The 135124-nt window shown below is 60.2% G+C and overlaps 10 protein-coding genes and 1 non-coding gene across 14 annotated transcripts in view; 3 read left to right on the forward strand and 8 right to left on the reverse strand.

Moving 5' to 3' along the window:
- Positions 1–5769: 5769 nt before the first annotated feature.
- ARID3A (AT-rich interaction domain 3A) lies at positions 5770–35169 on the reverse strand. Its single transcript, XM_065875207.1, has 8 exons — positions 34781–35169; positions 33480–33792; positions 14750–14822; positions 11203–11386; positions 10593–10840; positions 8191–8472; positions 7123–7221; positions 5770–6644 (listed from the first exon to the last, which is right to left on the reverse strand). The coding sequence occupies exons 1-8, from the start codon at positions 35167–35169 to the stop codon at positions 6469–6471; spliced, it is 1764 nt and encodes a 587-aa protein (XP_065731279.1). The 3' UTR covers positions 5770–6468.
- Positions 35170–45276: 10107 nt separating this feature from the next.
- Positions 45277–48420, reverse strand: KISS1R (KISS1 receptor). The gene is made up of 5 exons (XM_065875213.1): positions 48147–48420; positions 47236–47360; positions 46585–46720; positions 46043–46275; positions 45277–45843 (listed from the first exon to the last, which is right to left on the reverse strand). The coding sequence occupies exons 1-5, from the start codon at positions 48388–48390 to the stop codon at positions 45394–45396; spliced, it is 1188 nt and encodes a 395-aa protein (XP_065731285.1). The 5' UTR covers positions 48391–48420; the 3' UTR covers positions 45277–45393.
- Positions 48421–51476: 3056 nt separating this feature from the next.
- R3HDM4 (R3H domain containing 4) lies at positions 51477–60663 on the forward strand. Its single transcript, XM_065875217.1, has 8 exons — positions 51477–51602; positions 56281–56435; positions 56829–56953; positions 57369–57486; positions 57711–57796; positions 58264–58349; positions 58428–58483; positions 59626–60663. The coding sequence occupies exons 1-8, from the start codon at positions 51520–51522 to the stop codon at positions 59727–59729; spliced, it is 813 nt and encodes a 270-aa protein (XP_065731289.1). The 5' UTR covers positions 51477–51519; the 3' UTR covers positions 59730–60663.
- A 1773-nt stretch (positions 60664–62436) lies between these two features.
- Positions 62437–62543, reverse strand: LOC136121813 (U6 spliceosomal RNA). Its single transcript, XR_010655815.1, has one exon. It is a non-coding gene; the product is annotated as a U6 spliceosomal RNA (small nuclear RNA).
- A 1804-nt stretch (positions 62544–64347) lies between these two features.
- Positions 64348–78239, forward strand: MED16 (mediator complex subunit 16). Its single transcript, XM_065875206.1, has 14 exons — positions 64348–64483; positions 65101–65208; positions 65405–65574; positions 68074–68505; positions 69177–69282; positions 71515–71670; positions 72450–72661; positions 73393–73599; positions 74572–74782; positions 75204–75337; positions 75516–75708; positions 76206–76422; positions 77522–77605; positions 78113–78239. Exons 1-14 carry the CDS (start codon positions 64351–64353, stop codon positions 78237–78239), a joined length of 2490 nt encoding a protein of 829 aa, XP_065731278.1. The 5' UTR covers positions 64348–64350.
- Positions 78240–83168: 4929 nt separating this feature from the next.
- CFD (complement factor D) lies at positions 83169–85597 on the reverse strand. The gene is made up of 5 exons (XM_065875220.1): positions 85434–85597; positions 84616–84772; positions 84374–84518; positions 84014–84271; positions 83169–83389 (listed from the first exon to the last, which is right to left on the reverse strand). Exons 1-5 carry the CDS (start codon positions 85489–85491, stop codon positions 83228–83230), a joined length of 780 nt encoding a protein of 259 aa, XP_065731292.1. The 5' UTR covers positions 85492–85597; the 3' UTR covers positions 83169–83227.
- A 2270-nt stretch (positions 85598–87867) lies between these two features.
- LOC136121329 (neutrophil elastase-like) lies at positions 87868–90508 on the reverse strand. The gene is made up of 5 exons (XM_065875219.1): positions 90423–90508; positions 89922–90078; positions 89582–89723; positions 88350–88580; positions 87868–88181 (listed from the first exon to the last, which is right to left on the reverse strand). The coding sequence occupies exons 1-5, from the start codon at positions 90487–90489 to the stop codon at positions 87996–87998; spliced, it is 783 nt and encodes a 260-aa protein (XP_065731291.1). The 5' UTR covers positions 90490–90508; the 3' UTR covers positions 87868–87995.
- A 3299-nt stretch (positions 90509–93807) lies between these two features.
- On the reverse strand, positions 93808–98277 carry LOC136120470 (myeloblastin-like). The gene is given in 9 exon segments (XM_065873879.1): positions 93808–93978; positions 94178–94327; positions 94718–94829; positions 94831–94946; positions 95649–95763; positions 96140–96299; positions 97099–97154; positions 97965–98047; positions 98152–98277. Coding segments are annotated over 9 exon segments (1089 nt in total).
- Positions 98278–104091: 5814 nt separating this feature from the next.
- On the reverse strand, positions 104092–106475 carry AZU1 (azurocidin 1). The gene is made up of 5 exons (XM_065873880.1): positions 106418–106475; positions 105982–106138; positions 105412–105553; positions 104674–104910; positions 104092–104256 (listed from the first exon to the last, which is right to left on the reverse strand). Exons 1-5 carry the CDS (start codon positions 106473–106475, stop codon positions 104092–104094), a joined length of 759 nt encoding a protein of 252 aa, XP_065729952.1.
- Positions 106476–110771: 4296 nt separating this feature from the next.
- PLPPR3 (phospholipid phosphatase related 3) lies at positions 110772–123511 on the forward strand. The gene is made up of 7 exons (XM_065875203.1): positions 110772–110846; positions 120775–120960; positions 121038–121179; positions 121265–121460; positions 121553–121610; positions 121694–121867; positions 122153–123511. Exons 1-7 carry the CDS (start codon positions 110772–110774, stop codon positions 123509–123511), a joined length of 2190 nt encoding a protein of 729 aa, XP_065731275.1.
- Positions 123512–125110: 1599 nt separating this feature from the next.
- Positions 125111–135124, reverse strand: part of PTBP1 (polypyrimidine tract binding protein 1) — a 10377-nt gene continuing 363 nt past the window's right edge. The window contains exons 2-15 of one of the 4 annotated variants that reach the window (XM_065875210.1): positions 133057–133087; positions 130232–130307; positions 129821–129993; positions 129593–129739; positions 129338–129508; positions 129137–129247; positions 128891–129065; positions 128612–128689; positions 127783–127931; positions 126606–126639; positions 126124–126216; positions 125811–126027; positions 125436–125513; positions 125205–125337 (exon numbers count right to left, since the gene is read on the reverse strand). In XM_065875210.1, coding sequence (XP_065731282.1) covers positions 125205–125337; positions 125436–125513; positions 125811–126027; positions 126124–126216; positions 126606–126639; positions 127783–127931; positions 128612–128689; positions 128891–129065; positions 129137–129247; positions 129338–129508; positions 129593–129739; positions 129821–129993; positions 130232–130307; positions 133057–133087 — 1666 coding nt within the window. Of the gene's footprint in view, positions 125338–125435; positions 125514–125810; positions 126028–126123; positions 126217–126605; positions 126640–127782; positions 127932–128611; positions 128690–128890; positions 129066–129136; positions 129248–129337; positions 129509–129592; positions 129740–129820; positions 130000–130228; positions 130308–133056; positions 133088–135124 lie in introns of those variants that run through there. The other 3 variants (XM_065875208.1, XM_065875209.1, XM_065875211.1) reach the window with 3 other exon arrangements.

A 135124-nucleotide genomic window follows, 5' to 3' on the forward strand; every position in this document is an offset into this window, starting at 1 on the left:
CGAATGAGACATTGCACGTAAAACAGACTACGCACCTAACATAACAGGTAGCTGGTGTTCAAAACGTAGTTAGACGCATATTCACGGATCCATCGTCCGCCTCCCCCGGACCTCTCGTCTTCGGGGGCCACAAAATCCACATTTTTATTTCGGCAACTTGGTGCGGGTCGAACAAGTCGCGAGCTGTCTGGGGAGCACCCAACCATCTCGTGTCAGCGCTGCCGGCCGCAGGCCACGTCTACAAACAGTGCATTTTAAAATGTGGAATTAGTTGTTAACCTTTGAAAACGGGGAATTTCGCCCAGGAGTCGCGGTCTCATGGCTGTCTTGGGCGGCGTACCCACAAGCAACATTGGGGAGACTGGGTGCGGGGTGCGTCCCCCAATCCCGCTCTGCCATCCGGGAGGGGATGGTGGAGAGGAGAGCGGAGGAGGGGCCTTCCTGGAGGAGGAACGGCGCCCGGAGCCTGGGGCTCCGCAGCCCCAGGCCCGACCGCCAGGTGGCAGGCTCGAGCCACCGACCGGGATGCCGGTCGGAGTTGCTCCCAGCCCAGGGGCCACAGCAAGAAGCAGCAACCGGGAGGAGGGGCGTCAGGGGGGACCTGCCTGATCTGGAGGAGGGGTTTCCCAGAGCAGGTGTCCTTAGAGCGGGAACTAACAACCTGAAGAGAAAGAGGGGCAGAGGTGCGTGCAAAGGCCCTGAGGCAGATCATGGAGGGGGAAGCTGGATATGGGGACCTGGATTTTATTTTATCCCCGGCAGGGTTGGGGGGGAAGGTCATGTGAAACTGAAGAACTTTTGTAAACTGGGGAGAGCTGGGTGTCCAAACCTCCAGAAGCTGCCAAAAGGGGACACTGAGGCAAGGACCATCTAGTCCAAAGACGGATTGGAGCTAGAACCAACTGTTCCTGATTTCCACCCCCAGAACCAGCTGATGTTCCCTCCCTGCTTCCTCAAACTTTTTTTCTTACTGCGAATAAGAAAAATGAAACACCTTGAATGCTAGTTGACATTTTTCAGATACTGTTTTCCCAAAACCACATCTTTCTTTGAATCCTGAATCCTGGGCATTCTGTGGAGCCCCATTTGAGAATGGGCACACTCTGCGACCCCCGGGAGTGGACCAAGGCAGCCTTCTTCTAGCCACCAACTCAGGGCTTGAACCTGAGCAGTGGAGCAGATCACTGCACAGCTCTGGGCCTCAGTTTCCCCATGTGCAAATCAGGGATGCTGATTCGAGCCCTGGGTGTGTGTCCTCATCTGCGGAGGTCTGGCCTGGAAGTTTCCAAGCACCCAGGTTCCAGGACGCAGGGTGGGCCCAGCAGGTGCCGGTTGCAGGGGGACCAGTTGTGCAAACAGAAGTCGCTGCTGTGGTCACTCAGGCAGGGGCAGCCCCTGGCTCTGCTGGAGGGCAGGGCAGCTGGAGTGCTGGCCCGGCCCCCTCCCAGGCCTCTCCCTCCACTCCTCCTGTTTCCCCTCCGCCCCTCCTGGGGGGACCCAGCTCGGCCAGGCTTCTGTGTGAGGTCAGAGGTCACCCCACCCCCAGCCTGGTTCCGGAATGAAGACAGACCAGTTGTGTCAGAAGGGCAGGACAAAAGCCACACTTTGGGGGCCTCTCGGACCACCCAGTCACCAGACCTCCTTGGTGCCAGCCTGGTTCCTGGTCCTAGACCCACTAAATCCTAGGCCTGGAGGGCATGAGGCTGGCGTGCCAGGAGCAGGATGGGGAAACTGAGGGACAGAGGTCTGCACAACCCCTCCGGGTCTAAGCCCCGCATTCTTCATCCCCTACACGTGTACTGAGAGCCTCCTGTTTGCAGGCCCAGGGTACACTGCCCCATCTCACCCCCTGCACACCTGGGGCGGCGGGGACCCAGGAACAAACCCAGCAGCCCTGGCCTTTGTGGGGCCGCCCCGTTAAGTGCACTAATGGCGGAGGGGAAGGCGGATGACTCAAGCGAAAACCCTCTTCTTTTTCCGGCGTCCTTTCATCCAAACCTGCCTTTGGCTGCTGGTGGGCTCCCGCAGCTCTGCTGATCAGACATGGTTTTGAGTTTCACCTGGGAGGCTCCCTGGGCCTCCTCAAAAGCACAGAGCGGGAGGCCCAGCAGGCGGGAGGCTCCTCGGGGATCTGGGAGGCTGGGGAGGAGGTGGCGGGGCCCGACCCCCTCCCGGCTTCCCCCCTGCCCCAGGGCTGTGTGACCTCAGGGCCTCTTGCCCCATCTCTGGGCCTCTTCAGAGGAGGAATGAAGATGCTGGACAGGCCGATCCAGTTTGCTGAATGGGCCTTTTTAAAACAAAAAAACAAACAAAACAAAAAAACACTTTTCCTTTACCTCCCTGGGGGGGGCAGGGGGCTCTGAGGGGCAGGTGGGTTGATCCCTGTCCTCTGACCTCTCCAGGTCCCCCAGGCCCGCAGAGGCTGGAACCACGTGGATGGGCCACAGGGAGGCGTCTCCAACAGGAGTGAGTTGTTTTTCCTCACTCAACGCAGACCTGGGGGCTGACCCCGGCGGGAGGGACCAGCCCAGGCCAGCCGTGGCCAGAGCAGGTGGCAGGGGAGCCATGTGGCAGGAGGCCCGCCCTGCCCACCATCCGGCCACGCTGACCTTGAGCCCGTCACGTCCTCTGGGCAGGGGGTGGGGTCAAGACATGGCTGAGGAATAGATGGCCAGAAAATCTTGCTGTGCTGGTTTGCCCGCGTGTGGTGTTTCCCTTCCACGTGTGCTGAGCCCAGGGGTCGCAAACTGCCCCGAGGGCTGAGCCCGCCCCTTGGTCTGCTTTCTTTGCGGCCACAAGTCAAGTGTAAAAATGTGGACTGAACCACAGCAGGAAGGCTGGGGGTTGGGGGGGCAGAGTGGACCCCTTGTCACGGCCAAGACTGCTTGGGCTGCTCCCAGTGGGCGTGGGGCAGCTCTGTGCATCTCACCCACAGAAGGTCAGGGTGACACCACCCAGCACTGCTGACATGGGGGAGGGTCGTCCTCTGTGGGGCCCCCCGCCCCCCCCCCACTCGATGCCAGGAGCGCACACATCCCTGGACGTGGCCCAGTGTCCCCCGGGGGGCACAGTCCCTGCTGGACGCTGTCTGGGTCAGGTCCCGTGCCTTCTGCTGCCAGGACCCAGGGTGGGGGTGGGGCGACGCCCAAAAAACCACCACAGGAGCCGTTCTCTGTTAAAAGTCAGAAGTGTTTTGTCTTGTTTTAATATTTCATCAGCTTTACAGGGTTACAACTGTCTTAAATATTTCTGAAGTTTAAATACAATCTGCATAATAATGTTATAAAATGTAAACTTTCAGTGTTCTTTTAAATTTCAAAATCACACCTTTTTTTTTCTTTTTTTCTTTTTTTGGTCTTTTTTTTTTTTTTCCCTCCCTTTTAATACCTGAATGTCCTGCAAAAACTGAAATAAATCGTCACAGGCTGCCCCGCCGCGGCCAGGGTGCGACAGGCTGGGCCCGGCCAGAGGTAGAGAGTAGTTTTACATCTTTTTATTAGAAGTTTTTTTTTTTTCCCTTTAACCTGAGTTCAGGCGCGGTCCCCACGCCCTCTGACAAACCCCAGAGAAACTGAAATTTCACATGTCAGGAATGAAAGGCTGAAGTCATGTTTGCCAAGAAAAAATGCAGAAGCAAAATTAAGGGGGGGAAAAAAAAAAGGATGGTAGTGGGCAAAAATGCTAACAGTGAGAAAAGTGACTGTACAAACACACAACTATTACAAACCAACCCGCCACCCCGTGCCCCGTCCCGCCCCCCGCCCGCCCCCCAGCCGGACAGCTACAGCCCTGCAGCCGGTTTGGAGGTCACAAGGAAGGTTCTAGAAGCAGCGCATCCACAAGTATCTCCAGAGCAGGGGAGCCCCTGGAGCCCCTCTCCACCCTGAGTTTGGGGGTCCCCACCCTCAGCATGCTGCTAAGCCCCACCTGTTCTGGAATGAACAGCACTCAGCCCCCATCCCCGTCCCGGTTTGCATAAGGGGTGCTGAGCAGCACCCCAGAAACCCCAACTGACAGGTAGTGGCGGGGTTGGGAGCGGGGGGGGGCTGATGGGGGCGCCCCAGTCAGAGGCAGGGCCCCCTGGGGGCTCAGCGCCCACTGGCCCCGGGCCCCCCTCGCGTTTCCACGGCCGGTGGACTCCCCCCATCCTGGGCCCACGCCCCCCCCACCCCATCCCCTACAATCATCAGCGTCGCCCAGCACCGCAGGCACACCCTGAGTTAGACCCGGGGGAAGGCGCCTCTCCTGCAGGACACCCGCTCCCCGAGACACACGTGGATCTCAACAGGACGCACGGGGGTGGGACCCTGAGCTGGGGACTGGGGGCTAGGGGGGTGGGCGGCCTGGCGGGGGTTTTGGCATCAGAAGTCAGACCTGAGGTAGAAAGAAACTCGCAGCAGAGACCCCCCTCCCCCCCACCCACGCGGCCGGCAGAATGGGGGGCGGAGGTGGGGGCAGAGGGCAGCCGCCCACGCTGCTGCGGTCAGGTGGGGGAAGAGGAGAGGGAGAAGGGGGGGGTGATGGCGAGAGGGGGGCAGATTGTGTCTGGGGACAAAAGGATCCCCCTCCCACAATGATTGTGCCGCTGCAGTGAGAGACGAGAGGGGAGAACCTTCCAGAAGGAAAAGCAGGAAGAAAGCCCCGCGTCCAGCGCTACCCCCTCCTGGAAGGGTGGGGGGCGTCAGCGACCCTGAGATATACCAAAGAAACGGGCTCCCTCCCAAAGACACACCTCAGCCCTGCAAGGCAAACCCAAACCCAAACCCAGAGAGACTGGGGGCGGGGGAGCTCAGGACCACCCTCACGGTCTCCAAGGCAACAAGATGACGCCGGTGTCTGGAGGCTGGAGGCTGGAGGCGGGAGGCGGCCGGCGGCGCCCTCCCGCTCCGGGCTCGTTAGGCCGGGCTCCCTGGGCCCATTTAGAGGTTCCAGGCTCACCCTGGGAACAGCTGAGTTCCCCCCACCCCACCCCAGAGGAACGTGAAAGAGCGCTACCTTGTGGGAGCTACGGCCCCACCCAACAGCACCTGGTCCCCAGGGACCCCAAACCGCGCCTGGGCTTAGGACGGATGTGCTGCTCGCCTGGGGGAGACCTTCACCAGCCCTGAACTAATGCCCCCCAGCTGCGCCCCCCCCCTCGATGCCCACCTTCTGACACGGGGCACAGGGTCGCAGAGGGAGGGGCACGGCCCCTTCTCAGCCCCTATTTAGTTCCTTTAGTTACTGCAGGGACCCCAGGAAGTACGAAGGGACAAAGTGGAGGAGATGAAAATGCTGGGGGAAGGGGTGGTGTTCAGGGTGCCGTGGCCCCACAGAAACCCTGCCCTGAGCTAAGGCCGGCTCACCCGTGTCCCCCGCATGGACAAGTCTCCAAAAGCAGCCCTTTCAGGCAAGGGAGTCCCCAGGCCGTATTCATCCCTGAGACAGGAGCCTGGGGCTGACAGGCGAACTCCCTCCCAGCAATTTCTCCTTTCGAGTTAAGACTTTGGGGTTCCTGACTGAGGAGCCCCGCATGAAGTAAGAACAAGTACGGTGATGTCTACCATTCAGCATTCCTGCTCCCCTTTCCCGCGGACCCCCGGCATGCGGCCCCTACCACAGCACCTGAGTTCATCGGCTCTGCTGACTCTAGCCCAGGGATCCAGTGTCCTGGGCCCGCCAGCTGCCCACTGCGCCACAGGAAATGCACAACCGAACCCAAATCAGTCATGGGAAAAATAAAAAGGGTATTACTTTTTTTTTTTTTCTTTTTTTTTTTTTGCTTTTTCGAGTCCAGTTTCCCTGAATGAACACAAATATATAGATATATATATCCTTTTCCTAGGTTTGATTCCTCCCCCAAGAATAAAATAGAATATTTACAAAACAAACCCCCCGAAACCTCTTAAAAACCCTACAGACTTTGAAGTTCACTATTTCTTTAAAAAAAAAAAAAAAAAGTTCCCGAAAGCAACAAGAAAAAAAATTCAACTGCTCTTGGCTCAGGGGTTTCATTCAACTCAAGGAGCTGGGTGTGGTGAGTGTGTGATGAAGAGGGAAAAAAAAAAAAAAGGGAGAAAAACAGATAAAAATGAAAAAACACAGTGCAGGGATGTATGAGGTAAACAGGATTGGCCTGTCCAAACCAGACACCAGTCCTCGTGGGTCCGCCAGGGCTACAGGAGAGCCCTAGGAGACATTTGCCTCTCGTTTCTAATTTCCTTTGCTGCTCTCACAATTCATCTCTCTGAATGTCCGAAACCTGAGTAATTCAAGTGTTCCTTGGTTTTCCCCTGTTTTATTAAAATTTCTTTATATATATATATATATATATGTATATATATATTTTCTTTTCTTTTTGGCGTCAGCTGTCGCTCCTTTGTGGATACCTCCCCTCCCCACCCGTATCTCCCGCCATCCCGGCCCCTGCTTGGCCCACCTGGACCCCCTGACCCGTCTGGTGGGCTCCCAGGGTGAGGAGTGTAGCGGTTAAGGCAATGAGTTATTTGAGGTAGAAGATGCGGGGGGTGCAGACAACCCTGCTGGCCCCGCCTGGCTGCCTGCGCTGCTGCTGGTCCCGCTGTTTGCTCCCCGGCTGCTGCCACCTCCGCCTTTGCTGGGAGCTGAGGGTGGCGTGGGGGCCGGCGGCTGGGCGAACAGCACTCCTGGTGCAAGGACAGGAGACAAGTCGTGGAGAATTTAAAAGATCATGTGACAGGTGCAAGGGATTCCTGAGCGCTGACCCCCTGTAAAGAGCGTGCCCGCCCCCCTACCCCCGGCTTGCAGGACACCACCATCTCCTCAGCCTCCCCCCATGGGGGTCTTTACAGCAACCGAGCTGTTCTGTGTCAACATCGCCACCTGGTGGTCTATAGGAGCCATGGGTCTGATCACGTTTTTTTTAGAAGGAACCTGGAAACATCATTTGCTATAAGATATATAACACGGGATATGTATTTCTGAGCACTTACTCTGTGTTGAGCTCCGTGCTAAGTAAAGGACACAGACTATCTCGCTTGAGTCTCATGAGGGAAGAGGTCTGGGCTCAAGAAGGCCACACCCCCGGGGGGTGGGGGTGGGGGCAACCAGGACTCGGGAGGGAGAGATGTGGTCAAGGTGGGCATGGGGGCTGGGTGGTCCTACCTGTGTACATGATTCCATTAATCTCTACTGACATGCTAATACTGTTGCTGCCATTGGTGTTGGTCAGGTTTGCAGCTGAGTCCTGGCGGCTCTCGGAGCCTGCGGGAAGAAGAAAAACCACCCTTTGTAATCATAAACCCACCTATGCAATGATCTGGGTAACGTGGGTCACCCACCAGAGGTGAAGCTTCACGAAGCGCTGGACAGGACCTCTCAGCAGCGCACACAGTAGGTACTCAATAAATACTTATTAAGTAAGAATGTATTTGTCTCAAATTTGCTTTTTTCTTGATTACAAATATTTTTTCTTTTTCTTTAATAATTTTTACTGGACTATAGTTGATTTACAGTGTGTTAGTTTCGGGTGTACAGCATGATTACAAGTCTTAAGTGGCGTCCCCACACCCAAATCATGTCATTCTTTTTTTTTTTTTGGCTGTGCCACACGGCGTGTGGGATCTTAGTTCCCCAACCAGGGATTGGACCCGGGCCCTCGGCAGTGAGAGAGCGCAAAGTCCTAACCATTGGACCGCCAGGGAATTCCCCATGTCATTCTTTTTAATGACCACAAAGTATTCCAGACTTGATTCAAGAAGTCCCCCTACTGATGGACACACTAGTGACGTCATGCAAATAACTGCAGTGAACGTCCTTGAAAACCTGTGTTTCCCTGTTTCCCTACATTAGTTCTGCTCTAGATGCCAAGCAGAGTCACCCCGTCATGGGGCAAGCACATTTTCTATTTTTAAAAGAGATCCCCAAGTTGTCACCTATTTACGTTCCCACCAGCAGGACCAATGGGGCCCATTTCCGCACATCCTGACCAACGTTTGATATTATCAGACTCTGACGGGTGAGAAACGGTATCTCCTCGTTAACTTGCAGATCCCCAGCCAGATGGAGCTGAACAGTTTTTCCTTTGAGTTTACGAGTCAGAGCTGCCCATTTCTTCTACTGGTTTGTCTGCCTTTCTATCTTACTGATCCGTAAGCACTCTTTACACATGGTGGCTACGGGGCCCTTGTGCACATGCAGGAAGCACAGAGGGTCTGAGCGCCAGGGTGGTACCTTGGCTGTTGATCCGGATGCTCATAGGCAGCTGGGCCGTCATGGCCAGAAAGTTCTGCTGTAGCGCTCGCTGCATGAGCCGCTGCTGTTCCTCTGCCACCAGGGCCATCTTCTTCTCAGGAGGCTCCCCAGACTCCAGCTTCTCCCGGAGCTGCTCCAGGGCGGCTGCCTGTGCCGCCACGGCTGCCTGGGCCGCTACTGCCTGGGCTGCCACCACGGGGTGACCTGCCAGGGAGACTGGCAGGCGGCCGGGGACCGTGATGGGGATGGCCGAGTCCTCCTCTGGACAGGAGAGAAGAGGGGTTGGTGGCCAGAATGGAACAGAGGTGGCCCAGTCCCCACCTCCCACCCAAGGTAGGAATGTGCCCCCTTGAATACCTCCACCGATGGGGTGCTCACTTCCTTTCCAGGGAAGGTTTTTGAATAGACACAAGTGCTATAAGATCCTTTCTAGTATCAGGCTGACATCAGATACCAGCATAATGGTAATATAGGTCATGGTGACAATACTAGTTACGGTGACAGTATCACAGCAGTATTTAGCATTAGTGTTATAGAGAGACCACAATAGCACACATTACGTATAATACTAGTTATGACAAGAGCTCACCACATGCCTTGTCTAAAGCACTTAACGTGAACCGTCTCAACAATCCCATAACCACCAAGTCACCCTTTTCTCTACTTTACCGCTGAGGAAACCAAGGCTCAGAGAGGATGGATAATTTTCCTGAGGCCACAGACCTGGAGAGAGGCTGAGCTGAAATGAAACCCATGCAGCCCAGCTCCAGAACCAGCTCCTAACCATTCCCCTGTCCTGTGGTTGAAACAAACGTCCCCGTGGTTCCCACCCACTGGTCCCACTGTCTCCTCTTCTGACTCTCCCTCCCGTGTCTATCCCTGGTGGCCTGGGGCTGCCTCTCCAGGAGGGTCCCCGCTCCAAACTTTGCAGTTGCCAGGCCCTCTGCTCTGGAGTCTCTGCAGCCCTTTCTGCTTGCCTCCCTCTCAGCTGAAAAGAGCCCCCGGGACCCATCAGAACCAGCTTTTCCTGGCCCCCTCGGTAGCTCCATTAGGTCCGAACCTCTCTCTTATCCGCCCCCGTCCTCCCTAGCTCCAGCACAGGACCTCACATGCAGCAGATGCCTAATGACATTCACGGGTATCGCTGCAACTCCCCAAGGCTGGGGGGTAAACTGAGGCTCACAGAGGCCGGAGGGAGCTGTCACTGGTGAGACCCCATTCACCTTAGATCTGACCAGCCCCAAATTTTCAGGGTGCTGTGAGGATCACCTCGGATCCCCGGGCCAAGCTTGGAAAGTAGGGAGTCACAGCTCATGTGGCAAATGAGAAATGGAACCTCGGACAGGTGCACCGACCTGCTTGAGGCTGGGCTGCCACGTGTGTTAGCGAGGATTCAGAGACTTGCTGGAAGAGGGGACTGTGATCGGCTGGTGATGCCTGCCATGGATGGGGATTAGGGGTGGGGGGCTGCCGGCTACCTGCAACCTCAGGCCTGTTGCACGCTGGGCATTTTACACACTGCAGGCTCCCCAACACCCCCACAGAGAAGGCATAATCTCCCCCACTTTACGTGTAAGGAAAGCTGGGCTCAGAAAGGGGCAGTGAGCTGCCCAGGGGCACCTAGCAATAGCTTCAGGGGTGGTTAAAGAGACCATTTGATGACCCACACGACACCCTTGGTGTCTGGTGGGACAGTGTGTTCAGGAGGATTCTAAAGCTCAAAGGGAAAAGAATACAGTGATCAACTAGTAATGTCTGCCACGTGCAAGGGACTAGAGAGAACGACAGCGATGAAAAGCATCAGCCTTGGACTTCCCTGGTGGCGCAGTGGTTAAGAATCTGCCTTCCAATGCAGGGGGCTCAGGTTTGATCCCTGGTCAGCGAACTAAAATCTCACATGCTATGTGGCCAAAAAATAAATTAAAAATCAAAAAATTAAAAATCAAAAAATAAATTAATTAAATAAATAAAAACGCCAGCCACAGGCAAGTGGACTGGGCTACAGTAAAACAGTGATTAATTAGTAATGTCTGCCACGGGTATAGGATGGGAAAATTGGACTTGATTTGCCATGTCTGCCTTGGCATAGAACTGGAGGAAAAAATTATCGGTTCGTGATGTCTGCCGACGGCACAGGTTCAGGGGAAATGAATTGATTAGTGATGTCTGCCTGCTACAGGCCTGGGGCTGGAAAAATGGCAATTGATTAGTAATGTCTGCTACGAGCACAGCATTAGCAGGTTGGCTGACTTCTTACACACCAACTTTGTGGTCTATCATCCCAGTTACCCAGGGAGGGGAAAAGGCGGTCCCCTCCCTGGGACACACCGCCAGGCTGAAGCTGAGTCAAGATCAGGCCCCAGGCCCCATGCAGCCCTCACCTTTCTTGATCTTGGGGGCTGGGGTGATGGAGCTGCCGTTGGTGCTGGCGGCCAGGCCCAGGGAGGACACAGGGAGCTTGGGCGAGGAGAGCATGCTGTGGGCCCCGCCCGGTGAGTAGGCGAAGAGGGAGCCCCCAAAGCTCTGGCGCCGGCCCTCCCTCCGGTTGCTGTCGATGGCCGCCTGGAGCTCATTGGGGTTGCTGAGGCCACGCTTCTCACACTCGTAGGGGTACAGGTACTTCATGTACCTGCGGGCAGGGGCAAGGGGACAGGATGGCACCTGGGATGCCTCTGGGGTCTGCATAAAGCCAAGCCCCGCTGCAGCACCAGCTCCTCAATCCCCATCCCACATCTCTGCCCAGAAGCACCTGGCAGCCCTCTGAGCCGTGGTCCTTGCCTGTGCTGTTCCCTCTGTCTCAATGCCTGTCCTGTGACATGTCCCCACCCCCGTCCCCACATCGACTACCTGCTATTCCTTCAACACTCAATTTGCATAGCCTCAGAGCCAGGACATTCCACCCTCCACCCTGTGGTCTGGCCGCCCCCCGCCCCCCCCCACTCCTCCCTGCCTTGGGTCCTTTCTGCCCGGACGCCGCGGGCGGGCACTCACTGGGTGCGCAGCGTGAAGGCGGCGCTGGTGATGGACGTGGGCAGGTTGAGGCCCTTGGTGATCTCCCGCCACAGCTTCTTGTTGATGACCTCCACCAGGCCGCCCTTCTCCGTCACCAGCACGTACAGCATGAACAGGTCGAGCACCTGTTTGGCCATGATGGGGATGCGGTTCACGGGCGTCCCTGCGGGGAGGGGGGGTGCCGTCACCTGGGGTGGTGCCTGACGCGTCGGTGAGCGCGGGTCCCCTCGGCATAGCTGACCTGGGGCGGCTCACTCTCTTGGGGGCCGTCCCGGACGCTGTGAGGGGTGGAGCAGCCTCCCTGCCCCACCCACTGGATGCCAGTGTCCCAGTGTGGGGGGGGGGGGGCGCAGTGTCGCCCGGGTGAGACCCCTGCTTCTGAGAGCCCTGAGGAGGCAGCTCTGCCTCAGTCTCTCCATCAGTGACCTGGCCTCATGCTGCTCTCACCTGGGTGGGTGACGGGGGAGCTGCAGGGCCAACCTGGGGGCCCAGCAGGAGAAACACAGCCTTTGTTATTCCTCCTACAGACACGACAGCTGCCAAAACAACTCTGCTGTGTTGGGGGCTTTGCAGTGGGGGAGGGAGGGCTTGATTAATCCACTTTGCAGCTTAGACACTGGGGAGGTGGGCCAGACCTGGCTGGGAGGGAGGGAGGGAGGGGGGGTGGCCCAGCCTCGGGAGGGGGCTCCTCCCTACAGACAGCCCTGCTCCCATCTTACACCCACCCCGATGCTCCAAGCCCCTGCACAGCCATCTCCCTGTCACCCAGAAGCCCCAGCCGTGGGAGCCCTTAGGTCTCAGCTCAGCCTGCCTGGCACCATCATGGCAGAGGGTGGAGAAGCCCCCACTTAAACCTCTCTCCCTGGCAGGGAAAGTACGGGTTTACTGTCTGTGGCCCCCAGCTGCTGTCCTGCTCACATGGGCCCCCCCCACCCCCGCCCCGGCGCCCAGCCTGGCATACAGCAGGTGCTCAATAAACAGTGAAGGTTGACGGCCCCCACCCCAGCCCTGGGGGCATGCTTGCCGCCCCTGCAGAGGTGGCAAAGGGAAGCTCCAGAGTGGGTTCCTGCTCCCTGCCCCCACCCTGGACAATGCCCTGTACCCAGGACCCTGCTTCCTGGTCCCCCCTCTACAAGCTGGACATCCCGGAACCACCTCCTGCCAACCTTGGCCACTGCCGGGCCCTTCCTGGGTTGCAAAATCCCTAACGAATGAAGACCTCCTGGAGGGGGTTGAGGAAGATGGGCCTCAGACCCCCACGCTACCTACTTCATTTTCCAGCCCAGGAAGGAGAGAGAAAAGCAACGCCAAGTGTCAGCAGCACACCCAGCCCCACAGATGCGCCCACAGCGCCCACCTGGCCCACCCAGGACGCTGGTTTAGGCTCTGCATTGGGAAAGAGAAGGAATCACACCAAAGCTCCTCCTGGGCCCCTGCGCCCTGGTTCGGCAGCCGGGCGACGGATGTTTATAGAAGGAGCGGGGCTGGGAGAGCACAGAGAGGCACTGATGGAGGCAGGCGGGGGTGGGGGGGCGATAAGGAAGGGCGGAGAGGTCGTCAAGGAAACCGCAGGAAGGTGGGGTGCAGGCAGGACCCCTCCTCCATGTCCAGCCCCCAGAGAATTCAGAGAGATATCCAGTTGGAGGCTTTTACTTTGTGATGTGGGGGAAAGACTACTTTATTATGGGATGCAGGACATGGTATCCAGATTCTCAGCCCCAAAGCCCCCGACCCCAATTATAGAGGGGAGGGTTCAAGAGGAAGGTAGGGAAGAGAGGGCCTTGGAGCTGAGTTTTGAGGGTTGTATAGGAGTTTGTTGCTTCCTGTCCTCCAGGAGCACCTGGCTTGGTGAGGGAGACAGGGCTGGACACAGACCCTTGAAGCTCTGTGTGGCCAGGAGCTGGGGGCCCCAGAGGACCCCAGCCTCATCACTCTGCGGCAGCTCACCGTACTTCCTCCATGCCTCCTGGACACCGAGAGCCTAGTCTGGGGCAAAATGGGTGGGCTCCGGGCCTGGGAGCTTGGAGCCCCATGGTAGGGGGAGGGGGAGTGGGGGGCTCAGGTAGGTGTGGACGGGATGATAAAGGGTGGGTCGATCTCTCTGACTACATGGGGGGTGGGGGGCAGCGAGGGGGGGGCAGCAGGCCTGGCTGGGTCTGGATTCCTCCACTCCCGGCACAGGAGGGGTTAATGTGGAGGCCGCAGCCCCCTCCCCTTTCATCTCCTTCCCTTCCGGCCTGGGCCTGGTTGGGCCTGTTTACAGAAGCTGCTGGCAGGGAGGGGCGGGCAGGGGCCCTGGACAAAGAAGCCGCCTGGCTGGCCCCTGAAACAGTCATAGCACATGCAGCTCCCCTGCCCGCCCCACCCACCCCCAGCAGCCCCGCCCCAGCCCCGCCCCTTCCTGCCTCTGTGGCTCAGAGGCCCTCTCCCCTCTCCAGGCCTCAGTTTCCTTCCCTGAACAGTGGGGGTCGTGAATAACCCTGCTGGGGGTGTGTGGGGGGAGGAGGTATCAAGGAAATGAGCCCCACACGCAGTGGGTGCTCCTGGGACCCCTGGCTGGCTGGCAGCTCTGAGCTGAGGGAGGGCCCTGGGGACCCTCTGGGTGCCCTCCTCCCCCATCCTCCCTGGGCCTGGCTCACCCTGAATGCCCCCAACGCCCCCCCAGCGTCTGGGCCGTCCGTTTCCCCACCTGGACACCCACCCAGACCAGTCCCTGCTCCCCAGGCCTGGCCTCCGTCCCTGGTCGTCTCGCTGTTCTCAAGGCCGCGTCTGGCATCCGCCTCACCCCAGACCCCAGGGTGTAGGGGGATACAGGTGGCTTGGGCCTGGTACACTGTTGGCGCATAATAACTGTGGACCTGGCACTCAGCACATCTGGGGCACTGCCACACGGCGGGGAGTGTTGGTGGCCCACCTTACAGATGGGGGAACTGAGGCCCCAGGTGGGAGCAGGGAGGGGCCGGGACCCAAACCTCCCACCAGTGGTGGCAGGAAGGCCAGACTCTAGCCTGTGGGGAGCTTCTGTCCTGCCACCCAGCATCCGCCCGCCCGCCTGCCCGCCTGCCTGCCTGCCTGCCTGCCTGCCTGGGAATGCAACCCGGCTCCCCAGACAGAGGCCAGCCCCGCTGCGGGAGATCCGGGAAGCCAGGATCTCAGCGCCCGGGTCTCAGCAGCAAGGGAGGAAGCCTGGACTGTCAGTTCTGGGTTGGGGCCCTGAGAGCCGCCCCCCCCGCACCCAAGGACTTACCCCTCAGACTCTCACAGCTGTGTCTCCCCCATCAGACCCTCAAGGCTGGGCTGTGTCTCCTGTCAGATACCCATGGCAGGATGGTGCCTCTTCTCTCAGACCTCCCCCGCCACCATGGCAGCGCTGTGTCTCCCCGCTCAGGCACCTCTTGGATGCCTCCGGCCACGGAGAACTCACTCACAGCCTGGCTGACACACCTGCCCCGGGCGGTGGCCAGCAGGACCCCCCCACCCCACCCCGCGTGCTCATATCTGGGACTTCCCGGCGGGCAGGCCTCACCTCGCTTCTGCATGAAGCTGAACAAGTCATCCAGGAACTCCTTCCTCTTGGGGTCCCCGTCCAGTTCGTAGAGCTGCGACGGCAGGGAGGGGATGGGTTAGTTGGTGCCAGAGCTTGGGTGAGGGTGCCACGTCCACATGGCACGGAGGGACAAACGAGGGGTCCCGGCCCCAGACCCCCGGCCCCCCCCACAGTCCAAACATCTCCTGAGGCCTGCCCCCACCACTATCAAACAAGGACCCTGAGACACCTGTCCTGGGGCGGCCGTAACAGCTGACCACACACTTGGCTTAAACCACACAGATTTATCCTCTTCCGGCTCTGGAAGCCAGCCGTCTGAGATCAAGGTGCGGCAGGGCTGTGCTCCCTCCAGAGGCTGGGGCGGGGGGTGGCTGGGGGGGGATCCTTCCCACCTCTTGCAGCTCCTGGGGCTCCAGGTGTCCTGGGTCTGTTGCTGCATCACCCTGGCCTCTGCCTCTGTCCTCACGTGGCTTCTCCCTGTGTCTCTGTGTCCAAATCCCCCTCTTCTTATGGGGCATCACTCACTGGCTTTAGGGCTACCTCATCTCCACCCGTAACTAATCACATATGCAAAGACCTGATTCCCAAATCGTGTCCCGTTCACAGGAACCTGAAGCTCAGACTTGAACGTGTTAATTTTGGGGGGCACAATTTATCCCACCTAGACCATCGCCACCGTGAGGATGGCGGAGGTCCGGCACGGTCCACCGACTCACACACATGTGCTCCTGAGAGGTGGCCCACTTTGTAGCTGAGGTACAGAGGCAGGCCTGAGCCTGGAGTCAGGACTCTCGGGGACTCTCAGCCCAGGTTCTGTCCTGCGCACCCGCTGCCTGGGTTCACCAGTCACCGGGGTGGGGAGAGGGCCTCGGTCTGGGCTATCAGCGGGGCGGGGGGTCCCCAGCCTCAACCCTCAGCTCCCAGGTGCCGGCAGGCAGGGGAAGCCGGCAGAGATAATTAGAGAGCAAGGTTGGGGGTGGGATTTGCCAAGGGGGGCAGTGCAGATAGCAGGCTTCGAATTAAGCTTTGGGGAATGCAGTCACCTGGACACAGAGCAAGCGGGACTGTGTGGGGCCGTGAAACCACCAATTAGCCCCGGCTGAGACAACCGGTCATCAGGGCCCAAGAACACACTGGTGCCCAGCTCCTGCGGTATGGGACGTCCCCAGGCCTGGGGAGGCAGGGTCCTCGGGTTGGCTACCCCTCAGCCACCTCGCCCCTCTCTGGGCCTCACTTTCCCCATCTGTGTAATGGAGAGAGAGTGGGGCACGCAGGGTACAGGCTGGGGGGGGAGGCCAGGAGCCCAGACCTGGGTGGTCGAGGCCGGGCCTATGTCTCCACCCTGCCAGAGGCCGGCTGGCCAGCTGCATTCCTGCAGTGATTTATGGTGGCCAGGGAGGCCCCGTTTTTCCCCCTGCCTGAGGGGTGTGGGGCCTGCAGGTGGACCTTCCCGTGGGCATGCACCCGCCTGGGCCGCCTCCACTGCCCCTGCCCCATCCTCATTCCCCCTGCCCGCACGGCCCCCAGCACTGTGTGCGCCCCTCGGCCCCTTCATCCATGATTCACAACCTGGTCCAGTCTCCTGTCTGTCTGCCCGGCTGGAACGTCGGGGATTTTGTCTGTTCTGTTTTCAATGTCTAAAATGGGGCTGAGCACACAGCAGCTGCTTGATAGATGCTCGTTGAGTGAACCCTGATTTTCTCGGCCGCAACGTGGGCCAGGCTGGGCAGAGAAGATCAGAGAGACTTGTGGGGAATTGCCCTCAAATTCCCATCCACCCGGAACCTCAGGATGGGACCTGATCTGGAAATAGGGTCTCTGCAGATGACATTAGTTACGATGAGGTCCCACGGTAGGGTGACTGGTGTCCTTATGAGAGGAGGAGAGACGTAGAGACACATGGGGAGATAGAGGCAGAGATTGGGGTGACGCCTGGAGCCCCCAGAAGCTGGAAGAGGCAAGAAGGACCGTCCCCTGGAGCCTGAGTAACGCCCAGCCATCCCCTGACCCCAGACGTCAGTCCTCCAGAACTGAGAGTAAATCCCTGTTGTTTTAAGCTGCCCAGTTTGTGGTCATTTGTTATGGCCGCTCCAGGAAGCTCACAGGGGACCACCGAACCTCAAGCCCTTCCCGACGAGGGGGCGACATCTCGTCCCTTGAGATTCCAACCCTGGTGGAGGGGGGTCCACCCGGCATGAAGCCCTTCCTGGGCCCAGCTCCCACAAGAGATCACAGCGCCCCTCCTGCCTCAGTTTCCCCATCTTTCAGAGACAGTGGGTGATAAACACAACAGCTTCACCCTGAGCTCCTGGAACCATCAGGACCCCCGTATTCCAGGTGGGGAAACTGAGGCTCAGGGCAGAGAACAGCTGCCGGGCAGAGGCGGGCTGGCTTGGTGGGGGGCCGTTAACTCCCAGGCCAAACGGTGGGCGGGCTGCCGTGGCACGGCCAGACCCCCGAGGGGCCAGGGCATTGTGCGAGGCTATAAAGGGGGTGTGGGCAGGCTGCCGACAGAGAAGGAAGAATTAATGGCTGTTGCTGTGGGCAGCCAACAACAAAGACGGGCAGTAAAGGCCGCCCTAGCTTTATGGGGCTCTGGGCCCAAGTTCCGCACCCCTGCAGGGTGTGTCCTGCCCTGGCCAGCCGGCTAGGGCTGCCCACCAGGCCTCAGGGATGGGGGAGCTGGGGGCGGTGTCCAGGCCCCCGGTGGTGGTGTCCAGGCTCCCCTTGTGAGCCCCTGGGCCCGTTTGCCTGTCCTCACAAGGCTCTCAAGCCACACAGCTGGGCCACAACAGATCCTGAGCCACACCCAGGCCTCGGGCCCACCTGGGCCCTCTGGCTGAAACCCTGCCCCTTTCTGGGGACCAGGAGGCACTGTCATACCCCGAGCTGCAAACCCAGGCTGGAGGTTGGGCAAAACCTCAGGAAACACCCCCGCCTTGGGCTGAGGCCCCAGATAAACTGCCCCAGTCTCCCCTCCCCAGAGCCTGATTTCCCCGGGGCTACTGGGTGCTCTGATCACGGGGCCACCTCCACCTCCCGCCAGTTCTGAGGACACCCCGCCTCTCTGCGGCCATGCGTCCCAGAAGACCTGCCAGGGCCGCTCCCAGCTGACCTCTCACCAGCCTTCCAGCTGCTTCTCAAACCCGCCAGGGGCCGCGGTCCCCCCTCCAGGCCTTTGACCTGGCAGCTCCTCTCTTGGAATGCCGTCCTGGCTCTGTCCTAGCTCTGTCCCCGCGGGCTTCCCCGTTGTCGCCCAGGTCTCTGTTCCCACGTCGCCCTGGAGAGAAGCCCCGAGTGCCTGTGCTCTCACTTGGAGCACACGCACGGATTACAGGCGACTCTCCTGTGTACCCCGTTCCCCGGCACCACCAAGCCGCGTGCGTTTACACGCGGGTATGGTCTCCTGCCCACCTGCCCTGGTAGGGTGTTTGGGATTTTGTCTGCTTGGTCCCCAGGATCTAGAATTGGGCACCCAGCAGCTGCTTCATAAATGCTCGTTAAGTGGACCTTGATTTCTCAGAGCAGCGTGGGGGTGGGACCCCCTATCCTTTCCCAAACCCGAGATGTGTCCGTGCACAACCCATGCTTCGGGCCACCTGCGTCCTGGCATCGGGCAGACAAGGGTCTTGGGGGCATTTGGAGTCTGCCCTGCTGGGTTCACATCCTGTCCTCCTCAAGCCGCATCTGTGAAGGCGGTACAGAACCCCGAGGATGTGGGTGTGGACGTGCGGGCCTGGGCTGGGGGCTCCCACAGAGGCTCCCAAGCACACACCTCCCTTCCCGTTTTCCACCTGCTGGGCGGGGTCACCGGGACAGGCCCCGCCACCACCATGTGGCGGCCCCTCCACCGGTCTCTGCTGTGGCTGGGCCCCTACCCAGTGACGGAGGGCGTCCACCCGCTAGTTACCAAGGCTGGACTGCCCGCGTGTCCATCTTCCCCTCCCCAGCACCACCCACTTCACAGACGGGAATCTGAGGCACAGACCAAGCAGAGCCAAGCCCCCACCCCTGCTGAGCAGCCAGAGGGGCCTTCCCGGGCAGCCTGGGGGAGACTCTCCCCCGCCTTACAGTCTCCCATGGCTTCCCATTGCCCCCATCAAGGATCCCACTTCCCCTGCGGTCACTACTGGCCTGTCACCTCCTTGCCCTCACCTCCCTCTGCTCGGCCCCCTTGGGCCTTGTCATGCTTTCTGAGCAAAAGCCACAGGCCCTCACCTCAGGGCCTTTGCACCTGCTGCTCCCTCCTCTGGAATGCACTTTCCCGGATCTCCGCAAGGCTCCCTCCTTCCCCTCCCAGCCCCTCCTCACCCTCTGACCCGGGCCTCTGCCTCAGTTTCCTTTGCAGCAAAGGCGCCACCCAGCCTCATGCCACACATGGATTCCTCAGTGGACCCTCGACCACGTTGGGAGGATGATGAGCACAGAAGGCCACCTGCCTCGCTCTGGGCCCAGCCCAGGTGGGAGGGGGAGGCTGGTGGGGAGAGGAGGGGGTCCCCGGAGGGACCCCGCCACCCACCCCTCCGCAGAGGGTGGAGGGGACAGTCTGCAAGGAGGAAGCAGATAAAGCAGGACAGGCTCCGGGTCAGGTAGTGGGCGGGGGAGGGGCCGGGGAGGCAAAAGTGAGATAACCTCCCCTCCCCCAGGTGCGCGAGGGGCAAACAGGAAATTCTTGTTTGTGGCGAAAGGTGAGCATTTTCACTACCACCAGCTTCCAGGAGCTCCCAGCCAGGTCAGCGGGTTGTGCTGCGGACAAGGCCTCGACGGCCCCCCGGGGTGGGGCCCCCTCCCCTCCCCTCCCCTGAAGCCGCCCTTACGGGCACAGCGGACCCCTGGGGAGCCAGGGCACCACGCATGCCCTGGGCCCACCTGCCAGCCTGAAAGAGGAGGACAGGCCCGTGGCCTGCATCAAACCGCAAGGGGGGACCTGGTGCAGGGGGGAGGGGCGCCCCCAGGGCCGCCCACACGCGGGAGACCCCTCCCTGGCACCGTGTCCCCAGCTCCAGCCTGCACGGGCCCAGGGCGGCGACCAGCCCAAGGCCGAGGGGCCCCAGCTGTAAAGAAAGCACCCGCTCCAGGGCCCCCAGGAGGAACTTTGCCCCCTTAATGGTGTCCGCTCAGCCCCCCTCCCGACACCCAGGCGGCTCCAAAGTCCGCGGGGCCCTACATTGGATGCACGAGGCCACTGGGCGCCAGGGGGACTCCAGGAGTGAGGCCGTGTCCTTGGACGGCAGATACAGGGACAAAATCAGGAGAAACGGGGAGCGTTCGGGCGACCGGCAACCCCCAGCCCCAGAGAGGGACAACCTTGTCCCGGGCAGCCACCAGTGTGGCAGGGAGAGGCCCACAGCTGGGAACAGGTGGAAAAGGCCCCCTCGTGGTTTTTTTCTTTTTTTTGGCCCCACCGTGTGGCCTGCGGGATCCTAGTTCCCCGACCAGGGATTGAACCCGGGGCCCCTGCAGTGGAAGCCCCAAGTCCTAACCACTGGACCGCCAGGGAAGTCCAGAAAAAGACCCGTTTTTGCACTTGTGTCCAATACGGCTCATATGGGCAACCAGAGAAGGATGGCTCCCCCCACGGCCAGAACGGCAGGAACAGACACCGTCCACGTGTGGGGACCATGGGGACCCCGCTGGAACCCTGGCCCTCGGAGGGGGTCTGAGAACGGATGAGGATGAACGGCGGAGTGAGGCATCAGGCAGGGCTGGAGCCGCCCGGGAGCCTCAGGGCCTTAATCTCACCTACCTGGTCCTGGATCGTTCAAAAAAATATTTATGGAGGTGAAAGTCACGTAACACAGAATTCACCATTTTAAGGTGAACCATTCAGTGGCCTTTGGTGCACTGAACACTGTTCTGCAACCACGACCCCTATCTAGTTCCAGAACATTCCATCATCCCAAAGGAAGCCCCGTCCCCATCAGGAGTCACCCCCCTCCCCCTCCCCAGCCCCTGACAACCAGGAACCCACTCTCTGTCTCTGTGGAATCTGCCTGTTCTGGACGTTCCCCATCAATGGAATCACACCCTGTGTGTCCTTCTGTGTCTGGCTTCTCTCACTGAGCATCGTGTCCTCAGGGTCCGTCCACGCTGTAGCGAGTGTCAGGGCTTCACCCCTTTCCACGGCTGAGTGACGTTCCCGTGTGTGGAGGGACCACATTTGTTTATCCATTCACCACTGATGGGCATTTGGGTTATTTCCATTTTTGGGCTATTATTACCAATCTCACTATTTCTATATTCTTTGGGCTTTGGACAAGAATTGATTCATTGTAACTCCTGTAAGCAAAGTGGAACTGCACTGAAAGAGCAGAGAAGCCCGCACAGCTGGTTTTTATCCCTCAACGTCCCCCCACAGAACAGCCAAGAACAATAGGATGACACTTCCTCCTTGCAGCCCCCCAGGGTGGAGAGTCCGGGGAGCTTTTAATCTTTACGTCGAGATCAGGCTGTGTCTCCCCTGCTCCGAGGAGGCCCCTGGCTGCCTGCTGCTGTCAGAAGAAGCCAGACCTCCTGCCTGCCAGGCTGTGGTCCTGGCCCCCCAGATGCCTGCACCTGGTCCCTCCCCAGCACTGGTCCCTCGCTGCTCCCAGCCTGCTCCTGCCCGGGGGCCTCTGCATTGCTGGTCCCCCCACCTGGCTCCCCCTCCTGGCGGCCCCACCCCAGCTGATAAAGCCCCTTCTCACATTATCGGGCCCTGGGAGGCCCTGCGCCCCATGACTCAGCGCTGGCAGCCGTTACCCAGGTGGGCAGGGGCTGGGTCCCTGGGGGCCAACCAGCCTCCCCCATTCACAGAAACGCCCACGCGCAGGGCTGGGGGACGGGACGGGGCAGGGCACGGGTGGGGCAGGGGCGGCACCCACATCCCCCACGGCCCCTCCCCTCGTGCCCACTGAGGCGGCCAGGGGCTTCCGTGCGGGTCTCGGTCCGGCACTGGTGCCGCCCCGCTGTAGCTCCGCCGTAACCATCCTCTTCCGTAGCCCGGCCCAGAGGGTGCGCTCCTGCCCCTTCTCGCCCCCTCCCCAGAGACCCCGGGGCAGGGACAGACAAACGGATGGATGGATGGATGAAGTCTGGCGCGGGGAGGCCGGGTGGGGCGGAAGCACCCGGAGTCTGGAACCCTCCCTGTCAAGCCCTAGGGGCTGTGGCCAGGTCAATCCATCTTGCAGCCATGACTGAGCACCTTCTGCATGCTTTTTTTTTTTTTTCTTGGGCTGCACTACACTGTTTGCGGTGCACGGCTTGCGGGATCTTAGTTCAAGGGTTGAACCCGGGCCCACAGCAGTGAAAGCGCAGAGTCCTAATAACCACTGGACCGCCAGGAAACTCCCAACCTTCTGTATGATAAGGCCCGTGTTGGATGCCCAAGAGAGACCCAGACAACCCTTGGGAGCCCCAGGCCTGCGAGGGGGACAGCAGGAGTCACACACAGGCAGGGGGAGGTGGTGAGGGAGGGGGGCGTCTTTGAAGCCGGCCATCCCTGCGGCAGGATGGGGGAAGGGCAGGCTTACTTGCTGCTGCACACAGTAGGGGCTTAATCAGTGTTCACCGGGCGACCTCAGGCTCTTCCCACGAGTTGCTCTCCTGTCGCACCTGACCCCTGAGGCCGCCCACCCCCGCCAGACGCAGGGCCACGTGGCCCTTTCATTTCCCGTCAGCGCTCCAGGGCTGCAGGGGCCCCCACTGGGCCTGCAGGAAATTGGGGAAGTGATTCTGGGCCAGGCAGAAACATCTGCCAGCTTGGCCAACCCCCACCCCCCCCAACCAACCAGCATGTGCCCCCTCTCCGAAAAGACACGGCACAGATATTAATAAAGGTTCCAGAAACAAGTCAGAGAGCCTGACCACGAAGCTGACGATTAAAGGCGCTTCTTTCTGGATTTCCAGATGGTGAGGTTCCGGGGAAGCGCCCTTGTCTCTGGGTCAACCTTTCATGTAACTGGGGGTCTCCTGGAGCCTCAGTCTTCCCACCTGTGAAGTGGGCAGGGTGCACCTGGGTCATCCAGGTGGGGGACGAGGGAACCGTGGGAGCAGATTGTGCAGGGAGAAGAGTCTGGCTCCAGGAAAATGGGTAGGGGGTTGGGGGGCAGGGAGGAGGAGCCACCTTGGTGGCAGGACAAGGCTAGTCACCCGCCAGCTCCATGTCACAGCTGGGGATGCCAGCAGGCCCAGCACTGAGGACGCACTCAGGATGGGGAACCATGAGGAGAAACTTCTAGGAAGGCAGCTGCCCTGCAGCATGCAAACGACATGCAAATCCGGGCGGGCAGCCTCCCATCCACCTGGGAGCCCCCACCCACAGGCCTGGCTCTGAGCAGACTGCTTGCTATCTGCATGGGAGCCCATTTCACAGACGGGGAAACCGAGGAGCTGAGAGAAGGCTGCAGAGCTGGACTCGAACCCAGTACTGAGCCCCTTGGTGCCTCTGGACCACCTCAGAGCCTCGTGGGGCTGGGGGTGGGACCCTGCCCGAGACCGCCTGGCACTCAGGGGGCACCGGGCAAATGCTTTGGAGTCAGACAGCCAAAAATCCAGAATCTTCTCCCTCTTCACTCCCTCCCTCCCTCCCTCCCGCCAGCAATTACGAACCCGACGTTCCATGCTGCTCTCAGGGCATTTCGTTTGGGGGTTCCAGGCCCCCAAAACCCAGGGACGATTGTCTAGCTGCCACTTAGCCGCTGGCTCAGGGTTCTGAGCCCTGCAACCAGGGCCTGGCGCCCGGGGATTAAAACTCCTACCATGGGGTTTCTTCTGAAAGGAAGCAGCCCCGTTTCCCTGCAGAAGAGCCGCCGGCAGCCGGGAAAGCACCAGAAGGGACTCTCCTAGCGGTCCGGCTGTTCAGGAAGATCCACCTGCCCAGGGAGCGAGGGCCCCGTCACTCCCAGCCCGGGTTCGCGGAATGGAAGTGCAGTAGCATAAGAGAGCAGATTGCTGCCCCTCCCTGGCTGTGCTGACCGGGTCCCCACCGCCCCCGGGCCTCCCCCAGACAGCACAGGAAGGAAGGGGGGTGCTTCCCGCCTCCCGCCCAGAAGTCAAGAGGAAGGGGCCCTGGACGGCTCAGGGCTGGGGGTTCCCGCCCGGCACACCTGCAGGAGCCTCTGCCAGACTCCAGGCCGACGGGAAAACAGAACCTGCCCGCGGAGGCCAGCGGGCTCAGGTTGCCAACAAACCTACCCGCTGACCGCAAGAGGGGGACTCTGCTCCTGGAACATCCCACCTCCCAGGGAGCAGCTCCTGCAGTGAATGAGGAGGACAGATGAGACCCACGCTGGGCAGCCGGGGGCCGAGCTGGTGCCCACCACGCCCGCTCTCCTCCACCAGGACCCTCGGTGACCGGTAACCAACAATGATGACAACAGAACACCAGCTCAGACACTGCCCGTTTTCCAGACGGGGAAATGGTGCCCAGAAGGAGGGTGTCAAGAGCAGCTGCCACCTGCACCCCAGCTTGGCTGGGCTCCCCCCAGATGGCAGTGGCATCGAAGAAAAGAATAACCCTCAGGAACTCCCTGGTGGTCCAGTGGTTAGGAACCTGCACTTTCACTGCAAAGGATGCGGGTCCAATACCTGGTCAGGGAACTAAGATCCCGCAAGCTGCGCCCCAGAGGTGCCCTCAGGCCCCACTTCTCATCCAAGAACTGGGCACCCTGTTGGTGGATGCATGCGCCAGCTAGAGGACACAAGGAGGGGCCGGGCGGGCCGTCGGCCGGGCAGGGTGCCAGCTGAGGCAGGGGCAGCCAGGCCCACGCACGCCGTCCACTGGGCACTCACGGGAAAAGGGCAGATGGGAGTAATTACAGGGTGACGGGGGCAGGTGGGCAGATGAGGGTGGAGATCGGAAAGAAGAGAGGAAAAGGACAGAGGGTCCGTCTGTCCCCGGCCAGGTTCCAGGCCCGGTTCCCCCATGCCAGGCAGGGTGGCCTGGGGGAGTCACACGAGTTCCAGCCTCCAGCAAGGCCCCAGGCCCGGCCAGAGCCCCATGGAACAACATAACGGGGCTCATCCTAAAAGGGGGGGATAAAGAGAAGAAGGAAGGGCTTCCCTGCTGGCGCAGCGCTCGCGAGTCCGCCTGCCGATGCAGGGGGCGTGGGTTCGTGCCCCGGTCCGGGAAGATCCCACATGCCGCGGAGCGGCTGGGCCCGTGAGCCATGGCCTCTGAGCCTGCGCGTCCGGAGCCTGTGCTCCGCAACGGGAGAGGCCACAACAGTGAGAGGCCCGCGTACCGCCAAAAAAAAAAAAAAAAAAAAAGAAGGAGCGGGCGGCCCACCCCGACCAGAGTTGGCAGCCCCTGGGGCTGGGGGCGACCCCCTGGGTAGGGGCCTCACAAGCCCGGAAGATCCACACTGGAAGCCATGGGGCGGTGGGCTGGGGGACGTAACCTAACAGGGCAGAGGCTGGGGTGGCCACGGGGACCCCCAGAGACCCCTCACGGGGCAGAAAGAGAATGTGACACAGCCCCAGGGCCCACGGCCACTCCAGCCTGGACAGAGATGCCCCACCTACCCCCAGGGACAGTAGCAGGAGTCACACCCCCGCCTTGAGAGAACCCCGGCCCCGCCCAGACAGACCACATGCCCCCCCCACCTGGACCTCTACGTGGCATGGACCCGGGTCTGCCCCATGGCTGCACACGGACCCTCCCAGCCCCGTTTGGACGCACGCTCCCACCCCGACACGTGGACCCTCAGCCCTGCCCAGACCCAGCAGGTCCCACCACCTGGCGTGGTCTCCAGGCGCATATGGACACACCCGTCCAGCCAGACTCAGACACACAAACACAGACACACCCTCGTCCGCTGGCTGGCTCTCAGATAATGGCCCCAGACGGCCCGCCCTCAGCCGCTGCACCCACCCGGCCCCCACTGCCACGTGGCCACAAGGGTGGCCACTTCTGTCTGCTTTGTTCACAGGTGCATACCTGGTGCCCAGAATGGGGCTGGTACACAGCAGGCGCTCCGTACGTGCCTGTGGAAGGCCCAGACTCAGACACACACGCACACGGGTGCCCAGCCCGGCCTTTGCGCCGTAAAGCAGTCCCATGACCCCGTGGACCACACGGTCAGGGTCCCCTAAGGAGGCTCCACGGCCGGGCAGGCTCCCTGAGAATCTGCCCGGCATTGCTGAGCCCCAAGGATTGGGGACCCAAAGCCCTCACTGGAGTTTGTATTCATTTCCTGGGGCGGCAACAGGCCGGGGGGCTTGGCACAGGGATTTTTTCTTACACGGCTCTGGAGCCCAGACATCCAGAATCCAGGTGAGGCAGGGCTGCGCTCCCTCCAGAGGCTCGGGGGAGGGTCCTCCCTTCCTTGTCCAGCTTCTGGGGGCCTCTGGGCTTGTGGCTGCATCACCCCAGTCTCTGCCGCCAAGGTCACACGGCCATTTTCTGTCTCTGTGTGTCTCTCCTCTTTTTCTAAGGGCACTGGTCACCCTCCTCCACTATGGCCTCATCTTAACTGCATCACACCTGCAAAGACCCTATTTCCAAGCAAGGTCCCCGTTCTGAGATTTTGGGCAGACGTGCCCATTCGTGCCCCCCGATAGGTTTCTTCCTGGAATTAGGGTTTCATCTGTTTCTTGCTCATTGTCTGGAAGGCGGGGGTGGCGGCAGGCGGTACTGACTCTGTGTCCGCCACACCCCTCGGCCCCACGAGACCCCCGCCGGCCCTGACGAGGGGCAAGGCTGCGTCCCGAGCTGGGGCCTTCAATAGGCAGATTGGTTACCGTTTAACCCCGTGACCCCCAATTGTCCTCTGGCCGAGCGCAACTGGGCGAGCAGAGGAGGGCGGGCCGGCCCCGCCCCCACGTGTGCCCACCCACAGCCCACAACCCCAGCTGCCCCCGGACCCTCCCGGAGCAGTGGATGGCGTCTGCAAACGGGGTCGCTGGGCCTTCCAGAGGGCCCAGGATGCCCCTCCAAGTCACCACAGGGGGTGCTGGCTCAAGATCAGAAGGCTCGGCGGGTTGAAAGGTCTTTGTCTCAGGTGGGGAAACTGAGGCACAGAGCAGGTGAGCCCTGCTCAGCACCCCCCGACTGCACCTCTGGATCAGACAGGGCGCACCCCTGTCCAAGATCACACAGCACGTGAGGGGAGGAAGGGATGTAACATGGCGGTGGGACCCCCTGCAGCCCCTGAGGCCCTGGTCACACCTCACGGCTCCCTGGGGCTGCGTCAGCAAGGCAGCTCGGGAAGCCACGCGGACGGGTGCGGGCAGCTGACCTGTGCCCAGGCCGCTGATTCAAGCCACTGACTGGGGCAACGTGACTTTCTGGCTAACGGTTAATGGGCCCCACCGCACGCTCAAGATTCCCGAGACACGGGGCCAGCGGGGCCGGCGGGGGGAGGGGGGACGCAAGGCTCACACACAGGCACACGTGCACACACACACACGTGTGTGCTTGCAGACCCACAAGCATACAGCCATGTGCACACAAAACAGCCACGGGAAAGGGTCACCTGTCATCCACCGTACAGACGTGTGGAACAGGCAAAGCCCTGGGATCGACACACTCGGATACACAAGCTCAGCCACCCAGACCCCAGGACACACTCACAACACATCCACACGTGCCAGGGCCAAGTCGTACGGGGGTGCACGCAGACGTACACAAACACTCCAGAAACGGGGACACACTAGCAGGCGCCTGAGGTGACAGATACACAAGACACTGCAGGTGGGTCCACGTGGCCCCAGACCATGTACACAGACACACGGGAGAGCCACGCCAGCAAACGCATGGTCACGGACACCACCGGGGGGTCTCAAGATGCCCCCAGAGCCCCGGCTCTGCAAACACAGACCCTGACACACACGGGGTCCCTCGAGACGGGAACCCCCAGCCCACAGGGACCCCACGCAGCCACCACGTCCCCACGCACACGCGCTCGCCCACGTCAGCGGGCTGGACCCCACGTGCACCCCACGCCCGCCGGGCACCACGTCCTCCGGCACCATGCGTGTCATTAGAAAGCGTGGGGAGGGGCCGGGCGCTTGGCAGTGGCCACCGGGGTGGGGAGCAGCAGTGGGCGTGGGGGGCCAGGCCACAGCGGCAGTGACCCCTCGGCAGTGACTGGGCAGCTGGGCGGCGGCGCCGGAGCCAGATAAGGCTCTTCCGGCTGAGTCAGTGTGGTTCCCAGGGCTGGCACGGGTGGGGGCACGGTGCCAGGGCTGCAGGCGGCATCCTCCCCACGCCCGCCACGGCCCATCTGGCTCCACGCCAGCAGCCGCAGTGGCTTTGATGAGGTGGGCGCTGTCCCAGGCGGGCAGGGCTGGGCTCCCGGGGGGTTTCCTGGCACCGGTCCCAGCCCCAGCACGGGCCCCAGGGACCCCGGTGCCCCAGGAAGACGCCCGGTGCCAGAGCTGGCCTGCAGGACCCATGGGCCTGGGCCCAGCCCACACTGCCCCAGGCAAACTGGCTCAATGTCATTGGGCTCAGAAGCCAGTGCCTGACCTCCAGCCTGTGTGCCCAGAACACACTCCACCAAAAAATTCTCCTCCTCCACCCTGGTCCCACAGGACCGGCTGTAGCGCTGGCCTCTTCCACTCCTGCCTGGACTGTGGAGCCCAGAAGGGTTCTCCCAGCGTCCCTCTCCCTCCCCCAGCACTAAACCATGCTAAGGCCCCCCTCTGAGCCCCCCTTTGCTTTGCCCTAATGTCTGCCCACCCCTACCCCTCCCACTTTATGTTCCAGCCACGCCGTTCCAAGATGCAGGCCCTAACCCTTCTCTCTCCCTCTGGCCAACTCTTACATGTCCTGCAAAGCCCCAGCTCCAAAGCCCATTCCTCTGGGCAGCCTTCCCTCTGGCTCAGCCCTGACTCTTCAGGGCTGAAGTACGTGTGTCCCTCTCCGGGCCCCCAGCCTCTGGGGGCTCCCAGGTAGGATGAAGAAACCATCTGCCACCTCTTCCCGGAGTCCCGCAATTCCTGTTCCCTAACCCCACCCCATTCAGCCCCAAGCAACCCTCACGCGCCCAGAGATGTCCACTGCAGTGTTGTTTACAACAGGGAAACAGGAAAACAGACCAGCGTGTTGGTGTCAGCTCCACAAGGGAACCCGCAACGGCTAAAAAGAACTCGGCTACTTGAAACACTCTGATGAAACAGACAGATGCAGGGTGAAAATGATGAGAAAAAACGAGAAAAGCAGTACGTCCAGCTCAGCGTTTGGCAGATCCTGGCAGACCCCCGAGAGACCACACTTCGATACCTTACGCGTCACATTTCTGTGTAAATGGACAGAGAAAGGCCTGGGAAAACCGTAGCTGCTGCCAGCTAGGTCACAGAGGGGGCTGGCAGGCCTCAGGCCTCACTGGAATCCTTCCCTTTTTATCCCCCACTGGAATGGTGTCAAGTGTCACTTCTGGCATCAAAAAAGGACTTTAAAAATGTATATACGTGTACCTTCCATAATTTAAAAAAATCGAAGTGAGGTGAAAGGAGCAGAAGAAAAAAAAAAACCCCCAAATGTGACCCCGGCCTCCTGCTGAGAATGCATCTGAGGGCCAGGGCTTCACCCCAAGTTGCTTGAACCCATTTCCGGGGCCACACACGCTGGGGTGGAGGAGGACACCCACGGGAATTCAACAGGCCCCAGGAGGCCCAGGGAGGGGAGAGAGGACAGGCGGGGTCCACAGCAAGGCCTCAGCAGCCCCGAGAGGTCTTTCCTGCCTGGGGGCCTGTGTGTCCAGGCACCGGGTCCTGACACCCTGCCGTTGGGCCCTGGACCAACTGCCTCCATTTCAGATGAGGAGGGCCACCCGGGCTCCCCCGAAACCTGCAGCCAGGGGGGCGTGCCCCCTGCCCCTCACCATCTGTCCACTCCTCCAGTACACCCTGGGGCCGAATCCCAGCTCTGACACCTCCCCCGTGTGACCGTGGGCAAAGCTGCCTGACGGCTCTGTGCCTCAGCTTCCACAACTGTACGATGGGGCAAACGCAGCGCCCCCCGCCTCACCACGAAACGAAGGTACACGAGACACACGCGAGACGCTCCACCTGCCGCCTGCGCACAGTTGCGCGACAGATACCGTTTAGAACTGTCATCTCTATACCTCTGAGCTCCTTTACAAGTCGTGGGGAGCAGACACGACCTTGGAGAGGAGGGAAAATAACGATCCCGACCTTTAATGCAAATCGGAACCACAGTGAGATTGCACGCCACCCCACCAGGACGGCTGGAACCAAAGTCCTAACCACAAGCGTCGGAGAGGACGTGGAGAAACTGGAACCTTCGTGTGGCTGGCGGGGATGCAAAATGGAGCGGCCACCGTCAACAGCAGCTCCACAGAGTTACCACATGACGCAGCACCTCCACTCCTAGGTACGTGCCCGTGAGAACTGAAAGCACGCGTTCACGCACAAACTTGTACACGCACGTTCATAGCAGCCAAAGGGAGAAACGACCCAGCGTCCGTGGCTGGAAGAATGGGTAAATAAAGTCCAGGATATATGTGCGTAGAATGGAATATCACTCAGCCACAAAGAGGGGTGAAGCCCTGACACTCCCACTACGTGGACGGACCCCCAGAACACGATGCTCAGGGAGAGAAGCCAGACACAGAAGGACACACAGGGTGTGATTCCACGGATGGGAAACGTCCAGTACAGGTAGATCCACAGAGTCAGAGAGTGGGTTCCTGTTTGTCAGGGGCTAGAAAAGGGGGTGGGGGTAAGAGCTAAAGGGTACATTTTAAAAGGTTTATTTTTGAGGTGACGAAAATGTTCTAAAATTGCACAACCCCGTGAATGTACGAAAACCCACCAAATTGCGCTTTCGATAGCTGAATTATGTGCTAGGTGAATCTTAAGTCAATAAAACTGTTAATAAAACCCCCAGCGTTTGAATCATTGAAACTAAAGGTTCAAATCCTTAAGTGGCTGAAGATCTCCAGTTAAGACTCTGCTTGCTTAAAATCCCACGATGGCACAGCCCTGCTGGTAACAGGAAACCACCAGGATTTCACCAGGGTGCCATACCTGGTGGCAGCAGGCTGAGCTCCTATTCGCTCCCCATGACACATTACGATCCCAGCCAGTGCTGGCCTCCATCAGCTTGAGTCCCTGGGGCCCCACGGCAGCGAGGTTCCAGGCTTTCAAGGAAAGATTCCGTGGCCCTGAGCCCGCTGCTCCCGGCCCCTCCCCAGCCTGGCTGCCCCCCAGACCCTGTAGCCGGCGGCAGAATTTCACGGCTGTCGAGGGTTTTCGGGCGGAAGTCAGGCCTAGGCCCTGCCAAGACCGGGGAGGAAGAGGCAGTGATGGTGCCAAGCAGGCGGCCGGCCGGCCCGGCTGCCACGTGCCAGGAAGGGGGTGGGGCAGGCGCCAGAGTCAACACAGCCCCCGACATCTGCTGGGCTGGCTGAGCCCAGGCCACTGTTGACACTGGCCGCACAGATGCCTGGCCAGCTGGGCGGGAGGGCAGTGCTGGCAGCCGGACCTGGCACAAACAGGCAGGCGCAGGATCCTGGCGCTGCAGGGCAGCCCCCCGCCTGCCCACAACTTCCCTTAACCCCCACCGTCTTGGAATCCAATTCCATCCTCCGCAGGGCCCAGCCGGGCGGCGGTGTCTGGCCTCCACACACAAGCCAAGCTGCATCCAACCCGGGGCCTTTGCACGGGCTGTTTCCTCTGCCTGCCGCACCACCATCCCTCAGTGTGAGGGCCCAGCTCCTTCTCCGACCGGACTTGGAGCAAGTGTCACATCCCGAGAGACCTCCCCACGTCCTCAGCTGGATGCCAGGTCACGTTTCCTCACCCCTTCCTCCCCGTTTGTTTACGAACCTTCTCTGAGTCCAGCAGGGGAGCTGTGTATCCAGTAGGGGCTCCGTAAGCGTGAGACTGACTGTGTGACCTGGGTTCCCTGGGCCCCTTGGGCCTCAGTATCCCCAACCGTGCCCTGACCCTGGGAGTCCTCGAGACATCATCATTGTGTCCAAAGACCAGCGGGACAATGGCCCCTGGAAGCCCTTTGTTCCTGATGGGCCGAGGGGGCTTTGCGGCCAGGACACCTGATCCCTGGACTCCGCCTGGCCTGGCCACCCAAGCCCCGTCTCCCGCCAGTGTTGGGCCACGCAGCAGAAGCTGCTGGGCGGGGCTGGGGCTACCTGCCGACCCCCAACCCCACAGGGGCTGCGGCCTTGTCCCTTCCTCCGGCCTGGCCGTGACCCTGTGAGGCGGGGGGTGGGAGGTGTCTGGCTCTGGTCCCCAGCCTGGGGCTTCCTGATGGTTGGACTCAGGGCAGATGGCAAATACTCGGCGAGTCCATAAATATAACTCGCCCATGAGGTTCCCGTTTGTGTTATTTTGACACCAGCAGACGTCAACAGCTCGGTTCTGGGAAACCCGTCCCCCACCCCCAATGCCTCGCCCCTGTTTTCTTATCTGCAGAACTAGACAGACAGCAACCCAGCCACAAGCAGCTCCTCAAGAAGAGGAGGGAAACTGAGGCAGGGAGCAGGGTGAGGGGGGGGACCCCTTATCCCAGGCACTGGCTCCGGCTGGGGTCCACACGCAGAGGAAAAGCCTTCAGGCGGGAGGGGGCAGCCGGGGCCACGCGTGGGGAGCGGCCAGCCACGCCCTAAGGAGATGACGTCTGCTGGCTGTCATCCCACCCCTTGGCACTGCCGCCCGCGTGCCAGGACCCAGCCGGAAGCCAGGCAGCCCCACCCATCCCGAGATGCCTGGGCAGGGGATTAACCTTCCTGCCCATTCCTCAGGCTGGCCTCCTGCCTCGGCGCCGCTGCCCTGGCCGTGCCCACCCCGCGGGCACTGTCCCCGTCTGCCTTTATACCTGCCCCGTCACTCCCGTCACAGCCCCCAGCTTGTTCCTCTCACACTGTGTGTCCAGTTTCCAGTTCTGTACTTTATCTGAGCTTTCTGAGGGTTGACGGGATCCCAGCGCCCTTTTCCCACACGGCGGCTGGGCCTCACGATCCTTCCAGGAGGGTCCCACTGCCCATCCTGGAAGCCAGCACGGGGGGAGGGTGCCCCAAGGCCATACACGGCCTCCTCCCGGCTCCCATGTGCCTGGCGCGTCCGTAGCCTCAGATGAGGCTCAGGCGCTGGGCCTGGGAAGCTAGGTCCCCACCGTCCACTCTCGGAGGTCGGGGCAGGGCCCAGCTGGCCTCAGGCTGGAATGCAAGCCCAGCCGGCCGCCCCGGCCGCCATCTGGTTTCCATCTGCCCAGCCCAGCGAGGCCCAACTTCAAAGGATCCCCCGCCCGGCCACTTCCTCTGCCCTGGCCGCCCGCAGGGAAGGCACCAGGACGGCCCGCTTCCTCCCCACCCCTCTGGAGCCCCCAGGAGCTGCTCGGCCATCCACACCGACACGGCCACCCCCTGCTCGCCCCCCTCTCCACAGCCACAGGCTCAACAGACCAGACTCGACGCCACGGACGAGGCCTCTGGCCCTGCGCCCCTGAGCCCCCGCCCCTGCCCGCCTGCCAGCCACACCCATGAGCCCCACGGAGCCTCGTCCAGGCGCGTGGCCTTTCCCAGGGCCGGTCCCTCTGCTCAGAACCCCTCCTCGCTCTATCTCTCTGCTTGTCCTCTGGTGCAGATGGAGCCCCCTGAACTTCCCTCTCGTGTCCCCACATGCACGCGTTTACCGGCCAGCCCGTCCCACCCACGTACACGACCCCACACGTGGCTTCCACAAGAACACCTGACGCCCTGGCAGCGACTGCCCACAGCCCCTGTTAGGACGCGAGGCCCACCTGCTTGAACTGCTCCTCGTACGTCCAGTCCCCGTGGTCCGGCGGCTGCAGCTGTGGCACTGCGTGGGCAGCCCCTCCGGGGAGGGCCGGGCCAGCCCCCGGGCGCTCCTGGCCGCCCAGAGCCCGGGGCCCGCCATCGCCGCGGTACGCCTGCAGCGGCTGGGACTTGCGGGGGAACAGGGCTGCGGGGCCCGGGCCGGCGGAGCTGGGGGGCCCGAGCCCCACCTCGTCCTCGTAGTCCTCGTCCTCGTCCTCATCCTCGTCTCCCAGATCCTCCTCCAGCTCTTCCTCTTCCTCCTCCCACTTCGGCTTCCTGGGGCAGACACGGGGCGCGGGTCAGGGGAGAGGGCGAGGCCCGTGCCGCCTCCTGCCTCGTTTTCCCTGTCTGGACGTGGGTGAGCAGCCCCACGTGCTCTGGCTGTGGAGAGCGCCCGTGAGGAGGCCAGCTCAGGCCGTGGGCCTTACTCTCCTTGTCCCCAGTCAGCTCAGAGCAACTAGAGGTGCCCCTTGGGCATAAACCCCAGCCCCTGCCCACCTGCTAACCCCGTCTCCCCTCCCGTCCCCTCCGTCGCACAGGCTTCCTTGCTGGGCCTTGAAAATACCAACCCAGTTCCTGCCTCGGGGCCTTTGCTGAGGCTGTTTCCTCTGCCAGGCATGCTGTTCCCCGCTCCCCCTTGCCCTTCCCAGAGGCTGTCACCTCCTCAGGAAGACCTCCACCCACCACTGCCTGAAGTTGACCCCGGCCCCAGCCACCCCCCTCCCCAAGATGCCTGCTTTATTTTTTTGGCGCCTCCGATCACAGCCTGCAATCGCCCTGCTGCTTTGCTCGTTAAACGTCTTCTCAGAAGGATCCCACTGGGGTTTTGCCAACGCCCCGCTCAGGGCCTGCGTCAGACCCCGGGGAGGCACATCCGGGGGCAAATGGTTGCACCCGGGCTACGGCCTCTATCATCTGTCCCCGCCACTAAATCTAGTACAGCCTCGCCAGGCGATGGGGGCCATGGGCCACGTGTGAGTAGCTCCATTTAAATTAAGGTGAAATAAAGCTACATAAGGAGATCCCAGCCGCAGTGGCCACACTTTTAAGTATTTGTCAGCCTTCTGAGACGGGTGGCCCCGATCCTGGGTGGTGCAGGTGGAGAAATGTCCACCGTCCCCCGGGGAAGTTCTAAAGAACGGTACGTCCTGGGTGGACAGCAGGACGGGGGTTTTGTCCTCCCTCTATGGCTGTGTCCCCAGGGCTGAGAGCCGCCGGCACGTGGCAAGTGCTCGGCGTGGGGGGTCCACACACCCCAACTCACAGGTCATCGTCGGAGCCCTCGAAGTGGCCGTCACCTTCGGGGAGGCCGGCCGCCTCCCTGCCTCGGCCGGGTGCGGGGGGAGAGCCTGGTGCCCCCTCTGGGGCCACGTCCTCGTCCTCTGAGCCGGGGGGCCCATCCTCGGAGCTGCCGGGGCTGGGCGTGTGGCCGAGGCCGGCGGCGGCAGCTCGCATGGCGGCCAGCGCGGCCATCTGCGCCCGCTGCATCCGGGCGCTCTCAGGGTCCCTGTCCTCGTCCGGGGCGGCCCTGGCACGGGCCGGGGGGCCAGCCGCAGGCTCGGGGGGTGGCGGCGGCGGCTGCCGGGCCTCCAGCTCCTGGCGTGCCCGCTGCTGCCGCTGCAGGAGCGTCTCCATCACGGCCTGCAGCTTCATGGCCCTGCGGGCCGGGCCGCCCCGGGCACCAGGGCGGGGCGGCGGCGGCGGGGGCGGCCCCTGGGGGGAGGGGGCCCGGCCGCACTGCAGTGTGGGGGCCGCGGGGGAGCCGGGGCAGTGCAGGGTGGCGGGGGGCAGGGGCGGGGGCCGCCGGGCTCAGGCTCAGGGCTGGCGGGGCATGCCAGCAGCAGGCGGGCGACGCCTCCTTCTCACACCGGGAACTGGGGGGCGGCGGCTGGCGGGTGGCTCATTCACGTGTCAGCAGAAACCTGGAGGGGACAGGAGAGACCGTCAGACCACACCTGGGCTCCTCCCCACTCAGGTCAGACCTCAGAGGCCTCTGGTAAAATTGTTCCCATCCACGCCCATCAGTGTGCAAACCTGGGGGCCTCCCTGGAGGTGGAGGAGCACGTTCGTCCCATCTGCCCCCACTCTGTCCACCCTCCAGAGGGCTGGGAAGCAGGGGCACCCCGCACTGGACCTCCGAGGGCCTCGAGTCAGCCCCCACCCGTCTGCGCCACAGAGAAACACTTAGCGGACGACAGCACCCCAGGGAAAGACTCGGATTATAGCTTCATAAACAGAAACAGGGGGACAGGGCATTTCTGGCTTCTGATTGGCTACAGCCAGCTACCGGGCACCAGAGTTCTGGGTTCCGGTTCTGAGTTCTAGGTGCTGCTCACGGCCCAGGGGGCTCCGGGCATCTCACGGGCACGATGGCCGACCCAGATTGAGCACCTGCCGTATACAGGCTAAAGCTTCCCCACTCACGTTCTCACCCCACTCCTAAACCTCAGTCTCTCTAGGCCTCAGTTTCCCCATCCGCAAAATGGTGCCCGAATGGCACCCACCTCGCTTCGCCCAAGCAGGGATGAAGCGAGTGTGTGATGGTAAAGGCGGGAGCACAGCAGGCACTCACTGGACTTAGGGAAGGAGGCTGGATGGTCCCCATTTTACAGATGGGGAAAACTGAGACTCGGAGCTGCCCCGCTGGAGGACACACAGCAGGTTCCAGGCAAGGCTGGGAGTTGAACCCAGGTCTGGGTGACGTCAGAGCCTCCCACGCGGCCCCCATGTGCCTTCTGCAGGGAGTTCCCCTGCCCTTTGGGACCCCAAGTGGGGCCAAGGTCCCAGAAGGCAATGCGCTCTGCCCCCAGCCCAGGGTCCCTTCGGACCACTGCCAACCTACCTTACCAGGGCCTCAGGTGGGCTCTGGGTACAGATGTCCCAGAGCCCGGCACAGCTGGGCACCACCAAGGACAGGAAGATGCAGGTCCCACCCCAGCCCCACTCACCCAAGCCCAGGCCACACCCCCACCCGCCCAGGCCGCCAATAAAACAGACTAGGCAGAACCCAACAGGCCCGGCAGTGACACCCCAGATGGTACATCACAGGAACACAGGAGGGTCCAGGAGCCACTCCAACCAACAAATGAATCCCCAAAGGCTCCTGAGCAGCTCCTGGGGCAAAGGGGGCCCCCACACAGGACGGCCCAGCGGCCAGAGGCTCCTGGTAGCGGGCGGACACTGGGTCACCAGGCTGGCCGCCCTTCCGGCCCTTCCTGTGACCTGGTAAGAGAAGCCTGACGACCGCCACCCCCCCCCAGGGGAGTGTTGCAGTGTAGACCCTCCCAGCCTCCCCAGTCATGGGAGGGGCCCTTTCCCCAGTGCTGGGTCTTCCAGCAGGATGGGTGAAAGGGCAGTGGGAGGGGGGCAGGTGGGGGGTCCCCGTGGGAAAGTAGGGAGGGACCTGTCCCCCAAGGGCCTCAGTATCTAGCAGGGGCGGGGGTCCCAGGGCACAAAGACCCTCTCAGAGGCCATAGTGCTGGAGAATGACCAGCACAGCCTGTCCTTAGAGGCAGCAGGACAGCACCCAGCCCCCAACCCCCGGGGACAGGCGGTCACCCCCCACACACACCAGCCCCAAGAAGTGCTGAGGGGACACTTCTCACCCAGTGTCTAGTCTGGTCTGCTGCCCCTCCCCCACCTTTGACAACTTCAAGACGAGCTCCCCCCTCCCCACGGAAACGCTCTGGGCAACGCCCCCCCTCTTTGGGGGGCAGAAGGAAGAGGCCAGAGGAAGCCACGCCCCCTCAAGCCACCCCCCCCCCCCCCCACACACACACACAGGCCTGCTAGGTTTAATGACCCTTCCGGGTCCACGGATGGGGGAGGGGAGCAGGGCAGGCCACCACGTTGGGGCTGGTGGAGGGGGCAGGTGGGAACCCCGGAGCCCCCGTGGGCTCTAGCCTGGGCACCCCCCCCATGGCCGCCATTAACCCTAAGCTGGTGACGCCCACCCCCTCCAGACCCCTCCCCCCCAAGAGCCCTTTGTCCTCAGGCCCTACCCCCACTTTATGACAACCCTAGGGGAGAGGCATTCCCTGGCAGGGACCGGGCGGGGATGGGGGGGTGCTGGGTGGCCCTTGGGACCTGGATGGGGGGGCAGGGAGGGATCTGGGGCCACACCCTCCCCCCCCATGCCTCCCGGAGAGAGAGGTCACCCGCTCGGCCCAGGGCTTGCAAAACACGGTTATTTAAAGAGTTGTGCAAGGCTGGGGCCCACGGGTGGCGAAAGGGGGCCCTCACTTCACGAAGGGAAGAGGAGGGGGAGGGCGGGGCAGAAAGCTGGGGAGGGGGCTAGGAGAGTCCGGAGGGGGCGGCCCGGAGGAAGTGAGAAAAGAAACACTGAAAAGGGAGAAGAAATAAGACGACAGAAACCCCAGTCCGATTTCAAAGGCTTCTTGGAAAGCGGCCGATTTGCATGGTGGGGGGGCAACCCCTCCGGGCCGGGCGACTGAAAACGGAAGATTATTGACAAACCGGCCGCCCGGGGTCCGCGGAACGTTGGAATTGACCAACGCGCGCTCCCCGAGCTTCCTGCGCACGCTTTTGTGTCGGGGGGGAGGGCACTGAACGGGGCACGGGGCGCTTTTCCCGGGGATCCCCACCAGAGAGTCAGGGCCCAGGCAGAGCCCACCCCGGCCGCGGGCCCCGTGGTGTGCCCTCCAGGGGCCCCTTTCTGCCCCAGAGCTGACGCTTTATAAATAAACCATCCAGGCTGGGGAGGGTCGCCAGGGAACTGCCCTCCCCACCCGGCGCTCCCACTCTCCTCGGGGCTCCCGAATAAAACACCGATTCCAACGGGAGTAGATGAAACAACCCCGACCACAGCCCCCCGCGCGCGCATAGAGACCACTTCCTTCCGCTGGGAGGGGGCGCACACGCTCGCGACCCCCGGTCACCCCCGCGCCCGCCCCCGTACAATATGGCAGGGGGTGAGATCTCCAAGGGAGTCGCAGAGAAAACCACACCAACTCCGACCCACTGGGATCGGCTTTCCGGCCCTGGACCCCCACCCACGTCCCTGACCAACTTTGGGGAGCCCCCTCATTGGCTTCCAGGGCGCGCGGCGCCCACCCGGGACAGAACGCGCGATTTAAAAGTCCGGCCCACCCCTGCCCCAGCCTCACCGCGCGGGGCCCGCTCGGGGGGCGCAGGGCCCACTCGGGGGGCACATGCCCCACGCCTGGCGTCTGGCCCTGCCCCGGCCGCGCCTGGCCTCCGGCCCGGGCCGCGAGCTGCGCGCTGTTGGCTCCCGGCCACCGCCGGGTTTGTGCCGCGCGCCGACTCACCGAGTCTCCAGCCGAGTCCGCGTCTACACCCCCCACCGACCCGATTGGTAAAAGTCTCCCCGCGCGCGGCCTCCCCCGCCCCTTCCCTCCCCCCCCCCCCACCGGCGCGCTCACCGCCCCGCAGACAAATCACCGGGTGACAAATCGCTCTCAGATGCAAATACCTCGCCGGTGATTCAGCGCCGCGGCTCGGGACGCGGGGAGGGGTCTCGTGAGGCCCCCTCCGCCTTCCCGGACGCCCCCTCGCCCTCCGCGCTTCGTCCGACGACGCTCGACTAGCACAGGGGTGCTGGGGAAGGGGAGAGAGTGGACGGAAATTTTCACGTCGCGGCCCCTTTAAATGATAATAAATAATAAAAGGGAAGGGGAACAGGGACGCGGTATACCCCGCCCCCTATCTAGGGACAGTGGGCAAAGTGCGCGCCGCGGGCCCGAGCGTACATGATGCCGAGGGCGCAGGCGGGGCTGGGAGCGCCCCAGGGGGAGAGGGAGGGGAGGAGGTTGGGGCTCTGTCTGGATGGGATTTGGGGACGCTAGCCTGGTCCGGGACCCCCCCCCCCTTCACCATCTTACCGAGCGCCTAGGATAGACCTACCGGGCTCAGAGTTTCACTCCCGCCCCTTACACTAAGGAACTCAAGACTTCACCCCCCTAGAGTGGTGCCTCGGTTTCCAAGTCTGTAAAATGGGGATTAGAGACTTGATAAAGGAAGGAGGGAGCTGCGGCGACGGGAAAAGAGAGCGGGGCGGGGTCGGAGGAAGGGAGCGAGGGCCCTGCGGTGGGGGCGCTACACGGTGGGGAGGGGTCTGGGAGAGGGCGGGGCTGCCAGGCGCGGGGGCACCGCATTGTCAAAGGCGTGGGGGTGGGGAAGGGCGTCCAAGATACCTAGGAGGGCTCCTCGCGAAATCCTGTTGACCCCTACCCTCCCACCCCCACCTGAGGTTCCCATCACCTCTTGGTGACTACCCAAACCTTCTAGGAGGAGAGACAAGATTATCTTCTTGGTAATAATAGTTCAACAACAATTTCCACATTTAGAGCGCTCGGTTGTGCGGCCAGGTGCCCAAGGCATGAGGGTCACATTTTTGTGTAGCAGAGACTCTTAATGTCCCCATTTCAGAGAGCGGGAAACTGAGGCCCAGAGTCGGTTGGGGGAGGTGGGCTTGGGGTTGTGGACTCAGGTGGGAGGTGGGAGCCCCTGAGGCCACGCCTGCGAGCTAATCGCAGGGGCCCAGGCTCCAGCTCAGATAAGAGCCAAGTGGGAGCATTGGAGGGCCGGCGGGGGCCACCCAGAGGGCCCTCACAGGGAGGGGCCAGAGTCCCTGATCTTTAGGGGGGGGTTGTGTGCAGCCCCCCCCCCCACACACACACACACAACGCACAGCATTGCCATCTTCTGTGGGTAGTCCCCCTCTGGACATCACCCACCCCCATCCGCTCTCTGGGGAATTCCCAAGCCCAAGGGGATGGTGCAAGGGAGCCACCCCCCAGCCCAGGGCCAGAGTTCTGCCTGCCCCTTTCATTTACCCAGCCTTCCAGCCCCTGGGGCTGCCCTTAGCCTAATGACAGCAGGTGGCAGGGAGGCCTCTACCTTGAGGCTATTAAACTGCCAACGCCAGCTGCCTGCCCCGCCCCTGCCACCAGAGGGGCAACAACTGCCCTGCCCGAGGAGGGGGGAGAGTTTGGAGACCCAGGTGAGCTGGAAGAGGGAAGCCACCCTTTAAGGGCCAGGCCCCAGATCAGTTCCAATGTGCAGGAAAGCCCCCTCTCCACCAAAGAGCCAAACCTCAGAATGCATCCCCTCCCCCACCCCAGGCATGTGCATGGGCCTCCCTGTGTCTCAGTTTCCCCCTCTCTAAAATGGGCCAATTTAAATTTATTCCTCCTACAGTGGTTTTGAGGATGACATTCCCCTCTGGTCAAAGGGAAGGGGGCAGGGAGGGGTCTCCCGAAGGGCAGGAAGTGTGCCACTCTGTCCCCCATTTCCCAGAGGGAAGTGACTGTCTCTAAGTAGCTGGGTGCAACTTCCCAGAGGTGCCTGGCCCGGAAGAGTGAGGAGCTGCAGGATTCCCAGCTGCCTCTAGTGAAGGGGGTCCTATTTTTAGCCCAGCAGGGAGCTGGGAATTGATACCAGATTTGCTGGCTCTACAAGGGACTGGCAGAAGGCCTGGGCTGCCCCTGGGTCCTGGCTGTGTGATTTTAGGTTAGTACAAACCCTGCTCTGGTCTCTGTTTCTCAAGCTGGGAAATGGGAATGCTGCGACCCCCAGCCTCTAAGGTTTCCTGGCCAGACCAGCTTGTGGGGGTCCTGTAAATACGAGCCTGATTCTCACTTAGCCCCTCAGACAGTCACTCCTCCTGCCCTCCATTCAGGCTGGGGGGTGCAGCATCTTTTTAAAAGTTCTGGGACTTCCCTGGTGGCGCAATGGTTAAGAATCCGACTGCCAATGCAGGGGACAGGGGTTCTATCCCTGGTCCGGGAAGATCCCACATGCCGCGGAGCAACTAAGCCCGTGCGCCACAACTACTGAGCCTGTGCTCTAGAGCCCGTGAGCCACAACTACTGAGCCTGCGAGCCACAGCTACTGAAGCCCCCACACCTAGAACCCGTGCGCTCCACAACAAGAGAAGCTACCGCAATGAGAAGCCTGTGCACCGCAACGAAGAGTAGACCCCGCTCACCCCCGCCCGCCGCAACTAGAGGAAAAAAGCCTGCGCGCAGCAACGAAGACCCAAGGCAGCCATAAATAAATTAATTAATTAAATTAAATAAAAATTCGCCCAGATCACAAACTGCCCTCCTTCCCACATATATTCCCCGTGAAACATATTTCTGCCTCAGGGCCTTTGCCCTGGCCATTCCCCTGCCTGGACCACCCTTCCCCAGCTGTGCTTTTTCATTCAAACTGGAACCTCACATCACCTTGTTTTATCTTCACCCAGGCTCTTCTGTTCAAAACAGCTGCAGTTGTTTAACCTCCTTAGCCTTGATCACGGCTGGTTGCATCTCCAATCCCGAGGTTGGGCCGGACACATAAATGTTGGTTGAATGAATGAAGTCATGGGTCCCCTTCTGTCCTCCCTCACCCCATGGTATTTTTGGAGTCTGTCTACACAGAGGTGGAGGGCAAGTTAACTATTCACCATCTCAATCTCAAAAAAAAAAAAAGGAAAGAAAAAGAAAGACCTGAAGGGGATGCTGGGCCCAGCCCCAAATCCCAGAACGCCGACTGGCCTCCAGGTTGCCTTGTCCCTGTGAACCGGGGTCTATGAAAATGTAATTATAACTTCTTTTAAAGTAAGAAGAGAAAAGAGAGTATAATTATAAGGAATAGATAGTCATGAATCCAGCCTAAAGTAATCCGTCGTTATACCAACATAGCTGCAAAATAGAATTTTTAATATTTTTTCATAGAAGGGGCCCAGGAGACCCAGAACATTCATAGTGCGGCTCTGCTTGACCCATTTTGCAGCAGGGACACTTTGAACCGCTGGTCCAGGTTGTGATACGCATGAGCGACTGCCCCTAGGCCCTGGGGTCCCTCTGTGGGGTGGACCCAGCGAAGCCAGGACCATCCGCGGGGTTCGCGCGCCCCCTGCCGGGCACCTGTAGACTGCAGCCGGGGGGCGGGGCTTCCGCCGGAGGCCGCCAGGGGGCGCCGTCTCACCTGTAAACGAACTTCCCGGGTCGGACGGGGAAACGGAGGCCCGCCGAGCCCTTCCTGTGGCTCCTTAGAAATGTTCCGGGGTAGAGTTGCCGGACAAAATACAGGACTTGTAGTTACATTTGGATTTCCAATAAACAACAAATAACTTTAAATGTATCCCAAATAAATATTGCACAGGACCTAATGATACTAAAATGTTTTTCACTGTTTATCTGAAATTGAAATTAACACCTCTCCCGACCCGCCCGGACCCCCGGGGCTTATCCCCATGCTGTGGTTTCGGGTCCCAACCCCATCTCACCCCCTCCCAGTTTAGCTGCACCAGCTGTGTTCAGTTCACATTTCCTGGTCTCACCTCCTCCAGGAAGCCTTGCTGGAATCACTGCCACCAAGGTCAGGCTCACAGTTACTCACAAAGGGCACACATATCTCCTTTGTAACCGTTTTCACTGCTGTTATTTGCATCTCTCTAGGTAGTTCGCCACTCACCGGCCCCTTTGCTAGACAGGGGCTCTGTGTGGGTAGGGGTCAGAGGGTGCCTCGTACCTAGAGCCTGGCACGCAGAAGGCGCTCTGAAAACTGCCCAGCTGAACAGACTTGAGGATAAACCAAGGGTCTGCAGTTTTGGAACGATGCCTCTTCCTGGATGTCCCTTTAACTTCATTTTAAAAAAAAACTTTTTCGAGATCATTGTACATTTTTTAAAAATATTTATTTATTTATTTGGCTGAGCCGGGTCGTAGTTGCGGCACGCAGGATCTTTAGTTGCGGCATGCAAACTCTGAGCTGCGGTATGCATGTGGGATCTAGTTCCCTGGCCAGGGATGGAACCCGGACCCCCTGCATTGCGAGCGCGGAGTGTTAGCCACTGGACCACCAGGGAAGTCCCAAGGTCATTGTAGATTCTAATGCAGAGATATCTCTCTCATACATCTCACCAGGCTTCTCCCAACAGTGACATTTTATAAAACTGTAGTACCACATGGAGATCAGGATATTGGAATTGCTACATCCCACCCATGGATTCGTATTTCCCACTTTACTTGTACTCACGTGTGAGTTTTCTCTGAAATTCTATCAGCTGCGTGGGTTTGTGTCTCCACCACAGTCCAGGGGCAGAGTGGCTCTGTCGTAAGAGTCCCTCATGTTGCCCCTTTCCTGTCATCTCCTACCCTGTCCACCACTCATCTGCTCTCCGTTCCCATATTTTTGTCACCTCAGGGACGTTACAGATGGAATGGTACATCGTGTAACCTTCGGGGACTTCCTTCCTACACTCAGCGTCATTCCCAGAGATCCACCCCGGGTGTGTGTGTATCAACAGTGTGTTCACAACTCAGACCTGCTGAGTGGGCGTGGATGGACCACGGGTGCACCTGTCGAAGGATGTCTGGGTAATTTCCAGTTTGGGGCTATCACAAATAAAGCTGCTATGATCACATGAGTACACATTTTTGTGTGAACAGAAGTTTTCATTTCTCTGAGATAGGTGCACAAGAGTCCCTCTGGAACTGTGTTCGGTTGTTTTTGTTTTGTTTTGTTTTTTCGGCCGCACGGCTTGTGGGATCTTAGTTCCCCAACCAGGGATCAGACATGGGCCCTCAGCAGTGAAATCATGGAGTCCTAACCACTGGACCACCAGGAAATTCCCTGGTTTTTTTTGTTTGTTTGTTTGTTTGTTTGTTTGTTTCAAATTCCTTTTTCACAGGAAATCCTGCCACTCATTCCCTGAGTTGAGTTTTGGGGGATGAGGCGAGGAGAGGGAGGGAGGTGGGCAGGGCCTGTGGGCAAAGGGGAGATTTCACCCTCATGCCCGGCCTGGTACAGAGACCAGGAGTTGAAGACCAGAACAAGCGAGCTTCAGGCCAATGCCTATGTCAGAATGGAATGGCCTCCCCTTCTCACATAACATCTTTGCAAATTTGGGCTCTTTGGAGACCTAGGATGTCCCCACATAATTTGGAAGGACGGAGGCCCTCCAAGAGATGGGCAGTTGTCCTTCAGGATGACTAAGCCTGAGGCCTGCAGGGCCTCACCCTAACCCTCCCCCTGCCCAGCAGGCACACGCAGCTCAACAGACCCAGAGGTGGGTCTGTTCCCCCCACCTTGAATCTGGGTGTGACTCTTACAGCACCCAACAATTCAACGTGGAAGGAGTGAGGCTCTGCGGCTCCCACCTCTACTTGGAAGTTTACGCCAAGGCATAAGCCTGACTTTCCCCAGACTGCCACGTTTGGAGGAAGCCCAGGCAGCCTGTGGAGGAGTGCTTGGCTGCCAGTGTGAGACCAAAGTCTTCTCCGGCCTTCCTGGTCCAGCCGCTAGGTCCGGCTACTCACTCAACACCACGTGGGTCACAAGAACCGCCCAGCTGAGCCCACTCACTCACCGAATCGTGAGTGGTGATACACTGATGCTGTTCTATGCCTCTCTGTTTTGGGGTGGTTTGTTACGTACTGCTAATCCTGTGTGTCCCAGGGACAGCTCTGTGCACTGTGCTCCAGGGAGGCCTTATTTATTCAATGACACCCATTATTTTCCAGCCAGGATTCTGGACGCTCACCTGGTAGCAAGAAGAGCACCTTTTTATCAATTTTAAGATGCACATCGTGTTCACTTTTTAACATCTCTGAAAATGGCACGAATCTTACAATTTTACAGTCAACTACAAGGCAGTGTGTGAAAGTGTCTATCGATGCTTCCTTGAAAGTTCCAGAAAGTGCCATCAGCAAACCATCTTCAACTTCAGGAAACACAGAAATAATCATTACAATATCAATAGTGGCAAAGTTGTACAAGAGCGCAAAACATTTTCACTATGATGAACATGGACAAAAATAAAGACATTAATAGCAGAATTCCAGCAGCTGTTGTTTAAGCAGCTCCTGTTCCAGAGGGGCTCATCTTGATTCCCCCAGAGAGGGCTCAGAGAGGGGCAGCGTGCTCCCTCAGGACACACAACCTGCGCGGCCCCAGCCCACCGCTGCCTGGCTTCGGGGGCCTGGCGGGGGCCTGGTGGGCGGTCAGGCGGTGCAGCTCGGTTTGGGGGGCGGCCGGGTCCGAGGGTCCCGACCGGCGGGGCCGCCGGGGAGCGCAGGGGCAGACGCGGCGGAAGGCCTGACGGAAGTGGGAGCCCAGGAAGGCGTAGAGCAGGGGGTTCAGCGCCGAGTTGCTGTAGGACATGCAGTGCGCCCAGATCTTGAGCGCGTAAGCTGCGTAGCTGCGGGGATGCCAGGCGCCCGCCGGGCCTAGCGCCTGCAGCACCAGGAACAGCTGGATGGGGCCCCAGCAGGCGGCGAAGAGCAAGACCACGGCCGCCACCAGCCGCGAGACCTTGGCCCGCACAGCGCCCGCTCGCTCCGCCAGCAGCTGCCCCTGGGGAGGGGGGGAGGGGGTATGAGGGAAGGCGAAGGACCGGCAGGGGCGACACCCAGGGCTCTCCGCTACTTGACCCTCTTAAATTCCGCCCCCCCCCCCCCCGCGCGCCACCCTCCTCAGATGCACCTCACTCCCCCCTACTGTGCCATCCCCCCATCCCCTGCCCGGCCGCGCCCCCATCCACCCAGCCGCGCACCTGCAGGGCGCTGTCGCCGGGCGCGGGGCGCACGGCGGACCGGTCCAGGTGGCGCAGCATGGCCCCGTAGCAGGCGCAGGTGGCGACCAGCGGCAGCAGGTAGAGCGCCAGCAGGTTGTAGAGCGCGAAGGCGCGCTCGAAGGAGCGGCTGGGGAAGGCCTCGCTGCAGTAGGTGCGCGGTCCGGGCGAGAGGCGATGTAGGGCGAGAACCGGCGCGGACACGGCCGCGGAGCCTGCATCACAGGCCCGGCTGAAGACCTGGCCCGGGGGACGAGGGGCGCGAGGGGGCCCGGGCCCTGGTCTCCCCGGTGCCTCTAACCCCGGTTAGGGTTAGGGTTAGGGCAACGGACATCGAGCGCCTCCTAGGCGCGCGTCTGCCCGGGTCCGTGCCCTCAGTAGCCCTCGCAGGGAATGCCATTGCGTCCGTTTCCCAGATGAAGGAGCGAGGTCCAGGGAGAGGCAGTGAGTGTGTGTGCGGAGTGTGAGCCCAGGGCACGAAAACTTGTTCCCCCTACCCCGTGCGGCCTCCGTGCTGCACTCACCCGCCCAGATACTGAGGCTGACAGCCAGCGCCAGGTGGGGCGTGCGGCGGTGCAGGGCGCGCAGCGGGAACACAGTCACGTACCAGCGGTCCACGCTCATGGCGGTCAGGGTGGCGCACGTGGCCTGCACCGAGACCTGGGAGGGACGGGAGCCCAGCGTGTGGCCCCCTGCCTGGTCTGGACCTTTCCCTGTCTGCGCCCTCCTTGCGGGTCCCCCACTGTCCAGCCACTCGAATACAGGCAGGACCTGTCCCGGGAGGGTCTCCAGGGCCCAGAAGTTGAAGGGGCAGGAGAGGAGGGGGTGTCAGAGAGGAGCCCAGGGTGGTGGGGGAGGGCGGAGTCATTAGGGGTAGGCTGAGGCCCCCAAGACTGAGACCAGGAGAGGCAGATGCATCCTAGGATCCCGAGACGGGTGGGGCAAGAAGTAGCAGGGCTCCGAGCGCCCGCCACCCCACTCCCCGCCCAACCCCCATTGTCCCCCGTCTTCCTCCCTCCCACCCAGTCCAGGCTTCACCTGCTCCAGCCCCACCCACCCACCCCCAGACTCTGTCCCCGCCCCGCCCACCTCCACGCCCAACAGGAGGTCACACCGACTCCTCCCTCTGGCTCGCGTACCGCTTCCCCCAGCCCGCTTGCCCCCAGCCCACGCACCTGCTGGATGTAGTTGAGGAACTTGCACATGAAGTCGCCCAGCACCCAGGCGGGCAGCGGGTAGAGCAGAGCGGTGAAGGGCACGCAGCACAGCAGGAACGTCAAGTCCGTGACCGCCAGGTTGGCTGCAGGCGGGGGACGCGCGGGTGCTAGATGTGGGGTGCATCTGCCTAGCCGCCCAGCGCCCTGGCCCAGCCCACTGGGCCTCGCCTTTGTTCCAGTGACCAGCAGGGTGGCTCGCGAGGCCCCCAGAGAGGTCCCGACATCCGTGGGCAGAGAAGTTGGGGCACTCTCCTCTCACCCTTTTATATTTCATACACCCCCCAGCAGGGGCTTCATAGCTGTTCAAGCAGCAATGGACCCTGCTCACCCCTGTGGGGGTTGCGAGTAGGCCCCCGCCCCTCTGAGCCTCAGTTTTCTTACCTGAAAATTGGGTGGAGTGGTGTTGCCCAACAGCCAACATAGAATGGGGAGCACTGACTGAGTACACAGCCGGGCAGGGCACCCCCATCACACAAATGTGTAAACTGAGCCTCTGGGGCAGAGGGCGCAAACTGGGGGCCCGCGGGCCACGCAGTCTTTCCCCCACTCCTTTTATTCATCGGACACCATGTTATAAGAACCACATTTCAATCGGACATCTTCCTTGAGTGGCATGGCCAGCGCTCCATGGGCCACACTCTCCAACCTCCCTTTTAACTACTCCGGCCACCGTGGAACCCTCCAACGCCAGAGTTTGCGACCTCCAGCCTAAGGTACAGGGACAATAGGGAAAGGACAGGGAGCCCTGCAGGGGAGAGATCCCTATCTAAGAGGACTCCGACGCACCGCTAGGGGCGCCCCTGGCCACTCCGCCCTCGTGGCGACCCCCGGAATGGCCCGCAGGCACTGCGCAGCGCCTGGGCGCTCACCGATGTAGAAGTTGGTCACCGTCCGCATCTGCTTCTGGCGGCAGATGACGAAGATGACAAGCGAGTTCCCTGCCAGGCCCAGCAGCATCAGCGCGCCAAAGAAGAGCGGCACTAGCCAGGCGTCCACGGGCCACGGCGCCGGGGCCGGGCCGTCCGAGTCGTTGGCGCCACAGCCGGGACAGCTGGATGCGTTGGCCAGCGCCCACCAGGACCCGTTGGGCCCGGACGTGGCCAAGGCGCGCATTGCCGCCCTCTTCCTCCCAGCCGCCCTCCGGGATGGGGCAGTGACCCTCCTCCCGGCTGCCCTCCTGGGATGCACCACAAGGTCTGGAGCGCGGCTTCGCTGGGCTCCGTGGATTCTCCGCTGGTGCTCAGCCGCCGCGCGTTTATACCCCGCATCCCACCGCGTCCCCGCCTTCCCGCCTCTCCTGCAGCCGCTGGCCACTCCTGTGCGCCCTGCGGTTCACCAGCGCAGCACCCTTCTCTCCCATTCCCTCCGCCCCCCCCCCCACACCTTGGGGGCCAGGATAAGAGCACAGGAGGGGGGAGGCTGGAGGAGGGGCTTGGGGCGGAGCGGGGTGAGGTAGGCTTCCCAGAGGCTGCTGTGGACCCGGGAAGGACCGATCCTACCCCAGGGGAGGGAAGGGTAGAGACCCACCAGCAGGAAAAGCAGGGGGACAAAGCCACAGAGTCTAGGGAATGAGGCAGAAGCCATGACTTTGACCTTCCATGGGGCTGGGGCTCCCGGTGGGTGGGCCCCGCCTGGCGGTGAGGTCAGCCCTCAGAGGTCCTCCGTATCTGCTGCCAGGGTTTGCCCCAGGACACTGGCGAGCCATGGAGGTTCAGGGCAACAGAAGGATGCCCGGGATCTTGTGGTTAGAAGATGCCTGTTCTTAACCTCAAACAAAACAAAAGAAAAACAAAAAAGGAACCAAAACTCAACCTCCCCAGGACTTTGCTGCGAATCAGACCCCTTGAGAGTGTCCACCTCCCACCTAACGGGCATTGATTGGCAGATACCAGCACTGGGACACAGACACCTGTGCTGCTGGTAGTGGGAACCAGGTGGAGGGAAGTTTATAAAGGATAATGTCGATCGCCAAACCGACACCCAGAAATGTACCCCAGATACTAGCCTGTGAGGCACGAAACAGGGCACTGGGATGTTCTAAGTAGCAAAAGAAAAGATGATGCCGTCTGTGTAGAAAAGACTAAAAGGGGGAAAAGAAATGAATAAATATGCATGGGCATCAAAGGGCATCAAATATCTCCAGAAGGAAGTACTAGGAGCCTGGGGGTGAGACAGGCTTCAACATCATTCTTGACAATGGCCTAAAAATTCAGAAAAGGAAAAAAAAAATCCCTTTGGGGTGGTAATGAGGGCCAGGTTAGCATGAGGAGACCCAGGGATACTCCACGGGCATGGAGGGGGCTGCTGAGTTGAGTGGGCCTGGGAGAGAACGCAGCAGGGGGCTGGACCTTGGAGGGGGCCTCGACGGGGGTGGGGGTGGGGTTTGGCAGCAACGGCTCATGGACTGGCCCAGGGTCTGGGAGGGTGTTAGGAAGGTGACGACAGGGACTTGGCAGTTCAGTGGTTAAGACTTCCCGCTTCCACTGCAGGGGACACAGGTTCGATGCCGGGTCGGGGATCCCACATGCCAGGCTGCGAGGCCAAAAAAAAAAAAAAGAAGGTGAGGACAGGAATGAGTGAGGCCCCAGAATCACGGCAAGGCCCAGGCTGCGTCCTGTAGAGTTAGCACATCTATCGAGCAGCCGGTCATCATGGGCCAGAACCGCAGACCAAACATCCCGGCCCCCAGATCCCCCGCCCAAGCACTCCCCCCAGAGGTACCATCTCCCAAGTTGTATCACCTTGATTTTTTCATATTTATCTACATGAGGTCACACACTGTGTGCTTTCTTGGGTCTTGTAATAGTTCCTCCTCCTTTTTCTTTTTTTCTTTTATCCCCTCTTGCTCTTTATACGTTAAAGCAATCGGGTTGTTTGTCCTGTACAATTTCCACCAGGCTGGATCTGGGGGTTGCATCCCTGTGGTGTCTCTTATCGTGGTCCTAGTTCCCCATTTTTCTTTCTTTTTTTTTTTTTAATTTACCTATTTATTTATTTATTTTTGGCTGCGTTGGGTCTTCGTTGCTGCACGTGGGCTTTCTCTACTTGCGGCGAGCGGGGGGCTACTCTTGGTTGCGGCGCGCGTGCTTCTCACTGCGGTGGCTTCTCTTGTTGTGGAGCACAGGCTATAGGCGCACGGGCTTCAGTAGTTGTGGCACACGGGCTTAGTTGCTCCACGGCATGTGGGATCTTCCCGGACCAGGGCTCGAACCCATGTCCCCTGCATTGGCAGGCGGATTCTTAGCCATCGCGCCACCAGGGAAGTCCTTCCCCCCCCACCCCCCCCCACCCCACTTTTCTTGTAGAATGAAGGGTGGATTCTAGATTCTAGAGCTGGTTTAACTCTCTGTTCTTAACCCTCGGGTCAAAAACCAGGTCTGTCATCAAAGGCCCCCCCCCATCTCATCGGTCTGTCCCTTCTCCTCCACCTCTATTCTGCTCCTTCCCCCTTCACCTAGTACCCTGCTCTAGCCATTCTGGATGCCCCAGGGCCTTTGCACTGACTGTTCCCTCTGCCTGGCATACCCCTCCCACTTTTGCAGGCTGCCAGTCCTCTTTCCAAAGGTCTCCTCTTCCCTAGCCCAGGGCGGGGAGGTCCTGTTTGATCACTGCTGGGTCCGGAAAGCACAGCCCCCACCCCAAGGACAGTGAGCATTTGCTAAATGAATAAACTCTAAAAGGCAGAAGGAGGTGGGGTTAGCTTTGTTCTATTTTTAGAGAAGAGTAGATTGAGGCACCCAGCCAGGACTCCAGAGGCTGCACTTTACAGAGGACAGGGAGGGGTCTGGTGGAAGGAAAGCCCTGTTGGTGCTGGGTGGGGGTAGCATGGGTCATTTCATCTGTCCAAGCCTCTGAAAAGGACGTCCGCTTCCTTCCTCCTTCCCCAGGCCTCAATTTCGCCATCTGTCCCCCTAGGGCTGGGTGCCGTGCCCACAGCCCCGCCTGGGCGCAGGACAGGCGCGGCCTTCTGCCCCGGTTTCCCCGGGGCTGGGTGCCGCCCCCTCAGTGTCCCCGTCCGTGCCTCGGGGCTGGGTGTCCCCCGCTTCAGTGTCCCTGTCCTTGCCCCGGGGCTGGGTGTCCCCGGCCCGCAGCTCGGACTCGGCCGGGACTTGGCCGCAACTCCACCAGGCGCGTCCAGCCTCCAGGCTCCGCCCCGCCCCGCCTCCGGCCTCCCGTCACTTCCTGCCCGGCCCAGAGAAGGCCCTGCCGGGCGGCGGCGACAACAGCAGTGGCGTGCAAGCTATGGTGGCGCTGGAGAACCCGGAGGGCGGCTCGGAGGAGGCGGCGGCGGCGGCGGGGGTCGCCCCGGGCGGGCGGCGGACGCTGTGAGCGCGGCCGGCGGGCGGGCGCGGCGCGCTTCCGGGCTCCGGGGCCCCCTCCTCTTACCCCCTCCCGGGCTGCAGCCCCCGGCCCGCCCCGCCCCCTTTCCTGGGGGGTACCCCACTCGGGTGGAGCGGGGTGGTGGTGGGCTTTGTTGTCAGTGGGTGTTTCCCGGGGAAACCCCATCCCCGTACTCCCGGGCCTTTGCCGGGGCGCAGGGGGCACTCCTGTGTCCGCGTCTGCGGACCCCCGGCGCCCGAGCTTCGGGGGTCCCGGGCGCCACGTCGGGTGAGGCGGTGCCGCTGCGCGCGGTGTACCCGGAATCCGCGCTGGTAGTGTTCTGGGTATTTACCCACTTGCGGCTGTTCCTGTCCCCCAGCCGGGGATTTACCCCCCAGCCAGTCCTGTGTACCCGGCGGGGTTGTGAGCCCCCCACCTCCCGGTGGACGCGCTCTTTGTTTTTCTCCGGGTAAATACCCAAATGAATGGGGGGCTTACAGACCCGGGTCAACACGAGCCTGTGTGTCCTGGGACGTGGACTGGAGGCAGGTGGGCGGCCCCATATGGGGTACGCCCCCCTCCGCCAGGTTCGCAGATCTCTTTCTAACCCGAGTGTTGGTGCAGAAACCCAGGTGGTCCACCCTGGCTGCTGGGGTTTCATTTCTGCTTCTTCGTGTGCCCTTCCTAGGGGCCCCGGGCGGGCTGTTACCCCTTCGGTGCCTCGGTTTCCCCATCTGTAACATGAAATAACAGCGGTCCTCTATTTGAGGGGCTGGGGTCAGTGACCCTGCACTTGGAGGTGCCCAGCAAAGCGGAGGGTCCATTCTTTAATAATTATCTTAAATAGTTCACTATTGTAGGTGTTTTGTTATTTTAAAATAATTTTCTCATTTTGGTATTTTGTGATTGCTTTATTATTATTATATTTGTTATTACTTTATTGTTATTATTACCCAGAAGCTGTACTGGTCTCTACAGATGTGGTTATTTAAGGGGCCTTAACCCACTCGAAGTGGGTATTTACCTGCCAGGTGGGTCCCTGCAACCTGCCCCCATCCCCCCTCACCTCCATTCCCGGGGCGGGAGAGGGGGGCTGCTGCTCCTTCTGTCTGCCCATCCCAGCCTGAGTCACCTCCGCTCTGAGCCCTCCTTGGTTTCCTGCTAGAGAAAGTAGGTTCCTCTTTGGCCTGTTCCTGGGGGAGGGGCAGATGCCAGAGAGAGGGTGTGTTTGCCTAGAGGAGTGGGTGTTAAAGGCCCCATCTCAAAACCCTCAGGGAGAATTGGGGGAGGCAAAGGAACCTGTCCTCCTCAAACCCAACCTGACTTAGCAGCTGTTTCCACTGTCAGGCCTGTCCACCCCTGTTGGACGCTGGCCCCTGCCATGGTGCAGACATTTCCCAAGGCCTGCTGGGTCCAGGAAGCCTCACGTGCCCCATCCGGGTGGTCAGTTTCCCCATCTGTAAAGTGGTCTCTTTGGGTGGCTGGGGAAGCAGATGAACTGGCCCTTGGGTGAGTGTGTAAACAGAAGTTCCGGGTGTTCATTCAACAAGCAGCTATTGAGCACCTGCTGTGGGCCAGGTGCTGGGGACACAGGAGCAGCCAAGAGGGACCTTGGCCTTATCGTGCGAGTTAGTGAAGGAGGTGAGAATTCAGAAGTAAACAAGTATGAGGACCGGCTGGTTTCTGATGCTAACCGGTGAAGCCGGAAACGGGGCTGATTGGACTAGTTGGGGGGTGGGGCAGTTTCTCCCAGGAGGTAACTTTTGAGCTGGGACCAGAAGGAGCCTGAGAAAGGGTTCTTCAGGCAGGAGGCTGAGCACATGCAAAGGCCCTGAGGCGGGCTGTTCCAGGTCAGCTTGCGATGCAGTAAAAGGGCCCTGTGCCTGGAGCAGGGGCAATGAAGCAGAGAGAGATGGGTGTTGATGTTCTGATGTGGATGTATTTTATATAAAGTTTATGCTGTCCTCCACCCCTCCTCCCCAGCGTTCATTACAAATCTGCTGCCCGCTCCGCCTGCCCACTCTGTGGCTCCAGGCTCTGCAGTCTGCCCCAGGCTCCTGCTGGAATCTCCTGGAATCCGAGAGGGTAGTGAGGCCCCAGGAGGCTTGTGGGACCAGGCAGCAGACCTGCAGTGCCAGGCCAGGGAGAGGCTGGGCCTTGTCCTGAGGGTGCTGGGGAGCCACGGGTGATGGTGGAGCAGGTCAGGGAGCAGCTGGATCTTTAGTCCAGTGGGCTGTGGTCTGAGGGGTCCGGCGAGACCTGAGTTTGAGCCCCTCTGACCACTGTGGCCCCAGAGGGAAGCAGGAGGCTGGATGGTTCAGGGGAGTGGTCCTGTTCAGACCAGGTTCGAATCCTGGTTCCGCCCCGGGTCCCGAGGTGACAGGGAGCCCCATTTCTTGGAGCCCCATGTCCTGAGGGCCCGAGCTCTCTCACTGAGTCCCACCCTGCTCTGAGGTTCCCCGACAGCTCCCCCCGGATGTGGTCCCGTTATCTGCCCCGCCAGGCCACCGTCCTGGCCTCCGTCCATCTGCGGGGTGGAGACACAGGCCCTGGAGCCACAGCGAGGCCACAGCTGAATCTGGAGCTTGGGGTGGGGGTGCCTGGGCCTCAGGAAGATTGCGTCCAGCCTCAGAATTGTGGGCTCTGTACTGACTTGAGTTGCCCTGCCCTGTCCCAGCTGCCCTCTTTGCAGCTGTGGGGTCTCGGGATAATGACTTTGCTCCTTGGTTTGCAAATCTGTATAACGGGCATCAGAACAATAGTACTTGCCTCCTGGGGTGATGGTGAAGGCAATCGCTTAACCGGGCTGTGATCAGTGGTGTGGCCCACGGGGTGAGCTCCCAGTCACAGGAGGAAACCAAACAGGTGGCAGCTTGGGGAAAGGTGTGTGTCCTGGTTCCTCTTGGCTCTGAGTGCCCCCTCCCAGACCAGCAGGGCCCATCGCTATCCCCACTTTGCAGAGAAAGAGCTGAGGCTCCAGGTCACACAGTGAAGCATCCGTCGTAGCTGGGATTCAAACTCAGGGCTGAGCTTCCAGGCTCTACCCCTGCCTGCGTGTCTCCTAGTCATTTTTTTTTTCATGGCTGCACTACGCAGCTTGTGGGATCTTCTTTCCCCGACCAGGGATTGAACCCTGGCCCCGGCAGTGAAAACGCCGAATTCTAACCACTGGTTGTGTGTCTCCTATTGTGCCTGCATGAGTTTACCCATCAGGTAATTTTTCATAGATTTTTGCCTGAAGTGTCATCCATGAAGCCTGCCCCACCCCAACCTAAGACAGGGCTGAGGCTCGTCAGCCTATTTGCTTCGTGATCAAGATGTAACAGCCTTTCTGGCCAGGGCAAAAAACTTAAGGCTGGGGACTCTTTACATATGTATAGACCTTGGTGAGTGTGGGCTTCAATCCTAACTTCTTTGAGGCACCTTGTCCCACTATCCTAGGGCTTCATGGCATTTTCTAGCGCCTGTTTGTGGGGCAGGGGTCATGCTTCTCTGTTTAATTTGTGTCTTGGGAACTTTGAACACTAGGAAAGTTTGGGTGGAATTCTGGACTCTGGGTTCTACTCAGTCTCGGAATCGTGAGATTTTGCTGGAGACCTGATTGGGCAGTTATTTTTTTGAGCATCTATGTATGCCAGGCAGGGCTACAGTGGACACCAAACTCTGCCCGCATGGAGATCACGGTGGGTGGTGGGCAGGGTGGTAGAACGTGTGGCCATCAGGAGAACCAGAGCAGTGAGGGGGCGGGTCCCCCTGAGGAGGTTTGAGCAGAGGCCAAAAGGAGATGGGAGTGAGCCATTCGGAGCCTGGGGTGTGGGCACCGGGCCGGGGCACAGCTGGTGCAGAGGCCCAGAGGCCGGGCTGCCTGGCGGGTTGGAGCGGAGGCGCAGGGTGAGGAGGAGGGGGAGTCCTGGCACCCTAGACCCTCTTAGGCTGAGTCCACCACTGGCTCCCCAGCGTGAGGGTTTCTGAGCCGGGTGGGACCCTCCTCTCAGCCTGTGGTCAGGGGCTGACCAGGGAGGAGGCCCTGCAGCTTCTTGCCCGGAAGTTTCCATTCAATATCCCCCCTCTCCCTCCCTCGTGGCTGTCTGATGCCTGGCCCTCAGGTCCCCAGCGGGAGGCCTGCCTGGGCCGCTAATCCATCTCCAGGATTAGTGCTCTGGGTGGGGGTGGGGGGAACCACTCTGTCCACCTCCCCCATCCAGCAAGGGGGCCCCTGGGGCATGAGTCAGGTGGGCCGGGGCATCACCTTAGCTCCTGGGGGCTGTTTTCTGGGTTATCTTCTGTTGGAAGCATGGGGTTGGGGGTGAGGGGATGCTGCATCAAATGAAGTCTCGAGAATCTCCCAGAGGAGGGAGACTCTGGGCCTCACCAGCTTGCAGCTCAAACCTGGAAGCCTGGGGGAGTGGGCAGCAGCTTTCTTGGCCTCCCACCCAATGTGTGGCTCCCCTTCTCTGACCCTTGGTTTACTAACCTGTCCTCAACGGTCCCTGCTTCCCGGGTGATGTGACGATGAGACACAGTGACATTTTAAGGGCTGCACATGTGATAGGGGGTGAGCTTCCCATTGTGGAGGGAAACCAAGCAGGGGATGGCTGTGAGAGAGTGGCGATGGTAGGGTTGTGCCTGGGCGTCCTGGTCTGTCTTGGCCCTGAGGACTGCCCCCTCACACCTGGCCCACAGGCCCCTTCCGGGCTGCCTGCCCGCTCTAGCCAGCTCCCAGGTGAAGAGGCTCTCGGCCTCCAAGCGGAAGCAACACTTCATCAACCAGGCTGTGCGGAACTCAGACCTCGTGCCCAAGGCCAAGGGACGGAAGAGCCTCCAGCGCCTGGAGAACAGTGAGCAAGGGTCGATGGGCGCCTCCTGGGGGCTCCTAGGCCTCAGACAGCAATGGTGTGCATGTTCTGTTATCTGAGCCTGGCCCTGAGCTGGACAATGAGAGGGAGCTCTGGGCATTGGAGCTGGGGCTTTAAAGGAGGTGTAGGAGTTCAACAAGCCAAGCCAGGGCTAGGTAGGAGGAGTTCTGGAGGCTGGATCGTTCCTGTGCCTTCTGGGAAAGACAGCTGGAGCGTGGAGGAGGGGAGGCTGGTGAGAGTAAAGGCCCTAAATATAGAGGTGTGGGGGAGGAAACATGGTCCTCTGGACCCTGTGGAGCCTGGCGGGGGGGTGGGGGGGGTTCGGGGGGGGCCTGAATGCAACCGCCAGCCCAGAGACCGTCTGTTTCCATCTAGCCCAATACCTCCTGACCCTGCTGGAGACAGACGGAGGCACACCTGGCCTGGAGGATGGGGACCTGGCGCCCCCGGCAGCACCCAGCATCTTTGCAGAGGCCTGCAGCAACGAGACCTATGTCGAGGTGGGGCCCTGTATCCTGCCCTGGGTTCCCCCGCCCACCACCAGGCACTGCCTATGCTGGACCCTGTGCCAGGAGCACCCATCCCCTCCCTGGTCCCTTGATGAATACCCTGGGTCTCCCTCCAGCGACCTGAAACCCACCCACCCCAGAACCTTCCAGCACCCGTGGTTCATCTGCTTATCACACTTGGAATTACTGATGGGATTGGGGGTGTGTTTGGTTCATTTCGATTCCCTGCCCCACACAGGTGGGTCCGCAAGTGCCCCACGAACTCCTGGCCGGCCCAGTGGTCACATGTGTGCACAAGGAGTATTTCTGTGCACTTGTGGCCCCCCCGATGTGCATTAGCCAAATGGGGAAACTGAGGCTTGGGGGCTTGCAGTCATTAGTAAGGGCCTGCCTGCCTCTCTTCCAGATCTGGAACGACTTCATGAACCGCTCTGGGGAGGAGCAGGAGCGGGTTCTCCGCTACCTGGAGAACGAGGGCAGGAGCAAGGCGCGGAGGAGGGGCCGCGGGGAAGACAGGCGGAGAGGTGGGCCTGGGTCGGGGGTGGGGCTGTGGGGCAGAGGTTTGATGCCCCCCCCACCCCCACCCCACGCGCCTGGTGTGGGAGGGCGGGGTCAGGGCAGGTGGGGAGGAGCCCGGTGTGTGTGTGGGGGGGTGGGGGTGGGGGCCAGGGCAGGTGGGAGGAGCCTGGCGTGTGGGCGGGGCCTGCGGCTCACTCCCACCTCTGCTCCACTGCATGGACTCTTGCAGAGGACCCGGCCTACACGCCCCGCGAGTGCTTCCAGCGTATCAGCCGGCGTCTACGAGCCGTTCTCAAGCGGAGCCGTATTCCCATGGTGAGTACCAAGCCTGGCCTTGGCCTTGTCTCTTTCCACTTGCTTGGTCTCTTTTGAAGGCCCTTTTTCTCAGCTTCTCAATCATGGGCAGGGTGAGGGGAGACCAGTAACCCAGTGAACGTGGTGTGATGGAGCAGACAGGGCAGGATATAGACTAGTGAGATCCGAGTGCAGGACCCAGGGCTGGGCAAGGGTCTCCTTGAGGATGGGAGGGACAGGGGCAATGAAGGTGGGTTTTGAAGGATGTGTAGGAGTTCACCAGGCCAAAGACTCAGAGATTCAAAGGTTTGGATGTGTCTGAGTGCCTGGTATCCTTGGAAACGGTTAAGTAGCCTCATGTAGTGAATCAGAGGCCACATTTGAACCCAGGGCTTTGGGCTCCAGAGGCTGTCATGGATGTGGGGGGCCTGGACATCTTGGCTAGGGTGCCACAGTCATCCTGACCCCTGGGCCTGCCTCTCCTGCAGGAAATGCTGGAGACCTGGGAGGAGCGGCTGCTGAGGTTCTTCTCTGTGTCCCCCCAGGCCGTGTACACGGCCATGCTGGACAACAGGTGACTGGGTGGGTGGGGGTGGGCGCCGTGAGCTCCCCCGGTGTCTGGCTCTGGCCACTCAGCATCCATTCCCTGCAGCTTTGAGAGGCTCCTGCTTCATGCCATCTGCCAGTACATGGACCTCATCTCAGCCAGTAAGTGCCTGGCAGCCCCTGGGACCCCAGTTGGCTGATTCAGTCTGGGGGAAGCCAAGGCTTGGGCTTCCCCGGGGTCTGCTTACCCGGTGGCAGGCTTTGGAAGAGGAGGGACAGCGTGAACACAGAGGTGGCAGTGCGATGCTGCCTTGATTCGTCAGAAGCGCCTGTACCTCTGGCCCCACGATGGATGATGCTGTGCACACAGACTCCCCTCCGCCTGCATCTTCAGGGCTGGGGAGAGAGGGGCCTGTGTGGGGCTGAAGAAGCTGGGCCTCCAGGGACCCCAATGTCTGCAGAGTTCGCATTTAGCTGTAGCCCCCCTCCACTGTGCCACACATGTGACTTCTGGCAAGTCCCTTCTCCAGCCTGTGTGCCCCTTTTACGATGGGAGTGATCTTGGGACACAGCCCACCCCCACCCCCCCATGGAGGGTCCTCGCAGACCCTTGCTGGCCCTCGGCATCCCATCGGGTCCTCTGTCTCCACGCCCGTCTCTCTGCCTCCTGCCTGGAGTTGCTGAGGAGACAGTTTCCATGGCAACCCCAGGATGGTTCCTCTCAGGCTGCCTGGGAGGGAGATGCAGCCCCCACACTTGCTTTTGTTCCCACTGACTCAGGATGGAGGGGCTGGACTGGGGGTGCCTCTCTGCGGGTGTGGAGCCGTGGCCTGAACATAGGAGGTGGGGCCTGGCAAGATGGGGAGCAGGGGAGAGGGAGCCGCCGGGCCAGAGGCTGGGAGGTGGGCCCAGCTTGGGTTGTATATAGCTATGGTTCAGGTTTTGGGGTGGCGGGAGGTGGGTGAAGGGAGGTTGGTGGAGCCTGGGCCCCCCGGGGGCCTAGGTGGTTCCCTCTGAGGGCAGGGATGGAGGTGGGAGACCAAGGGTCAGGGCGGGACCCTCGTTCAGTCCCCTTGGCCTCGGGCCAGCGTGTCTCGGTGGTGCGTGCGTCTCTGTGCGCGTTGGACACGGGATAAGTAACGGGAGAGGAAGGAACAGCTCGAGCTGCTCTCAGCGCCTGGCCTGGGACCTGGGGGGTCGGGTCAGCCCAGCTCGTGGGGACCTGGGGCAGGACAGGCCGAGGGCTGGGCTCCTGTGTGCCACAACCCTCGCCTTCCTCCCTGTCTTGCCTGTCCCCCCGGCAGGTGATGACCTGGAGGGCAAGCGGCAGATGAAGGTCAGCAATCGGCACCTGGACTTCCTGCCGCCGGGGCTGCTCCTGTCCGCGTACCTGGAGCAGCGCAGCTGATGGCGGCCCTGCCCCCGGCCCCGCCTCCCCAGTGCCAAGACCTCCCGTAACATCACTGAAATATCTTTATTATTTTTAGAATTTTCCCTTGGAAACGTGCTCTTCCCCTTGGGGTGGCTCCCGCACCTCACCCCTTCCCCGCCCAGCTTTCCGGGTTAAAGCTGGCGGCTGGGCTGCCCCCCACGAGCACAGTTCGCCCTAACTTCCGCCCCGGGGCCTAGACTCGGGAGGAGATGCCTGGCCTGGTCACTTCCCTGTCCCTTCCTGGGTCAGCGTTTTTGGCCCCGTGTGAAGCTTAAGCGAGGAGGGAGAGGCTGGGTTTTTATCATTTTTAATGAATTTGGCGTGATTTGTTGTAGATTTTTAAATTTCCCTTTTGCGAAGATAAACCAAAAACTTGCCCCAAGTGATAAATTGGGGGGCTTCATTCCAGTCCCTGCTTGACCCTCTCCCAGTTTTTGGCTTGGGTGGAGGGTCTCTGGGGCCCTGCCCCTCGCCCTGGGAGCATTACATTTGGGGTGTGTGTGTGTGTGTGTGTGTGTGCGCGCGTGCGCGTGTGCATGTGTGTGCCCCGCAGCCCAGGATGGAAGCTGCGTCTTAAAAGCTGGTGTCACCCTCTTTTTGGAATGTGTGTTGCCCTCGCCACTCGCCTTTGGTGGCTGTTAGGGCCCCGTCTGCTCTACACACCCCCCTTCCTTCATACTGAGGATCTGGGACTTCCAGCCAGAAGCCTCTACTCTCAGACTGTCCTGTTCCTCTCTCCATGTCCCCTTGCCCCTGCCCCCAGCCTGGCTCTGGGGTGTCCTCATGCTGGTCACCCTGGCCTGGCACAGGAAGCAGGGCTGGAGACTGCACCCCTGCCCTGCACCCCCGTGTGTGTGGCTAGTTGTGCTTTGGGAAAGGTGGAGCGTTCAATAAATTTCTGGTGCTCTGGTCTGCTGCTGTGGGGTTTTCCTTTGGGGCAGGGCTGGGGGCACGACAGGCACTCACGATGCCCTTGTGTCCTGGTCATTGAGGCATGCAGGCCTCAGGGGATGAAGCTTGGTTCTGAGTGACAACCCCCGTGGAGGCAGGTGTGTGGGGAGACTCTGCTAGGAGTGGCCCGGCCCTTGGCTCTGCTGCCCTGGCTGGTCCCCTCCCAGGTGCCCAGGCTCAAACCCCAGCTCTGCCACCTTCCAGCTATGTGACCTCCAGAAAGGTCCCTTGTGGGACTTCCCTGGTGATGGTCCAGTGGTTAAGACTGCACTTCCACGGCAGGACTGCGGGTTTGATCCCTGGTTGGGGAAATAAGATCCCACGTGCCCCGTGGCATGGCCAAAAAAAAAAACAAGTCACTTGTGTGAGCTTCCTGAGTGGCTGAACAAAACACACCACACTGCAGCTTAAAACCACAGGACTTTATTGTCGCCTGGTTCTGGAGGCCAGAAATGCAAGATCAAGGTGTGGCAAGGCCATACTCCCTCTAGAGGCTCCAGGGAGTGTCCTCCCTGCCTCTTCCAGCTTCTAGGGGCTCCGGCCTCCCCTGGCTTGTGGCTGCATCCCTCCAGCCTCTGTCTCCATCTTCACGTGGCCTCCTTCCTGTGTCTTCCTTCTGTGTGTGTCTGGAAACGGCTGTGCATCCTGCAGGATCCCCCAGCCTGGATTATCTGCTGTTCTCTTGTGATCACGCTGAGGGGAGTTCCCTTCTCACCCGGCCACATCAGGGGTCCCTGCTGCCCACAGTGCTCCTCACTACTGACCTCACCCCTGATCTCCTCCACTTCCCTGAAGGCGGAGTATCTTTGTTGATTACTGGAAATCCCTCAGGGGAGATTTGTCTCTATTCCCCTGTGCATTTGTTTATTTAACCATTTATATCAGTACGGACGCCTAGGCATTTACTTTCTAGTTTGGGTTATAATCCAATATTCCTTAATTTTATTCCTCAGGTTGTTCCAGATTCGGCTGCTGGGAGCCCTGTCAGTGGCTCCTGTGTGTCACTGAGGCACTCCCATAGTTGCGGGGTTTTATTTATTTGAGCACCCTCCTTACTTTCTGCCGCTACAAGGCGCAGAGGGCTCCTCTGCATATTCTTGCTTCGTCCTAGAACCAGCCCTTTCGCCAAGGAGCCTGGTTCCTTTCCCTGGGGCACCGTTTTAAAAACCAAGATCTGGGTGCTGGGTGTGCTGTCTTCCATTTCAACAGGCATTTAAAAAGTTCTACACATAGATGCTAAATAATGGAACTCCCAAGGGTTCGCACGGAGGACACAAGGAGTTACTTGAGTAACCCGCTTCGAGGCTCTCACCTGTGAAGGGGACCAAATTTCCGGCGCCCAGAGAACGGGCTGGGGCTCCGGGCACGGATGTCGGGTCTCTAGGGGAGTTCACAGCCTGCCTCCAGAACTATTAACGCGAGATCCGTCCTGTCCTGGCCCCTGGCTGATGCGTGGGTTTTTTCCCCCACCCCGCTACTCCAGCCGGGCCCCCAGACAGACCGGCCCCCCAACCTTTGCCCAGGCGGTGCCGGTCACCCGGTGCACGCTTCCCTGCAATCCTAGGTCTTTCTGGAAAAGACCTTTCAAACTGGGGAGGGTCCAACAGCAATAGAACCAATTTTTGGAAAACAAATTGCGGACGGGGTTTGAATCTAGAGGGACCCTCGAAGTGTTAGGGAACCTCGCTTAGGGAACGCAGTTATAACACCGCGAATACCAGAAGAGAAAGGGCAAAATATGGAACGCTTCACGAATTTGCGTGTCATCCTTGCGCAGGGGCCATGCTAATCTTCTCTGTATCGTTCCAATTTTAGTATATGTGCTGCCGAAGCGAGCACAGCAACAGTTTTGATCCCAGAACTATTTAGAGGGCATAGAATACACTCTTTTACACTAAGGGCGAACTCCATTAAAAACCGGTTCAGCCATTCGTCCCTTCTTTTATGATATTTGTGCAACAATACCTTAACCAAATGGGGTCATTCACTGAAATTGAGAAAGTGGTTTTTGTTCCACCAAATATGACTCAGGTGGCTGCTGGGAATCCATGGTCGCATGCAAATTATACTGGAAGAGGGGCGGAGCCGGAGCCGCTGCCGTCCCAGAAGTCTCTGGGAAGCGGCTGCGCTGCGCGGGCGAATCTTTGCTCCTGGGAAGATGGCGGCGGCGGAGCCGGGGCATTAGGGCAAGTGCAGGCTGCGGCCACCCGCTCGGCTGGACGCACAGGCCGGCCCGGTGAGTGCGGGGTTGGGGGTCGGCCGGTCGGCCGGCCTCCGGACGGCGCCGCGGCAGCGCGGAGCGCCGGCCGGGGAAGGCGGTAACTAGCGGGCCCGGGGCGGGGCCTGTGGGGTCAGAGGGCGGGCCTGGAGAGCAAAGGGTGCTGGGTACGCGGCCTGAGTGCGCTGGGCGGGGTCTGGGGGTCGTGGCGGAAACTTGGGGGGACCTGAGGCGCCCCGGGGGTCGGGGCATCCGGAGCAGGGGGAAATCGGGGCGGGACCTGGAACGATCGGGGGAGGGGCCTAAGGTTATACCTCCCCGCGGAGGGCCTGAGGTGCGTTGGGTGGGGGGGCTTGGGGGCGCGACCTGAAGGGCCAGGTGTATGGAGGCGAGGCCTATGGGGTGGTTTGGGAGACCCTGAGATGAAAACAGAGTTTGGGCCGGGCCTAGGGACACAAGGGGCAAATTGGGAGTGGGGTGTGGAAAGCAAACACTGTAGGGGGCGGGGCCGGAGGGCTTTGGGGGCAGAGCTTAAAGACTGTTGAAGGGGCTTGTGGGCGAGACCTCGGTGTTCCCGGGCAGGGCTTGAAGAAGCCTGGGGCCTGGGGGTCGTGATTGAGGAAGACGGGGCCGATCGTACTCCCAGTCTCACTGCGCTTTAGTAAAGGTGAAAAGAAATAAGCTTAATCGATGCCCGGCGCATGGAGCGCGCTGAGGAAACGTTCACCGTTCCCGTTGTTAGTTACCTGTGGAAGCCCTGCACCAAGTTGCTGCCCGGCCCCCTCCCTGCCTCTGTCAAAGGTGTCCGTGGACTCCTCCTTAAGGATAGACCCGTGTCCTGCCCTACCGCTCCTCACAGCTTGCACTGTCCCCAGCTTTGTTCACCTGGACCAGTGCAGTCACCCCCACCCTGTCCCGCAGCCTCGCCCTCCAGACAGCCAGAGTGGCCTGTGAAACATAAACAGGCCTCAGCCCTCCTGGGGCTGCCACCTCCCTCAGGGTGAAACCCCCCAGGCCCTGCACGACCTGTCGCGTCCCCTCCCCACCCTTACTTTGCCCCCGCTCCCTCACTCACCCTTTTCCTGCCCCGCAGGGCCCCGTGCCACTCCTTGAGCGCCCAGGCTCAGTCCAGCCTCTGGTCCTTTGCACTGGCTGTTCCCTCCACCTGGAATGCTCTTCCTTCAGGCTGCTTGCCTCGATCCCTCACACCTCCACCGGGGAGGCCTCCCTGGCCATGCATGAGTAAAATGCAGCTCCCCCGCCACATGCGGGGCAGGGGTTGGGTCCACTTTGTCCCCCGCGGTAACCCAGTGTCCAGCACTGCCCTTGGGGTCCTGCAGATGCTGCGTGAACATCGATGACAAGCCAGTCTTCCTGCCGCAGGAGCTGGTGACTGTCCTCCGTGTGTGACCTTGGCAGGTGGGCACAATGGACCTGGCTTACATCTGCGAGTGGGAGAAATGGCCCAAGAGCACCCACTGCCCTTCGGTGCCCCTGGCCTGCACCTGGTCCTGCCGTAACCTCATCGCCTTCACCACGGACCTGCGGAGTGACGACCAGGGTGCGCCAGCCGCTCCCCTGTCCCCCACCCCCCGGCTCCCACAGGGTCTCCTCCTCCAAGACGAGGGGTGGTGAGGGGTGCAGAGGGCCTGGAGCCGGGGCCGCTGGGATCACCCCGTGGGATGGCAGGGCCCAGGGGTGGGTGGCCCCATGCAGCTCGCTGAGGCTCCTGCCTGAGTTTTCCAGACCAAACGTGTCACCACCTGACTTTGAGGTGCCAGCCGGGCCTGTGTTGTCTCTGCCACTGAGTGACGTGCACTCGGGAGAGGGAATTAGAAAAACACAGAAACTTAGGGTGAGGGAAAGAACCAGCCGTTAGTTCCCACGGAGAGACGCCCGCTGTTAGCATTTGGGGTTCGTTTTCTTCCGGTGCCGTTTTCTGCGTCTCCTTTGCCCCACTGGAGGCAGGGTCACGGGCCGCTCCATCTCCTTCCGGTGCCGTTTTCTACGTCTCCTTTGCCCCACTGGAGGCAGGGTCACGGGCCGCTCCATCTCGACTCGGGCGGCTGGCGTGTCCTGAGTCCCCGTGGCCGGGGCTTTGCTTCTTCCTCCCTGATGCCCCCGGGGTCATCGGGCACCCGGCTGTTGTTGCCGTGTTGAGCACACCGTCCTTCACAGACCTGACCCGCGTGATCCACATCCTGGACACCGAGCACCCCTGGGACGTGCACTCCATCTGCTCGGGGCACAGCGAGGCCGTCACCTGCCTCGAGTGGGACCAGTCAGGTGAGGGCAGCTCTCCTTGATCTGTGGGTTTGCGGGCCCTGCTCTGCCCACTGCTGCTGTCCAGAGTCCTTTCCAGACTCGCCTGTGCCCCTCCCTGCTCTACTGCCCCCAGGCCGGCCTCTCCCACCTGGGCCCTGATGGACAGTGGCGGGGTGGGGGGCACTTGTGATGCGATTTTGGCCCCTGCCCCGCACAGGCTCGAGGCTGCTGTCTGCTGATGCCGATGGGCAGATCAAGTGCTGGAGCATGGCCGACCACCTGGCCAACAGCTGGGAGAGCCCCGTGGGCAGCCTGGTGGAGGGGGACCCCATCGTGGCCTTGTCGTGGCTGCACAACGGTGTGAAGCTGGCCCTGCACGTGGAAAAGGTGGGTGTCCTGCCTGGGGGCGCGGCTCCTCCTCTTGTGTCACCAGCACCCTTTTGGTCCGCCTCACCCGGGCCCGGCTCACACCTGCCGTGCAGGGTCAGCACCCGTGTGGCCAGCAGCCCCCGTGTGACTGACGTGGTGAGATCCTAGAATTCCTGCCTGTACCCCACGGTTCAGCCCAGCGTCCCCTCGAGAGGGGAGCTGCCTGGGTCCAGGGTGCTGAACTCAGATCGCGGTGCCACGCCTCACCCGTCGCTTTCCTCACCATCAAGTGGGGCTGCCGCTGGCCGTGGTGAGGGTTCAGCACAAGAAGGCTTGAGAGGGCTCGGTGGGGCGGCTGGGGCGCACGTGGCTTGCTCTGCCGGCTGCTCCCCAGAGCCAGGAGCCCCTCCTGGGTTGGTGCTGTGGGAAGTGGCTTTTCTCCCATCCCTTCCCCGTGTCTGCTCCCTGTGCCCGGTGCAGGGCCTGGGGACAGTTACTGTCAGCATCTGGCAGCAGCGCACACAGCGCTGGCTCCAGGCCACGGGGAGCGGGGCCAGGGGCTGCGTGCTGCCTTCCCTTTGTCTGTTCTCTTTTCTTATGTAACAGCGCTGCTGAGTTACAAGTCACTTAGTGTGGCTCACTCACCTGAAGCATACAGATTGGTGGTTTACTTAGTATCGTCACAGACTAGTACAACCATCACCACACTCAATTTCAGACCATTCCTTTTTTTTTTTTTTTTTAATATTTTCTTTCTTTATTTCCTTTATTTATTTATTTATGGCTGCGTTGGGTCTTCATTGCTGTGCGTGGGCTTTTCTCTAGTTGTGGCGAGCGGGGGCTACTCTTCGTTGCGGTGTGCGGGCTTCTCATTGCGGTGGCTTCTCTTGTTGCGGAGCACGGGCTCTAGGCGCGCAGGTTTCAGTAGTTGTGGCTCGAAGGCTCTAGAGAGCAGGCTCAGTAGCTGTGGTGCACGGGCTTAGTTGCTCCGCGGCATGTGGGATCTTCCCGGACCAGGGCTCAAACCCCTGTCCCCTGCATTGGCAGGCGGATTCTTAACCACTGCGCCACCAGGGAAGCCGCAGACCATTCTTTGCAACTCAAAGGAAGTCTGTCCCCATTAGCCTCACTCCCCTTCCCCACCTCAGCCCCTGGCAACCATGAACCCACTGTCTGTCCCCGTGGACTTGCCTGTTCTGGACGTTTCCCATCAATGGAATCGCCCACCGTGTGTCCTTCTGTGTCTGGCTTCTCTCATCAGCGTCGTGTTCTCAAGGTCTGTCCGCGCTGTTGCGAGCATCAGGGCTACTGTTCTCCTTACCACCAGATACGTTTGTCTCTAAGTTATAAGAGACGGATGTGCTCATTTAAAACGCTCGGGCATGCACGCGGCTCTCGCCCGTGACGTTGAGGTCAGGCGTCTATGCCCTCTCCCCTTGGTAGGAATTCTAACTGCAGGGCTTGCTGTCTAACCTTCTGGACCTTCTTCTCTGCGCGACGTTTCTTTTTCACACTGCCAGCGTCTCTCCTCAGGGGTCATCCGGGGGCTTTTGCTTCTTTCTTTCCAACGGTGCCGGCACCTCCACGTCTGGAAGACTGTTGGGGCCGTGGTCAGCCCTGCCCTCCCTGGACGCCTGGCCCTGTGGGTCTGCTCCCCAGACAGAGAGGGCACATACTCTCCCACTGCCCAGAGAGCCCTGCTTAGTCTCCAGCTCGTGCTGTTTCAGTGACAGACACGTTGCCCGGATTGAAAGGAACCCGGCGTGCGGGCTGCCCCCGGGTCCGCCCGGGTGGGACGCTGGGAGAGGCCCAGCCGGGGACAGAAACCAGGGCCGGCCGGGGCTTGGCTGGGGGCCCGAGGGCCCTTCCGAGGGGAGTAGAAACGTTCCTGCCCAGGATCGGAGCGGTTTCCACCATGGGGTGGTTGTCACCTTGAACCGAAAGCCGGGAAGAGGTGAATCTTGCTGTACGTTAATTGTACCTTAGGCCTGGTCTGGAAAGGTGACATAGCAGTGGCAGCCGTGCTTTGCAGCACAGCCGGAATGCTTTACCTCCAGGGTCTGTAAAGTGTAGCCCGCTCGCTCGCCCACTGTGTAAGCAGTCTCACTGGCGGCTGCTTCTCTTTGCTGCAGACGCAGGGAAAGAGCTGAGTGGTCGCAGCAGACCACTTGGCTCACAAACCTGAAAATACCGAGTGTCTGACCCTGTGAGGAAAACATGGTGAGTCCTGTCCTGCGCGTGTTTAGCCGTGTCGTCCTCACCACGGTTCTCGGACGTACAGATGGGGATGCTGAGGGTCAGAGAGGCCCGTGTCACACCGTGCTTGAGTGGCTGAGGCAGGATCTGAACTCAGGTTCGTGCTCTCGTGCCTTCTGCCACATGGTTCCTCCATGTTCCCAAGGGTGTGACCCCCAGAAGGGCGTCCTGGGGTCACAGAGGCAGACCCCTGAAGGCCAAGTGCATGCCCGGGGCCGGGGCTGCCCCGAGCTGACCCCTCCCCCTCCCCCTCCCCCACAGTCGGGCGCCTCCAGCTTTGGCGAGAAGTTCTCCCGAGTCAAGTTCTCGCCGTCGCTCACGCTGTTTGGGGGCAAGCCCATGGAGGGCTGGATTGCGGTGACAGTCAGCGGCCTGGTCACCGTGTCCCTGCTCAAGCCCAGCGGGCAAGTGCTGACCTCGACGGAGAGCCTGTGCCGGCTGCGTGGCCGCGTGGCCCTGGCCGACATCGCCTTCACGGGTGGCGGCAACATCGTGGTGGCCACGGCAGACGGCAGCAGTGCATCCCCAGTGCAGTTCTACAAGGTGTGCGTGAGCGTCGTCAACGAGAAATGCCGCATCGACACCGAGATCCTGCCCTCGCTGTTCATGCGCTGCACCACTGACCTCAACCGCCGGGACCGGCTCCCCGCCATCACCCACCTCAAGTTCCTGGCCCGAGATATGTCAGAGCAGGTGTGCCCGCCCGGCCACCCTGTGGTAGGACCGCTCGGGGCTGAATGCAGGCGTGGGCAGGGCTGGTCCTTCCGGAGCCTCCAGGGGAGCATCGGTTCCCGCCTTTTCCAGCTTCTAGAGGCGCCACATCCCTGGCTCGCGGCCCCTCCTGCATCCTCACGGCCAGCAGCGCAGCGTCTCCCGTCTCTCTCTGCCTCTGACCCTCCCGCCTCCCTCTTATAAGGACCCTGGGATGACGCTGGGCCCCCCGTGAATCCAGGGTCATCCCCGTCTCAGGGGCCTTAACTTAATCCCCCCTGCGAAGTCCCCTCTGCCCCGTGAGGTGACATATCCACAGGTCCTGGGACCATGACTGGGACATTTCTGGGGGCGAGGTTCAGCCAGCTGCACCGGGGCCCCCTCATAACCTTGCACTGATCAGCACCCAGCTTCATGAAGTCCCAGTACGTTTCCCCGGCCCCCTCGTTTCCCACCAGGGGTGCCTTGAGCGACTGCCTTCCCCAGGGGAGGCGGGGTCTTGGGGGGCAGATGCGGTGCCGGCTGGGTGTACCTGGGTCGGAATCCGCAGCGGCTGTGAGGCGGGTGCCGATGTGAGCCCCGTGGAGCAGCCGGAGGCCCGGAGAGGCCGAGGGGCTGGTCCGGGCCCCTCACCGAGCCGCCCGCCCCCCCAGGTGCTGCTGTGTGCGTCCAGCCAGACCAGCAGCGTGGTGGAGTGCTGGTCTCTGCGCAAGGAGGGGCTCCCCGTGAACAACATCTTCCAGCAGCTCTCGCCCGCCGGTGAGTCCCGCTCCAGCCGGCCAGGGACACGCAGCCTCCCGGGAACCTGGGGTCCTCTGGGAGCCCTCGGGTAGAGTGAGGTACGGGGGTGACCTGGGTTTGCCAAGAACGTGCCCACCATCCCCTTCCCTCCCTCTCTGTCCCGACACCCACGCGGAGCCCCGAGTCCCCCGCCGGGACTGGCCCCCCTCCTGACACCTGTGTGGCTGGGAAGCCGGAAAAGCTACTTCCCTGGAAGCCGGGGGTGAACCTGCGGCCACACGGGGCGTGTTCCCGCTGATGGCAGCGCTATTGGCCCTGGAGTGGCCGGGGGGCCATGTCAAGAGGCCCCTTGAGTCTCTGCCTGCCCGCAAGGTGGTTGCCTAAGCTGCTCGATGTGGCCTCGGAGGAACTAGATGTGAAGAAGGTCATGCTGCCTTTCCTGAGTGATGCCGCGGGGCGGCAGGGCCACAAGGGGTCCCAGCCCTTCCCTCGTCCCTCCTCTGTCCTAGTAGCTGTGGGCGCGGCCGTCAGGCGGGTCATGGCCCCCACGCACACCCTGGGACCTTGTCACAAGCGGGCCCACATCTCACGTGAGAGGGCCGTCACCCCCGTCAGCGGGTCGAACCTTGTCCTGATGCAGGTGTCCGAGTGCCGAGCTCACCCGCACCTCCTCCCCCCACCCCGCCCCTCGTCCTGGCTTCGTGTGGCCTGCGGGCTCTTGGATCTGCCTCTTCTACCTCCCTGCCTTTGCCCTAAGCGCCCCCCCCGCCAGCCCATCCTCCCTCTCAGGCCCCCGCTCTGCCAGCCACCGTCCAGCCCATGCTCCAGGGGTTGGCCTGACTTGGGCGGACACGTGGGTCCAGGTGGACTTGGGCAAGCAGCTCAGCCTCTGACAGCGGCCGCTCCCCTCTGTAAGCTAGGAATGGCCGGAGCCGCCAGGCTGGGTGTGGGTGCGGGTGCCTGGCCCGCTCGCCTTCCCTCCCTGGGCATCGCCGGAGCTGTCACCGTTACAGCTGTGCTCAGCATCGTCCCTCGCTGGGCCTCGGTCTCCCTGTGGGATGACGTTTGCCAAGAGCCCCTTTGCGCTGGGCCGTCCAGGGAAGAGCTCTCGGGGCAGATGGGTAGAGGTGTGCTGTCACAGCCAGCTTTGCCGTGTCACACACCAGTCCCAAACTCTGGCTCAGAACCACAACCCGGTGGGTGGTGGGCCAGGCCGCCTCCACTGCTCCGTCCTGGTTCCCTGTGTCTGCCATCACCCCAGGGCAGCTGGGGTGCTGGCCGCTGGCTGGGCGCCCGGGCTCACCTCAGTGTCACCTTGGAGTCCAGGTGCACGGGCGCCACTGAGCCTCTGCTCACATCATGCCCGCAGCGCCAGGGGCCAAACCCAGGTTGACGGGAACCACCCCACCCCTTGCTGGGGGGCTTCGTCATCACACCGGGGGTGTGGGCGCAGGGAGGGGCCCGTCTTGGCCACCTGTCGGTCCAGCTCATGGGGAGAGCTGGGGTTCCACCCAGGACCTCTCAGACCACAGAGACAGAACCCCGTGCAAGCCGGCCGAGTCACTGGGGAGTTTTGGGGTTTGTGTGGTGGCAGGGTCGGGGGTGGGTTCCCCTTCTCAGCACGTTGGCTCCTTTGAGGGGACAAGGTGGAGCCGCCCCCGCCAGCTGACAGCCTTGCAGCCCAGGCGGGTGCCTCCTCCTGTTCCCGTGAAGGCCCAGGACCGGATCCTTTGGGGTCCACCACCTCTCCCCCGACCCCAGTCACGTGAGCTCGCTGGGTCTCCAGGAGGGGCAGGGTGCTGGGTCAGGTGCACCCTTGTCGTGTTTGTCTCGTCTTCATTTTTTTTTTTGGTATTTATTTATTTTATTTTTGCGGTGCGTGGACCTCTCACCGCTGTGGCCTCTCACTGCTGTGGCCTCTCCCGTTGCGGAGCACAGGCTCCGGCTCTGGACGCACAGGCTCAGTGGCCATGGCTCAGCGGCCATGGCTCACGGGCCCAGCCACTCCGCGGCATGTGGGATCCTCCCGGACCAGGGCACGAACCCGTGTCCCCTGCATTGGCAGGCGGACTCTCAACCACTGCGCCCCCAGGGAAGCCCTGTATTTATTTTTTTATACAGCAGGTTCTCATTATCTATTTAATATATATTAGTGTATATATGTCAATCTCAATCTCTCAGTTCACCCCCCCACCACCCCCCTGTCTTGTCTTCATTTTGTTGCTCTCTGTCCCCCCCAATCCCTTTTAGTTGGTGACAAACAGCCCACGATTCTCAAGTGGCGGATCCTGTCAGCCACCAACGACCTGGACCGCGTGTCCGCCGTGGCGCTGCCCAAGCTCCCCATCTCGCTCACCAACACCGACCTGAAGGTGGCCAGCGACACCCAGTTCTACCCCGGCCTCGGTATGGTGTCTCAGAGCCCCCGGGGGAATGGGGTGGGCCCTGAGCTTGGGCTTCCGTCACAGGGCCCTGGGAGCCTAGCCCCCGGCCTCACGTCAGTCCCATTGGGGACGAGGGTACTGCTTTCAGGATCTGATGGGCTCCAAGGGCTGTGAGGCCACCGTCAAGCTATGCTCTTTACTACCTAGAGGGCTGTTAGCAGTCCACAAGGGAGAGGCTGGGAACTTGGGGAAAACTTTCCAGATAAGCTTCCTTCCCATGCCCACCCCCACCCCCGTTGTAGTAGCTCATGTGGCGATTCTGGGTTTGGGCCCTGGCGTCTGTGACCCTGGGTGAATCAGGCTGGCCATGTTGGTGCCGGCCCAGGGCAGCCCCCCAGCCCCCTGCTGTAGATTACGGGCTTTGGGTTCTACAAGCCCCTGAGCTTACTGGCCTCCGTTCCGCCCCGAGGCCCTTTGTGTACATCAGGCCCAGGCCCTTTCCATCTGCTGTCCTCTCCGCCTGCCCCTCCCACTTGTCCCCGTGGAAGTCACCTGTTGCCTCACGTCGGCCAAACTTAGTGCCGGCCGCAGGGGAGCGGGGCAGAGGTGCCCAGACAGGGTGCAGTCTGCTCCACCGATTCGGGGGCCGGTTAGCCCGGACTGGACCCCACTGGGGGGGGGTGCGACCCAGTGGCTCAGGGCTCACGCCGCTCCTTAGCACAGCCTCTGCTGGGCGTGGTGGCGGCCCCTTCCTGTTGTCCAGAGCTGGGTTCAGCCGCCTGACCCTACACGTGCCCCCAGGGCTGGCCCTGGCCTTCCATGACGGCAGCGTCCACATCGTGCACCGGCTCTCGCTGCAGACCATGGCCATCTTCTATAGCTCCGCAGCCCCCCGCTCCGTGGACGAGCCGGCTATCAAGCGCCCTCGGACCACGGGCCCCGCCATCCACTTCAAGGCCATGCAGCTCTCCTGGACTTCCCTGGCCCTTGTGGGCATCGACAACCACGGCAGGGTCAGTGCTGTCCCCGGGGGACTGCTGTCTGTGGCGGGGGGCCGCACCTAGGAAGTGGGGGCCCTTAGGGTGCTGCTCCTGACGTCAAGGAGTCCTAGGCCCCCAGTGCGCAGCAGGTGCTCTGCGAGTTGGCCTCCTGGTTCCCAGGGGAACCTGTCCGTGGCCTGGCAGGAGGGCGGGCAGCCTCACAGCCACTCTCACACACTCACGCTTTCACTTACACCTGCCTATGCGTTTGCACGCTCATTCACACCCTTGTACGCTCCCACCTCACGTTTGTCCTACCGGCACGTTCACACACGTGCACGTTTGCACATTCACACCCACGTGCACGTGCCCCCCGACCCCCGCAGTGGGCTCCTGCGAGTTGCTGTCGGGCACCCTGTAACTTTTTTTTTTTTTTTTTTTTTTTTTTTCACCCTGTAACTTTTGCTCCGGCCCCATCCTCAGTGTCTCCGGGTGGTGGGTTGGGCTTCTCGGGAGCACGAGGTCTGTGTTCCCAGGGACTACACGGCCCCCAGGTGGACCTGCAGGCCCCGTCACCCGACAGGCGCCCCGCTGGCTAGGAGGCCCTTCAGGCCCTATGTGGGAATCGCCACAGCTATGGAAACCTGGGGCTCGTGGCCCCCGTTCACTCCACGTGGCTGGGCTGTGGCTCTGCAGCCCTCCCGTGTGACGGGACAGGGGGCAGGCCTGGGCCCCGCCCCCTCACGCCCCGCCCCCCTCCACAGCTGAGCATGTTGCGCATCTCGCCCTCCATGGGCCACTCGCTGGACGCGGGGCTGGCCCTGCGGCACCTGCTCTTCCTGCTGGAGTACTGCATGGTGACCGGCTACGACTGGTGGGACATCCTGCTGCACGTGCAGGCCAGCATGGTGCAGAGCCTGGTGGAGAAGCTGCACGAGGAGTACACGCGCCAGAAGGCCGAGCTGCAGCAGGTGCCGCCCCCCTTGGCTGCTGCCCCGTCCCTCCGTCAGGGTGACCCGCAGGCCGGACGGCCCACCTCTCGTTGCCACCTCAGCCCAGCAGTGCGTGGCTGTGGGCCCGACGCCACCTGCCTCCGGGTGGCTTTGGAGGCCTCTGCTTCTGTGATAAGAGCACTAAATGGGAGTTTTACAGACGGGTGAGCCAGAGAGACGTGATCGTTCAGACGCCGTGGCGGCGCGCCTGTAAAACCCAGACCCACCCCACCACCACCACCACCCCGAGTTCAGTAGGTCAGCGCTGCTAAAGCATCTGAAGTTGCCCTCTGTGCCAGCCGTCGAGGAGGAAACAGGAAGGAGAGAGCCCATTCCCATTAGCAGCCTGCTGAGACGTGCGAGTGCTAGGCCCGATCTGGGGAACAGCGCAGGACGGAGCTGGGTTCAGAGCCAGGGACGCCAGTAGCGATCAGATCTCTTGTCATCTGGCAGAGCTGTGTGCAAGCACTTTTTTTTTTTTTTTTTTTTTTTTGGCCACACCCCTCATGCCTTGGGGCCTTGGGGGATCTTAGTTCTCCCGCCAGGGATTGAACCTGGGTCCTCTGCAGTGAGAGCGCAGAGTCCTAACCACCGGACCACCAGGGGATTCCCTGTAGGCAAGCATCTTTCTGTTTTAAGTGCTCCACTCATCCTGGGAGACAACAGGTTTCAGGAACTGTGGGGGGTAGAGCAGAATCTGTGGCCCCACCCACCTCATGCCAGGAGCGCCCCCAGTCGTGAGGTGTCCCAGGTGTGTCCCTTGGGCCCCTGGGGCACGTGCGCCCGCAGGTTGAGACCCTGCCATCCTGTGAGGAAGGTCCTCCTACCTGGTTCCGCCATGAGGAGGGCAAGACCCAGAGAGGGTTAGCGGCTTGCCCGGCTGGCCCAGCGCCTCGCTCTCCCTGGCCCCTCAGGCGCGTGCCCCGCCCACTCACATCCTCCGCCCCCCAGGTCCTCTCTACCCGGATCCTGGCCATGAAGGCCTCGCTCTGCAAGCTGTCGCCCTGCGCAGTGACCCGCGTGTGCGAGTACCACGCCAAGCTCTTCCTCATCGCCGCCAGCTCCACGCTCAAGTCACTGCTGCGCCCGCACGTGCTCAACACGCCCGACAAGAGTCCCGGCGACCGGCTGACGGAGGTCTGCGCCAAGATCACGGATGTCGGTGGGTCCTGCCCCGTCCTGCGGGCCGCCCTGGCTGCTGAGGACCCCTTGGCCGTCGCGCACGTTTGGGGTGTCGGGGACACGCGGTGGGCGTTAATGGGAACAAAGATGACCCAGCCTGGGGATGGCGTCCCCAGGGGCACTGCCTGTGTGGAGGCCTGGAGGCCGGCGGGAGCTGCAGGGTGCCCGGCACAGGGGGTCCGAGGGGTGGGCAGAGCGATCTGAAGGCCAGCGGTGGACACCCAGAGACCCTTCCTCCAGCCCTGCCCTCCAGGGTCCCAGGCTCAGGCAGGCCCGTCCCTCATTTGCTTGTTCACGACGTTGGTGTCGGCCTGTGGGGGCGGGACCAGCTCACCGTGGGTGCGTGCTGATGGGCGCACATGTGAGTTTCTGGCCGCCCCTGACTGCCTGTCCTCTCCCAGACATTGACAAGGTCATGATCAACCTCAAGACGGAGGAGTTCGTCCTGGACATGAACACGCTTCAGGCGCTGCAGCAGCTCCTGCAGTGGGTGGGCGACTTCGTGCTCTACCTGCTGGCTAGTCTGCCCAACCAGGTGCGCCTGCACTCCTGCTTGGGAGCCCCACCCCCAGGAGCCCCGCCCCTGGCCTTGTCCCCTGAAGCCCCACCTCCCTGACCCCGCCCCTCCCAGAAGACCCCTCCCCTCGGGGCCTGCTGAGGTCCTAGGATGCGGCGCACGCTGAAGTAAGCAACCTGGGCCCTTCTGCCCGTAGGGCTCCCCGCTGCGGCCAGGCCACAGCTTCCTGCGGGACGGCGCGTCGTTGGGCGCGCTGCGGGAGCTGATGGTCGTCATCCGAATCTGGGGCCTGCTGAAGCCGAGCTGCCTGCCTGTGTACACGGCCACCTCTGACACCCAGGACAGCATGTCCCTGCTCTTCCGCCTGCTCACCAAGCTCTGGATCTGCTGTAAGGCGCCCAGCTCTCTACTCTCGTTCCGCCGCCAAGATACAAGCCCTGGCTGAGTCCCCCCGCCAGAATATAAGCTCCCGCAGGTCAGACTGGCTGTGCCGTGGCCCCCACTGTTCCCCCGGCGCCCAACACGGGTCCAGGCACAGTGTGTGTGCTCATTAAACATCAGCCACTCTCAGGCACCTGTTTGTCTTGTGTCACCAGGTCGTGTGTTTCTGTGGCCAGGCTCTATCGTCACATCCGTGATGCCAGGAAGGGCACCCAGTGTTCGCTGCATATTTTTTAAATGAATAAGTGGGTCCCCATTTTACAGAGGAGAGGACTGAGGCCCGAGAAGCGGAAGGAGCTTCCCAGGGCCACTCAGGAAGTCGGGGCAGGGCTGGGGCCTGTGCCTGGTGCTCTGTGAGCTCTGAGGAGGCCATGATGCCTCCTGGGTGGGCAGCCCTCCGGGCAAGGCTGCTGAGCAAGATATCCCCGTGGTCCCCTCCCTGCAGGCCGCGATGAGGGCCCCACGAGCGAGCCGGATGAGGCGCTCGTTGACGAGTGCTGCCTGCTGCCCAGCCAGCTTCTCATCCCCAGCCTGGACTGGCTGCCCGTCAGCGATGGCCTCGTCAGCCGCCTGCAGCCCAAGCAGCCCCTGCGTCTGCACTTCGGCAAGCCTCCCGCTCTGCCCGGCAGTGCCACCAGCTTGCAGCTGGACGGCCTCATCAGGTGCGTGCCCATCTCTGCCTCGGGGCCTTTGCACGTGCCGTGCCCGCTGCTTCCTTCCAGCCTGACCTTAGTGCTGCTTCAGAGACTCCCCCACCTCCACCCTCTCTCCCCTCCTGGTCACTTCCCTCCATCCAGTCGCCTCGGCCTGTGCTGATCTGTGCCCTCGCTTGTCTGGGTGACATCATCCTCTCTCTGGTCTGTCACCGCCTGCCTGGAGGGCCCCACGTGACTGACCTTGGTTCAGAGTTCAAGCTGACGCCCCAGTCCCCCACGGTAAATCGCACTGCAGCCTGGACTGCCTGGTGGGGCCCAAGGCCCCAGGGAATCAGAACCCTCTCAGGCAGACCTCCCAGGGCTTAGAGGTGACTTCAGGAGCCATTCTTTGGAATGTGTGGGGTCTGGACGGCCCACCCCTGCTGAGTGAGCTCACGACTGCCCGGCAGTGCCTTGGGGTGGGGGGTTGTCCCCATTTAACAGACAAGGAAACTGAACCTCAGAGGTGCAGTCAGGAGGCAGCCGGCCAGGACCCAAACCCAGCACCCCACGGGCCGCCTGCCTGAAATGGTGCTCGAGCGATGAATCCCCAAGTGGAGGTTCGCGTCCCCGCCTCCCCGGGAGGCGCTCTGGACCTGCCTTCAACACCTTCTGTGTTTTCTTGCGTGTCTCGCTGTGGGAGGAACAGCCTGATGAATCACACGCTGTGGTTTGTGCTTGGGTTTCAGAAGAAACTTTACAAGGAGAGGTGGCTGGTCGCACAAGGGGTTTCACACTCTCAGAAGTTTTCAAACGTGTGATACGAGCGTAACAGGCCGACCCGCCCCAGCCCCAGGTCTTCTCTGAGAGGCTCTGGGCACCGGGCTGTCAGACGTCGTGGCCGTTCTGGGCCACCACCCCGACCCCGGGCTAGTGGTCTGTGGGCGGAGGGCGTATAGAAGCCCTGCTTGCAGACTCTCCCTGTTCCCCGGCGAGTGTGCGTCACGCACGCTTTGCCTTTAGGAGACGGACCTGTGCTGGCGTGTGCGTGCGCGCGTGCGTGCATGCGTGCGTGCGTGCGCGTGCGTGTACACCCCCTAGCCCCTCCCATGCCCTTCTCCGTCAGGGCGCCGGGCCAGCCCAAGATGGACCACCTGCGGAGGCTGCACCTGGGCGCCTACCCCACGGAGGCCTGCAAGGCCTGCACCAGGTGAGCGCTGCAGCAGACGCCGGGCCCGCTCTGCCACCGGTGGTTTCCCACCCGGGAACGGGGGTCCCGGAGTGCCTCCCTTGTGGGGCTGCTGAGCGGGTCCTCCCGCGGTCTTCATAAAGGGCCGGGGTGGCCCAGCGGTGAGCGGCTGACCCGAGCCTGCCCTTGAGGGGCTCCCAGTGACCTGACAAGTGCAGACATGAAGGAGTGACTGCAGCAGTGCTGCGCTTTGCAAACGTGGCCCCGAGTGCTGCCAGACGACCCCAGGGTCACACCACTAGGGACGGGCTGAGCCAGGACTTGGACCCACAACCCCTCCTCTGTCCACTGAGGGAGGTGAGGGGGTGGTACCTGAACTGGGACGGAGGGATGTGGAGGAATTAGATCAGTGTGGGGGGAGTGGGGGCTGCAGGGAACAGCATTCCTGGCGTGGAACAGCATGTGCAAAGGCCCTGTGGCCACCACCCAACCTTGCCTAGCGCCCCACCCTCCTGACTCCACCCGCAGGTGCGGCTGTGTCACCATGCTCAAGTCACCCAACAAGACCACGGCCGTCAAACAGTGGGAGCAGCGCTGGATCAAGAACTGCCTGTGTGGGGGTCTCTGGTGGCGGATGCCCCTTAGCTACCCATGACTGTGCCCAGGCCCCTGTAAGTGGATTCTTTTTCTTTTCTTTTTTTTCTTTTTCTTGTCTGGTGAATACGGTCTTTAATTATTAGTTGGATAATTTTTCTAAAAATTTCATTGTAGTTGATTTACAAGGTTGTTAGTTTCTGGTATATAACACAGTATATAAATTTATATATATACGTATATGTATACACACACGTTCTTTTTCCTACTCTTTTCCATTATGGTTTATGACAGGATATTGAATATAGTTCTTTGTGCTATACCATAGGACCTTGTCATTTATTTTATATGTGTGTCTTCTAATCCCACACTCCTAATATATCCCTCTCTCCTTTGGTACCCATGAGTTTGTGTTCTGTGTCTGAGTCTGTTTCTGTTTCGTAAATAAGTTCATTTGTGTCATATTTTACATTTCACATGTAAATGATACTGTACGATATTTGTCTTTGACTTCACTTAGTATGATAATCTCTGGATCCATCTATGTTGCTGCAGATGTCACTATTTCATTCTTTTTATGGCTGAGTAATATTCTGTTGTGTGTATGTGTGTGTGTATATATATATATATATATATATATACATATACTACATCTTCTTTATCCATTCATCTGTCGATGGACATTTAGATTGTTTCCATGTCTTGGTTATTGTGAATAGTGCTGCTGTGAGCATTGGGGTGCATGTGTCTTTTTGAATTAGAGTTTTGTCTGGACATTTGCCCAGGAATGGATCATATGGTAGTTCTGCTTTTAGTTTTTTGAGGAACTTCCATACTGTTCTCCACAGTGGCTGCACCAACTTACATTCCCACCAACAGTGCAGGAGGGTTCCCTTTTCGCCACACCTTCTCCAGCATTTGTCATTTGTAGACTTTTAAATGATGGCCATTTTGACTGGTGTGAGGTGATACCTTGTTGTAGTTTTGATTTGCTCTTCTCTAATAATTAGCGATGTCGTGCATCTTTTCATGTGCCTGTTGGCCATGTGTATGTCTTCTCTGGAAAAATGTCTATTTAGATCTTCTGCCCATTTCTTTGATCGGGTTGTTTGGTTTTTTAATACTGAGTTGTATGAGCTGTGTATTTTGGAAATTAAGCCCTTGTTGGTCGCATCGTTTGCAAATATTTTCTCCTATTCCGTAGGTTGTTTTCGTTCTGTTTATGGTTTCCTTTGCTGTGCAGAATGTCAGTGGATTCCCAATGGGTTGAAAGGAAAGGCACGCTGTCCCCTTGCTGGTCACAGAGCAGCCACGCACTCCAGACCTTCACTGGGTGTGTGAGACAATGCCACCCTTGAACTATGCTTTTCGGCCCTTATCAGCTGCGCCAGCACCTCTGTAGCCGGCAGGGCAGGTGAGGACATGGCCTGAAGCCTCAAGTTGGCACCCTCGGCCCAGCGGGCCCTGCTCTTTCTTCCTCGGAGCCTACTGGCGGATCCGGGTGGAGGGCCTGGCCACAGGGCCACCGTAACAGGTGGTGACTGAGACCTGGCCCTGCCCTGAGGATCTCACTGGCCCGGGTAGAGCCACGGCTGTGTCCCGACCCCTGGGACCCCAGAGCTCAGTGACCGCCCTGGATTTCCCAGGTCCCAGCTCAGAGGGTCCAGGACAGCTTAGGCCTCTGTCCTTCAGAACATCCCACATGAACCTGCCGGGTGTCCAGTGGCCACTGTCAGTGACACCAGCCCGGGTGTCTGCTTCGGGTTCCTCACCTGTACCTGTCACTGCTGAGCCCTCGCGACCACTGTCTCTGACCTGGGCAGGCCCAGTAAACGTCCCCACTGGGTGGCCGGTGTCTTGTCGGTGTTCTGGGTGCCACCAGGCAGCCCCCTCGCCCCCGGAGCCTCCCTCCCCCTCCACAGGCATGTGGTTCTGCCCGTGTGCGCTGCTCTCCTGCTCTGTCAGCATTTATTGAGCACCTAGTGTCTGCCAGGCACAGGGGTCCCTGCGCGGGGGGGTGGGGGGGGAGCGGTAGGCTGGACGTGGGTGGGGGCTGCTCCCCGCCGCCTGGGTTCCTGCGCACATGAGTGTCTCTGTCTCTGCTTTCCCTCTGCATCCCTCCCCTACCCCCGGGTTTCCTGAGCTCCGCGGCCCCCAGGGGTCCTGCTTCTCCAGCAGCTGCTTCCACTCATTATACCTGGCTCCCTGCGGCCCCGTGCACAGCGCCTGCCTGTTAAGTGGTGATTGCCTCTCTTGTTTTCCTTCTGGCCTGCCTGTTAAGTGGTGATTGCTTCTGTTGTTTTCCTCTGGAGGAGCAAGGGAGGGCAGGCCGGCCAGGCGCCCCGCAGAGGTCGGACACACGGCAGCGGTGTCTGTCGGGCTTTCTGGGGCCGGCAGCGCTCCAGGGGCCCCATTACCTGGGCCAGGGGCCGCTTCCCTGCCGGCTCGCCCACCTGCGGCAGCAGCACTTGACGTCTAGATCCTGCCGTCCGAGAGGTGCTTCTGCGGGGACTTGTGGGGACCCGGAGCTGCTGGCCATGCCGGGAGGGGTGGAGACACCTTGCCTCGGACTCACCTCCCGTGCTGCTGCCACCGCCTTCTGTCCCCTTGGGGAAAGGGGACCCAGGGCGGCCTCCCTGGTCGAGGGGCATGTGGTCCACAGTCCTACATATTTTTTCTCAGCCTTTTTACCCCATTTGACCATGTGTTTTTAAAGCAACTTGTGTTTCTCAAGTCATTTGAAGTCTTTAAACCAGTTATTTGTCTTAGAAAAACGAACCTGTTTCTTGCATTCATGTTTCATTGGTTAAGGTCAAGTTGTGGGTACTTACACCTCGGCCACCATCTTCGGACGCTCCCTGGAGGGCGGGTCCGCATCTCCTCCCCTTGGGTCTGGGGCTCGCACCTGTTCCCACCTGTCCTGTGCAGGGGAAGTGACCCCGGGTGACCCTGAGGCTGGTGGGAACCGGCCTGGCTCCTGGGCCATCATCCTGGAGCCTCCAGGCCTCTGGTCATCTAGGTGGTGGGACAGGGACACGTGCCCCTCCCCCCTCACATCCTTGTGACCCTGACCCAGACAAGCTGAGCGCAGTGAATGGCGAACGGGGATGGCTCAGCGTCGCCGAGTTCGGGGCAGTTTGTTACGCAGCAGTGGATAAGCGGAACGCTCCGTGAACTGCCATGACAAGCCCAGCAGGCATAAGCGGGCCCGGCTGTCCAGAAGCGTCGGGCTCACCTGGGGGCCGTGGGGGGGCCCCCTGCTGAGAGCCCTGCTGGAACGTTCCTCCAGGTTGAGAGGGAATTTGTGGGTGGGGATGTGCCCTTGCCCCCCATCCTGCCCCCACCACGTGTCCACACGGGTCCCCCCCTCTGGGGTCAACAAGGGCAGGTGTTACTGTGACAGGGAGAGGCAAGTCAGTCCGTCGGGCTGCGTGTTCACTGTGCCTCAGCCTCCTCAGAGCCAGGTCCACGGGCCCCAGCTGCAGGTGAGGAGGCCGAGGCCACCATCCTCCGGCAATAGAAGCGGGAAGCTGCCCTTGACTCCCCACGGCAAGTGGGCTCCCGTCTGCAGTGGGGAGGGGCACGGCCACGTGGGCCACCCTCCCTGCACGCTCCCCCTCCCCTGTGGCTCAGGGTTGTCCCCTCCCCCTCCCACCAGCATCTGTGGGGAAATTGCTAGAAGAGGCCCTGCAGGGTCACAGGGCTCTCAGACGGCTGTGTCACAGGGACTTCTGAGTTTTCATGTGACTGCAGAAACCCCCCCATGGGGTAGAAAGCATGGAGCCTATGTCTCCTGCCTGGAGACCCCCAGATCCCTCCCCCTCTGCCTGCCCCACCCACTCCATCTGGTCCTGCTCCGACCTCAGGGCCCGCGGCTCACCAACACGGACAGCCTAGTCTGGTCTGCAGCCCCCACTAGTGGTGCCAGGTAAAATGCAGGACGACAGTTAAACCTGAACTTCAGATGAACAGTGAGTACGCTGAGAGCCCCAGGCCCGTCTTCAGGATGACTCATGAGTTCTATCCCGTGCAGTGGAATATTTGGCCCGGTTCCTGTGAGCAGGGCTGGGTCTCAGCTGTGTCTACACAGTAAGCACTCAACAAGTGCTTCCATGTGAATGAATGCTCCACAGCGGAACAACGAAAACTGGCCCTAGGTTCCAATTCCAGTGCCTGGTGGGGCACACGACCACCTCTCAGACCCTCGGTCTCCTCGACCAAAGAGAGGTCAGAGACCCCCTTTGTGGACCAGGCTTAACACCTGGGGCCTAGTAGGTGCTGGGCTTCAGTGGCCCCTCGTCCAAGTGGGAGAGAGGGCACAGGGCCTCAGGACCTGGGTTCTGCCCTGTCACCTCCCAAAAGAGTAAACAGAGCCAGGAGGACAGTGAGTCCCCTGGGCCTCCAGTCAGTGGAGCTGCTCTGGGACACCAGTCAGCTTTGCTCAGTGAACCGCGCAGCACCTGGGGCTGGCCTATGAACGCAGGCCCTGTGGCTCTGCGCTCATTTCCAGGCTTTGCTGAGGACCTTCTGTGTGATGTCAGGAGAGTCGCACGGCCTCTCTGAGCCTGTTTTCCCATTTGGGACACGGGTCCTAAGAACACAACTTCTCTGTGTACCTAGATCTCAGCCCAGAGCAGGGTCTTGCACATAGCAGGCCCTCACTTTCTGCTCGGGAAGCAAGGACCAAGGGGACACCCACCCCCACTCGTTCCCCTCCCTGGGTCTCCGGGCGTCTCTACAATTTCCAGGGGAGAGTAAGGGCGCCACCGCGTGGCCAAGACGTGAAGCGACTCCTGGCAGCTCCAGCCCGGCTTGAAGGGCGTGGGGTCTCCGGACTTTTGTCCCCGAAGATCCCTACGCCAGGCACGCCGTCTCTCAGCCTTTGGGTCACCTCCTGGCACCGCATTACCAGGACGCTGCCGCCCCCCTCAGTTTGGCTCGCCTCCATCCGCTCCCTCACGCAGCGTGCAATCTGTAAAGGCGGACCGGGTGCAGGAGTGGATGACTTTATTGCTCGGGCCCCCGTGACCGCCGCCCCTCAGGTCCTCCTCAGGCAGCTGAGCCCTCAGCCATCACTCCGTCGATCCAGGCCACGTAGCTCGCCACGCGCGTGTAGATGCCGGGCTTCTTGTGGTTGCCACAAACACGTGAGCCCGAGGTGACCACGCCCTCGGCCACGCCGCCGCACACCAGCGGGCCTCCAGAGTCACCCTGCAGGGAGCGATGTCATGAGGTCCGGTGCAGGGCCGCCGCAGGCGTCCGGCCCGCCCTTCGGCGTCCGGTCCGGCTCCACCGGCGCCTGCTGCAATTCCCCTCAGCCCGCTGGTCCCAACAGTTCCCTCGCTCGTCAATCTCAGGCCCCGCCCACCAAGGCCCCACCTCCGCCGGCTTTCGGCTCCGCCCCTCTCCAGGCTCCACTCCGCACTCCGTCCCACGGAGGTGGAGCAGCCCCCTCCTCCGACCCTGCCCCACTCCTGGCCCTCTCCAAGCTCGGGCCCCAACTCGTCCGCACCCTCTTCCGGATCCCACCTCTCCTCCCAACCCTGCCTAGACCTCTGGCCAGCCACGCCCACCCAGTCTGTGTCATTGACCCTCCCATCTCAGCCCCCACACCTGCCTCAGGCCACGCCCACTCTCCTGGGGGGGGGCACTCTGCGAGCTCCCCCGCGCGCGACCCGCCCTTTCCATCAGCCTCGCCTTCCGTATTCCCGCGCGCCCGCCCCTTCTGTTGGCTCCGCCCCCAGCAGGCCGGGGGGGGCCCCCCCCCACCTCCCCGCCTCGCCCTCCCGAGGCCTTGGCCCCCACCCCTCTACTGGCCCAGCCCCGCCCTTGCACCTTGCAGCTGTCCCGGCGTCTGCTCTCCGCGCACATCATGCTCTTGGTGATGGTGCCGTCATGGTACTTGCGCAGGTTGCAGGTGGCGCGGTCGAGCACCGGCAGGAGTAGGTGCTGCAGGCGGTCTGGCCGCCGGCCAGCGTGGTTGACCACGCCCCAGCCGGCCACGTCGCAGAGCGTGCCGGCCGCCACGTCGCGGTCCTCGCGCTGCCAGGGCAGGGGCTGCACGTAGGGGCCCAGCACGGCCTTCTCAGAGAGCTGGGGGTTGGGGCGGAAGGGGATGTTAGGGTCGGGGCGGGGGCGGGGGCGAGGGCGAGGGCCCCGGGGCAGCAGGGGGGACTGGGGCTAGACTCAGCAGACCTGCAGCAGGAGGAGGTCGTGGTCGATGGTGTCCGGCCGGCTGTCTGGGTGGGGCACTGCGCGTAGCACGTCGTACAGGCGCTTGGAGGGCTCCGGCTGTGACAGGGAGTGCGCGCCCAGGAGCACCTGCACCTTCCCGTCGGCCCTGGGAGTGGGGTGGACCCACCATCAGAGTCACGTTCCCGCCCCACCTCACCCCACCCCACCCCACCCCGTCCCGCTCTTTGCCCCAGGCCACTCACACGTCCTCCAGGCAGTGCGCTGCACTCATCACCCACTGCTCGGCCACCAGGAAGCCTCCGCACACGTGCTTGCCGTTCACTTGCACGGATGCCATGTAGGGCCGCGAGTGGGACATGGCCTCTTTGCCGCCCAGGATCCTGCCGCGGGGCTGAGCCGCTGGAGGTAGGCAGGTCAGCGTGAGGACTTAGGGGGTGACTGCAGCCCCCCCGCCGCTAGGATTCTCTCTCTACCCCGAGGCGGCTCCAGCACCCCTCAGACCTGGAATTCCATCCTTACAATCCTCCCCGACAGAGTTGCAAACTCCGGGGGCGCCCAGGGAGGAATGCCCGAGAAGACAGATGATAGGGAGTGACCGAGTCTGGGGCAAATTCCATACCTACGCATTGGGCCTGAGGCTGCAATTTAAACATAAGGAAAGCCGGACTGTCCAAACCCAACACCCCTGCCAGCCATTACCCCTCGAGCTGCCGGTTTTCCAGTGTGTGGAAAGCTAGGTTCAAAGTTTTGAGAATTACCCCCGGTGGTCCAGTGGTTAGGACTCGTTGCTTTCACTGCCGAGGGCACGGGTTCAATCCCTGGTGGGTGATCTAAGATCCCACAAGCTGCACAGCCCGGCCTCCTCCCCCCCAAAACAATAAACCACCAAAATTTTGAGAATTCCTTGGTTTTCAGAGGCTTCTGTTCATGTGAAACCTGCCCCCTCCCTGCCCACTTAGGGGGGCTGGAGGACAGTCCTGTTTGACGGAGCAGGCCCCCTGGCTGACCGCCCTGCAGGCTGGTGGCCCCCAGCGGTCACCGCAGGCCCAGGTCCACTCACCACACACGGCCGCCCCGAGGAGGATTAGAGCCGCCAGGTGCAGGGAGCGGTCCGCCATGATGCTGCAGTGGCCTTGACACTGACCCAGGCCAGGCCCTGGGGGTGCTTTTATGAGGGTGGAAGGGGGCGGGCTCTCGCACAGGCCCTATCAGCCGGGTGGGCAGCGGCCCAGTTGGCGTGGGGAAGCCACCTGTCCACCCTCCCCAGGGGTGTGGTTGTCTTCCACGGACTTTGTACCAAGAGTATAGATGGGCTGCTGGGCATGCGTCCCGCCTCTGTGAGCCTGGCCCAGGGCTGGGCCAGGCACAGGGGCTCCTGTGGGGAGCAGCCCCTCAGGAAGGGCAGCAGGCAGAGCAGAGGGATGGACCTACACCCAGCCCCACGGCCCCGTCTCCGCAGAGTGCCTTTGCAGCCCCAAAGTTTCACAACAGCAGCTGGAAACCACAGTTTGTAAACAACCCACTTCCGCATTTTCTGCTTCTCTCTTCTTTCTCTTCCTCCTGCAACTTGGAGAGGAGGTCGGGTGGGGGTGGGGGAGAGGTCATCCAACACCCTTGTCCCTGTTGCCGTGGCTCTGGAGCTCGATACCTCAACAAGTAGAATATTGGAAAGGTGGTGTGTATGGGGCAGCTGGAAAGACCATTGGATACAAGTGACAGAAGAACCGAGGCAAACTGGGTGGAGCCTTCTACAAGGAAATTACGTGGAAAGTTCATGGGTCTACCTTCAGGTGTAGCTTGATCCAGTTACTTGAACAAGGTCGGGTTTCTGCCTTTGGTTCCTCCTTTCCTCCTCGATGGCTTTTCTCCTCACCAGGCTCCCCTTTTGTGACCCCAGACTCAGCCCAGGAGCTCAGTCAGCCCCTCCGTAAATTCCCCATCACTGTAGCCGGAATCTCAAGCCTGCCTCTGACTGGCCGAGCTTGGATCTCGTGCCCCTACACCGTCACTGTGGGCAGGGGATGGCAGGTTCTGAGGAGCAGAACCTGGGTCACATGGCCCTCTATAAGTTGGGGATGGTGGGTCAACATCTCGTGAACCTACTAGTGGGAGATGCTGCCTGTGACCAGAAGGGTGGGGAGGACCTCAAGCTCTTCCCAGTGGGAACAGTGCACAGTCTTTTCCCCTCTACTTCTTTTCGTGGTGAAAAGAAAAATAGGGAACAACATAGCAAATGTGATTTGTTAGATCCCAACGTGTTTTCTTACTCAAATCAGAAACTCTGAAACGAAAGCCCATTCGCATGTGGAGTCCAGATTATGTAAGTCAGAGTGTTGGAAATTGCAACAAAATTTGGAAATGACCCAACAAGACAAGATGGTTCAATAAATAACCCTGCTTGTCCCCGGATGCTTTGTTGACATGGAAAGACCGCCAGGGTGTAGTATTTATTAAGTGGAAAAAGTGATTGCAGGGCAGTGGGTCACCTTTCTGAGCCGCTGGCACCCGGGGGGAGGTGTGCCCCGGTGACAACCTGCGGGAAGAGCTGGCAGGCAGAGGGAACAGCAAACGTTAACAACCTTGAGGTGGGACCCCTGGGGGGGGGGGTGCTGCAGGGATCGGGTATTTGAGGATTTGGCACGAGGGGACAGAGAGGGAGAGATTTATCCTGGCCCCCTGGTGTGGGGGAAGGGGTGGGGGAAGGGGTGTCACCTGATGTTAACTTCTCTCATTTACTTGCTTGGGTGATTGTTTCCCACACCATCAGACTGTGAGCCGAATGATGGCAGAGGCCACATGTGTCGCGGCCCCCACCTGTGGCCCCAGGAGGTTCCTTCTCAGGCTCAGAGGCAGAAGAGGGGTACAGGCTGGCCGTCTCCCCCAGGGCTGTGACTCCTTCGGGGCTGGGTGTTTCCTTGTGAAACATCTGCGTGGCTTTGCCCCCCGACCCCTGCCAAGGCAGGAGGCTGGGGAGGTGGGGGAGGGATTGTCTCCCCACCCAGTGAGGCCAAGGCTGGCCTGGGACCCCAACCCCTGGCTGGGTCCTTCCCAGATAGTGTGCCTCACTCTTCCCCACAGGGAAACTGAGGCTCGGAGACAGCAAGCAAGTTGCCCAAAGTCACAGAGCTGGGACTCAAACCCAGGCTCCTGAGCGTGGCTTCACAGCTCTCTGCACCTCCACTTCCTCATCTGTAAAGTGGGGCAACTCATAGGACCTGCCTCGAGGGTGGAGAGGACCAGTTGAGTGAATACTTGCAAAGACTCACAATGATTTCTATGCCTTGTAAGCACTCATGAACACTTGCTACAGTGCTTTTCATTATCGCCACCTGCAACATTAGTTTAATTATGCTTGATAGGAGGAAAAACCAGAGATGGCAATCAGTATCCTTTTGTAGAGGGTGGGGAAGGGACTTCTTACCCCCAATGCCCTGAATTAGCTGCCACCTGGTGGCAGCGTACTCGGTGGCACAACCAGCAAGCCCCCAGACACATTCTACAAAACAGAATGTTTTTATTGTGCTAGGTGCTACAGGATCCTGCCTGGGAAGGGCCCAGCCAGGGGCAGGTCAGGTGGGGTGACAGGAGAAGCCCCTTCTAGCAGGTCCTGCCCGCAGCGTCCCTAGGGTGGAGGGAGGGAGGGGCCGTCATCGTCACCGTAGCGGCGGATGATGGAGTTGATCCAGTCTGCAAACTTGGCGACGGAGGCAAAGGTGTCTGGGAAGGTCCCGGAGCCGCAGCCCCCTCGGATGAAGGAATCGATCCCATGGACCAGCATGTTGCAGACCAGGGGCCCGCCGGAGTCCCCCTGTGGAGCCAGACAAGTTCGGGAGTCTGGGCTTCCAGTCCCCACCCTCACACCCCCCACCCGCCCCCTTCAGGGTCGGGGATTCCTTCCACGGGTCTGGCTGCAGTCCTAGTTGCTGCAGCCTGGATGGGAGCGCGGTGGTGGCTCTGGGGGACATGGGGTACGTACAAAGCAGATGCCGGCATGCTGGCCTGGCACCAGGGTGCACACGTTGGAGGGGCGGCAGAGGGCTGTCACCACGGTCACGTTGAGCTGCTGCAGGACTTGGGGCGGTGGCCGGTTCGTGTCCAGCTGGCCCCAGCCCATGGCCACACACTGCACCCCTTCTCCCACGCCTTGGTCCTGGGTGGGCAGCTGGGCCACCTGCACATTGGTGTTGATGGTGGCCATCCCACTGAGCTGCAGCAGGTGGGATGGAGCAGTGGCATGTCACAGAGGGTGGGGAGTGACGACCCTCACCTCTCTGGGCCCTGGTTTCCCCAACCGAGGCTCCACCATGGTCCTGGGATGTTTCAGAGCAGGACACCCACCCTGCAGGTTGCCTCCCACTTCAAGCCTCAGTTTCCCCGTCTGTAAAGTGGGAGCAGTCACCGTGGCTCAGGGCATCCCTGGATCTGTCTTGAGTGCAATAGACAGTAGGTAATAGGGCTTCCCTGGTGGCATAGTGGTTGAGAATCTGCCTGCTAATGCAGGGGACACGGGTTCGAGCCCTGGTCTGGGAGGATCGCACATGCCGCGGAGCAACTAGGCCCGTGAGCCACAACTACGGAGCCTGCGCGTCTGGAGCCTGTGCTCCGCAACAAGAGAGGCCGCGATAGTGAGAGACCCGCACACCGCGATGAAGAGCGGCCCCCGCTTGCCACAACTAGAGAAAGCCCTCGCACAGAAACGAAGACCCAACACAGCAAAAATAAATAAATTAATAAACTCCTACCCTAACATCTTCTTTAAAAAAAAAAAAAAAAAAGTAATAAAGCAAACGATGGGCCACAGCAACGACCATAAAACCCTTGTTCTAGAACATTGCCTGAGAATAATCATAGCTGGGCAAGCAGAGGGGAAAGGCAGGTTTCTCCCTCCGGTCTCCCACTGGCCCGAATGTGGGGAATTTTGCCCCATTTGGCAAAGAGGGAGACTGTCCCTTCCCTCCGCCAGCGGGCACAAAAATACCTTTCTTGCTGTCACCTCATGTAATCTCTGACAGCCCTGCACGGCGGGGGTGGGGGTGGGGTGTATTTCTCTGTTTTACAGAGGGGGAGACTGAGGTACACAGAGATGGGGGCGACACCGGGTCTGCGCCCGCCAGCCTTGTCCCCCAGGCTCCTGCCCCTCCCCCGCCCTCCCCAAGCCTCCCGCGGGCCTTTGCACCTGCTCTTCCTGCCCCGCTCCCGGCCGCGCACCTGGAGAACCGCGATGTCGTTCTTCAGGACCAAGGGGTTGAAGCCGTTTTCAAAGACCCGCTGGACCCTGAACGTCTGCCGGGTCTGCTCTCGCCGACGCAGGTTATGTGCCCCCAGCACCACGCGCACCGACTGGGGGTTCCTGGGGCGGGGGGACAGGAGGTGATTGGGGCGCCCGCGGGGTCGGGAGCGGCGGAAAGACCCCGCCCGAGCGCAGGAGGACCTGCAGACCCTCGCGCCTTCGCCGGAAGGCCCCACCCCGGGCCCGCAGCACGGCCCGCGCGACCCTCGCGCGGCGGGCGCACTGGAACCCGAGATGGGGACGCGCGGGGACACTCACATGCCGTCCAGACAGTGCGCGGCCGACAGCACGAAGTTCCGCGCGATCAGGGTGGCGCCGCAGAAGTGGCGTCCGCGCCTCTGCAGGGACGCCATGAAGGGCCACGCGTGCGGCCTGGCCGGCCGGCCCCCCACGATCTCCGAGGCCAGCGCGGGGCCTGGGGGCAAGGGCGGTGGCGGCGGTGAGCGGCGCGGAGGAGCCCCGCCCCCGCCCGGGAAACCCCACCCCCCCTCCCAGGACCCCACCGGGTCGGGTTCTTGCCGTGCTTGTCGCCCAGAGAGGGGAGGGGGCCTGCACGGTCCCCCTGCCAGGGCGCAGCTAGATCTGGACTTCACCCGCTGGGAGTCCCCAGAGACCCCGCTGTTCAGACCTCACCACTCAGGACCTCAGCCTTCTCCTTATCCCAACTGTCACTCCCCATGAGGATGAGGGGGCCGAGAGGGTCCCCAGCAGGTGGAGAGGCAGGACTGGACCCCAGGAACAGACCCGGGCCCCGCTCACCGCCCAGCAGCACGGCCAACAGGACAGCGGCCAGGGCAGGGCTGGAGGGTCTGCAGCTTTGGATCATGGTTGGGCGGGAGCTCTGGCGTCTCTGCCCTTTGTGCCCACCTGCCCCTCTTATAGCCCCCATGCCCCGAGGCCGTTGCAGTTGCCCGTGGGGGGGCCTGGTGCCTCCGCTTCCTCTGCCCATCCTGGGACGTGGGGGACGAGGGGGTGATGGGAGAACAGGGGGAAGAGGATGTGTGCAAGGGGCGGGGCTGGCTCCAGGAGGGTCCCCAGATCAAACTCAGGGTGCACAATTAAACTGGAACGTCAGATAAGCTTTTTTTTTTAAGCATAAGTATATCCCAAATATAAGCACAGGATGTACTTAGGTACAAAGTTAGTCTTTGTTTATCCGACATTCAAAGTTAGCTGGGAGTACTGTATTTTTACCAAATCTGAACACTCGGGCCCAAAGGAGTTGGCTGGGATGCCCACGTGCGTCAGTTTACCCAGGGCAACGGCAACCATGTGCACGCAGCCCTGTCCTGACATTTGGGAGCTGCCTACCCAGTGAAATGGTGGGGGGACTGGGCTTTGAACCCAGGTGCCCACAGTGCACAGCTGGAGGGAGACTTGCTGCCTATTCCTCAGCCTTGGGTCTCCCTCTTGGAGCCCGGACTGGTTGCTGTTCCTAACGGGGAACTCACTCCCACCTGGGACCTCATCAGTCTCTGGGGGCCCTCAGAGGTTCTGGGAAGGAATCCCTCCCACCCCCACCCCACCTGCACCCCTCTGAGCTTCTCTGAACCCCCTTCCAGCCTGAGGCAGAGGAAAAAATTCCTGCCCAGGCCTGGAGGCTGGATCATGGATCTCCAACCAAGTTTGAGAACTTCAGCCTGGACCTTGGAAGAACTCAAGCAGAACAATGGAGATGGGGTCCACCAGGGCCAGTTCCCAGCCCCGTGGCCCCAGTTCAACTCCCCCCCCCAACCCCCACCCCGTCCCAGGCTGCTCCAGCTGCAACGGCTGTAGCCAAGGCTGTCGCAAGAAGCAACGTTCTCCTGGCTCGGAGCAGGGTTCAGGGGAGGGAACCAACGGATCCATCTGCAGGAACAGGCGAGCGGGGGCCCTCAGGGACACCCAGAGGCGGGCTGGGGCTGGAGTCCAGTTTGTCCCTGGGCTCCTCCTTGGTGTGTGGCCACAGGCAAGCAAACCCCCATCTCTCCCCTCTCGGTGGGGTCCCCACCCTGCTGAGTTAAAGTTACCATAGAGCACTTGGTAAGCACCTGCTGTATACATAACCCTGTTTTCAGTGGGGCTGGGAATAATGGAGGAGACCGTGACTCAGGCAGGGAGACCGGATTTAAACAAAAGCTGCATCTATATGGAGCACCACCTGTATGCTATTTCCTCACAGGTCATGGTGGCTAAGCTTGTGGACTCTGGGTTCAGATCCTGGAGTGGCCACTTGCCCACTATGACTTCAGGCTATAGATGTTACCCCTCCATGCCTCAGTTTCCTCATCTGTAAGATGGAAGTTATAGGCTCCCATCTCACAGGATTGTCCTGAGGATTAAATGAATGAACTTTTTGTAAAGTTCTCAGATGAGAAAGTGCCGTCCTTGAGGGCTTGTTAACCATTAACCCTCTTCCAAAGGGCACGGTGCTGGTTGCCTTGGGGAGCGGGGCTGGGCATCTGGGGGAGTTCTGATTCACGATCAGAGCCGTGATGCCACGGGGAGTCTCTCGCTTGATCCCCGTCACACCGCAACAGGAAAATGATGCTCTGCGTGTCCTTCCCACGCTGTTGGGAGCCGCCCTGCTGTCCCCGAGGTCCCCCAGGTCGCATCTGCCCAACATCCTGTTTATGATTCCTGTGGGTCTGTCCCCTGAATCTCTCAACAACCCCGGCCAACCTCCAGCAAATCAACCCAGGCCCCTATATCCCCCAGCCTCACCCCCCCTTCTTGGATCTGATCTTTGCTGTGCAGAACTTTCCTCTGTCACACACACACGTACACAGGCTCATAGAAAATAGAAAACAGGCTTCCCTGGTGGCGCAGTGGTTAAGAATCCGCCTGCCAGTGCAGGGGACACGGGTTCGAGCCCTGGTCCGGGAAGATCCCACACGCCGTGGAACAACTAAGCCCGTGCGCCACAACTACTGAGCCTGCGCTCTAGAGCCCACGAGCCACAACTACTGAGCCTGAGCTCTAGAGCCCGCGAGCCACAACTACTGAAGCCCGTGAGCCACAACTACTGAGCCCGCGCGCCTAGAGGCCGTGCTCCACAAGAGAAGCCACCGCAGTGAGAAGCCCACGCACCCACCCCAACGAAGAGTAGCCCCTGCCCACGCAACTAGAGAAAGCCTGTGCGCAGCAACAAAGACCCAAGGCAGCCAAAAAAAAAAAAAGTTAAAAAAAAAAAAAAGAAAATAGAAAACACCCGGGCTGTTTTTTCTGGGTCTTTCTGTTCCCATCAATGGGCTCAATCCAACATTCCCTCCAGCAAACCTCATTTACCCCCAGTGCTGGGCACCAAAATCCCTCTGGGCTTTTTATAGAAACCACTTCCCCGCCGCTGGCCCATGGGAAATGCAGAAAATTCCCGGCGTTCCCTCAACACTTATCAGCTTGCGTTTCCCAGGATTTCGGCTTTGCCTCAGGTCTCGGCACACCCTTGCTCCTGCTGAAGTGGAAAACCAGTCTCATCTCCTCCCCTGGGGTGGTCGGCTGAGGTGTGAAACAGTTAAAAAAAGGGGGCAGCCCTGGGGGTTCTGGCTCCAGCTTGAATTCGCACGCTGCCACCAGATGGCGGCAGAGTAAACCAATAACAAAAGAGCTGCCTTCCAACTCTGGTGTGTCCGGTGAGCTGGTTGGCCCCTCTCTCTGAGCCTCCACTGCCTCATTGCCATGGCCACGTGCCCTCTCCACGGCTGGCCAACGACCCCTACCTCTGCCTGGCCTCAGGCCTCTCCTCTAGACCCCAGTTCATTCTGTGGCCCTGCATGCTCCAGCCCTGCCCCCTCCCTGACCTGCTCTCCTTCCCCGACACCCCCAAGCTTGTCCTGATGCAGGGCCCTTACACTGGCTGTGCCTTGCCTGGCGACACTTCTCCTTTTGTTCGTATTCAGGCATTGCTGCCTCCTTCAAGAAGCCTCCCTAATAGCCTTTCTGCCTGCCCCTGACTGGTCAGGAGCCCCACAGGCCCTGGGCACCCCATGTTATGAGAGCTTGGTCCTCAAGTGGCCCCGGAGCTGGGAGACACAGAACTGGACAGGACACCCTTAGCCCTGAGGGCCAGGGTGGGGCTCCTTGGACACTTGGGAAATGTCTGGAGTGACTCCGTTTTCCAGATGAGGAAACTGAGGCACAGAGAGGGGCGGCAACTTGCCACGGGTCACACTGGCGGGGCTGGGTTAGAACCCACGTCTGCGGCATCTGGGGAGTGGGATCCGCTGTGACCTGCGCCCTCCTCCGACTTCCAGGCCTCTGTTTCCACCCCCACCCCGAGCTCGGGGTTTGGGGACTCGGACGCTGAGGACCCTGGGCCACTCTCCCCCACATCTCCCTGTGGGAAGGACACACAGGAGCCAGGGGGACGGTTCAGCTTTTATTGATGCACCGTGGGTCTGCCTGGCTCCCAAGAGCCGGGGGCGCAGGAAGGGGGGCACGGGCACAGAAGCAGACCCGCCGCGTCTCTCCACAGCATGGCCTCGGTGCCCGGTGGTGGGGGGTGGGGCTCAGGGGCCGTCCTCGCCCCCCCCCACCGCGTTGCTCAGCACTGAGCGGATCCAGTCTACGTAGAGGGAGACGCGAGCAAAGAAGTCCGGGTACTGGCGGATGGCGCGTGCCTAGATCACAAAGGAGTCCATGCCCTGGATGACACCGTCGCAGATCAAGGGGCCGCCCGAGTCCCCCTGGGGAGGGGGCAGGTCAGTCAGTCACTCAGGCCAGGCCAGCAGCCAGACGAGGCTACCTCAGGGGAAGGGGCCACGTAGGGGTGAAATGTTTCCAGTCTAGAATTTTCTTTAAAGTATGTGGGTGAGACAGGGAGGGGAGGCCCCTCTGGAGGAGAGCGGGCATTTATTGGCCCCCTGCTATATGCCTGGACCCCAGAATTCTGAGTGTGGCCCCAGGAGCGGGGCTGGGGCACCCACCCAAGGGGGAGCTGTGGGGTGGAAAAGCCCCCAGACCCATGAAGGCCCCGTTACCCCCTCGCGATGGGTGTGCCCACCTTCCAGATGGTGTGACGGAGGCACTCGCCTGCCTGCCCTCCCTCCCTCTCCCGGCTGTCCCTGCAGCCATACAAAACAGATGCCAGCCCTGTGTCGGGGCACAAAGGTGCACACGTTCTGTGGCCTGCACAGGAAAGTGACCACGGTGACGCTGAGCTCCTGCAGGACCTGGGGCAGCGGCTCAGGTGCCCAGGCGGCCCCAGCCCATGGCCAGGCACTGGGTGCCGTGGGGCAGCAGCTGGTTCTGCTGGGGGAGCTGGGCCACCGCAACCTGGGGGTTGAGGGTGGCCGGGCGGTCCAGCTGGGACAGAGGGCGGTTGGTGGGCAGTGAGTCTCCAGGACCCGCAGCCACCCGTGGACGATTATCTCAAAGTGCCTCCTCCAGGCCTTTGCACATGCTGTTCCCTCCGCCTGGCTCTACCTCAGGGGTCACCTCCTCCAGGGAGGCTGCTCTGATCACCCTCCAAACCTGCCGGGGCTCAGTTTCACATTCCCCGAGGCCATGAGACTCCCCTTTGCAGCATAGGTCACTGTTGCGTTCATTCACGTACGAAGCACTTATTGAGCACCAGCTGTATGCTTGATCCTGGGCTAAGCCCTGGGGATCCTACCTCTGCCTTCCGGGAGCTGATCTTTGGGGCTGGGAGGGGCCAAGAAGAGAATGGCAGGTGGCAGAGTCAAGGGAAACATAGCCCAGTACACTGATGAACAGTGTATCGGGGGAGGGGTGGCTGTCACTCAAGTAGGGTGAGGGGAGGCTTCCCTGAGGAGGGGAGGCTGGTGCCAAGGCTGAGGGTATCTGGGAACAGCGCAGGCAGCAGGGAGGGGACATAGCTGGGCAAAGGCTGGGGGCGGGGCGTGGGGGCATCCCGCTTGCTCAGAAGGTGGTGACTGGCTCTCTCCCCACCAGGCCGTGTCCCACGCCCGCCGGGGCTCCTGTACAGTAGGTGCTGGAAAATGAATGAACAGGGGTCCCTGGGCCCTGCTGGCCCCGCGCACCCACCTGCAGGAGGAGGACGTCATTCAGCTTCTCCTGTGGGTCGTAGTTGTTCTCAAACAGGCGGCTGATGCTGAACCTCTGCTCGGTGGGCTCGGAGGTCTGCAGGCTGTGCGCCTCGCTGGGACCCCGACCCCCCCACGTGCCCCCCACCCCCGTCCTGAGGCCCAGGGTGCAGCCCCTCAGGGACTGCCCGCCGTCCCAGGAGACGCCCCCCCCCCCCCCCGCGTCTGCGTCTTGCCCCCGAGGGTTGGACCCCTGGCTTGAGCTAATCCTCCTGGGGCTTCAGGGGGTCACGTCGGACTGGGAAGCAGGGCAGGTGCCTGTCTAGTTTGGGATGAGAGGGTTGGGCAGATGGACCGGAGGGGCTGAGACCAGGCAAGCGGAGGCAGGCCGCGCCTCGCCCCCTCGGACCCCCGGGGCAGCGCCGCGCCCCCTCCCTCGGAGCACCACCCCCTCCCCGGGCAGGCCCGCACCGCGCAGGCGCACTCACTCACACGTTGTTCAGGCAGTGGGCTGCGGTCAGCACGAAGCGCGGGTGGATCAAGGTCCCCCCGCAGAAGTGGTTGCTGGGGAACAGCTGCAGCGATGCCCTGTAGGGGCGCGAGTGGGGCTGGGCTTCCCGCCCGCCCACTATCTCCGCGGCCCGGGCTACACCTGGGGACGCCGGGGTCAGCGCCTTGCCTAACGCCCTCCGCGGCTCCCTGGACGGGGGGGGGGGGGGGGGGGGGGGGGACCGACCCCACCCCACCGCCCCATCCCCCGCCCAGGGAGCCCAGGCGGGGGTCGGGGGACGAGGGCAGAGCCGCTGTGTGGCCTCCACCAGGCCCGGGACCCCTCAGAGCCTCCGTTTCCCCATGTGCAAATTGGAGGTCCCATAGCAGCACAGGGCGGCTGGGGGCTGTGGAGGGAAGAGGCCCGGGCCCGGGCCAGTTAGCGCTGGGGAGAGCCCGGTGGTCATTATCATTATTATTTCTGAAGGCTCCCAGGAAGCAGCGGCGCCCAGTCCTGGAGGTCAGGAGGGGGAAGAAGCTGGCAAGATGACCCATCTTACAGATGGACAAACTGAGGCATGAAAAAGCCTCATCAGGATGAGGGCAGAGGGGTTCCCTCACTCCGGTTTTTCCTCTGACATGTGCGTCATTCACTCGGTGACACATTCGTTCGGGCGTGCACCCTTACTGAGTGCTTGCTGGGTGCCAGGTGCTGTCCAGGGATTCTGGTTATATTGAGTCCCTAGGACACCTCCCTGGGCAGGAAGGACTAGGTTTTGCCCATTTTACAGACGGGGAAAGAGAGCTACGTATCCCGGGCCCCCCCTTTCTCTCCTCCCCTCCCCTTGAGGCATTCATCCCAAGCAGCCAGCTGAGCTGGGTCCTGCTTCGCTTTCCCCATCTGAGCCGTGAGGGCATGGGACAGGCAGATGGACGGACGGACGGACTTGGGCCCCACTCACCGCCCAGCAGCACAGCCGGCAGCACCGGGGCGGGGGCAGGGCTGGAGGGTCTGCGGCTTCGGGTTATGGTTGGGCCATGCCCCCTGCCTGCCCGCCCCCTCTTATAGCCCCAATTCAGGGAGGCTATTAGGGTTGCCCCACACCTGGGCTGGGCGTCCCCACTTCCTCCTTCCAGCTTGAGGGCTCGGGAGCTTGGGGGTCAAAGCTGCACCCCAGGAAGCCTGCAGGGGCTTCAGGCTCAGGCTCGGGGTCCTCAAGAGATGCAGGAAGGTGGCTCCCACACACCCCATGCTGGAAGTCCTCTGGACAAGGGGGCTTGTGGCCACAGCCCTCACAGTGACATGCACCCCAGCTTCCACACCTCCAAGGGGGCACTGCCTGCCCCCAGAGGGTCCCTGTAGCCCCAGCAAGGTGAGATGTGACCGACGTGTGCAGGGGTGGGATGAATCCCACTCAGCAGGACAGGAAAGGGGGTGAGGGTCTCAGAGCCCTGTGCCTCCCGAGACCCACAGGATCATCTCTCTGCCCTCACTTTGTCTGGGGGAGTCACTCTTCCCTCTAAGGCAGAGCTCTCACCTGGGGCGATTCCTCCCCCAGGGACACCTGGAGATATCTGGGGACACCTGTGGTCGTCACGACTGGGGGGCTCCTGGCATGCAGTGGCTGGGACCAGGGATGCTGCCCCACACGGGAGGGGGCAGGGGGAGACTCTGGTGCCGGGAGACATTTATTTATGTATCTGTTTATAACTGACTCATTATTATGAAAAATTTAAACCTACAGAAGCATAGATAGAGGAGCTCACGGAATTTGGGGGCCAAAAAAAAGTTTTTAAGCTTTTCATTTTGAAAGCATTTCACGCTTACACCAGTCCGCAGAATTCCCGGATGTGCTGCCCCAGCTTCCCCGGGGCCACGTCTTGCACAAAGTTTGCCCCCTCACGGGCCGCCTGGATTTCACAATCAGCCAGTCTCTGGTCCAGGATCCCCCGCCCCGCCTCCCCGAGTCTCCTGGGCTCTGGGGCAGCCCCTCAGCCTCTCCTGGCCCTCATACCGTGTCCTTGGTGGCAACCTGGTGGGTTTTTGGGGGAACGTCCCTCCGAATGGGCTTGTGCGGGGTCCCCACACGGAGATGGGGGTCTACATACCGATCGATGGTCCCCAGGACGTGGGGCATCATCTCTGAGGCGCCTGCGTGTCCCTCCCACCGAGTCACACTTTCCCCTTTGGAATGAACGAACGTCTCTGAGGCAGAAACACCTGCTCTGAGTTTTGCCCACAAAGGACTCCTGGAGCAGCCTGCGTGCCTCACTGCTTCCCGCCCTGCGGGTGGCTGCCCCTCTGCCGATGCGTTTTTATTTTTTATCTTTTAAATTTTATTGAAGTAGAGTTGATTTACAATGTTGTGTTAATTTCTACTAAACGGCAAGGTGACTCAGTTATACATATATATATATATTCTTTTCTTTCCCCCCCCCAGGCTCTTTTTTTCAAATTATTTAATTTATTTTTTATATTCTTTTCCATATTCTTTTCCATTATGGTTTATCACAGGATAGTGAATATAGTTCCCTGTGCTCTACAGTAGGACCTTGTTGTCTCTGCATCCTATATATAACAGTTTGCATCTGCTAACCACAAACTCCCAGTCCATCCCTCCCCCACCCCTCTCCCCCTTGGCAACCATAACTCTGTTCTCTGTGTCCACGAGTCTGTTTCTGTTTCGAAGATAAGTTCATTTGTGTCATATTTGAGATTCCACATATAAGTGATATCATATGATATCTGTCTTTCTCTTTCTGACTTACTTCACTTAGTATGATCATATCTAAGTTCATCCATGTTGCTGCAAATGGCATTATTTCATTTCTTCTTTATGGCTGAGTCGTATTCCATTGTATATATGGACCACATCTTCTTTATCCATTCCTCTGTCGATGGACATTTAGGTTGTTTCCATGTCTTGGCTATTGCTGTTATGAATATAAGGGTGCATGTATCTTTTCAAATTATACTTTTGTCGGGGTATATGCCCAGGAGTGGGATTGCTGGGTCATATGGCAACTCTATTTTTAGTTTTTTGAGGAACCTCCGTACTGTTTTCCTTAATGGCTGCACCAACTTACATTCCCACCAACAGTGTAAGAGGGTTCCCTTTTCTCCACACCCTCTCCAGCATTTGTTAATTTGTAGACTTTTTGATGGTGGCCATTCTGACCCGTGTGAGGTCAGAATTCACACCTCATTGTATTTTTGATTTCCTCTTCTCTAATCACTAGTGATCTTTTCATGTGCCTGTTGGCCATCTGTATTGCCGAAGTGTTTTTAAGTCACACATCAGCCCAGTCACTCGGGAAAGGCCGCCGGGCGTCTGGGACTCCGCAGCCCTGGGTGTGGCCCTGACGTGTCTCCACAGAAACCCGGGGCTGCTGTGCCTTTTGCTTTCAGAACTGGTTTTTCTCGTTTGACAAGAACATCTCTTCGGACTGGCACTGTCCGGTCCAGCGGGGCAGGCTGCTTGGTGCCTCGGCTTCCCCACGTGTACAATGGGGTGATCGTAGTAATAGTCCCTCCCCCAGGGCGACAGCAGGAGGATTGGATAAGTTAGAGTATAGAAGTGTGTGGGCGTGCAATGAGGTGAGGTGAGCACAGGTGCCAGCCCTGTCGCTGCCACCCCACCACTCCCTTCCTTTTTCTGCTGTGCTTCTCCCCGTCTCAGCCCGTCCTCTCGGCGGCTGGGCCGGGTCAGCACGTGCCTCTCTCAGATCCAGGCTCTTCTGGGGGCAGACGCGGGGCGGGTACACCCCGGGGTCCGGAGTCCCTCGCCTCGGTTCACATTCTGCTGTGCTTTGTGATTCTGGGCTAGAAACGCCACCTCTCTGGGCCTCGGTTTCCCCATCTGTTAATGATGGGGAGTCATGAGAACAACCCCACCTCATGGGCTGACTTCCCTAATACAGTTAAGAGCTTGATGAAAGGGGATACACACAGGGGAGCATCACTCAGCCCTGAAAAGGAGAGAGACACTGACACTCGCTACAGCGTGGACAGACCCTGAGGACACGATGCTCAGTGAGAGAAGCCAGACACAGAAGGACACACAGGGTGTGATTCCACCGATGGGAAACGTCCAGAACAGGCAGAGCGTTCCTGGTTGTCGGGGGCTGGGGGAGAGCATGAGGGTGAGTGCTCATGGGGACAGGGCTTCTTTGCAGGGTGGTGAGAATGTTCTGGAATTAGAGGTGGTGGTTGCACAACCCTGTGACTGTACTAAACGCCGCTGAATTGTTAAGTTGGTGGGTTGTGTGGTAGGAGAAGTACATTTCGATAAAGCTTTAACTGAAAAAGAAAAAGAAACACACACACACAAAACCTTGCTAGGTAACTGCCCACGGGGTCCTGGCCGGAAGCTCTCACTCCCCAGGGAGCCTCCCGGTGGGTGGGGTGGGGGATGGGGGGGGAGGGGAGTCACAGCATCAGACAAGACAGGGGGATGGCCCGGGGTCCTCCTCTCTGCTCCAGGCCTGGGGTGGGGGCAGGCAGGTGAGTGCAGGGCTGGGGGGCTGCCTGAAGGCAGAGGCTTGGGAAGGCATGGGACTGGGTGGGGAGCTGGGGCCACCGGGAGCCCTGGGGGTCGGGCCGGCAGGTGGAGGGGAAGTGGGGCTGGAAGCTGTGGCCTCGGCCCCTTCCCGCTCCAACTGTGGCTGGTGCAACAGGCAACGGCCTCACCGGGAACGCGGGCTGGGGCGGGGTGAGGGGGCAAGCGGACCCGAGCCGACCCACCCAGGATCGAGGGAAGGAGGGCGGGAGAGGCTCAGCCTCTGTGTCTCTGCCTCTTTTTCCTCTTCTCTCCTGAAAAAGGAAAAACACTCCTTTCTTGAGGGGGCCAGTGTTGGGGGCTCCAAGCTGAGACCATACGCTCTTGGACCCCAATACCCTAGGGCCTCAGTTTCCCCATCTGAACAATCAGCAGGCGGGACCCCTGGGACCATTCTGGGCTCCTGAGCCGCTGACATTCCTCTCTGGGCCTCAGTTTCCCCTTCTATAAAGCAGGGCCCATTCTGAACCCCCAATTCCACTCCTGGGTACAAATCCATAGCATTGAAAATCGATGTTCAAACAAAACATGTACACAAGTGTCCACAGCGACGTGATTCACATTAGCCAGGGTGGAACCAACCCAGAGACCATCGACGGACGATGGATATACATCCCTCCACACCCGGGAATATCACTCAGCCGTGAAAAAGTGTGAAGCACTGACACTCACTACAGCGTGGATGGACCCTGAGGACACGATGCTCAGTGAGAGAAGCCAGACACGGAAGGACACACAGGGTGTGATTCCACTGATGGGAAACGTCCAGAACAGGCCAATCCACAGACACAGAGAGTTAGTGGCTAGTGGTTGTCAGGGGCTGGGGGAGGGGGAGGAGAGGTGACTGCCGATGGGGACGGAGCTTCTTTTGGGGGTGATGGACAGCGGTGAGGGTTGCACAACCTAGTGAAATACACTAAAAACCACTGAATTGTTCCCTTTAAAAGAGTGAATTTTATGTTATGTGAATTTCACTGCAATAAATTATGAAAAACAAATAAACAGACCCAGGTCCCACAGACCAGGCCTGTAGGATGGGGTGAAGGCCTGGCACACAGCTGGTGCCCAATAAGCGTCAGCAACGCCAGTGGTGATAGGAGCTCCCTGGGCCTCGGGCTCCCCATCTGTAAAACGGCTTAATGGCAACACAACTAACCTTGGTGGCCGGTGAGTGTGGGCCATCGCTGGAGGCTTCTGGGGCAGTGAGGGGGTGGAGGGCGCGCGGTCAGGGCAGGGGGCTCGGGACCGCACAGACCCCAACACCACCCGGCTCGGGGCACAGCGCCGCCCCTTCGAGACCCTCCCCTCCCCTGCGTGTTGGGGCATCATCAGTGCCTCCAGGAGAAGGGCAGAGCTGGGCATCTCCATTTTGGCCCCGACACCGGCTGGTCTGAGCCCCTTCCACAGCTGTGTGCTACCCGCCCGCCCCGGCCTTCTGTGGTCTCCCCACCGCCAGCCCGGAACACTGGATCCTTTGCAGCCTCTTTCCCTCGAGCCACGTGGCAGGACCTGTCCCCGTCTGTGCAAGGTGACACGTGGGCAGCCCGCAGGGCGGCACCTGGTTCGGATGCCCGACCCGTCCCTGCCACCCCGTCCCCCCCACCCCAGACGAGACACCACAGACGGCAGGCTTCGTGATCACCCCCCTGGGTGAAAAGCCCACCTCCCAGAAGGCCAGCAGGCATTTCTCACGCACTGGGTGAGGGGCAGTGTTTCCACATCGTCAAGAGCCTTCTGTGTTTCTTTGCTGTGAACTGTTTACATCTGTGACCCACTTTTTTACTACTGGGCTCTAATTTTTTTCCTTACTGATTTTAGGTGCACATTATATGTATTATATTATAAATATATAAGATAAATATATTATAAATATTAATGTACAATATTTACACAATGGATTTGTTATATTTTATTATGAGTTATTAAGTATATATATATATATTTTTTTTTTTTTTTTTTTTTTTTTTTTTGCGGTACGCGGGCGTCTCACCGTTGTGGCCTCTCCCGTTGCGGAGCGCAGGCCCCGGACGCGCAGGCTCAGCGGCCATGGCTCACCGGCCCAGCCGCTCCGCGGCACGTGGGATCTTCCCGGACCGGGGCATGAACCCGTGTCCCCTGCATCGGCAGGCGGACTCTCAACCACCGAGCCACCAGGGAAGCCCCTGTGTATTATGTTTTATATATCATTATTTTTATTATGTTTTGTATGTTATTTATACGATTATGTTTGTCATGTTTTATATATCATTTGTATAAATATATAAATACATATATATATAGTTTGGCCGCACTGTGGGGCATGGGGGATCTTATTTCCCCAACTAGGGATCCAACCCGTGCCCCTTGCAGTGGAAGCGTGGGGTCTTAACTCCTGGACCTCCGGGGAAGTCCCTATAAAATTATATTTATTATTTAACATTTATATTTTAGTTTCTTTCACATAAGGCTCTTTAACCGATTCAAGTGGCAAGTAGTCTAAAGCCAGTTTCTCGGATTCAACCAACCGCAGATCAGAAATATTTGGGAAGGGCTTCCCTGGTGGCGCAGTGGTTGAGAGTCTGCCTGCCAATGCAGGGGACACGGGCTCGTGCCCTGGTCCGGGAAGATCCCACATGCCGCGGAGCGGCTAGACCTATGGGCGCTGAGGCTGCGCGTCCGGAGCCTGTGCTCCGCAACGGGAGAGGCCACAACAGTGAGAGGCCCGCGTACCGCAAAAAAAAAAAAAAAGTGGGAAAAAATTTTCCAGAAAGTTCTAAAAAGCGAAACTTGAATTTGCTGTAGGCAGGCGACTATATTTACACAGCATTTACATTTTATTAGGTATTTTAAGTCATCTAGAGATGATTTTAAGTGCACTGAAGGATGTGCGTAGGTTACTTGCAAATATTACGGCGTTTGATATAAGGGACTTGAGCATCCGCGGGTTTGGGTATCCACCGGTGTCCTGGAGCCAAGCCCCTGCAGATACTATGGGTGACTGTATTCTCGACCAAAATGAGAGACGGTTAAGGGGGTCTGGAATCTCATAGATGTGGGTTCAGAGCCCACTCTGGCTGTGTGGCCTCAGGGTAGTCACCCAACCTCTCTGAGCCTTGGCACCACCTCCGTCAGGTGGAGATAACAAGAGTCCCTGGTCCTCAGGGCTGTGAGCGGATTCCGTGAGTGGAGGCCCCTGGGGTGGATGCCACTCTTGCCGGAAGATGTCCCTGCGCTCGGCCCCCAGCCCCTTCCCGCCCCCGCAAAGCAGAAGTCAGGTACCGTGGACAGGACGGGAACAGATCCTTTATTAGAGTCACGACTGCGCGGGCCAGGGTGGGGCTGCGGGATGGGACAGAGGCGTGGGGGGCTGGCTCCGTGGCGGCTCACGCGCCCCCCACCGGCTGGGCTGGGGGACCGTCAGGCTGGCGCATATCCGACTGGCTGGTTTATAACCGAGTCGATCCAGTCTCTGAAGAGTGCCACGCGGGCGAAGAAGTCGGGGCCACTGCCGCAGGGCCCCCGGGACCAGGAGGCCACGCCATGCGCCAGGCCGTTGCAGACGAGGGGGGTGCCCCCGTCCCCCTGCAGGGCGGCAGGAGAGTCAGGGCATCCCAGGCCCAGCCCCCCTACTCTGCTCCCACCCAGAACCACTGCTCACGCCACCCACAAATCCTGTCCCCGCCCCTGGCCCTTGGCACGCGCCGTCCAGCTGCCTGCACGCTTTTCCCTCAACTTTGCTGGGTTAACTCCTACCTGCAACTCAGGTCTCACATGCCCCCAGGAACTCCCTGCTGCCCGGGGCTGGGCCTGTCCCGTGCACGCCCTTGTCTTGACACCTGACTTCCCCACCCACAAGGTCTGGGAGCCCCTGGCTCCAAACGGGCAGACCCTACCCTGTCCTGTTCCCTGTCATGTTTCCAGCCCCCAGCCCAGAGCTTGGCACTTGTCCTTGCTTTTCCCACCACGTGGAGCCCACCCCAGCTCACGCCCAGCCCGTACCTGGCAGATGCCGCCCCGGCGGGTAAGGACGCCGGTGCACACATTGTTGGGGCGACACTGGTCCGACGGGGTCACGGTGACGTTCACGACCCTTGGGACTTGGGAGAGACGCCCTCTATGATGTCGGGCGCCCCAGCCTGCGACCTGACAGTTGGTGCCAGCATCCACCGTGGCATTCTGTGGGGGCAGTGGTACCACTGCCACGGTGCTGCTGGTGAGGTTGGCCTGACGGTCCAGCTGGGGAGGGAAACTGAGTCAGGAGAGGGCGGAGCTGGGGACCAGAGCCTCACGGGGGCCCAGCTGGGAGCCAGGGCGGCAGCTACATGAGTTTTGGTCTGTAAAGTGGTTTGGGTCCTGGCCAAGTGACTTTACCTCGCTGGGCCTCTGGTTCCTCCAGAGAAGGAATCAATCGTTCTTACCGCAAAGGTGGTTGAGAGACCCTGAAGGTGAAGAACTTGCCCAGGAAATGCAGATAAAACAAGGCACCATCCCCCGTCACAACTGACAGAAAATTTTTAAAAATCATATTATGCAGTGTCGGTAATGATGTAGAGAAATGGGCACTTTTAAATTCTGCTGGTGGGAGGGTAAGTTGGCCCAGCTACCGTGTCCAGGATCCAGAGGATAGCGAAATGGATTGTGCACTTGGCTGTACGATTGAACCACAGGCTCCGTACACGTGGCTCGTCCCTCCTGAGCCCCCCAGGCCATCGTCAGCCCCCCCACCCCTCTCCCCACCTGCAGCAGCAGCACATCATTCAGGTTCTCTTGGGGGTCGTAGCCATTCTCACTGATGCTCTTGATGGAGAAGGTCTGCCGGGACCTCTCCCGCCGCCTCAGGTTGTAGGCCCCCAGCACCACAGTGGCAGTCCTGGTGTTGCTAAGGGCAGGTGGGGGCAGACACCAGGCTGGGGCAGTCCTGGGGGCTTGTGGGGAAGTCCCTAACCTTCCACACCCACCCCAGGGCCCGGGCATTGACGGGGAGCAGGTTTGCAAATAAGGCAGGGAATTACCAGCCCGCTGAACCACAGCCCGGGAGCCAAAGGAAGGACAGCAGTGATGGTCAAGCCTCCTTCCTTCCTTCTGCAGCCCTGTATCTCCCCTCTGTTTCCAGATCGAGACCCTCCTCGGCCCCCTTTCTATCCTGGGTCCCCCCATTTCCCTCTCCAAGCCCCTCAACCCTTCCTAAGACCCCTCCCCCTCGCCAAGACCCTCTCCTTCTCACCTACCAGGCACCGCTCCCCCAGGAATCCCCCGAGCTCTCTCCCTCTCCGAGTCCCCCTCCCCACCCTGTGGCTCCCTCCTCACCGGCTTTGGAAGCAGCTGGCGGCTGTCAGGATGAAGCCGGGGTGGATCAGGGCGCCCCCGCAGAAGTGCCGCCCTTGGGTCTGAATGGAAGCCAGGAATGGGAATTCCTGCCGCCGGGCCTTCCTGCCACCCACGATGTCCGCCAGGGGGGCCGAGCCTGGGGAGAGGGTGCATTGCAGCTCCCCCGGTTTCAGCCCGATCCCTGGGGAGACCCCGGCCTCCCGCCCCCCTGTTCCCTAAAAGGACAGGGGCCCACCCTCCCAGGGCTGGTCAGGGCCAGCCTGGCTGTGCGGCCTGGGCCAGGTCGCTTTCCCTCCCTGAGCCTTGAGTCCAGGGAAGCAGGGGCTGATGCCCGCTGGTCCCTCCCACCAGAGCCTGTCCCCTGCAGCTGGACCCCTGCATGGATGGGGACGTCTGGCCTGGGGCAGGCACTCACCAGTCCTGGAGGTCGCCAGGAGGCCGGCCAGCAGGCCCAGCAGTCTGAGTGCCGTCATGACGGGGGCCGATGGGGGTGGCTGGGATGGTGGCGCCCTTATACCTGGGGCCTTGGCCATCGGCACATCCCCGACCCAGGGCCCGGCCCCTCCCATCAGGAACAGGGGAAGTTGCCCAAGGCCTCCAGAGCCAACCGCTCCTGGGGTCTGCCTGGGCCCTCCAACTGCCCACCCTGTGCCCCGTTCTCCCGTCTGTACGGTGGGCGACCCGTCAGATGTGGGTGAGGCTGACACCCAGCCGTGCCACTCACAATGGGGGCTCCGCTTGGCTTTGCAGCCTGAGTGCTGGGGGTTCCACCACTGCCCACCTGTCCTGGGACTGAGTCCTGCTGGCTTTTGCATGTGTGTGTGTTTTACTGCTTTTTATTTTTTTTAAACAGCTTTATTGAGATATACTTCGAGTACCACACAATTCATCTGTTTAAAGCGTGCAATTCCATCGTTTTTAGTATCTTCGCAGAGTTACGCGGCCACCACCCCAATTTTAGAACATTCCATCACCTCAGAAGAAGCCCCGTCCCCATCAGCAGTCACTCCCCCTCCCACCCCCCAGCCCGTGACAGCCAGGAACCCACTCTCCATCTGTGGATCTGCTGTTCTGGACATTTCCCATCAATGGAATCACACACTGTGTGTCTTCTGTGTCCAGTTTTTCACTTACAGGGTTTTTATCTGTGGGCACCTGGCCAGGTCACTCTCCCGCCCTCAGCCTGTGCATCTCTAAAGTGGGCAGGTGCGGCCATGGAGCCCCCAGAGCCAGGTGGTCCTGGAGAGGTTGTCTCCCCTTCTGAAGCAGGGTCTTCAGAGGTTTCAGGCACTCAGAGCCTGGGCAAGAGATGAGGCCAAGGGGAGAGAAAGACAGGGTTGAGCATCCAGAATATATAAAGAACTCTCACAACTCAACAACAAAAAGACAAAGAATCCACTTAAAAATGGATAAAGGATTTGGATAGACATTTCTCCCAAGATACACAAATGGCCAACATGCCGTGAAAAGATGCTCAAAATTATTAGTCATCAGGGAAATGCACAAATCAAAACCACAGCGAGACACCACTTCACACCCACTAGGATGGCTGGAATGAAAAGGGCAGAAAAAAATACAGTGTTGGTGAGGAGGTGGGAAATTGGAACCTCAGACAGGCTGGCAGGGATGTAAAGTGGTGCCGCGGCCGGGGAAGGCCTGGCGGCTCCTCAAAACGTTAATCACCGAATTATCGTATTACCCAGCAGTTCCACGCCTAGGTGCGTGCCCAAGAGAACGAAAGACAGGGCCTCAGAAACCTGCACACGTGTGTTCACAGTGGCCAAATGGTGGACGCAACACAAATGCCCTTCAACAGACAGACGTGCCCCTCCACACATGGGAGCATCACTCAGCCGTGAAAAGGGGTGAAGCCCTGACACTCGCTACCACGTGGACGGACCCCAAGAACACGATGCTCAGTGAGAGAAGCCAGACACAGAAGGACACACAGGGTGTGATTCCACTGATGGGAAACGTCCAGAACAGGTAGATCCACAGAGTCAGAGAGTGGGTTCCTGGTTGTCAGGGGCTGGGGGGGTTAGGGGGTTAGGGGAATAATAGCTGAAGGAAATGGGGTTTCTTTGGGGGAGATGGAATGTTCTAGAATTAGCTGGCTGTACAACTCTGTGAATGTTCCTTCCAAAAACCAGCGGATGTGATACTTTAAGATGGCTGATCTTATGTCATGTGAATTTCACCTCAATTTTTTATTTTTACTTTTACTTATTTTTGACAGCTCAATTTGAAAAAAAATAGGATTTATTTCCAAGGAGACACCAAGAGGTTGGGGCTGGTGGTGGACCCCACGTCTCAGGACACTAGGACACCAGTTCCTGTCTGGGGCCTTGGGGGGGGCTCTTGCAAGGCAGGACTGGGGAGGGTGGCGGGAACGGGGGGGGGTCACGGCGGACTTGCGGTCCTCCACCCAGCCTGAATGGTGGGGTTCTGGGGCTCAGGCCTGGTCCGTGCCGAGTCTCTCGGTCCCACCGCCCAGCCGTGTCCCCCGCATGGCCTCTGCCTCAGACCAGTGTCCCCCCAAGTTTGCCTCCCGTCTCCACTCTCCCTGGATCCCACCTGTGCATCCTCCCTCCTGAGGGCCCAACTTGCCACCCACCCTGTCCTTGCCCGTGGACCAGGCTGCTGTCCTGCACAGAGCACAGCCAGAGAGATGGGTGACTCCAGAGCCCACAGGTCCATCCCTTCCTACTTGGGTGACCTCGAGGGCCCCTCTCTGGCCCTGTTTCCCTGTCTGGGTACCAGGACGTGAACAGTTCCTGCCGCACCCCCAGTAGGGCTGTGGTGAGCGAGTGGGTTAATACGTGCAAGAGTCTTTGAGCAGCACCTAGCGTGCTCGATCCCTCTTCCCTGCTCTAAACTCCGCCATGGCTCCCTAGTGCCCCAGAAGCAAGTCCAGGCCCCACTGCTGGGCCATGTGCCATCACAGCCGGGCCTGGCTCCTCCACCACTGGGGATTGACAGGAAGAATACCCCCACCTCGGTTCCTGATACTCCCCCAGACCCTCTCCTGTTGCCCTGAGCTGTCAGGAGGGTCTCCCAGGACACCCCTTCCTGCTCCTGCCCCCCCCAGGAGGCCCCCAAGAGCGATTGCCCCATTTTCCCCTCCTCCCGCCTCCTGAGGGCTGTTTGTGGTCACCTTTCAACACCGGGATTCCCAACGGCTGCCCAGCCCAGGCTCCGCCCCTGGCTAGCAGGGAAACCGAGGCCCAGTGGGCATCAGGCCTGGGGAGGCAGGACAGAGAACTCCGGTGTGCCCCATGCGCAAAGCGGCCTTGTCATGCCCATTTCCAGGTGAGCAAATGGAGGCCCTGGTGGGATTCAAACCCTCTGGGCCCCACCCTTAACCGCGCATACAGTCATCTTCGAAGACACATGCAGCTGAGTCTCTTAAAACAAGAAGGGCCACGGCCAGGACCAGGTTGGAGTGTGAACAGCTGCGTGCGAATAAAGCCCAATGGCTGCACACACCGGGTTAGCCATCCGTGCAGCCCTCACCCCCGACCTTAACTGGACGCTTAGCTGCGGGATTGATTTTGGGGGTCTGGTCCAGTTCTCAGCGGGGTCTGGAGACCGTGGACAGAGATTTAAGTTCCCGGAGGCCTCAGCTTCCCCACCTGTCAAATGACGGTCAGCTGGTCCCACCCCGCATGGCTGTGTGTGTGTGGAAAAGAGGAAACACCTGCAAAGAGCAAGCGCTGCCTAAGTGAACCTCACGTGAATTCACCACGAGGGCCCTGCCGCCGCCCGCGCATCCCGGGGCATCCAGGGCCGTGCGTCCTGGACGCTGTGGGCCCGGCGAGGGGCCGGGTTTGGACGAGCGGAGAGAGGACCCCGGCGGGGCGCAGGGGACAGGTGGGCGGTGCGCGGTGCGGGGGCCCGGGAGTGAGGGCGGCCCCCCACCCCCAGCTTCTTTTGTCTCCCGAAGGCTCGGGCGCCCGGGAGCTCGCCATGGAAACGCGCGCCGGGAAAGGGGGGCAGAGAGGCGAGAAACCCGGAGACCAGGACACTCTCCCAGCGCCCGGCCTCGATGGGGCTCCCCGGGCCCATCCGAGAGGTCCGGGAGGGGAGGAGCCCGCAAACCCCGGCCCATGCCCGCGCCCGCGGGAGACCGAGATCCCGGAGACCCAGAGAGTAAGGGCGCGGGAGCAAGGGGCGCGGGGACGGCGGCAGACGCGCGCGGCGCCCCCGACGAGTCGAGACAAAGAGCCCCCGCCCCTAGCGCCGCCTCTAGGCCGCCGGGAGCGGGGTCTCGGGCCGGGCCGGGCGGGGCCCCTCCCTCCCCGCCTCCCCTCCGCCCCCGCGGGGGAGGGGCCGGCTTTGTGCTAGCCGCGCCGCAGCCCCCGTCGTCGCCAGCTCCGCCCACAGAACGCCGGCGCGCCAGGTGAGGGGCCTTCGGGCTGAGCGAGGACCCCACCGCTCCTCGGGTCCCGAAGGCCCCCGCCCTGACGCGCGGGACGGGCCCCGGCCCGGAGGCCCCTTGGCCAGGCCGTCTCCGCCCTCTCTGCCGAGCCCCCTCCCGGCTCCCCATCCGGAGTGGCAGCCGGAGCGTTGGGCAGGGCCGCAGTGCGCGGGGGAGGCCGCGGGCTCCCCTCTCCCCGGCCTCAGTTTCCCTGGGCGGTTCCTGCGCATCCTGGCCCGCCCCTCCTCCGCGGGCGCCGGGCTCCGCGTCCCCCCAGGGCTCAGTCTGCGCCCCTCCCTCCTCCAGCGCGGCTTCGTCCCCTCCCACCACGGCCTGTGGCGCCCCCGGCACCATGATCTCGACCAAGGAGAAGAATAAAAGCCCGAAGGACAGCATGACGCTTCTGCCCTGCTTCTACTTCGTAGAGGTGAGTGGGGGGGTGGTCGCGCTGGTGGGGGAGGGGCAGAGGGCTCAGTTCCGCCGGTCCTCGGGGACCCCCACGCCGAGGGACGGGCACAGCTAGGGTGCCTGGGGGTGGGGGGGGTCAGAACACTTGGGCTCTGTAGGACGAGTAGGCGTTGCAGAGACGCAGAAGGCTGTCCTGCAGGAGCTGGGCAGATGCTGGGAGGCGGGGCCTGCAGTCTGGGGTACGGGTCAGCAGCGCAAATGAAGGGCCTGGAGCAAGGCGCTGGGGGCCATGGGTGGCGGGGCGCGGGGTATGGATGCGGTGTCTTCCTCCAGCGTGAGGGCCGGAGGCCTGAAGGTCTGAGTTGAGATCCCTCCTCTGCTAATGATGGAGGCTCCTGCACTTCGCCAAGCTCTGATAGAACAGGCTGGGCACATAGTGAAGGCCTCGTGAGTGTTTAAAAAGTAAAAGACGGTAAATGCAGCCACCTGGCACATACTAAGCGCTAATGACCAGACAACGTGTAGCCACACTTAGATGGTTAGCACCTGGGTTACCCACAGTGCACCCTGCTTGCCGTGCCGGGAAACCCAGCTCCAGCGAGGGGCCCAGACAAGGTGTGTGTGTGTGTGGGGGGGGGGGGAGCGGGCCACCAGACCTGAGCAAACAGCATCCCCTGCCACGCTGTGCAGGGTCACCCAGGCTGGTGGGTACCTCCCCAGCGGGCAGGAAATCTGATGATTCTTCGGATTTGCATTTGAATCCTCATGACAGTAGGTTGTACCTTCTCAGTGTTCTCCAGGCATCACGGAGATGCCTACTCCCCAGGCGCCTACCCCCTCCACTTCCCACTACTCTCTCCTGTGTCCCCTCCCAGAAAACCTTTCACACCCATTTAAGTCCACCAGATATGCAACCTCCCCCCACCACCTTTGCAAACACAAGTTCCTGCCCTTGGCTTTTTTCTAGCGGAGATCTTTGCTTACCATCGTCCCAGGAAATGGTGCCCCATCCTTTTTCACTGCCGTGTAGTACTCCAGTGCTGGGCCCCAGCCCCAGGGAGTTGGGCACTCGGGTGCTTCCTAGCCTTTGTGTCTCACAGACATTCCTAGAAGGAGACTCTTTAAGCCCTTTGGCCTGTGTCACCCCACACAAGTGTGCAGAGCTTATCTGCAGGGTACCTCCCTGGGGAGCAGGGTGTGGTCACTCGGGAAAGACCCCAAAGTCCTCCCACGGAGGCGCCCACATGCGTGCCTGTTTTCCCGCAGTTGCGTCTGCCCCGAGCGTTAGCGGCGTCTGGATTTTGACCGACCCAGTGGGTGAAAAACCATATCCCAGTCCCGGTCTGCATTTCCTTTACGGCCAGTGTTCCATTCCTTTTTTTTTTTTTTTCTTCTTTGTTTTTAAACACACACGCCCCCAAAGCAAGCAAGTTGGCTCGACATCGTGGGTGTGTGTGAGTGATCTTCCTTTGGTGCAGAGATATGCGCTGAGAGGTTCCTGGTTTTCAGCCGAGGGTCTTGGGAAGCGGTGAGAGGCGGGTGGTGGGATTCCGGAGGCACTTACAGGCCCTCAGGTGGTGGCGGGCTCTGATGGGGGACCGCCACCACCCAACCTGCCACGAGGGGCCGCCGGTTCTCCCTCCAGTCTGGGCCGGCGGGCAGATGCGGGCAGAGGCTGGAGGAGAAGCAGGGGAGCCGGCCAGGCGTTATAGCCACACCGCTTGGGACTTGGAAGGTCGTGGGGGGTCTTCAGCACGACCCTGTCGCGGAGAGATTTGGTGATTTTAAGGCGCTTCCCAGTCCCCACGTAAACCCTCTCTGTGGCTTGACGCCGTCTGCCCACCGAGCCAGGTGACCCTGACCGTGATCACGGAGGCAGCCGCTCACTGCTGCTAATACCACTACAGGCTCCACGTGCGCCAGACTCTAAGCGCTTTCAGTGTATTTGCTTATCCAGTCCTGCATTGAAGCCCTGGGTGGTGGCCACTTTATTGGTCTTGTTTTCAGCTGGGGAAACTGAGGCATCGGGAAGAGGTGGAGCCAGGATGCAAGCCCAGGCAGGTGGCTTCATTTAACTGCTTTGGGCCTCATGCCTACATGCAGCAGGCACTCAATAAACGCTCCTTGCACACCAGCCCAGCTCCTGCAATCCCACCTTTGGCACTTCCCCTCTGGGAGCCCCCGGCCAGGGCTGCGTGGAGGGCCGAGGCCCCTCTCAAGGCGCCGTACAAATCGAGTGGAGGTGGGGGCTTCCCAAGGCAGCTGGGCGCCGTTAGGGGCCCTCCTACTCTCTGGTCCCCAGATGTGCCAGCCCCACCTGGCCCTGGTGGGGGTTTGAGTTTGAGATCCTTGGACCAGAAGGGGAGGCAGAGGACACTGGGAGGTTCTGCTTCCACAAGAAGGTTCCACTGGAATCTGCTCAGTAGCTTTGCAGCACGAGTGGGTGAGTGAGTGAGGTGTAGATCCTGCCCCCCTGCCCTCCTCGGGCGCCATGTCTGCGACTTGGTCAGACCCAGCTCAGTTTTCCTGAACCTCAGCCTCCTTCCCGTTCGTCACGGCTGCTGTGAGCAGGAGTGTCATGTGTGCTGTGTGCCTATCACCTGAGGACACATGATCAGGGTGTGCAGAAGGACAGTTGCACAAATGAATGATTCAAAGAATTCGTTCATTTATTCAGCACCTGCCATGGACCAGATGCCCATCTTCTCAGGGCCGAGTGTGAAGTTGGCACATAGAGGTACAGGGTGCAGAGGAAATAAAGCAGTGCAAGGGATGGAGAGGCTGGTGCCAGGAAGGGGGTCTCCGAGGAGGGCCAGACACCCCAGGGGAGTGTCTAAGTGCGTCCTTCTATCCCTGAGAGGAAAGACCCAGAGGCAGGAACCTGTCTGTTGTTTCTAGGTTGTTCAAGACAGCAAGGGTAGCTGGAGGAGAGAGATGAATGAAGTGGTGAGTGGGTGGATGGATGGACTGATGGATGGGTGGGTGGTATGATGGGTGGGTGGATGGATGGATGGATGGATGGAAGAAAGGAAGGAGGCAAGCATGAGTGGGTGGATGAATGGATGGTGGATTGGTAGATGGATGATGGAAGATGATGTATGGAGGATGGGTGCTTGGATGGATGGATGGAAGGAAGGGAGGATGGATGGATGGATGATAGTTGGATGGGGGAAATGGGTGGGTTGATGGATGGGTGGATGGGAGAAAAGTAAGGAAGTATAGTGGATGGATGGATGATGGGTGGGTAGATGGATGGGTGGGTGGGTGGGTGCATTGATGGATGGATGGATGAATGGATGATGGATGGATGAGTGGAAGGGTGGGTGGGTTGATGGACGGATGGGTAAGTGAAGCAAGTATGAGTGGACGGATGATGGCAGATGATGGATGGATGATAGATGGATGGGAGGATGGATAGGTAGATGGCTGGATGAATGGAAGGAAGGGTGGGTGGATGAACGGATGGATGGGTGGATGTTGGATGAATGGATTCTTGATGGATGAGTGAATGGGTGGGTTAATGGATGGATGAGTAAGTGGATGGATGGATGGTGGATTTATGGATGGATGATGGCTGGCTGGCTGGGTGGTCGGCTGGATGGGAAATGAATAAATGGATAGAAGCATATTGGAAGTTGATGGACAGAGGGATGGGTGTTTGAATGAATGGATGATTGATGGATGAGTGGATGGTTGGGTTGATAGATGGGTAAGTGGATGGATAGTTGATTTATGGATGGATGGATGGGGGGGTGGATGGATGAATGGTTGGGTGGAAAGACGAATGGATGCATGGGTGGGTGAGTGGATGGAAGGAAGGAAGGAAGCATGAATTGGTGGATAGATGGATGGATGATGGAAGATGATGGATGGATAGAGGTGGATTGATTGATGGATGATGGAAATTAATGGAGGGATGGATGATGGATGGGTGGATGGAGGAACAGATGGGTGGGTGGGCGAGTGGTCAGATGGATGTAAAATGAATAAATGGTTACATAGATGTTGGAAGTTGATGGATGGAGGGATGGGTGTTTGGATGCATGAATGATTGATGGATGACTGGATGAATAGATGATCGATGGATAGTGGATTTATGGATGGATGATGGTTGGGAGGAAGGATGGATGAGTGGATGCATGAATGGTGGATTGATGGATGGATAGGTGGGTGGAAGAAAGGAAGGGGGAAAGGAAGGAAGTGTAGATGGATGGATGGATGAATAGGTGATGGATGGGTCGATGGGTGTGTGGGTGGGTGGATTAAAGGATGAAAGGAAGGAAGGATAGGTGAATAGATGGATGGATGGGTGTTGATGGATGGGTGGGTTGATGGATGGATGATGGAAGATGGATCAATGGGTGGTAGATGGATGGGAAAATGGATAGGTGGGTGGGTGGATGGATGGATGATGGAAGATGGATCAATGGGTGGTAGATGGATGGGAAAATGGATAGGTGGGTGGGTGGATGGATGGATGATGGGTGGATGGGTGGACAGAGGGGTGGTTGGTTAGATGGATGGAAAAAGAATAAATGGATAGATGGATATTGAAGTTGATGATGGATGGGTGTTTGGATGAATGGATGATTGATGAGTGGATGGCTGGATAGACGGATGAGTAAGTGGATGGATGGTGGACTTATGGATGGATAATGGATGAGTGGGTTGATGAATGGATGATGGATGGATGAGAGGATGGGTGGGCTGATGAACGGATGGATGAATAGGTATGTTGATAGATGGATGCAAAGATAGATGGGTGGATGGGAGAGTGGATGGGTGGATGGGTGGGTTGATGGATGGGTGAGTAAGTGAATGGATGTATGGGTAGATAGGTGGAAGGAAGCAAGCAAGCAGGAGTGGATGGATGAATGGATGGATGATGGAAAATGATGGATGGGTGAATTATGAAATGGAAGGAAAGGAGAGGTGGATGGATGGTGGATTGATGGATGGATGATGGAAGATGAAGGATAGATGACAGATGGGTGGGTGGATGGATGGAAAGAAGGACGGAAGCAAGCAAACAAGGGTTCATGGATGGGTGGGTGAAAGAGAGGAAGAAGGGAAGGGAGGAAGGAAGTGGAGGTGGGTGGATGGTTGGGTAGGTGGATGGATGGATAGATGGGTGGGTGGGCAGATGGATGGATAGAAGGAAGGACGGATGAGCGGATGGTAGTTTGATGGATGGATGATGGAAGATGATAGTTGGATGGTTGATATATGAATGGGTGGGTGGATGGGTGGGTGGGTGAGTGGAAGTAGGAGGTATGGATGGATGGATGATGGAATGGTTGGGTGAGTGGATGGAGGTGGATTGATAGCTGATGGAAGATGATGGAAGGATGGATGATGGATGGATGAATGGGTGGGTGAGTGATGGACAGATGGGTGGGTGGGTGGATGGATGGGTGGGTGAATCTGTGGATGGGTTGACGGATGGATGAAGGGGAAAAAGGAAGCAAGCATGGGTGATGGTTGGATGTTGGATAGAAGATTGGGTAGATGGATGGATGGGTGGGTGGATAGATTGTGGATTCATGTATGGATGATGGGAGATGATGGATTGATGGATGACAGATGAATGGTTGGGTAATGAGTGAAAGGAAGGAAAGAAGGAGTGAAGGAAGGAGGTGTAGGTGGATGGATGTATCTATGGATGGGTGGGTTGTAGGATGGAATGATGGATGGAAGGAAGGAAGGATGAGTGGGATGGAAGGAAGGAAGCATAAGTAGGTGAATGAATGGTCAGTGGATTGATGAATGAATGATGGAAGATGATTGATGGATGGATGGAAGGAAGGATGAGTGGATGGATGGATGGTGGTTTGATGTATGGATGATAATGGAAGATGATGGACAGATGATAGATGCGTGGGCAGACGGAAGGAAGCAAGCAAGCATGGGTGGAAAGATTGGTGGGTGGAAGAAAGGAAGAAGGGAAGGGTGGAAGGAAGCGTAGGTGGGTGGACAGGTGATGGATGGGTAGGTGGAGGGAAGGATAGGTAGATGGGTGGGTGGGTGGATGCATAGGTGGATGGATGGGTTGGAGGAAGAATGGGTAGATAGATGGATGGTGGATTGATGGGTGGATGATGGGAGAGGACGGATGAATGACAAATGAATAGATGGATGAACAGGTGGATGGAAGGATAGTGTATGGATGGATGGAAGGAAGGAATCAAGCAGCATGAATGGGTGGGTGGATGGATGGGTAGTGTATGGATGGATGGAAGGAAGGAATCAAGCAGCATGAATGGGTGGGTGGATGGATGTAGGATTGATGCATGATGGATGGGAGGATGGATGCGTGAATGGATGGGTGGGCTGATGGAGGGATGGGTGGATGGTTTGATGGGTGTGTGGGTGGGTGGGTGGATGTATGGGTGTGTGGGTGGGTGGATTGATGGCAGGATGGATGTATGATGGATGGATGGAAGGAATGGAGGATGGGTGGATGGATGGACAGATGAGTAGGAGGGTGGTCTGATGGAAAATAATAACTGGATAGATGGATGTTGCAAGTTGATGGACGGGATAGGTGTTTGGATGAATGGATGATTGATGGATGAGTGGGATGATGGATGGATGGAAGGAAGGATGAGTGGATGGATGGTGGATTGATGGATGGATGATGGAAGATGGTGGAAGGGTGGGTGGGTGTGTGGTTGGATGGGTGGATGGAATATGGATAAGTGGGTGGATGTATGATTGATGGGAGGAAAGATGGGTGGTCAGATGTATGAGCCAATGGATGGTTAGATTTTGGAAGGTGATGGACAGAGGGATGGGTGTTTGGATGAAAGGATGATGATTATTGAATGGGTAGATAGGTTGTGGTTGGATGGATGAGTGGGAGGGTGGGCTGATGGATGAATGGGTAAGTGGATGGATACACAGATAGATGGATGGGTCGATGGAAGGAAGGAAGCAAGCATGAGTAGATGGGTGAATGGATGGTGGATTGATGGATGGATGTGCATGGATGGATGGATGGATGGATGGATGGGAGAAAGGAAGGACAAGAGGATGGATGGATGGTGTATTGATAGATAACTTGGAAGATGATGGGTGAATGGAGGGATGATGGGTGGGTGCGTTGCTGAATGGATGGATAGGTGGGTGGAAGGAAGGAAGGAAGTGTAGATGGATGGATGGATGGATGATGGATGGGTAGATGGATGATGGGTGGGTGGGTGGATGGAGGGTGGATTGATGGGTGGATGATGGATGGGAGGCTGAATGGGTGGGTGGATGGGTGTTCAGATAGATGGATAATGAATAAGTGAATGGGTAGATGTTGGAAGCTGATGGATGGGTGTTTGTGGATGAATGGATGACGGGTGGATGAATGGATGGATGGGTGGACGGGTTGATGGGTGTGTGGGTGGGTAGATTGATGGATGGAAGGAAGGATGAAGGGATGGATGGGCGGATCAAAGGAAGGAAGCATGAGTGGATGGATAGAGGTGGATGGATGGATGATGGGTGGGTGGGTGGGTAGGTGGATTGATGGATGGATGACTGGGTTGATGGATAGATGGTTGGGTGGACTGGTGGGTAGATGTATGGATGGGTGAGTAAATGGATGGATAGATGGATGGAAGGAAGCAAGGAAGCATAAGTGGATGAATGAATGGATGGTTGATTGATGAATTGATTTTGGAAGATGGATGGATGGAAGGAAGAATGGGTGTATGGATGGTGGATTGATGTATGGATGATGGAAGATGATGGATGCATGGGTGTGTGGGGTTATGGATGGATGGATGGGTGAGTAGGTGGATGTATGTATGAATAAATGAATGGAAGGAAGAAAGGAAGCAAGCAAGCATGAATAGATGTATGGACGGTAGACCTATGGATGGCGGCTAGATGGAAGGATGAGTGGATGGATGGATGGATGGTGGATTTAGGTTAGGAATAGGTGATGGAAGATGATGAATGGATGGATGGGTGGATGCTGGATGGATGGATGATGGGTGGATGGATGAATGGAAGGAAGGATGAGTTGATGGATGGTTGGTGGATTGATGGAAGATGATGGGTGGTTGATGGATGGGTGGGTTGGTTGATGGTTGTCTGAATTGATGGATGGGTGGGTCGGTTGATGGTTGTCTGAATAGATGGATGAAAGGAAGGAGGAAAGCAAGGAAACAAGCATGAGTAGATGGATGAGTGGATGGTGGATTGATGGATGGATGAATTGGTTAATGGATAGATGGAAGAAGGAAGGAAGGATAAGTGGATGGATGGATGGTGAATTCATGGCTACATTATGGATGAATGGATGGATGAATGATGGATGGGAGGGATGAATGGATGAATGATGGATGGGGGTGATGGATGGGTATGTGGGTTGATGAATAGATGGGTAAGTGGATGGATGGGTGGGTGGACTGGTAAGTGGAGGGTAGTAAGTGTGGGTGGATGGATGGATGATGCATGGATAGGTGGGTGGATGGATGGAAGGAAACATGAGTGAATGGATGGATGAATGGAGGTGGATTGATGGATGATGGAAGATAATTGAAGGATCGATGGTGAATGGATGGATAACGGATGGATGAATGGGTGGATGGATTATGGATGGATAGATGGGTGGGTGGGTGGATGGGTGGTGAGTGAAGCAAGCATGAATGGATAGATGAATGGATGGTGGATTGATGGATGGATAATTGAAGATGATGGATTGATGGATGGGAGGATTGGTGGATGGATGGAAGGGTGGGTTCGGTAGGTGGGTGGGTGGCCAGATGGATTGAAACTGAATAAATGGATAGATGGATGTTGTAAGTTGATGGATGGAGGGATGGGTGTTTGGATGAATGGATGATTGATGGATGAGTGGATGGGTGGGTGGGTGGATGGATGGATGGGAGGATGGATTGGTGGGTGGGTAGGATGGTTAGCTGGAAGGAAGGAAGGGTGGATCAATGTGTGGGTGGATGGGTGAGTGGTTAGGTGGAAGCACGAATGGATGATGGATGAATGGGGGGGTGGGTGTTGGATAGATGGATGGGTGGTTGGGTTGATGGATCGATGGCTGATGGGTAGGTGTGTTGATGGATGGGTGAAAGGAAAAAAGGATGCAAGCATGGGTTGATGGATGATGAATAGATGGGTGGTTGGATTGATGGTGGATTGATGGATGGATGGATGGATGGGTGGGTAGGTGAGTGGAAGGGAAGAAGGAGGGAAGGATGGAAATGTAGGTGGATGGACATACCTATGGATGGATGGGCGGGTGGGTGGATGGATGGATGAATGAATGGAAGGAAGGAAGGAAGCATGAGTGGGTGGGTGGTCAGATGGATGGATAATAAATAAATGGATGAATGGATGTTGGAAGTTGGATGGATGGGTGTTTGGATAAATGAATGATGGATGGATGAGGGGATGGGTGGGAGGATGAATGGATGGTTAGATGTATGGATGGGTGAGTAAATGGATGGATAGGTGGATGGAAGGAAGGAAGCTTAAGTGGATGAATGGATGGTGGATTGATGACTGGATGATGGAAGATGATGGATGGATGGGTGGGTGGGTAGGGTTGATGGTCGGATGATGGACTGATGGATGAATAGATGGGTGGGTGGATGGGTGTGTGGGTTGATTGACGGATGGATAGATGGAAGGAAGGAAGGAAGCATGCGTGAACAGATGGATGACGGATGGATGCATGGAAGGAATGTTGATGGATGGGCTGATTAGTGGATCGATGAGTGAGTTAGGGGTGCAGGAATGGCTGTTGGACGGATGGATCTGTGGATGTTACCCAGATGGGTGGTGGGTCACTGGATTGCTGAATGAGCTGATCCGTGGGTGAACGGCAGCAGCACAGACATGTGGATAGGTGGATGAATCAGTGAAGGGACTGAATTCGTGGGCGGATGGCTCCGTCAGCGAGTGTGGCGTGACCCTGGCCAGTCCCGTTCCTGCAGCTGCCCATAGTGGCGTCCTCTGTCGTGTCTCTGTACTTCCTGGAGCTGACCGACCTCTTCAAGCCGGCCAAGGTGGGCTTCCAGTGCTACGACCGCGCGCTCTCCATGCCCTACGTGGAGACCAGCGAGGAGCTCATCCCACTACTCATGCTCCTCAGCCTGGCCTTCGCTGCGCCTGCGGCCTCGGTGAGTCCTGGGGCGGGCGGGGCCAGCTGTGGGCACCGCGGCCGGGAGCCCGACTGAGCACCTTCCCTGTCTGGCAGATCATGGTGGGCGAGGGCCTGCTGTACTGCATGCAGTCCCGGCTGTGGGGCCGCAGCGGGGGCCCGGGCGGGCCCGAGGGCAGCATCCACGCCGGCGGCTGCAACTTCAACTCCTTCCTTCGGCGGACGGTGCGCTTTGTAGGTGAGTCCCCCACAGCGTCCGCACGCCGAGGGTGGCAGGTCTGGCCCCAGCTCCCGCGCCCGGCCCTAACCCTCCCACCCCGCAGGCGTCCACGTGTTCGGCCTGTGTGCCACAGCCCTGGTGACCGACGTCATCCAACTGGCCACGGGCTACCATGCACCCTTCTTCCTGACGGTCTGCAAACCCAACTACACCCTGCTGGGCACATCGTGTGAGGCCAACCCCTACATCACGCAGGACATCTGCTCCGGCCACGACACCCACGCCATCCTGTCTGCACGGTGAGCGTGTCCGGCCCCCGTCCCGTGGAGCATGCAGGGAAACTGAGGCAGGGGCCCAGAGCTGGCGGGGCTCACCGGGGTGCCTCTTGCAGGAAGACCTTCCCATCCCAGCACGCCACTCTGTCCGCCTTCGCTGCTGTCTACGTGTCGGTGAGTCCCGGCTGGCCCAGCCCCGTGCCCTGGACACCCCACCAGGACCGGCTGCCCTGACCACCCGGCCTGCCCCCCTGCAGATGTACTTCAACTCGGTCATCTCGGACGCCACCAAGCTGCTGAAGCCCATTCTGGTGTTCTCCTTTGCCATCGCGGCGGGCGTCTGTGGCCTCACCCAGATCACGCAGTACCGCAGCCACCCGGTGGACGTCTACGCCGGCTTCCTCATTGGTGCCGGCATCGCTGCCTACCTGGTGAGGGGCTGAGGGGAGAGGTCCGGGTGCCCAGGGGGAGGTCTGAGGGGGGAGGCCAGCCCCACCCTGGGGGACTCTGCTGAGTTTTGTCCCTTGGTAGCTAGAGGCAGAATATCACGGGCCCAGACCTGCCCAATGTGCAGCGTGAGCGACCTGAGGCTAGAATTTGTCCCGTTGGGAGAAAGGCAGACGTCCCCTCTCGGACCCCCCGGGCAAGTCTGTGACTTGCTGGGGACCCTGGTCTCTGGCTGCCAGCCCCACGCCCAGCCCGTGTCTCATCCTTAGGCCTGCCACGCTGTGGGCAACTTCCAGGCCCCGCCGGCAGAGAGACCAGCGGCCCCGGCACCTGCCAAGGATGCGCTGCGGGCGCTGACCCAGCGGGGCCACGACTCGGTGTACCAGCAGAACAAGTCCGTGAGCACCGACGAGCTGGGCCCCCCCGGGCGGCTGGAGGGTGTGCCCCGGCCTGTGGCCCGCGACAAGACCTCACTGGGCAGCCTGAAGCGGGCCAGTGTGGACGTGGACCTGTTGGCCCCGCGCAGCCCCATGGGCAAGGAGAACATGGTGACCTTCAGCCATACGCTGCCCCGCGTCAGCACGCCCTCGCTCGATGACCCCGCCCGCCGCCACATGACCATCCACGTGCCTCTGGACGCCTCGCGCTCCAAGCAGCTCATCAGCGAGTGGAAGCAGAAGTCGCTGGAGGGCCGCGGCCTGGGGCTGCCGGACGAGGCCAGCCCTGTGCACCTGCGGGCGCCAGCGGAGCCCATGGCCGAGGAGGAAGAAGAGGAGGAGGATGAGGATGAGGACGAGGACGAGGAGGGGGAAGAAGGAGGTCCAGCCCCGCCTTCACTGTACCCCACAGTCCAGGCACGGCCGGGGCTCGGGCCTCGGGTCATCCTCCCGCCGCGGGCTGGCCCGCAGCCACTGGTGCACATCCCCGAGGAGGGGGTCCAGGCTGCAGCAGGCCTGTCCCCCAAGAGCAGCGCAGCCGTGCGGGCCAAGTGGCTCATGATGGCAGAGAAGAGCGGCGCTGTGGTGGCCGCGGCCTCCACGCAGCCCCGCGTGGCCAACCCGCCACGGCTGCTGCAGGTCATCGCCATGTCCAAGGCCTCAGGCGGGCCGGGCCCCAAGGCGGCCGAGACGGCCTCGTCCTCGAGCGCCAGCTCCGACTCCTCCCAGTACAGGTCGCCGTCAGACCGTGACTCCGCCAGCATCGTCACCATCGACGCCCACGCGCCCCACCACCCTGTGGTCCACCTGTCTGCGGGTAACGGGCCCTGGGAGTGGAAGGCGGCGGGCAGCGGGGCCAAGGGGGCTGAGGGGGAGGGCGGCTATGAGCTGGGGGACCTGGCTCGCGGCTTACGTGGGGGACCGAAGCCCCCGGGCGTGTCCCCAGGCTCCTCTGTTGGTGACGTGGACCAGGAGGAGCCGCGGTTTGGGGCCGTGGCCACCGTCAACCTGGCCACAGGCGAGGGGCTGCCACCGTTGGGTGTGGCCGACGGGGCCCTGGGGCCGGCCAGCCGAGAGTCGACACTGCGGCGCAAAGCGGGCAGCCTGGTGCTGTGCGAGCGGGAGGCCGCGGAGGCAGAGGCAGAGAGCTACTACCGCAAGATGCAGGCGGTCCGCAGGTTCAAGGACTGAGGGCGGGGGCGGGGCCGCGCGGCAGGGGGCGGGGGGGGGGGGGGGTCAGGCAGAACTCAGACGTGGGGCCCCATCAGACAATAAAAGGCAGATCATTGAGCGGCTTTTTGGAGTGTCATTTCGGTCACGGGGCCAAGCAGGCAGACCCGGCCTCCGGGGCCCCTGTGCACGCAACTGGGGGCGGGGATCTGTCTAGTGGAGTGCAGATGTGGGGCCCCACCTCCAGGCCCCCTGAAACCCCCAAGCGAGAAGTGAGGGGAACAACACGGCTGAGTTTACACAGAGGAGGAAACAGCAGTGAAACAAACAGGCCCAATAAAGAGGGAAATCAAGTGCAGGATACAGAGAATTTATTCAGAGTCCAGTACAGACCGGCCAGACCACCTCCTACATGTGGACAGGAAAAAAGAGCCTACAGAAAAGGTAGGAGTTGTTATAAAATTGCTTTAATTCAGTTCTCTCCGCATTACAAGCCGGCAGCGGGCAGTGGCCTGCCATGCTCCTTACAATACTGAGCCTGTAATTGCTGTTATCAAAATATACATCTGTGTCACCATAAAAAAACCGCAATTGCTGCCCCTCACGTCTTACAACAGGTATAAAAAATTATAAATATTTACACCCTTGTTCCACCCCGACATGGAAACTTGAGGCCCAGGCCCTGAAGGAGAGCCGGCCAGCACAGGGCCTGCGTGGGGAGCCCCTTGGACCCGTGAGTGCAGGACAAGGCGGTAAAGACCGGAAGGTTAGGGCTGCTGTCCCACCTCCTGGGGTCCCAGCATTAGAGGCAGACAAAAAACAGAAACAAAACTTTGGTCCAAAATTTGCAGGAAAAAAGAAACCCTGAAAGTTTAAGAGCACTTGTCCTCCGGGACAGAGGACAGTTGTGAGTAAGGCATCGGCAGGTCGCAGACGTGCCGGCCCCATTGTGTCTGCCCTGGAAATTAGATCCTGCCCTGCGACTCAGTGACAAGGAATAAAAGTACAGTATACAAAGTCATACCACGAGGAGGAAATTTAGGTTACACTCATACCATTTTTATCATCTTGCTATATAAAACGTTATTTAAAACTATTTTTTGCATATAAATGAAAAAGATTAGAATATTTGGTCAACTGGAAATATTGCTAGGCACAGGTGTCTGCAGCTGCATCGAAGCATAATACAGAGGTTACGGTGGAAACAAAGCTGAAGAAGCGACGGGGAGGGGCCCTGGGGCCGGGGGGCAAATGATACAAGGATTGGGGGGCGGCCACACCTGGCCACCCACGGTCTCCCACCGCAGCAGGCACACGATCCCACGGGAGGCTGACCGCCCCCCCCACCAGGCCCCCAAACCCCTACACGTCTGCTACCCCAAGACAGGCCCTGCCAGAGCAGCGGGTTTAAGGCACAAGAAAGCCGAGTGGAGGTTTGGGAGCGCCCGCCACACAGACTACAGAAGGCACGGGCAAGGGGCCGGGCTGGGCCTCCACGGTCACCAAGAGCCTGAGGTTGGCACCCCACCTCCCCCAGGTGAGCAAGTGAATTCGATTTAATTTCTTTTAAAAACAGGTAAACTGATTTCTCTTTAAAAAAATAAAATCTCTGGTCTTTTTTTAAGGTCACTTCAGCTGCGTTTTAAAGTGGCTTTTTTTCTGGAATGATGGAAGTTGTCGCCGGGTGCCCGGCAGGCCGGTCCTTGGTGGCGGCCTAGATGGTGGACTTGGAGAAGGACACCCGCAGGTGGTGGTTCTCACCCAGGTCGTGGTTGTGCAGGTCGATGAGCGCCTGGATGGCCTCCTCCACGGAGCCCATCTGGATCAGCGCCATTTTGCGGTCCTTCCTGCAGGGAAAACGGGGGGGACACAAGGAGGCGTGAAGGGCCGAGTGGGGCAGGGCAGGCCCAGGGGCAGCGGGGCGAGGGGGTGGGGCTGGGCTCACTGGAAGAACTTGAACCCTTTCACGATCCCGCCGTTGCTGGAGAAGAGAATCTTGAGGTCATCCTCAGAGATGGAAGGCCTGCAGGGAGAGAGAGGGACCTGAGCCACTCCGTGGAAGGTCAAGGCCATTCCCTCAAGACAGCAGCTGAGCGTCCAGGGAAGGGTGGGGTCTCCAGGAGCTTTTTAGGGGCCCCTGAAATAGGTTATCAGAAAATGACCATGAGCATCTGAAAGGTGCACTAGAAGCAGAGAACACACTCGGCTGGGCCTCCAGCAAGGCCTCCCTACGGCCTGTGGAAGCCCCTGGAAGCGGGAGCGTCCCAGGAGACCTCTACAGGCACTCAAGGGATGTTGGAGAGGTGCAGGGTGCACTCACGGGATGTTGGAGAGGTGCAGGGTGGCCGAGGGCGGGAAGATGTTCTGGAAGTTCTTGGAGCCGGGCTTCTTGAAGCGGTGCAGGGGCGAGTTGCCATAGTCCTTGGTCAGGCCCTGGTCCTCCTGGCCCTCACGGGGCAGCTGCACGTTCTGGTGCTTGGAGAGTGTGATGCGCACCGGCTTCCCGTGCAGCTTGTGCCCATTGAGGTGGCTCATGGCTGGTGGGGAAGACGACACAGGACCCACGTGACCCAAGTCCCCTGGCCGCCGACTCCGCAGCCCCCCGGCCCGGCGGCCCTGCGGCCCTTACTTACCCAGCTGGGCCTGGCTCCCATCAGCCATCTGCACCAGGGCGTTCTCCTTCTTGTTGAACAGGATCTTCACCCGCTGCACGTCGCCGTACACGCCTTCGAGGGCACAGGGACAGACTGCTGAGCCGCCCGGGCCCCGCGGCCCCTCCCCGCCGGCCCCGCGACCCGCACTCCCGCACAGGGCTGGCTCTCCCCGCAGCTCTGCTATTCTGCCTGAGAAGCTGTCTAGTCGCAGGGAGCGTTACCGGGAGGGCTGCCTTCAGCAAAGAAGCCCTGAAATCCAGGAAAGGCCAATTGCCAAGAGTCATCCTGCGGCTGCTACCGACACGTCTACTCTGCCAATAGCATGCGGGGCCGTAAACCATGCTCTGGAGTCCAATCAGTAGGCAAAGCGCAGCCCAGACAGCACGCTCGGACGCCTCAGAGCGTGACAACCACCTCAATTACACGAAAACAAGATAATAAAAGTGGGAACGATAACATACCGAAAAGAATAAAGAGGCTTTGGGGTGTGACTCTCTTTAGAGGACAGCAGAGCAAGGCAGCGAGGGACAGGGAAAGGGAGAGGTCAGGGGGCGAGTTGGAATCGTCCACCACGAGGAGGCAGCCCCGCAGGCGTGCAGGTTGATGGATGATGAAGTTGTCAGGATGTTAATATTCAAGGGCAGGTTGGTTTCCGGAGAGCAGGGTTTGAGGGGGAATTTTGTTTTTATTTATTTATGGTTTTGTTTTGTTTCAAGCAACAACAGGAAGCAGAAGTACCGTGCAGTCAGTTGGCAAAGAAATTCCGGATCAGGGCAAGAAAAAAAATTGGGAAAGGGGAAGGGGAGAAAAGAAAAAAAGTAGCAAAAACACAGGTCAGTAAATACATAAGAAAACACGCGGTGTCCCATCAGTCAAGACCACACACACTACGAGCCACGCGCCGGGCGGACAGCAGGAGCGCCCCCCGCGGGGAGGAGACAGCGCCCGCCCCCCCCCACTCCCCCAACAGGCCCTCCAGGAACTGTCTCCCCGGGGCCCGCACCAGGGCCTCCAGTCAGGCTCACTGGGGTGGCTGTTAGCGGAGAGCTTGGCTAGAGGAGCTGGGACAGGGCTCGAGAGGCCGCAAGTCACACATGCTCAGACAGGCAAGAGAGCAGCTCGTTAAAATAAACAGGAACCCCATCTCTCAAGAATCAAAATATCTCGAGCCTTTATCATTTCATCCCAGCTCCCTGAGCTGAACTTGGCCACCGAGACAAACACAGGCCTGGCTGCCACCTCAGGGACCGTGGCTGGTGGCCTTGGCTTGCACCCCCTCCCCAGAGGCGCCCCGCAGGCCCCTGCAGACCGAGGTTGGTTGGGCTCGAAATTGCAAAACTGCTCTTGTGAACACCAAATACTTCAACTCTCAGCATCATGGAATTAAGAACGTACATTGAGATATTAAGGAAAACAGGAGGACTCCAAGCGCTGCGGAAAGGACGCAGCAGTGAGTGACGTCAGTGCAGAGAGGAGAACAGCGTGACACCTGCAGGCACTGGCCAGGCCAGGGGATCCGGCTCCAGGGGCCCCAGTGCCTGGGGGAGGGGCTCAGTCTGCACTAGGACCTGAGAGCAAACTCCCGACTCCTACTTCCGAAGTAGGAATCCGGAAGGACAGCCTAGAAGAGCCACATACCTCGGGGTTGAGGTTGCTGACCAGCAGGACAGCATTTCCTGCCCCTGCCAGGCCTGGGATGGCGATCCGGCCCGCCGCTGCCGCCGCCGCCGCCGCCGACGGGATGGCCAGAGGAGCCAGAGCCCCGTGCACGTTAGGGACGGAGAGGCCTGGAGGGAAGAGGCGGTCAGATAAGCAGCGGCGCCCACCTTGTCTGAGACAGAAACGCGGATCCTGCCCATCCTCATGCAAACGGAGACACGTAGGGGGTGGGGGGGGGGGGAGCGGCTGGCCCAGCGGCACGCCTGCGGCTCCTCCACGCTTCTCGTGGCACAGACCGTGCTGGCTTGACTGTCTACATGCGCCAAATAGCACAGAAAGCTCCAGCTCCTCGGATGCAGGATCGAGCCCAGCGGCCTCGGCCGTGCTCGCATGCAGGTGCCCGTCACCATGCAAATGGCACGCCGGGCGGGACAACAGGCTCAGGACTGTCACGTAGGTGGGCGCCTGGCCCCCGGGAGGGATGCTCAGGTGCGCCCGCCCAGCTCACGCCGCTCCGCTTACCAGGCCACTTAAACGCACCTACTAAGGGCATATCCCTCCAACCACCGTGCGCTGGTCCTCACCGGGCGCTTGAAGGGAACCAGACCAGAGACTGTGGGGTTAGCGGGCTCTCTGCACAGCCCTGCCCTACGACTGCCCTGTCCAGGCTCCGTGGGGAACCTGGAGGCCTGTGCCCAGGAAGATGGGCTCCCCCCCGTGACTGCGCCACGTTGGCTGCCGTGGAAGCAGAGCTACGGGAGAGGTGTTGGGCATGCAGAGTCGGTGGTGGGGACGAGCGTTTGAATACCTGCGGCTTGAGGAATTGCAAAGGTGGGAGGGAAACCAGCTCCTGCATACGGAGAGGCTGACATTATACCAGGCGCACCTAGAAACAAATAAGACACTAATCATCGCACCCACGGGTGCGAGCCGGCTGCCAGCGCCCTACCCGGTGGGTTCTGGGCTGATGCTGTGTGGGCATCCGGGAGACGGGCGCTGTCCTCCCTGGGTGCAGAGCCGGGCGCCTAGGACCGAGCTACACGTCCTGCCCCCCGCCCCGCCGCCATCCCACCACCGGGCATCTTACCGAAGGCTGCGGCCATGGTCTGGTCCAGCGAGGGCTGGCTGTCGCCGGATGGCAGATCGGGGCGCGTGTAGTCACGGCTCTTGTCGTTGTTGTACTTGACGTTGAGGCTGGTGAGCTTGGAGAAGTCGATGCGCAGGGTGCAGCAGGCGTTGTAGATGTTCTGGCCATCCAGCGACTGCGGGGGCAGCAAAAGGGCTGTGAGTGGGGGCCGGCAACTGGCGGCGCGGCTGCCCCGGGGCCACTCACCAGCTTGGCGTGCTGGGCGCTCGCGGGCTCGGCGAACTGCAGCAGCGCCTGGAACTGACTGTTCTTGGTGAAAGTGATGATCTTCAGGACGGTGCCGAACTTGGAGAAGATCTATGGGAAGAGCACAGCGGAGGGATTGGCCTCAGCCCGGAACCAGCCCCTCGCGCAGGCCGGCGCCGCCCCGCCACCCCCCTGCCTCACCTGGTGAAGCACGTCCAGGGTCACCGGGTAGAAGAGGTTCTCCACGATGATCCTGAGCACCGGGCTCTGGCCAGCCATTGCCATCCCCGCGTCCACCGCCGCAGCCGACGCAGCTAGGGCCAGGTTTCCCGACTGGACTGAGTTCACTGCCTGCAGGGCCGCCTGGGCCCTCTGTGGGGGCAGAGCCGTGAGTCCCACCAGCCCCAAGGCCACCGCCCACCCCACCCCCCTCCACCCGCAGCCCAGGGCGCGTACTGCCTGGTTGGGCGAGCTGTCCGTCTTGAGCTCCTTGTGGTTGGAGAACTGGATGTAGATGGGCTGGCCGCGCAGTACGGGCGTCACCGACGTATAGTAGTTCACCATGGTGTTGGCAGCCTCCTCCGTGTTCATCTCGATGAAGGCCTGGGGGCGGGGGTCGTGTGTGAGCCAGGCCTGGACCCGGGAGGCCCGGCGACCACCCCAGAGAAGGCCTAGGCCTTGTACCTGGTTCTTCCCTTTCAACATCAGGAGATTGGTGACCTTCCCGAAGGGCAGCCCCAAGGAGATGACCTCCCCCTCAGTGACGTCACTGGGCAGCTTTCGGATGTGGATCACCCTGGAGGGCACGCCTGTGCTCCTGTTGTCCCCTTTGAACTTCTTGCTGTCGTTTCCATTTGCTGCAAAAGGATGGTGTGCATGGCACGAGGCACTTCCCGGCTCCCCTAGAGCAAGGGACCCCTCTCCTGGTATCTGCTTCCTCCCAGCTCTGGGAGGCTGCTGGGACAGGGAGGTCTCCACACCTGGCTCCCGGGGAAGTGAGGCTCAAGGTCACCAAGGCCAGGACCAACCAACCCCAAGTGCGCTCCTCAGAGACACAGAGGAAGTGCTCCCAGGTAGGGCCGCGGTTAGGGTTACCTGTGGAGGCTGAGTTACTGCTCATGATAAAGGGTCCGTTAGTGACACAGGCAGAGAAGAGCTCGTCAGATCCCCGCTGGAAGAGAGGGGCGGGTTGGAACCGAGCCGCATCTTCACCACAGCGCCCCCCAACCCTCCCTACGGAGGCCCAATAGTTCTGCACCTAAGACACAGCTCCTTTCCCCACCTGCGGAGCCCCTGGGGGGGTCTTTCCCCAAGCAGGGCCAGCGTCTCGTCCCCTACAGGGGCTCTGCGCGGCCCGTCCCCCCACCCCCCACGCCTGGGGTCTGCACGGGCTCAGGCTGGCTACCCCGAGGCTCGGCCGTCGTGCTCTCAATCACGGCAGAGCCACTCAAGGCCCACGAGGACAAAGCCCCCTTGTCACACACACTGCAGCCACCCGCTCAGCCGCAGGAGTCTGTCCTACTTTCCAGTCTGAGGAAACCGGAGCCCGATGACCAGAAAGGCCACCTCTCCAGGCGCCGGGCACCTTGGTGACAAACAAGAAGCTCCCAAAGTGCCCAGCCCATTCTCTCTCCAGAAACGACTAGTTGACTCGTTAATCTCAATCTAATTGAATCAACCCCCAGAACCAGGTAAGACCGAGCCCAGGGTGAAGAAGCAGACAGGGGGCCCTCCTGCCGGGCGAGCACAAAACCCCACCCGAGGGGCAAGGAGACCCCACTGGGTCTGGCTCCCCTCTAACAACTTCCGGACACGAAACCGGTGCCCCGTGGCCTCCCGGCAGAACAGCAAAAACCAGCCTTTCTCAGGGCCAGACCCTCCAACTGCCATTTTCGCCAGCTCGTCCCTCCTCAAGAACACCTTATCTCTGCCCTTCCCTCAGGCCAGCTTAACTGCCACTTACAAACAAAGATGCCAAACACCCAGAGTCCTTCCCACCTTCCCGTGGTCTAGCACCGAAGTTGCATGGGACACTCACACCCCACCCTGCCCCTCGAGACAAGCCAAAGGAAGCCAGGGAGGTTCAAGGTCTGCCCCTCAGGACGGGAATCGGGCACATGGCAACACTGCTGGCAGCAAACAGGATGCTCTGGGCCGCTCTGGCTGCTAGGCCACCTGTTACGGGCATGACCCCACGCCGGGCGGGCATCTGCGGGGGCCTCCCCACCCCCTGGCTCCCCAGGGCTCAGGGCTGAGATGGATGCGCAGAGGGCCAGCACCTGAGCCCATGGGGAGGCTGCAAAGGCTCAGACCCCTGCCTGGTCTTAGAGTCCAGAAAAGGACCCAGAACCGCAGACCACTTACGGGCTGGAATTTGTTATAATGAAGCAAAATGTTAAAAACCCCAAGCACTCCAGGCTGACCTGACCCGTCACGCCCCAGCTCACTTTCACCAAGTGGACCTGGGCGCTTCCAAGGCTCAGAGCAGTAGACCAGCCCCAGCCGTGAATGAAGGGCCACATGAGAACCCAGGCAGAATGCCCTGAGCCACCGAGGACAGAGTGGTAGGAATGTGGACCTGGAGCCCTGACCTGCCCCCCCCCCACACACACACAAAGGGCCCCCGTCCAGAGCTGGACAGGGACGGGGCACCCAGGCAGATCCCACACACCGGCTGCACAACCTTAAAAAGAGCATCTCGGCTCCTGTCTCTGACAGGTGACAAGCAGGGCCGGGATTCCCTCAGGAGTGGGGTGTTCTTGGCCCCAACCATGTTCTCACAGCAGAGGGCCTGGCACGCCTACATCTGCAGGGTCTGTGGGGCAAGCCCCGCCCACTTGGCCACCCATCTCCCCCAGGCCTCCCTCCCAGACACCGCCCCCTCCCCCAGCGGGGGGGGGGGGGGGTGCGGGCAGGCAGGTGCACGTGGTGACCAGTGGCTCCACAGGGACAGCCCACTGGGGCACAGCCACTCTGTGGGGTAGAAGCCTGGGGGTACGTGGGCCAGTCCACGCTGCGGGGGAGCTCTTCCCAGCTGCTGCCACAGGGCCCCTGCCCTGAAGTCAATTCAGCACCAACAGCAAACGACCACCACGCCAGGAACAGCGCCTAGAGTCCACTCGCTTCTTCATTGATAGCTTACACACCAACACCCCGGCGTCTCACTTGGGGCCCAGCTTATCCTGAACCTGAGAGAGAGGACCAGGCTGCCCTCCCCCTACAGGCTCAGGGCCTCTGTCCTGTGCAGCCAAGACCCCCGGGGCACGGGATGGAGGAGACAGCCCCTGGAAGGGGTGCTCCGGCTGGAGTGGCCCCCAGAGAAGCAGGGGGAGGGTCCCCGTGCCAATCACAGCACTCCGGATGAAGTCCCTCTCCCTCCTCCTGCCACCAATCAGGTTTTATCTGCAGGAAGATCGGGACAGGCGGTGTGCAAAGACAGCCCGCCTGGGAAAACCGAAACCAGCCCAGGCACGGCGGCCACCAGACCAGAAACCAGCTGCTACCTGCTCCTCAGGACACCTGGCCACCTACGGGGCTCAGGACACTCTGCCCCCGCCATCCCGTTTCTCTGAGTAAAAATGATCTGAACAAGGACAGCCTCAGAAGCAGCCTGGAACTACCCCAGAGTCCCCTGAGATTCTCTGGTCCCGCGCCCCCACCCAACTAGCTGCTTGAGGTGCAAACAGACTTCAACTTTACCCACACGAAACCGAGGACAGAAATCCAGTCACCCTGCCGCACATCCCACCTCCAACCGCAAGCCGTTCTGAGCTTGAGGGCAGGGCAGGGGATCCCGAAATCAGACTGCTGAGGGGCCGCCCACCCCCAGCCCGAGGCAGGCTGTCCACCCCAGGAGCAGCAAGCCGGGCAGCCCATGGTGGGAGCGGGCGGAAGGAGGAAGCAACGTCACAAGCGCCTACCTTTGTACCAACTGCTATGTCTGGGACGATGCTGCGGAGAGAAAAAAGGAGATGTCAGCCAGGGCGCCTGCCACATCCCGGCGCACGAGCCCGCTCGAGGCCTTCGTCAGCTAGAAGGCCGGAGCAGGGAAGCGAGCCGTCCGCCCTTTAATCGCCACTTGAAAAGGAGCCATCATTGTCCTCTGGCTCCCTCCCGGCAGGACCCCGGCCCCGCCTCCCGACCCGTCCAAAGACAAAGACACCCCCCTCCACAGGCCCTAGGAGAGACACTTGATGCTGGTTAAGGTTCAGGTGCTGCTGTTTGCTTTCTAGAAACTGGCAATGCTTGGGGGACGTTTCCAGCAGAAGGCAGGCCGGTAAAAAGGCAACTCAAGGGCCCGAGATCAGAGCTCCGGGCCCCACGGGGCCGAGAAGTGGGCAGCTCGGTGCAAAGGATCAGATACAGCTGACACGAGTTACTCATCAACCGGGCTCCACGAGAGCGGACTTTCTCCCCCGCCCCCCCAGAGCAGGCCCCGCTACGAAAGGCGGGGCCGGGGGAGAGCACAGCTGCCCCGGACTCCTGGGTCCTGCAGCCCAAGCCCCACCCCCCACCCCCCACCCCCTGGACAGCAGAACCCTCCGAGGGCGTCTACGTAGTGAACAGAAACTGACAACAAACTAACGACTCCCGAAATATCAGTTCAGGAGAGAACTTAGCCAGCAACGGCCCTCACAAGGTCACCTGGCCTCCAAGGCCTGGCGGTCCCGTGACCAGAGCCTCTCATGATGTCACACAACATGTCCCCCGGCCCAGCCTCGGGCCCGGCAGAGGGCCCCGGGGCCGCCGGCTGCAGGATCCCCCTCGGGCTCTCAGGGAGGGGGCTCCCACCACAGCCTCGGCTCGGGCCCTGCCCCATCCTCACCCTCCGCCTCTACGGCAGAACCTCCACCTCTTGCCCTCAAAAACCTCACGGGCCAGCGACAACGACTTTTAAAAATTTTAATGAGTCAAGAAAAAACTTCCCAGAAAAACAAATAATGAAAAGTACGCAGTTTCCCAACTGCTAACCCAGGCCGCCTGGCGGCTTCCTACTCCCAGCGAGGGCTTCGGACACAGCAAGTGTTTTACGTAAAACGGCCTTTCTAGGAAAGATTTTCCGACCTTCCAAAAACACGGCAGGCCAGTGCTCGCTTCGGCAGCACATATACAAAAAGACGGCAGACCAAAAAGGAGCTGCACCCGGAGACCAGGCCCGGCTGCCTAGGTAACACCACCACCGACAAGAGACTTGCAGATGCGCCCCCAAACCAGATTACGGGGGGGCGATGGAAGAGACAAAACTCGAGAATTTGACCAGACGGCCAAGAAAACCGAGCACACGGCCTGCTGGCTCGGGAAAGGGTTCTCTGGGCAAGTCCACCCCAGCCAAAGCGGAAGGCAGACCACGAGGAGATCAAGTTCCTCTTGCTGCAGCAATTTTTCTAAAAGGTTGGCCTCAATTCAGGTTGAAACCTATCATTTCAAACCCGAGACACCGAAGGCACGTGACCCTCCGGGCACTTTTAACCGCCCGCCCCGCCCGGTCGGGCCCAAGAGAGAAAGGAAAGCTGGTTCGAAGCACCCCACCACAAAATACCCGCAACTGCCCCGGAACGCTTCCCACGGGGTGCCAGACGGGAGAGCGCAGTTCCACCGGGTTCCACCCCTTCCCGAGAACAGAGCCCCGGCCGCCGCGCGGCCCGGTTCCCCCCCCCCCCCCCCCCCCCGCCCCGACACCTCGGCAAGCGGGGAGCGGGCTCGGGTCCCGAGCCGCCCCACCCCCACCGCGCCCGGGGCGCTGCCCCGAGACGCCGGGCTGGAACAAAGGGGGCGGAGGAGGGCCCGCGCCCTTCCGGGCGGGAGGGCGGCGTCTCCGGCCGCGCCCGGGCCCGCGGCGGGCGGGGCAGGCCGGGGCAGTCCGCGCGGCGGGAAAGCCCGCGCACGCGCGCCAGAGCTGCCGGGAACGCGCGAGGCCGCGCACGCGCGCGGATACCATACGAGGCGCGCGGATACCATACGGGGCGCCGGAAGGGCCACAAGACTCTC

The sequence above is a fragment of the Phocoena phocoena genome, chromosome 3 (assembly GCF_963924675.1).
Source record: "Phocoena phocoena chromosome 3, mPhoPho1.1, whole genome shotgun sequence".
Lineage (NCBI taxonomy): Eukaryota > Metazoa > Chordata > Mammalia > Artiodactyla > Phocoenidae > Phocoena > Phocoena phocoena.

Coding starts and splice junctions, on each gene's coding strand:
- ARID3A (XM_065875207.1), bottom strand. CDS start 35,169: ATGAAGCTGCAGGCCGTGATGGAGACGCTCCTGCAGCGGCAGCAGCGG. Junction 14,823..33,479: donor ACGAGGAGCAGTTCAAGCAG/GTGGGCCTCGCG, acceptor CTGCCGTCGCAG/CTCTACGAACTGGACGGGGA. Junction 10,841..11,202: donor GCCTTCACGCTGCGCACCCA/GTGAGTGCCCGC, acceptor CCCTGCCCGCAG/GTACATGAAGTACCTGTACC.
- KISS1R (XM_065875213.1), bottom strand. CDS start 48,390: ATGCGCGCCTTGGCCACGTCCGGGCCCAACGGGTCCTGGTGGGCGCTG. Junction 47,361..48,146: donor GGTGACCAACTTCTACATCG/GTGAGCGCCCAG, acceptor CCCCGCCTGCAG/CCAACCTGGCGGTCACGGAC. Junction 45,844..46,042: donor CCGGCGACAGCGCCCTGCAG/GTGCGCGGCTGG, acceptor CCCCCTCCCCAG/GGGCAGCTGCTGGCGGAGCG.
- R3HDM4 (XM_065875217.1), top strand. CDS start 51,520: ATGGTGGCGCTGGAGAACCCGGAGGGCGGCTCGGAGGAGGCGGCGGCG. Junction 56,436..56,828: donor CCTCCAGCGCCTGGAGAACA/GTGAGCAAGGGT, acceptor GTTTCCATCTAG/CCCAATACCTCCTGACCCTG. Junction 57,487..57,710: donor CGGGGAAGACAGGCGGAGAG/GTGGGCCTGGGT, acceptor GGACTCTTGCAG/AGGACCCGGCCTACACGCCC.
- MED16 (XM_065875206.1), top strand. CDS start 64,351: ATGGACCTGGCTTACATCTGCGAGTGGGAGAAATGGCCCAAGAGCACC. Junction 68,506..69,176: donor CCCGAGATATGTCAGAGCAG/GTGTGCCCGCCC, acceptor CCGCCCCCCCAG/GTGCTGCTGTGTGCGTCCAG. Junction 69,283..71,514: donor CCAGCAGCTCTCGCCCGCCG/GTGAGTCCCGCT, acceptor AATCCCTTTTAG/TTGGTGACAAACAGCCCACG.
- CFD (XM_065875220.1), bottom strand. CDS start 85,491: ATGGCGGACCGCTCCCTGCACCTGGCGGCTCTAATCCTCCTCGGGGCG. Junction 84,272..84,373: donor ACGACCTCCTCCTGCTGCAG/GTCTGCTGAGTC, acceptor CCCAACCCCCAG/CTCTCTGAGAAGGCCGTGCT. Junction 83,390..84,013: donor GACGCCGGGACAGCTGCAAG/GTGCAAGGGCGG, acceptor CGCTCCCTGCAG/GGTGACTCTGGAGGCCCGCT.
- LOC136121329 (XM_065875219.1), bottom strand. CDS start 90,489: ATGATCCAAAGCTGCAGACCCTCCAGCCCTGCCCTGGCCGCTGTCCTG. Junction 89,724..89,921: donor GCGCACTGTCTGGACGGCAT/GTGAGTGTCCCC, acceptor CCCCCGCCCCAG/GAACCCCCAGTCGGTGCGCG. Junction 88,581..89,581: donor ACGACATCGCGGTTCTCCAG/GTGCGCGGCCGG, acceptor CACCTGCTGCAG/CTCAGTGGGATGGCCACCAT.
- AZU1 (XM_065873880.1), bottom strand. CDS start 106,475: ATGACGGCACTCAGACTGCTGGGCCTGCTGGCCGGCCTCCTGGCGACC. Junction 106,139..106,417: donor CCTGGCGACCTCCAGGACTG/GTGAGTGCCTGC, acceptor CCCTCTCCCCAG/GCTCGGCCCCCCTGGCGGAC. Junction 105,554..105,981: donor GCCAGCTGCTTCCAAAGCCG/GTGAGGAGGGAG, acceptor ACCTGCCCTTAG/CAACACCAGGACTGCCACTG.
- PLPPR3 (XM_065875203.1), top strand. CDS start 110,772: ATGATCTCGACCAAGGAGAAGAATAAAAGCCCGAAGGACAGCATGACG. Junction 120,961..121,037: donor TCGCTGCGCCTGCGGCCTCG/GTGAGTCCTGGG, acceptor CCTGTCTGGCAG/ATCATGGTGGGCGAGGGCCT. Junction 121,180..121,264: donor GCGGACGGTGCGCTTTGTAG/GTGAGTCCCCCA, acceptor CCCACCCCGCAG/GCGTCCACGTGTTCGGCCTG.